General features: G+C 37.1%; 1 protein-coding gene, 1 long non-coding RNA gene and 1 other non-coding gene across 3 annotated transcripts; 2 read left to right on the forward strand and 1 right to left on the reverse strand.

The window, feature by feature from the left end:
• Positions 15500–103027, reverse strand: LOC102159998. Its single transcript, XR_002339312.1, has 4 exons — positions 102902–103027; positions 99604–99814; positions 78904–79065; positions 15500–17226 (listed from the first exon to the last, which is right to left on the reverse strand). It is a non-coding gene; the product is annotated as an uncharacterized LOC102159998 (long non-coding RNA).
• On the forward strand, positions 103010–121291 carry MMADHC (methylmalonic aciduria and homocystinuria, cblD type). Its single transcript, XM_003133258.4, has 8 exons — positions 103010–103133; positions 103715–103774; positions 107046–107190; positions 109968–110185; positions 113669–113774; positions 114567–114697; positions 119061–119147; positions 120652–121291. Exons 2-8 carry the CDS (start codon positions 103766–103768, stop codon positions 120844–120846), a joined length of 891 nt encoding a protein of 296 aa, XP_003133306.1. The 5' UTR covers positions 103010–103133; positions 103715–103765; the 3' UTR covers positions 120847–121291.
• On the forward strand, positions 108631–108702 carry TRNAD-GUC. The gene has a single exon. It is a non-coding gene; the product is annotated as a tRNA-Asp (tRNA).

The following is a 136115-nucleotide window of genomic DNA, read 5'->3' on the forward strand; positions in this document are numbered from 1 at the left end:
TGGGGTCTCCAGGGAGATCAAGTAGCCTCAGATGAGACCTTTAGCTTCTCAGTTCATTGGGAACTCAAGATTACCACTGCCCGCCACTCCCAAGCCCAGCCCCCTCAGCCCAGGACCCATTCAGGAAGACTGTGAGAATGGTGGTCTCTTATGGTATAGTCACTTAAGGATGTCTTCTCATATCTGTGTGCCTCCAAAAATAAAGGCACCAGATACTTGAACTACTAGGACATTCCCAAACTTGTGTTTCTAACTTGTCTAATATAGCCTTTCCTGTTCTGATAGTGAAATAAGTGAAATGTAGTACAATCACAGGCTGTGGAAAAATGCACCAAATCTTTTCTCAAGCATGTGCATTCCTTGAGAAGATCTCACTTACGATGGTGGTGGCTGGTTGTGTCTGGGGCAGATTCAGCCACATGAGGTTTCTAAGAGGTTGTCCTGAGGTGAGAAGTCAACCCAGTCCCAGACAGACTTTGTTCTCACCACCTCTCTGCCAGAACCTCTATTCGGCTGTTCCAGTTCAAGTTACTCACCTTTTGAGGTACTTTTGTTGGAGGAGAGGCCTGAGTTGCAAAATAGGAACTTTTTTTTTAATATCTTCATGGTAAGTGTTTGAAAGGAATAGAATAAAAGGATTTTCATTTAAAAATACTTATCAAGGGGGCTAAAATGATGGAATTGGTTCAAACCTGACTCTGAATAAAAGCAACTCTCCATTTCCACTATCTCTAGGGAACGACAATCAGCCACTAGATACTCTGAAAATTATTATACCTGATGGATAATAAAGGCATATTAATTAAATAATTAAGAATATGTTATAAGACATGACAAAGACAGATTTGAAGGGAAGTTAAATAAACATTCTTCATATGGCATTGTACTACCCAGGAGTACTGCAAAATTGCATCTGGATATTCTGAAATGAAACATTACTAGCACTTTCTTGTCTCTACCACTAAGCTGATAACTGGATAAATTCAAGGACTATAACTATCTGGCTTACCCTCATACTACCCAAGTCTAGCAAAGTGACACAAAGTAGGCATTCAATAAATATTCACTGAATAAATAAATGAATGAATCTACGGTATAAAAAATCTTGGTATTCATAATAATAAGCAGTGTATGAATATAAATATTAATATATTTCATAATGCTTTTATCATCAAACCCATTTCTTTATATATTTCATTGCTTTATAAAATTTACTGATGCACATAGTGGGAGAGAGTTCATTTCTTCTTCTTCAGGCCCCAACACCAGACTACATTTTCCTGACTCTCCTATAGTTATACGGCATCACTGGACTGAGTTCCAGCCAGTGAAATGTAAGTAGAAGTGACATGAATTGCCTCTGGAGCAATGCACTTGAGAGTGGATATGTTTTCTCCACATTCTCTCACTTTCCACATGCATGTAGCTGAAGGCAGAGAACAACTAGGTCCTAGAAGATGGTGGAGCCACACAAGGGAATGAGTCTGGTCTCCTGAGTGACCACATGGAGCAGAGCCCTACACTGATCCACATCAGACTATGAAATAAAAGAAAAATAAACGTCTATTATATATTTTATATATTATATATATATACACATATGCCATTAGCCTATATTAACTAATACATGTGGATTAGGAAGAGAAAGCTGTTTCTTAATAGGATGTTACATTCCTCCAAATAGTCTTCTAAAAAATTAATATATTTTATTATAAAGCAGAAAGCAGAGAATATTATTCATAAGTAATCTTAGAAAATATGAACTCCAAGTATCGCTCCTTCTTGATACTTGTCCCTATTCCATCCTCCTTCTACTTTTACAGAATAAGTAAAGGGAATAAAACACTCTGGGAAATGGAACGATGAATAATATGACTGTCTCAAATTTTCTGACTACAGGTTTATACCACAGAATCTCTCATTATGTTCTAAGGCAAGAGAATTCCTTTGCTTAAAAGTTTCATTCATACCATTACATTCATATACATGCCTTCATATCTAGAGTTTATCTATGGAAAGGATTTTCTTTCAGGGTTTGGCAAGTATTTAATCAACACAAATTGAATTGGGAGCTCACATACCACTCTCAAATTCTAAGCACCATGCAAAACATTTGAACTGGTTCTGTATAATTATGCTTGTGCCAAAATTTTTCCTAAATTTTCTTAGCACTGTTCATGAAACAACATCTCCATAGGCTAAGTAAGCTAAGAAGTAAAAATTATACAGTTATATAATTTTTGGAGACAAAATAAGGATTACTCTACCACTGCACACATTACCTAACTTTTGTTTTCCCATCATTACAGATTGATGATCTAAGAAGGAAAATCAACATAAATCCGGATTTTGAAAGTCTTTAGGCTGAAAAGATTTAGTCAGGCACAGACACACCTGTGTTCTCTTAGCCCCTTGGCACTATTCTCCTTATAAGGCAATCATCCTTCTCCCTTTCCCTATAGGAAAGCAGATCTATAGAGTTCAGAAGCCACAAGCACGAGTCTGAAGCCATCATATAACAAATTATCTCCCATATACAAGATCTTGAGGAAATAAAAAAGAGAAATAAAGTTATTGCCTTTTTGTTGTTTTGGGCCTTTATCTTGATTTAATTAAGTATAATCATCCAATTTCATTTTATTCTGTCCATATAGCCAAATATGTATTATCACAGAAGTTGTATGTATTATTTAGAAGATATTCTTAAATATCTTCAATGAAACATTGAACAATAATAGGCTCATTCTATGGAGTAGCTATTATGGTCTAAAGCTACATGAGGGATTTAGAAAAGTCTGAAAGATAAAATAAATGTAAAAGTAAAATGTACATAGAGTTAGCATAAATGTCAAAATAATTAAACATTAACTTAAGAAATATATCTCAAGTTGAGAGTATTCTTAGATATTCTTATATTCTTAATTCTTCCTATTAAGTTTATTGCTAACTTAATAGGACCAAATTCCTACCATTTTTGGGCAAAATAAAATATCACCTGATAGACTAGCAAAATAACCATAATGTCTTCTCCCTAAATAAACCTTCCTATTTCAATCCCCATACACAGGGTGCTTTGCTATGGACAAGTGACCTTAAAAGGAAGCAATGTCTGCCTAGTTTTCCATTGCTGTTTCGTTTCAAGGATAAATCACTCCAAGAATGGCATGAATATGTAGAGAATTCCTGGCATGCTACTTGCTGTACACACTTTTAAAACTTTTGGAAGGCTGAACCTAGAAGGCATATAAAATGCCCTGAAAGCCATGTTCTATTTACTGTGGCCTAGCATTCACTCAAAATTTGATCATTATTTAGACACCATGGAAATTATGGCTAGCAAAAACTGTCTACAGACATTACCATTTCTCCTGGGAATACAAACAATCCCCATCCCAACCCACACGCACCCACACCCATCCTGAAAACATTCACGAGGAAAAATTCCTCAGCCACTTAACGTACATGAGGTTTCAGTTCCCCCAGATCAAAAAACCCTCAGTTAAATAAACGACTGCTCCTTCACCAATGGAGTCCTGCATTCTCACGGTGGCGGGCTGGTTTTACTTGCAGCAGCAAACAGAGGAATTCCTAGAGTATCAAACTACGGAAGTCTTCACATGTGCTTGGTAATTTGTTTGACACTGGTTTTCCTAAAACAGGGACCTACCTGCTCAGCCAGTGCTCATGTTGTGGTATCACAGGTGCACATTGAGTGTGAGGGAGACTTTTTTTGCTCTTTGAGTCCAATTCTGTGCTGGTGCATGAGGGGACTGCAAGAGAAAGACTATAAAGGACTATTGAGTCCTCGCCTTCCACACCGCCACCCATGTTGATCCATTTCCCACAGAGGAAACTATTCCATTACTTCTACTACTTCCCAGATCCAATTCTGACCTGAGGAAAGGAGCCTCGAGCAGCTCCAGGTCTACATTCCTGCTCAGGGATTGAAAATACCCTTGTTTTAAAATATGCTACCTAAAGAGAAATGTTCATGACATGTTGCTAAGTGAATGAAGCATATCATAAAATAACATAAAAAACGATAGCATATTCACAAAGCAGATGTTTAGTTTTCTAGGGCTGCTGTAATAAAGTACCACAAAAGCTGGGAACAGCCCTCAACTGACAGCCAACAGAAAAGGGGGGTTTTACTCCCAGAACTACAAGGGACTGAATTTTGCCAATAACTTGAATGAGCAGAAAGCAGATACGCCCTTAGAATCTCCAGAAAGGGACCACGCAGCCTGTCGAGGGTGTGATTTTAGCTTGGGGAAACCCATGTTGGACTTCTGATATTCAAAAATACAGGATAATAAATTTCAGTTGTTTAAGGCCATTAAGTTCATGGTAATTTGTTATGGCAGCAACAGCAGACTAATACAGTAAGAATTATAAGATCTATGATTATTAATATTTAAATGATGCCTTTTGAGTGTAACCTCTATTCAAAGTACTGTGCTGAGTACTTTATGAACCACATCCCATTCAGCCCACATCACTGGATCTCCTCTGTTGATTGTGTTGTCCATCTGTCCCTTTTTGAACACCAGGGAATTAAGGTCAGGGGAACAAAAATATCTGTTTAATGTCACATGGCTCTTTGAGGATCTGGCACTATCAGTGAAGCAATCTCTGAGACAAACAAGTGATATTTTTCTAGCAGTGAGGATGGGCTTCCCTATCTCATTCTCATGTCTGCTCCTGCTTTCAGGGAGTGACTGCTTGGAGTCAGCTGTGTTATGAGGGAATATGAGAAAGTCATCTGGCCCTCATCCAGATGGAGTCTACCCCAAAAAGCCAGAGCGCACTCTTAACGAAGGTGAGTTGAAACAGAAAGAGAAATTTTAAGGCAGGACTGAGATAACCCAGGTGAAATGGCACTCCTCCTGGAAGTGGCTCCCCTAACCTGGTCCCAGAGACTCCTTCCTCTGAGTCCAAGCAGCATTTTCCCTCTAGCTCTTGTGGCCTTCTGCCTGCTAGCTTGTGTTAGACTTGCTTATGCACACACCTGCTCTCTGAGTGGTTATGATTTACTGAACAATACCCTGTGCCAAACATTCAGCTAAATGACTTATGTGCATTATCTCATTTAATCCCCATATACGTCTACATGATGGGCACTATAATTATTGACAATTTTATATGCAAAGAGTCTGAAGTCAAACAGAGCTCACGACTTACTCAAGGACTCACAATTAATAAGTGTCACAGCCAATATTCAAGACCTGCTGTTTGTCTCCCAAGCCTATACTCTTAACTTAAAACAAAGCTCTTCAAGGGCAAAATGAAACCAATGTTTATTCATTGCTTTATTCACTGCAACCCCCAGGGCACAGCAAAGAATAAATATTTGCAGAGTGGAAGAAAAGAAGCCATGAGTGAGAAAATTTCAGAAAGAAAATTTAGACTAATGAAGGACCCCACCTCCTTAAAATCTGGATCGCCATCTCTCCCAAATATTAATTAGGAATAATAATAAGTAATATTCCTGTATTACATATTATTTATTGGGGACTGCATTTATACATTGATATTAATATATTCTGACTTTCATTTTTTTTACTAATAATGAACCAATCCAAAGAGCAAAAAACAGAACATGATGTAAAGTACTGTGACTTACTCAAATGGATAGAGAAAGCGCATGGCCCCGAGTGTCTGCCTGCCAGTGGCCTTTTATAACCTTGCAGCTCTCTGTGAAGCAATAACCACTGCAGTCTGATTACAGGGAGACCAGGTTATCATGGCCTCCAGATAAGCACCTCACCCCAGCATACATCCTGAAAAGGCCAATGCTGATGCTTCAGGTAAAAGCATCAGTGAATCCACTACACGTGTTCAGCATCCCTACTTCCTGCTCCTCAATTACAAATTCCATCAAAGTAGGAACAATATTGATTTGGTTCATACTTCATCCCCAGTTCTTGGCTCATAGTAAAGGCTCAATAATCTTGAATGAATGAACCCATAAATGAGCAAATATCTCTAGACCAGTGTCCATGGATGACTTAGCAAGAAAACAGACCAGTGATTACATATGCAGGTTTCTGATCTGATTCTAGTAATGGAACATATAATTTATCTATAATGACATTAAATAAGTTTTGACTAAAAATGAATTTCGAGTAAAAGTTAAAAAAAAAATCTATTATCTGATGTCTCAAGAAGCAAGGAGGCAGAATGTTAAGGAGCTGGTTATTTGACATCCTCAAAGTACTGGCTTCTTTGTTTGTGCCCTCTGCCATCTTCAACATGCTTCTTGGTCCTGTGGCTAGCTCCTCTCGTAATTACGGGATACATTCAGTAGATCCATCATCACCTTCTCACCCAGCCTCAAGCAGAGACAGTAAACAACTGAACTTTCTCTTGCACCTATTCTAAGAATCAAAAAATCTTTCTCAAGCTCTGTCAACTGAAGCATCCTCATTGGTCAGAATTATACTGCACATTTCATTCAGAATCTAATCACCATCAAGGTGGCTAGACTTATTATGACAGAATTATGATTCTGATAATAATAGAATTATTACTATACAGTGACAAGATTCTCTCCCTGAGGACTGGAAAGGGCTCAGACTCTTCTGGTGGCTACAGCCAGCTGGCTTCTAAACCAAATAAACTTACTGTGGCAAGGAAGAATAAAGGAAATGGCTATTTAATAAACTGCTCTAAGAGTTCCAGATTAAGGCAAGAAAAAGTCTAGATGGCTACTTTTTGGCTCAGACAGACATCTAACTGCTAAGTGGATTCCCTAAACATCCCCCCCGACCCCATTCTAAAGGTCAGCACTGTGTTTTTGGCAGATAGCTTCTTTCTTTCTGGCATGAATACTATCCTCATCAGAATTAGGAAATTGTGATTTCCACTACTGTAGGTTCCTCTCCTTATTTAAAAATCAAATTCCAGCCCCCTCAGGGCTCCATATCCTGACTGTTAATGACCCAGTCCTGGATTCTGACTCATCTTATATTTTGATGGATAAAAATAAGCCTTAACTTACCAAAACAAATCTGGGTGATCCAGGAAACCTGTTGTAATGGACTGAACGTTTATGTCACTCCAAAACTCATATGCTGAAATCCCAACCCACAAGAAGATGGTATTTGGTATTAGGCAGAGCCCTCATGAATAGAATTGCTGCCCTTATTTAAAAGAGAGCAAGAGTGAGCAAGAAAGAGAGAGAGAGAGAGGAGAGAGAGAGAGATCCTCCCCCTTCCCCCTATGTGAGGTTACATCAAAAAGGCAGCTGTCTAAAGAATCAGGTTCTTCAAATCTGTCAGAGTCTTGATCTTGACTTCTCAGCCTCCAGAACTATCACAAATTTCTGTTGTTTGTAAATTACCTCATCTGTGGTCTTTTCTTATCACAGCCAGAATGACTAATACATCTGTCTTTCTGGAAAGTTAACTGAATTCTAAACTACCTCCACCGAGTAAGGGTTAGGGTGGGGGATGGGGATAAGGAGCGTCAATCCTTTGTGACCTGCCCACTGCTACTGGCATAATAGCACTGTTCTTTAACCAGACCATTCTCTCTGAAAGATCATTCCTACTCTTTATTTTTGAGATCTGGTATCTTCACCATTGAGTAGATTATATGTGCCTGGTTACTCCAGTTTGAAGAACCTGAACAAAGTTTGAGTTCTACCCTTTGTATATAGTGGCAAGTACACCAATAACAGCAGCTGAGAACATGGACTGTAAGAGACCCCTCAGTGACAATCAGTAGTAAGTACTTTCATATCTGCAGATATAAGTGAATTTGGATTTCTAGGTATGTTTCCTGTCTTGATGGTTCATGATGAGTTATAATACAAGGGGGGAAAAATGACTTCTATGCTACTTTTCAGATTACAAACCTAGATGAAGATGGATTAATAAACCTATGTCAAAATAAAAAATAAGAATAAAAATAATGAAAGTAGCAGGAAGAGAGCAAACAATGTGTATGCTCAGACTTTCATAGGCTGCATTAAACGTGGCTGCCTGTTGCAGAGAAAGTAGCCTGTGGGACAGGCACACATTCTGTCAGTCCCAATCACCTCATTGGACCTTGTTTTTGTTACTTCAGGCCCTCCGCTGTCTGGCAGCAGCACCCTTCACCACCCAAAATCCTTGCTGGAGACGATTGAGAGGCAGGCCTTGCACTTGAGCCTAGGAACTGTCGCTCCGTGTCTCTTTAGGCTTGTGACAGGATGTGCCTTTCCAATGGGTTGTCAGTTGATTCTGACTTGCCAGAGCAGCTGTGTGCACAGAGGTCTTTAAAAAATCATAGAGGAGCACCTGATCTAGTCCAACGAGTGATGACAAAAAAGTAGAAAGAGAGAAGTATAGCAACAATTAATTTGCAAAATTAATTAAGTCACTTTGTGATGCAAAAAAAAAAAAAAAAAAAAAGCAGTCCCTCTGCAAACTCACAAATTAACACCCTAAATGATCCATGCACAAGTGAACTTGAAATTAATTCTACTGGCTGAGTTAATGTGTTGAAATAAAACCATGAGCTGGTAGGTTCCTTTGGCTTCCATTACATTAAACAATATTGAAAAATAAGCTACGATTGGTACCAACTCATCCTGTGAGCTGTAAAGCCAAAAATGTTTTGTTGTCCATAATATTTTCCCCAGGGTTAATATCCTTCTTACTTCATTTAGAGAGATATTTAAAAAATCAACCCAAGGATTAGTACCTGAGCATATTCTGTATTGTACTGCCTTAATGTCAAGGATAGGGAGCAAAGAATTTACTTCCCTATAACTAAAAAGTTTTTTAAAACTCTAAGAGGAAAGAGAAAAATTCCTGACAGGGAAGTGATGAAGGTGTGGCCACAAATTGAACATGGTTTGATATCACCACTGCTTCATTTGTTTTGCTGACCTACACACTAAAGGAGTTATTTCTCCAGCCTCCTCTCCCAAAATGTGACTTTAACCCTAACAAATTCTACATCCTTCAACATGGAGCAGTCTGAAAATGCAGAAAGAGAAACATGCCCTTCCACAAGAAATGAACAATAATCTGTGCAGTATATCTGAGATGTTGGCTTCAAATGATCAGAAAAGAAGAATAAGGCTAGAAACTATGTAGCCTCAGGATTCCCCAGGGGAAGTTGTCTGATGGCCAGCATTGTGGCATCCAGAAACCAACACCTGGTTTGAGATTTGTACTCTGTTTTGGTTTTTTGTAATGGCTACCATTACTTGTATCTTTTCTGTGTGACTTTGGGCTAATTATATTTAGCCTCTCTCTGACACAGTTTCCTCATCTGTAAAATGAGGGTAAGTGATAATACCTACATTAAAGGACTGCTATGAAGATTAAATGAGTTAATTTTAATTGGCACAACATTGTAAATCACCTATACCTTCATTTAAAAAAAAGAAACAAAGGAAACAAAGAAAGAAGGAAAGAAAGGAAGAAGAAAAGAAAATATGTAAAACTGCAATAGAAGGGAAAAAACTGTCACTATTTACAGAAAATATAACTGTCAGCATACAAAAACAAAGATAACTAAAATTAATAAAAAATTAATAACAAAGTCTCAACAAAATAAAAGCCATTTATGGCAAACCCACAGCCATTATAATAGGCAACAGAAAAAAGTTGAAAGCCTTCCAACTAAAATCTGGAAAAAGAGAAGGATGTCCATTGTCACCATTTTTATTAAACATAGTATTGGAAGTCCTAGCCATAGCAATCAGACAAAAAATAATTAAGTAATTAAAGCCAATCAAATTGGAAAAGAGATAAAATTGTCACTATATGTAGATGACACGATACTACATAAAGAAAACCCCAAGGAATCCACATAAAAACTACTCTATCCGTCGTGGCGCAGTGGTTAACGAATCTGACTAGGAACCATGAGGTTGCAGGTTCGGTCCCTGCCCTTGCTCAGTGGGTTAATGATCCGGCATTGCCGTGAGCTGTGGTGTAGGTTGCAGACAAGGCTCAGATCCCGCATTGCTGTGGCTCTGGCGTAGGCTGGTGGCTACAGCTCCGATTAGACCCCTAGCCTGGGAACCTCCATATGCTGCGGGAGTGGCCCAAAGAAATAGCAAAAAGACAAAAAAACAAAAAAAAAAAAAAACTACTCTATCCAATAAACAAATTTAGCAAAGTAGAGCATATAAGATTAATATTCAGAAATCTGCTACATTTCTATACACTAACAATGAAATATTAGAAAAGGAATATACAAAATACCTTGCAGAGCAGTGCCAAAAAAAAAAAAGAACAACTTAGGAATAAAGCTGACTGTGAAAGACATATGCTGAGAACTATAAAACTTTAATAAAGAAAATTAAAGAGGATTCAAAGAAATGGAAAGATATCCCATGCTCCTGGATTGGAAGAATTAATATTGTTAAAATGGACATACTACTCAAAGCAATCTACAGATTTAATGTGATCCCTATAAAATTACCCATGACATTTTTCACATAACTAGAATAAATAATCCAAACATTTATATGGAATCATAAAAGACCCAGAATTGCCAAAGCAAGTCTGAGGTAAAAAAACAAAGCAGGAGGCATAATTCTCCCAGAATGCAGACAATGTTACAAAGCTACTGTAATCAAGACAGTGTGGTACTGGTGCTAAAACAGACATATGAACCAATGGAACAGAACAGAGAACCCAGAAATAAACCCAAACACTTACAGTCAATTAATCTTTGAGAAAGGAGGCAAGAATATAAAATGGGAAAAAGTCTCTTAAGCAAATAGTTCTGGGAAAACTGGACAGTTTCATGCAAATCAGTGAAAGTAGAACACACCCTCAACCCATGCACAAAAATAAACTCAAAATGGATTAAAAACTTAAACATAAGACAAGATACCATAAAACTCTTAGAAGAGAACATAGGCAACCATACAAATGTTTTCTTATGTCAGTCTCCCAAGGCAATAGAAATAAAAACAAAAATGAAACAATGGGACCTAATCAAACTTACAAGGTTTTGCACAGCAAAGGAAACCATGAAAAAAAAAAAAAAAAAAAAAGACAACCTAGAGAATGGGAGAAAATAGTTGCAAACAATGCAACTGACAAGGGCTTATTCTCCAAAATATACTAACAATTCATACAACTCAACAACATAAAAACAAACAATCCAGTTGAAAAATGGACAGAAGACGTAAACAGACATTTCTCTAAAGAAGACCATACGGATGGCCAACAGGTACATGAAAAGATGGTCAACATCACTAATTATTAGAGAAATGCGAATCAAAACTAAAATAAGGTACCACCACACACCTGTTCAAAATGGCCATCATTAACAAGTCAACAAATAACAAGTGCTGGAGAGGGTGTGGAGTAAAGGGAATCTTTCTGCAGTGTTGGTGGGAATGTATATTGGTAAAACCACTATGGAAAACAATATGGAGGTTCTTCAGAAAACTGAAAATAGAACTACTATATGATCCAGCAATCCCATTCCTGGGTATATATACAGACAAAACTATAATTCAAAAAGATGTATGCACTCCTGTGTTCATAACAGTGCTATTCACAATAGCCAAGACATGGAAAAAATCTAAATGTCCATCAACAGATGAATGGATTGAGATGTGGTGCATATATGCAGTGAAATACTACTCAACCATAAAAAATAATGAAACAATGTCATCTGCAGCAATAAGGATGCAACTAGAGATTCTCATACCAAGTGAATTAAGCCAGAAAGAGGAAGACAAATACCATATGATATAACATATCATAAGTTACATGGAATCTAAAATATGGCACACATGAATCTATCTATCTATGACACACACAAAACAAAAACAGACTCAGAGACATGGAGAACAGATTTGTGGTTGCCAAGATGGTAGAGTGAGGGGGAAGGATGAACTGGGTGTTTGGGGTTAGGAGAGGTAAATTACTACATTTAGATGGATGAACAACAAGGTCCTATTGCATAGCACAAGGAATTCTATCTAATCTTTTGGGATAGAACACGATGTAAGATAACACAAGAAAAAAGAATGCAGGGAGTCTCTGTCATCTCAGCAGAAATGAATCCAACAGCATCCATAAGGATGTGGGTTCAATCCCTAGCCTTGATTGGTGGGTTGGGGATCTGTCGTTGCTGTGAGCTGTGATGTAGGTCACAGATGCAGCTCAGATCCCACATTGCTGTGGCTGTGGCAGCCCTAAAAAGCAAAAGAAAGAAAAGAAAAGAAAAGAAAAGAAAAGAAAAGAAAAGAAAAGAAAAGAAAAGGAAAGGAAAGGAAAGGAAAGGAAAGGAAAGGAAAGGAAAGGAAAGGAAAGGAAAGGAATGTAGACAGATATAGATATATAGATACATATGACTGGGTCACTTTGCTGTACATCAGAAATTGGCACAACATTGTAAATCAACTATACTCTGGTTTAAAAAAAGTTTAGCAAAGCAGTGAGATGGCTATAAGATCAATAAACAAAATTTTCTAAAATCATATAGAACCTATATAATCTATAATTTATAACCTAGCAATTCAAATTCTATCTAACTCCCTTAAAGAAACTCTCACAGATATGCACAAAGAATACATAAAGTACAGTCAAAGATATATCAGTAGGGAAATAAACTATGACATTCACACAATGTAATACTATACAGCAGTTAAAATGAATGAACTAGGGCCATGTGTAGCAACATGGTAAATCTAAAACCACAGTATTGCATGAAAAAAGCAAATTAGAAAAGAGTAGGGATATGACCTTGAGCAAGTTGATTAATCTGTCTATAACTAGCTTCCCTGTTTATGAAATGAGGATAAAAATAGCACCAACCTTCTAAAGTTGATATATATAATATGCTTTCAGACACTTCTTGAAAGATAGTAAATGCTTAATAAATGTTCACCATGATGATGATGATAACACATATACTTTTTAAACATAAAAACAATTTCATACATTGTTTATGGATGACACAGTAAAATTATGAATTGGAAATGTCACAATAATAGTTAACTGGAAAATGGAAGGAAGAGCAAAAAGCAGAGCATCTGTATCTACAACGTATGTATTTGTCAATAAGAGAGTTCTAAAGTAAATACAGCAAAAACTTAACATGTTTAAATCTAGGTAGTAGGTGTGTGTGAGGTTTGGTTATTCTCCTTATTTCCATATATTTGAAATATTTCATGAAAAATTCAAATAAAAGGACTGAAACAAGGTATCTCAAGATGTTAACAAAAACACATGCGGGTTAGAGGATGGTGAATGTTCTTTCCTTGAATAGAGTTTTTTGAATTTTCTAAATTGTCTATGATGAGAATGTATTTATTTTATAATTCAACAAAAAAAATTTATTTTATAATTCAACAAAGATAAAATCCCTTTAATACTGAAGTCACCAGAGGCTTGCTTCATCTAAATTAATCTTCATTTAGATGTCTTCTAACCCAAACCAACTCTCTGTGTATTAAAAATTGCACAACTATAATGATAGAGCATTTGATTTATTATATCAAAATTAATATTTACAAAATAAGCATCCTTTTCTGATTCACAAATAATTTATGGATTTTTTTCACCATCTTTAACATGACAGAGTATCATCTATTCCTGATCAATGATGGGAAGGATATCTCTGGATGTATTTCTTAAAAAATTCACACAACGACACCACCACAGATCTTTTCTAACCTCCCCTATTTGATGTTTAAAATCTAAAAGTGCATCTAATCTGAAAACAGAACTGATCTTCAGAGACCTTGTAATTTATCTTTTACCATGATTACAATTTCTAATCTAACCAGCAGCAGTTCAAATTGAACTCTGATCCAAATGATCAATAGCTGTGCGCGACCCATTAGATGTACGAATATTAAATCGTTTTTGGATAAGGGCTGTCCAAATGAAAAGCATATAATTACCATCTATTAACATATATTGAAGCAAAGAACACAAAAATGCAAAATGTGTCACATACAACCTATCAGAATTCCAGTGACTATGATGCTAAGGTTAGATCTTATATTTTACATACAGATTTGTACCAAATTATGATTTATGTCTCTAAGTGTTTATTATCAATAATGCTAGCCTTAGGCTAAAAAATGGATATATTTATGAATAAAATCTATTTAATTTTTGATTCCATCCTTTTTTGTGTATCTGTGCTTTCTTAAAAGTTTCCCTACCTACCTGTAGGAAGTAGCCATGGTTAACAAGTAAAGGGATAATTAAATCACCTTGATAAGAAAATAATTCCAAATATCTGGCTTACTTTTCATGTTTCCCTTACAAATAAAAAGTCTATATAGTTATGGAAGTATGAAGTTATACAAAGAATAGAACACTGAAAAATGAGTCCAATCTCCCACCTTGAGAACCCGAAAGAATAGTCAAGTTCTCTAAACATCCCATGGTAATTCCTTCCAACATTTAGCAATGCAATCTTTGAAAACTTTTCTTTTTCTTTTTTTTTTAAGTTAAAGTATAGTTTATTTACAATGTTATGTCAATTTCTTCTGTACAGCAAAGTGACGCAGTCATTCTTTTTCTTTTTTTTTTAGGGCCACACCCGCGGCATATGGAGGTTCCCAGGTTAGGGGTCTAATCGGAACTACAGCTTCCGGCTGACACCACAGCCACAGCAACGCCAGATCTGAGCCGCATCTGTGACCTACACCACAGCTCACGGCAAAGTGGATCCTTAACCCACTGAGCAAGGCCAGGGATCAAATCCACAACCTCATGGTTCCTGGTCAGATTTGTTTCTGCTGCACCACAATGAGAACTCCAACCTTCTTTTTCTTGTATTATATTCCATTGTGGACTATCCCAAGAGATTGGATATAGTTCCCTGTGCTATACATTACGGAAACTTTTCTATATGAAAACCTAAAGCCCTTGTGCTCTAAGGTAAACCGAGACAGGTAACTTTTTATGGCATGTTTCCCAGTCTCCCTTGCAGTTAGTTGAAGGCTCTGTGACTGTACCCAGGACAGTAGGATTTATAAGAAAGATAATATCATCTACTTCCAGATCCGTCTTTCAAAACATCTCAAGTGAATGGATGTTAGCTGAATCTATTGTGGTCCTTACTTCACAATATATGTAAAGCAAACCATCATGCTGTATGTTTAAAGTTATATAGTGATGGATGTCAATTATTTTTCAATAAACCTAGAGGAAAAAATCTCATGCAGTCCTCCAGGAATCCCCTCATTGATGTCATAAGGCCACATGTTCCAAATGTCATAGCTGTAAGATGCAGGAATATTGCCCAGCAACATGGCTTCACATGAGCCGAAAAGAAACCTGCATTATGGTAAGTCTTTGACATTTCTGGGTTTGCGTGTGAATACATCACAGGCTAGGTTCTTCAGGTTCAGACACCTGCTTCTGAAGGTCTTTTCAGGTTTCAGCATATTGAGAAAAAACAGCCAACATTCACTCCCAATTCCATCCCCTTCCACTCCCATCCCCACCCCTGGCTCTTGCCCTTCTTTCGTTCAATGTCGTTGTTCATTCAGGACCAGCATCCTGTCCTCTTGGTCCCTAGATTTTTTTTTTCTTCTTCCACTCTTAGATAGATTTAGCCACTAATCCTTCCTTATTTTTTTCTTGGTTTTCTCAAAACCCTAAATTTTAGCCTTCAAACCCGGTTTTATCATTTGAACCAGAAGTAGGTTGGGCAAGTTGTTCTTAAGTTCTTAAGTTGTCTGTGCATCTCCATATGTGGAAGAGATGATTTCCCTTTCCCACCAGGCCCTGGGGATACAGAAACGATCTTATAAGAAATGTTATGTGCCAGTTTTTCACCTGGGCAGGACCTGAAGGTCAGGAAAGTTAGGTATTTTACTTCAACTGATTTCAATCCTATTGGAAAAAAGGAGTAGAAGCTCTCCTCTCTTGTCCGGCCTTCTTGGAACAGGCTTAAGGCTATTATCTAAAGTCACTATTTTTACTTCTACAATTGCTTCACTAGTGAAGGTGTTTCCAAGGAAGCCTATCCCAAATACACAGAAAACGCAATAACTTCCACTTTCCAGTCCCTGTTTCAGTGCTTTAACTACCTGAGCGACTGATGAGATTTCCCCATTGTCTCTCCACTAGGGTTCCTTTCACTAACATTTTCTGAGTGATTATTAGGTGAGTTTTCCCTCACTTTTTTTGCATTAAGGTTCCAGTTCTTATTGTTGTTTTTATCTTTTTATACAGGAACCATTTCAACAGCCCTGCCATGGAGAACTAGAGTTTTTCAAGCAAGATAAAGATTAATCTGACCTTTCTTAACATCAATTAATCAATACGGTTACAGCACAGATTTACCTTTTAACCTTGGTGTTTGCACAGTGCAATATCAAAGCATGATTTGTGAGCTTGCTCCATTTTATATATGGTTTAGAACAACCGTCTGTCTGTGTGCCCTGATAAAGTGTCAGAGCATAATGCAATACCAGAGGGACAGGAGGCTTTTATTGTCTTCATCAAGAATGGCTTTGTAAATCTAAAATGGGAGCAGCAATACCAGCAAAGCCTGCTGATTGAAATTAACTACTGGGCTGTGTATAGATTCATGCTCCTGGAAAGGCCATTGTCATGGAATGCTCTACAGGGTGGAATCATTTGATCTGAATTTCAGATAAGAGTGTGTCTCTGTTGTCAGTATCAATACCCTCCCTCCATCCTTGAAGCTAATCCCCAAGAGAAACAAGAAAGGTTTGCTCCACTCTGTCCTAAACCTACAATTGCCATTTTCCTTCCTGCTCTAACCTGTTTCGTAGGTGAAGAATTTACAGAAGGCAAAAATGCTGAAGTATCTCAGAATATGATCAAGTCCTTCCACTGAATCCACTTCATAGCAGAGAACACTACCCTTGTGTCCTCTTTGAGGTCTTTGTAGACAGAAAGATTTCCCTACCAGAGCACAACAATGTGCTTAAGTGCCTGTCTCATAAAAGAATTGGAGAACCTCATTTTGTACATCATCCATCCGTTTTGTTTTACACAGAAGAAACTGAGAGTCAGAAAATGACATGTTTTAACCCAGGTTCCACAGACATTTCATGGCAGACTCGGAACTTAGAAACCAGCAGAATTTCTCTCCCAAATGTCAAGCTGTCACATGTGTCTTAAGAATGCACTTAAATGTGTGATGATATTTGCAAACTTACCACTTCCCCAGAAGCCAATAATAAAACTTCCTGTGGAGGGTGCACATTTCCTTGAGACTTGCTTGGCAGTGCCCCTTTTTCACCTGGCCATCTAAACAAACAATCTAAAATCAGAAGAAAATTCATATTACACTTCTGCCATTTACCAGCTGTGTCACCTTTGGCAAGATACCTAACCTCTCTGTGTCTTAATGATCTCTTGGATAAAATAAAATTCCTTACAGGGCTGTCTGGAGGATTGAAGGAATTAATACATATAAAGCACTAAAAATAGCAGCTGTCACGTAATAAGCGCCAAGTAAGTGTGAGTTCATGTTATTTCTTCCACTCCTTTCTCAGATTATTCAGTGAATCTAGGTCTTTACTCCACAGTTTTGTGATATTTTGTTCCCTTCATAAACTCTAAGTGTTTCACAACTCTTGATTTCTTCACAGTGACTGTATTATAGACTTCCTCCAGTTCATCTTGAACATTCAAACAGGCAACTTTTGAAAGAGGTGCCATATATATACATATATATATATATATATATATATATATACACACAAACACATACACACATTAAAAAAAATCTATTATCACACTCACATTCAGATTCTTTTTGGTTAATTCAGAAAGACTTTAGCTATCTCATTCCCAGGACATGGTACCAAAGGTTGTTGACTGGAACACATGCGTTCGTAGTGGTACCTGGTCACCATTATTTTTCAGCACCTGATGAAATATGTATGTGTGGGGGGTGTATAAAAGGTGTAACCACTTATTGCACTGCAAATAACCCACTTATTTGACAAACTGATCTACTCTATATAGAAAGACAATACTATTCCAGTGTTTTTCTTTGTGGGGAAATATGATAAGAATTTTCTTCAAAACAAAGTAGTAGCTGTGTATTATTTAGGGAGTTTTCTTCTTTTTTTTAATTTAATTTTTTTTCCCACTGTACAGCATGGGGATCAAGTTACTCTTATATGTATACATTTTTTTCCCACCCTTTCTTCTGTTGCAATATGAGTATCTAGACATAGTTCTCAATGCTACTCAGCAGGATCCCCTTGTAAATCTATTCTAAGTTGTATCTGATAATCCCAGGCTCCCAATCCATCCCACTCTCTCCTTCTCCCATCAGGCACCACAAGTCTTTTCTCCAAGTCCATGACTTTCTTTTCTGTGGAAAGTTCATTTGTGCTGGACTTAGATTCCAGTTATAAGTGATATCATATGGTATTTGTCTTTGTCTTTCTGACTCATTTCACTCAGTATGAGAGTCTCTAGTTCCATCCATGTGGCTGCAAATGGCATTATGTCATCCTTTTTTATGGCTGAGTAGTATTCCATTGTGTATATATACCACCTCTTCCGAATCCAATCATCTGTCGATGGACATTTGGATTCTTTCCATGTCCTGGCTATTGTGAATAGTGCTGCAATGAACATGCGGGTGCATGTGTCTCTTTTAAGTAGAGTTTTGTCCGGATAGATGCCCAAGAGTGGGATTGCGGGGTCATATGGAAGTTCTATGTTTAGATTTCTAAGGTATCTCCAAAGTGTTCTCCACAGTGGCTGACCAGTTTACATTCCCACCAACAGTTCAGGAGGGTTCCCTTTTCTCCACAACCCCTCTAGCACTTATTATTTGTGGGTCAACATACACAAATCAATCAACATCATACACCATATTAACAAAAGAAAAGTCAGAAATCATATGATCATCTCAATAGACGCAGAAAAAGCATTTGACAAAGTCCAACATCCATTCATGACCAAGACCTTGCCAAAGTGGGTATAGAGGGAACATTCCTGAACATAATCAAAGCCACAGCAAATATAATACTCAATGGGGAAAAACTGAAAGCCTTCTTACTCAAATCTGGGACAAGACACGGATGCCACTCTCACCACTGCTCTTCAACATAGTTTTGGAAGTCCTAGCCACAGCAATTAGACAAACAAAAGAAATAAAAGGCATCCATATAGGAAGAGAAGAGATAAAACTGTCACTGTAAGCAGATGACATGATACTATACATAGAAAACCCTGAGGACTCAACCCAAAAACTACTTGAACCGATTAACAAATTCAGCAAAGTAGCAGGATATAAGATTAACATTCAGAAGTCAGTCACATTTCTGCATACCAGCAATAAAATATTAGAAAAGGAATACAAAAATATAATACCTTTTAAAATTGCACCTCACAAAATCAAATACCTCAGAATACACCTGACCAAGGAGGTAAAGGACTTATATCCCGAAAACTATAAAACTTTAATCAAAGAAATTAAAGAAGATGGAAAGAAATGGAAAGATATTCCATGTTCATGGATTGGAAAAATCAATATTGTAAAAATGGCCATACTACCCAAAGCAATCTACAGATTCAATGCAATCCCTATCAAATGACCCATGACATTTTTCACAGAACTAGAACAAACAATCCAAACATTTATATAGAACAACAAAAGACCCAGAATCACCAAAGCAATCCTGAGAAATAAAAACCAAGAAGGAGGCATAACTCTCCCAGACTTCAAAAATATTACAAAGCCACAGTTATCAAAACAGTGTGGGACTGGTATCAAAACAGACAGACCAATCGAACAGAAGAGAGTACCCAGAAATAAACCCTAACACCTATGGTCAATTAATCTTTGACAAGGAGGCAAGAACATAAAATGGGAAATAGAAAGTCTATTCAGCAAGCATTGCTGGGAAACCTGGACAGCTGCATGCAAAGCAATGAGACTAGAACACACCCTCACACCATGCACAAAAATAAACTCCAAATGGCTGAAAGACTTCAATATATGACAGGACACCATCAAACTCCTAGAAGAGAACATAGGCAAAACACTCTCAGACATCAACATCATGAATATTTTCTCAGGTCAGTCTCCCAAAGCACTAGAACTAAGAACAAAAATAAACCCATGGGACCTCATCAAACTAAAAAGCTTTGCACAGCAAAGGAAACCAAAAAGAAAACAAGAAGACAACTTGCAGAATGGGAGAAAATAGTTTCAAATGATGCAATGGACAAGGGCTTAATCTCCAGAATATATAAACGACTTATACAACTCAACAGCAAAAAAGCAATCAGCCAATGGAAAAATGGGCAAAAGACCTGAATAGACTGTTCTCCAAGGAAGATATACAGATGGCCAGCAAACACATGAAAAATGCTCAACATCACTGATTATAAGAGAAATGCAAATCAAAACTACCACAAGATACCACCTCACACCAGTCAGAATGGCCATCATTAATAATAAGTCCACAAATGACAAGTGCTGGAGTTTTCTTCTTCTTTTGAGTGGGGACACACATTCATGAAGGGTCAAACTCAATTCTGTTAAATTTTCCCCCAAACAAATCCATCAAGCATATTTTGCATAATTTTCCCTTTTTCTCACTAAGGCATAAGGAGGCATCAGCATTACACCCCTGGCCACTCTGGCACTGACCACAGAGAGACAAAGATTGAAGGAGAATGAAGTCCCATGGAGACATAGAAGTCAGTGATGCCAAGGCTTAGCTTCCATAACCTTTTCCTTCCTCTCTCTTGAGATTCTGACTGGGGGAATGTTTGCCATTCTCAGGATGAAGCAAATGAGCTCTGAGAATGATGAGCTAGAGGTTTAAAATAAAATTCAAGGATGTTCTTAATAAGGTTATATACTGCTAATCCATGGTTTTCTGCCAAGTTGTGTCTCAAATGCCTCTTTGGGGATTTATTCTACTTTAAAAGGATGGCAGATATAAATATTTGAATATGTGGAAACTTCGTCTTTGACCTAATGAAGTTTACATTTTGTTTAGATAGTAGACTTAGAAATGTGATTATTATAGAATAGACACTGGAATGCAAAGAAAAGCACTAAAGTCCCTTTTTTTTTTTTTTTTTTTTTTTTGCCTAATGGAGTTCTCAAAGATTAAAAGGCCTGATAACCATTAATGTGGGTGTGTAGAAATGAGCATCTTCATACACTGCTAAAAGAAGTATGTAGTCATCTTGGCTTTAAGGGAGGGAATTTGGCAATAGATATTAAGAGCCAGAGAAGTGTATAAACAGCAACCCATACATTCCACTTCTAGGGAAATACCCAAAAGGCATAATTGGCCAAGAGCACAAAGATACATATGCTAGAGTCTGTAGTTTAGAAAACTGGAAAAATATAAGCATCCAATAACAAGGATTATTTTAATCAGGTACTTTTATACAATGGAATGCTACGTAGCTGATAGACCTGATTATGTAAACATACATTTTCCAATTTGGAAAGATATATTTGAATATTCATTGGTTAAAAACAGCCCATTATAAAACAAACTGTAATATGATACTGCTATAAGTGGGAAAACATAATATGTGGATAGGTATTAATTGAAGCTATGTACTAAAATGTAACATATGATTGTCTTTGAATATTAAATATCAAATAGTTTATTATGCGTGTGTGTGTGTGTGTGTGTGTATGTATAGACATTAGGACATTACATATGTCCTAATGTCTATACAATTAATATGCTTTACTTGAGTATATAAAAAAGAATGTGATATATTTTCTGAAGGGAAAAAATGGTGTTTGGAAATATGATGTCATCATATTTATTTCAATTTACTGGAATGAAAGCATTATTTCATTCCATCTGATTTATATGTTATGGTGAGGAACATTTTAAAACAAAGATTCTACCTTGGAGAAGGAAGAATTATGGAAAGAAGGTAAGGAGTGGAGCGAAGAGAAGAGAGAGGGAGGGAATGATTGAATTTAATGAAATGGTGTTTGCAAACTTAAAATCATAGGATCTAAGTTGAACTCCTGGCTATTACCCTTCAGTTTGGTTAAACTTGTAACAACCACTTTAGTCCCTTAAGTTTCAAGATTTTTATCTGTAACTTGAGAGTCATAATAATACTTACAGGCCTGTTATGAGGATTAAGTAAAAGGCATAAGTCAAAGTGTCTTGCTCAAAAAGGTATGTGGATAAATACCTACAGCGAGTGGGTAATATATACTTGACACAGGACTATGTACTTTACGTACATTACTACATAGGTAATGCATCACAACAACCCTATCACATAGGCATTTTATCTCCATTTCACAGACGAGGAAACAGAGTTGCAGGGGATTTAAGAAACTTGCCCAATCCACAGAGCTGGAACGAGGCAGTTGGGGACTGGCTCGAAACTGTCCCAAATGGCTGCTTCGTATTAGGCAGTGACAAGCCAGCCCCTCAGTCCCTCTACCCTCCCCCTCCCCTTCCCCTACTCCCTTTCTCCAAAAAAGAGAAAAGTAGATCATTTAAGCTCAAACTATATCCTGAAAAATACTGAGATGTTTGATTTTTTTATAAAACTCATTTCACTATATAAGCTAGTTTTAAACACATTCAAGCCCAGAAGAAAGACAGCTGAAAGACAATACATGCTATTTCTTATAGATTCTTGTATAAACTTCCCTTTCTGAAGTTAATTTTTATGTGTTTTATTTTTCATTGCAAATTTAATCTGATCCTGATATCTAAATACCTACATTTTCCTACACAAATTCTCTAATACAGCCCAAAGGATACCTCTGGTTTTTTTCGTGTTGTTTTCTTTTTCAACTCTGTGCTTCATTAACAGTGGAACACTTTTTAGCTCAAAACTATTCAGAAATAATGATACTTCTAGAATACAGAAATCTTAACAACAAAAAACCATGATTTAAAATAAAAGACTAGATTCAGACCCAAAATATTCTGTATGTAGTCTATCAATTTTTTCTTTTCACTATAAACAGTACGGAAATAAACATATGCATGATCAAAATTCGGCTCTTCAAAAGATTATTATAAATCAGACAAATGACCAAGCACAGTCACGACTAGCATTACCACAAAATGCGCCTGTGGCATTACTGTGGTAGTACATCAGGATCAAAGCCATTGCATAAGAATCCATCAGGTCAACAAGATGCTACCAAACAGTCCTTTCCTAGCCCACAAAACCCACCATCACATGAATCATAGTAATGTGCATTACTATAAATAAGATCAATTAAAATCCTTTCAGAACACTCTGTATTAGGTTGCTTCTGATATCTAGACTTCTGGAGAGATACATTCTATTCTTCTGCTACTTTTCTCACATTCTTCATGCCATCTATAAATCCCATCCTACAATCCCTTAAAATCTCTACATGTTGAAATTTTACTCATTCTCTCTGCATATGGCATTTTTTTTGGTGGACCTTCTCCTTTTGTCTCATTAATCAGATTTCTTCTTCCTCTGCACCAATGTAGCAATTTATCTCTTATGTCACTTGTATTCTACTTCCCTCTAGGTCTACAATTCCTTAGAGAGAACTTTAATGACTTTTGAAAAGTAATACCATAGAATGGACCACATATGACACAGCATGTCCAGCAAGCAGTGAGGTGCTCAATGGGTCACAAATGACCCTGTTAATATCGCCATTTTCTTCACTGTACCCTCAGAAGGTTGTGTTTTCATCCAATGGAAGAAAGGAATCTATACACAAAGGGAAAAGCTTTCTCTACCCCAAATCCAGAATCTCCTGCAGGAGTAAAAAAGGCTTTGTCAATATGCCCAAACTAATTACTTGGGAAGAGATTACCTATGTTGAGCATGGGGGGTTATGAATTCCCTTAGATCATACAACTTCATACAACAAAATAAGCATGAGGCAAAGAGCTCTGTAAGTACCTAGATTAAGTCTCTCAACAACTGGCAAATCACTAATAACAGGCTTTTTGTTCCTTTTGCAAATGGTCAAAAATAATGAATAATAGAATGTCATGCCAAGTCGACTAACAGCCAGTTCACGTGAGATCATTTAAAACAGGAGAAAATGATGCTTGAAAAGGTCCCTGATGAGATTTTGCTTTTTCCTAAGAGACTCTAGATAGCATTCTGCTGCAGCATTTTAAAAACCACTTTCCAAAATTGGGCACCCTCATTATCATGCATTATATTTGCACTCTCCACTTAGGCTGCTTTGAAATAGAATGACACCCAGTTGTGTTTTTTACATTGAATGCACCTTCTCTCACATTTGATCTTTCCCTTTGTGACAGTCATTTTATTTCACAGCAACTACATTTCTTTGTCTCTCTTTTACAGAATGTGTAGTTTTCAAATTATGCAGACGGCCATTTTGGCTGTTGTCAACAGAGAGAAAGAGAAAGACTGCCTGCCAGGCCCACCTTCCTCACTCCCCACATCCTGGCAAAACAGACGCACTGGAGAGTAAGGCCTGCTGTTGTTTTTATTTACTCTGGCTACTGTTGTTGTTTTTTAATTGAGTGAGATTATGTTGCAGACAGAAGGTTAATTTTGCCAAAGCTAAAAAGAATGAGGTCATTCTATGAGCCCTTGGTTATAAATGTCACCTATAGACAGAAGACGGTGGTACCTAAGAGTCAACCTCAGAGGCCTAGAACGAGGTGGGAGTTGGTATGTAAACCCTGCACTTTGAAGAAACATAAATGGGACTAAAGCAACCAATTTATAGCAAAACGTGGGGATATCCTGGGGCTTGAAACTCCTCAGTAACCAACTTTATCCTGGGCCATAAAATATCATAGGCCTATTTCACTGGCTCATCTGGAGCAAGAATTCACAGGAAAGAGGGAAAAGTATATACGAAAGTCTTGTGTATATTTTACTCCATTCAAAAATGTTCTATTAATACATTAAAATATCAAATATATTACTATAATACTATAGCACTTTATATTTATAAATAATATAATAATGTCAATACACTTAGTAAACAAACATGTATGCAAATAGTTGTGACTGTGTTGGTAGGTAAATAATCAAGACTCATTTTACCGTTTATACCACAACTCATTCTACAGGCAAACTACATTGGCATTCCTCACCTACTTATGTCACCTAGTAACAAAAATCCAACAACATTTTTAACAAACACAAGGAAAGCAATCTTGGGTTCTTAATATATGTGGACAATTCATCTCCTTGCATTAGCAGGTGCTAGGGGAGGGTCTGTGTTCTTTCATAGTACAGTAGTTGACTCATCAGTCATCAATAAAAGTTTAAATTATTCACTTTATTTAAATACATATAAGAAGTGAAAAGAGTATCAAGTACAAGTTACAGCCATTTCTATGAAATTATTAAAGCAAAACACAGCAAGGGGCCGGTTTCACCTGGAAAACCCATTACTGTAGAACACCTCATTCTTCAATGATGTGTCATGTATTCACCTTGTCTTGCATATATAATATAAGTCAGGGGAATTGTGAAATGCTAAGGGAAATGATTTGCCTAAGAAAAGAAATTCTTGGGGAGAAATGGGTTTCAGGTTCTCAAATCAGAAGAGTGAAATCCCTAAGAGTCCCCTTGAGGTAGATGTGAAGAGGGCACATGGGTGTCATTCCCAGACCCCTTAACTGCTACAGTCACCCCATCTTCCCTCTGAGAGAACTGCCCATGAACCCTCCACTCTTGGCCAGGAGTTGGAAATGGTTATTCCCCTGGCAACCAAAACACAGCTTACTGCTTACCACCAGTGCCACCCAGAGCCCAATCATCCATCATCACTGCAGTGGAGCTCCAGACCAGAAACATCAGCAGGAAAAAATCAGGGCACTGAGAGTAGGTCCTGTTTCCTCCACTAGTAACTACATTTTGGTAAAAGCAATTTCAGAATGAATTTAGTAATTCATCCAGATATTAGAAAAGGGATCTCATACTATTTCCAGGTGGGAGGCAGAACAAGAGAGAAACTAACGATGATCTATTGAGTATATACCATACTGACATTTACAATAATGGTTTTTGACTATTCCCAGGGACTTTACATGGCTCTTTAAACTCATCACCTATTTTAATCTTTAAAATAACTCTTCAAGGTAGGCATTATTGTATGCACTTGACACAGAAGAAAACTGAAACTGAGAAAGTCTAAACATTTTTTGCCCAGGATCACACAGCTAAAAACAACTGAAAATTATGATTCAAACCAGCTCTGTCTGACTGCAAAAGCCAATAATGATGACAGTACTCAATAAATGGAAAGGTAAAGATTTGAGTCTCTGGGTTTCATGTCTCTGTGTTGCTTCTTTCTTTAGCACTTCAAATACTATAACACTGCCTCCAGTTTCTACACATCAGCCCTAGGAGTCCAAGAATACTACGAAGGGAAGAACTCCTGAAGAGAGACAAGGGTTCTTAGGCTTCCAGGGTGTCATGTTCCCACTGAGAATCTGATAAGTATTACACCTCCTTGTCCCAGAAAAACATATGTGCCCCAATTCTTGTTAGTTACCAAAGTTATGTTCTATAGTCACCAGGAACACTGAATTGATGAATACTAAACCATTACTAGGGAAAATGCCAGTTAGCTTCCTATGAACCTCTGGACATAGCTGTTTCATAGACCAAGCTATACAACCTTGTTTTTCCATTTAAAGACATCTTATTTAATATAGATTGTTGATTCACTAATATTGAACTCACAACCAGAGCACTACAGCTCAGGCCAGAATGAAGATTATCTGGTACATATGTTTTCTCCATAAGCCATAGCATAGCCTTCTTGCCCTAGATAACACTGGGAGGCTTGGAGGTCATTTCAAACAGGAAAATCACCAAAGAAAGCACAAAAATATGAAAAACACAGCACCAAACAGACTGTAAAAGGACACACTGACAGTATGATTTCTGAAACGAGAAGGCAAAGGGTTGCCTTGATGGACCTCATCTGGGAGTGTATGTTGGGCAACCTCAAATTTTTGCTGCTCTGTGCATGTCTACTAAGAACTATGAAAGCACTGTATTGATTTGGGGGGTACAAAAAATTTTTACTGAGTATGCAAATTCACAGACACAGAATCCATGAATAATGAGGACTGATTGAGTGAATATTTCATAAAATTACACAGGATATATGGACTGCACCAAGTCCATTCATTGACTTTTTTTAAATGCCTAATCTAGAACAATTCACTGTACACACCCATTCCTGAATATTGGGTGAACACTTGAGCATGAAAATGAGCTATAGTCTTGAATAATAAATAAAACGTCAACAGGATTCCTAAAACAAGTGATCTACAAGTACTTATTAGTAAAATTTAGTTGACAAAAATGAACAAATAAATTAAACTTTATTCATATAAAAGTTCCCGAAATGTATGATATTTTTTGCTTTTTACTGTATGAACTCTTGAAAATCACAAACATCTTCTGTTAAAAAGATACCTTTGTACTCCAAGAAAACATCTACAATCCCCCAGTATAACATTCTTACTTAGAAAAACTGCACTAAGTTCTGATGAATAGTTGATTTGGGTGAGATGAGCAAGCAGAAACAACTAAATGTCTTTAACCTTGGTCTCCTGAACAAGGCATTATCGTACCTGTTAGCTGCACTTTCAACCCAAACAAGTTGGTCATTGTAAGTTCCAGAAACCTGACCAGGAATATATACTGACAAAGGACTATGAGGAATGCAAAGATGCAATCGCTCACCCTAGGGTCTCCAATCTCCACAGATATAGGGATAGAGTAACAAAAAGTACAAACATAGGTTAAAAAATGGATATATTTTGGACCACAATTCTTTCTTTTTTTGCTTGATTCTTCTTTACAGTCATGTGTTCAAATGCACACACACACACACACACAACACACAAACATTATTCATGCAGCACTGAGAAGCTCACTGTCACCAATTTTACCTTCTTGAGCCCTAGTTCCATCTGTTAAGCCTCTTTTATCCCTTGGAAATGGATAATTTCTCATTGGTCAGTCTCCACCTTGACTTTATTTTGTAAATATTTTTGTCCTTGCTTAAACCAAATCCAGAATGGCAAAACCAGGAGGGCAGGACAAGTGATATATCCCAGAGGCCTGATGTATCTTACTGCTGTATCTTAATTGCTAGCACAATGCAAATCATGGACGAAGTAATCAATATATTTTGGATGAATGAAAGAGCGAATGAAAAAAATGAGTATACCATGCAGTAGTTATTTAGAAGGCATAAACACAGCCAATTAGAAAGACTAAAAGTTACAGTCTGGTATAATTTGGCTGCATTTACAGAATCCTAGAATTATGTTTATAATCAAATTTCAATTGATGTGAACCTGAATTCATTCATTCAACAGGTAATTAATCAATATTCACTGAGTGCCTGGTCTGGGAAAGGCTCTATGACAGAAGTCAGGATCCAACAGTGAACAAAACAGGTACAAGGGTCCCTGCTTAAAGTATGGAGATGAATATAAAACAGGCTTCAATAAGTGAGTGTCAATGAATTAAAAACCATGTTCTCTGGACTATTCAAGAAATAGTTGGTTCATATGGTAGTTCTCCACTTAGTTTTCTGAGGTACCTCCATAGTGTTTTCCATAGTAGTTGCACCAGTTTACATCCCACCACAGTGAAGGAGGGTACCCTTTTCTCCATACCCTCTCCAGCAGTTGCCATTTGTTGACTTATTAATGATGGCCATTCTGACTGGTGTGAAATAGTACCTCACTGTGGCTTTGATTTGCATTTCTCTAATAATTAGTGGTGTTAAGCATTTTCTTCATGTGCCTGTGGGTCATCCATATGTCTTCTTCAAAGAAATGTCTATTTAGGTCTTCAGCCCATTTTTCACTTGGGTTGTTTGTTTTTTTGTTGTCAGGTTGTACGAGTTGTTTATCTATTTTGGAGTTAGGCCCTTGTCTATTGCATCACTTGCAAAGATTTTCTCCTATTCTGTGGGTTGTCTTTTCATTATTTTTAATGGTTTCCTTTGCTGTGCAAAAGCTTTTGATTTTAATTAGGTCCCATTGGTTTATTTGTGTCTTTACTGTCATTATTTGAGGAGGGAGATCAAGTAAGATGTTGCAGATCAAGTAAGATGTCAAAGAGCGTTCTGCCACTGTTTTCCTCTAGGACTTTTATAGTATCTGGCCTTATATTTAGGTCTTTAATCCATCTTGAGTTTATTTTTGTGTATGACGCTAGAGAGTGTTCTAATTTCACTCTTTTACATGTAGCTTTCCAGTTTTCCCAGCACCATTTATTGAAGAGACTTTCTTCCACTGTAAGTTCTTACCTCCTTTGTCACAGATTAGTTGACCATAGGTGCTTGGGTTTATTTCTTGGCTTTTTATCCTGTTTCATTGATTTATGTTTCTGTTTTTGTGCCAGTACCATATTGTTTGAATAACTGTAGCTTTGTAGTATTGCCTGAAGTCAGGGAGCCTGATTCCTCCCTTTCCACTTTTTTTTTTTTAATATTGCTTTTGCTGTTGAGGGTCTCTTGTGTTTCCACACAAATTTTAAAATCCAGAAGTCCCATTCCTGGGCATATATCCAAACAAAATATTCATTCAAAAAGACTCATGTACCCCTAAGTGCATCGCAACTCTATTCATAATAGCCAAGACCTGGAAACAATCTAAATGTCCATCAACAAACGAACAGACTGAGAAGATGTGGTACATATATATAATGGAAACTACTCAGCCATAAAAGAGAATAAAATAATGTCACTTGCAGCAACACAGATGGAACTAGAGATTCTCATACTAAATGAACTAAGCAGAAAGAGAAAGACAAATATCATACATCACATATATGGATCAGAGATGACCTATCTACAAAACAGAAACAGATCATGGACATGGAGAGCAGACTTGTGGTTGCCAGGAGGGAGGAGGAGGGAATGGGATGGATGGTGAGTTTGGGGTGGTGGGTGCAAACTGTGACATTGGGATTGTGTGAGACTGGGTCACTCTGCTGTACAGAGAAGTTGAAAAAACATGGAAAATCAACCTACTTTAATAATAAAACAAACAAACAATATTTGGATAAAACAGCCAGGAAGTAAGGATCATGAAATAAAGTTATTTCCTCAGCCTTATCTGAAAGACACTGTATAATACAGTACATGCCAGAAGGGAAGTGAGAACGCTCCACCTGAGAAACCAGTGCATTCTTTCAGCCTGAGCACTGTTTATCTTGAAAAAGTACTGTTCCTGGCCTTGCTCCAAGGCAAGCAATCCAATGATTCATTGAGGTTTTACTCTTTAGGGATCAGTTTTAAGCAGCAATGGCAAACAGGCTGTCCCAATAAAAACATGTCTTAAGGAAAGAAAATCCCATATTTTTTTCCTAATAGACAGACGTCTCATAAATTTTGGAGTTAAGAAATTCCTCTATTCAAGTGGCATTGACTATATTTCTAATATGTATGTCTGAGATGGAAAATGCAGACTTGTCCTTTAAAACTAAAAAATCGTCCTAAATCTAGACTTGAATTTACACTTAAAACATAATTTTGGAGTGAATAGAAAAAAGAGTATGAATACTCCCATGTTAAAGGAGGCTGAGATGAATCAGGACAAATGATGAATGCAGCTTCACTATTCTTTTTTCAGGGAGAATTTTCATAACCCTTCTCTGTCCTTATGCCCTTTCCATGCAAACTGAATTGACTGCTTAAACTATAGGGTAAGACCCAAATGAGTGGGGCTACCATGATGCCAGTCTCAAAAAAATTAACAAATTGGAGAGTTTGAATCTTTTATAACAAGGTTAAACATCAGGTGTAGCTTCTCATAGTAAAGAGAGAAATGCACAGTATTATCTATCACTCTAAATCCCAGAACCAGTCTAAACTATTCCATTTAATGGTAAAATGTTATCCTCTTATAAAAAAATAATAAAACAAACAAAATCCTATTAGATGTGGGACAGAGCAGAACAATTTTTTAAAGAAGTTTTGATTCCCTTATTGACATAAAAATATTTTTCTTCAACTAGATGAATTACAATACTTTAAGATTAATTCTTGGCATCATTTTCATTTTAAAACTGAATAAAAAATAGATGAAATAAAAATTTGCTGATTATTTAGTTACTGTTGTAAAATATAACCTATTTACATATTAAAGATCAATATCCTTGCCTTTACTCACTTGAATTATGAATTTATGAGAGTATTTAGTTCAGACAGTTCTTCAGGGACAAATATTAGTCTATTTTACTCATATTGATAATTCATATTCTACTTACATTGACAGTCTATATGAGATAACTATATACAGATTATGTATTTATGTGAAATATTAGAGAAGATCAAGTTACTTGACTAAGAAAAGAGTAAGACAGAAGTATCACTGGCAACTTTCAGAATTCAAAATAATACTACACATAAAACAATGACTCCAAACTCAAATATAAAATATCCTAGTAGGTCTCAACTTACCTCAAATACTGTCCTAATATTCTCCAACCAAAATTAATGTATTTAACTTAAAGAAAAATAAAAAGCCAGATGACACTTAGTACTTTTGACAAAAAGGAAGAAAAAAGGAAAATAAAACAATTCTCCAAAATGAATGTAGATGTTAATACAGTCAAAAGAAAGCCAAGAATCTCAAACACACTTGGACCAGCTAGCATTCATTTCTGTAGAGGACGGAACCCAAAAATGGACCTGATTGAAATGGAAGTTAAAATTTAAGGATGTTTTCCTGACTGTGAGGTTTACTAAACTCACTAGAAGTTGGGTGAGAGAAGGAAGGTTTTGCTAAGGAAAGTTCAAAACTGTACTGGTATGAACTAACTTATATGTGACTCTGCTTGAAGGACAGGAAACTGATAAGTCAGTCATTCAGGTTTCCTTTTAACTCTGAAAATATATAGTAACACACTCTTCAAGATTACACAGAATGGTCATTCAGCTCCTTCAAGAATGGATATACATAGGAAGTGGAAAAAAAATGCACTGAGTTTCACTTTTAATGAAAGTGATAATACTACGCAAATTGTGCAGATAATATCTTTTATACCACTTAATTTCTATAAAAAGTGGGAAAACTGCCACCCAAATATGAGGATGTACTTTCACCATTTCATGGTCCAGTTTTGGAACACTTAAGATAATTTACTGCTTTGTGTGGCTATATAAGCTCAAAGACTCTAACTCCTTTTAATGACATTTTTAAAAAGTCATGTTGCCATAGCTACTGCTCAGATTCAATCCCTGGCTTGGGAACTTCCATGTATATGCCATGGGTGTGGCCTTTAAAAATAATAATTAAAAAATAAAATTCACGTTTAATACAATGAGACTCTGTTCTCTCATATCTTTTCTACCAGCTCTACTATCATGGCAACTGGTCATCTAACCATACTTACTTGTACTAGGCTTTGCTTGAACTGATCACATTTAGGATGGAGCATAGGAACAGTTATTGTTCACTATCTAATGTTTTTTTTAGTAACGTTCACTAATATTCATGCCTCCTTTATAAACCTTGCTCTGTTTTTCAACAAATAATTTATTTTGATAAAATATAGAAAAGTTTCACAATGATTCATGTTACTCATTACTTTCATAAATTATTCAACACAGAAATAACAAAAACTCTATGAAGTATAATTTAAGTTGTGCTAAATACATCATAATTAATGAATAGCTCACCCTTGATTTTTATCGTGTTTATTCAATTGCTGTTTAATTAGAGAAATGTCATTATTCAGTGTACAGATCCCTATCACTTTAAAAAAAAATCCATGTGACTCTACATAAAACTATTAATAACTTTAGACTTAGTGATTGCTTTCCTCAAGCTAAATATAATGAAGACTAAATTAGTATTTCAATAAAAGTGAAAGTTGGATTACCCAAGATTCAAACTTCAATGGGGGTACCAATAAATACACAATATACAAACGGTTTCCAAAATTTTAAGCACTTACTTAAATCCTTTCAAAACCACTCTGGTTTTACTATTTGAAGGTAATTATAGAAATTCAATTTAGTTAGATACACATGCCAAAGAGAAGGAAATATATTAGCTCTGAGTTCCATTTCTACCTGGGACCATAGCGAGAAACAAATGATTCAGGATCAAATCATTCAGCCATCATTATTTCACGCACACCATCTTGAAATTGCCTGGGTCATGGAACCCATGAGAACTTCAAGGAATTAGAGTCATAAAGAAGGGTATCAAATAGATTAAATTCACATTTATCAGCTAGATTCATTAGCTCAGTCATATCAGCATGAATTTTACCATTAAACTCATGAAATTAATTTTGGTCAGTTCACCTCACAACTTTGTAACATGAGCAAAATCATAAAGTGTCATCTTAATAAGTGATCCCAATAATATTAGGTCACAATCCCTATATTCAGACATTTACTCATACGATTATAATCTAATCTTAACAGAACCCAAGAAATGATCACCCCCTCTAGAAGGCTTGGGTGTCACTGAAGAAAAAAAAAAGCATAATTTCATTATTTTCCTTGTCTAGCTTTTGTTTGTTTTTCCTCTGTCATGAGGCAGCAAAAACAAATTATCTGGGGGAGCCAGTTTGGCTTCCATAGCAGCTGCACCAGTACGACACATCATGGTGCACAATGAGGTTGCCAAATGTTCATTGTTTAAATATGGCGCAATTCACTTGAGTCCAAGTTATAATTAGGTTTCTTCTTTGAATTTTAAAAGGAAAAAAGTGAAGATACAAACTCTTAATACGTATAATTAAGACTAGCAGCCATAACCTAACAGGTTTTTAGAGACACTCTTAACTGTCACTCCAAAACAGGTTTCCTGCTGAGAGCATAATTACAGTTTTTGCTATACTTCATATGGTCTACCTCCTAGAGAGTTTACACTGTTGGTTATTAAAAGAAGACCTTGTCATATCGTGTTCACCTCTGCATATAATATCTCTTGTTGTTGTTGCTTACCTTTTATCTACTCTTTTGGTGTGAATAGGGGGAGGGAAGATAATGAACTAGGGGGTAAATTTTAACAAGTTGGAGTTAATAGGCTGTTTTTGTCCCTATCCTTCTACCAAAAGGAGACCTGTCTCCGCAATTCAAAATTTGATACACTTGCATTCTCAACCCATGGCTGCCTTTTCTCTATTAGACCTATAAACCAGGCTGGAATTAAAAGCAAACCCACAAAATTCTAACTACCTAAGCTAGGAGGGTAGGAAATTCCATTTCAAATTAAATAGCATAGTTTTAATCCATTAAACCTTTAGACTACATTTATATTTAACACCAAGGTGGTAGCCAAATCTTTTCTACTGACTGACAGCAAGTGCTTTGAACAGGTCTTGGGTAGCAAAGTGAATTTAATTTCTAAAGAGATTCTATAAACCAAAGCGCTTTTTTAAAAAAAAGAACTTGACCTACAGGAGACATTTATTGGTGCTCTGATAACTACATATTTCCAGACATTTAAGTAGAATGGCAGCAAATGGTTTCTTCTTCCACATATTTACTATCCTCAGTATTAAAGTCGCTATGCAGTATTGGCAGTTTTTAAAACCTGCTTTGCATTTCTCACCAAGCTGTGACATCTTATTATGTGTTGTTATCTGCTTTGACAAGGCTGCATCAAAAAGGACTGCTTTGCAAGGTGGGATTATTTTTCACTATCATTTTTTAATCTGTTAAAGCTATAATCTATCACAGAATAAAAAACATAGTTTCACGAAACTCTAAGTCTTAAAAAGAAAAAAAATCACAAATAAATCTTGGATCAGGCAGGATTTGTTAACATTGCTTTATCAGGCACACTCCCCTGAAATGGTTCACATGGGAGAAATAAAGTATTTCCAATGATGATCATATATAGTTAAAACTGAGGGTTCTTTAATATCCTGAAGCAAGAACTTTATGCTTTTCGACCAGTTATGTTCCCCCTATATGTCAGAAAGGTAAATTTCAACATCTAAGTGTATAAAATGATTGGTGGAGTGGTCATGTAAGTTATGAAAGACCACAGAATGGAAAAATCAAAGAGTAGCTGAAAGGAGGGAAGTATATTAATACATACCAATCAAAACCAATTTTGAGACACAATGATAAGTTAAAAAAAGCAAAGTGTATAATAATATACACAGTAAAATTTTAATAACACTCTAACCCATGCTATTTACACATGCACAGTTGGATGGATGGATAGATGGATAGATAGATAGATAGATAGATAGATAGATAGATAGATAGATAGATATGGAAAAGAAGGTTTAGAAAGATACACATCATATTGACAACACTGGTTACCTCTGGTAGAGAGAGTAAGGTTAAGAGACTAGATTTGTTTCCTATTGCCATTGTAATAAAGTACCACAAACTTAATGGCTTCTGAAAAAAAAAAAAAGTGAATTTATTATCTTACAGTTCTAGAGGTCAAAAGTCCAAAATCAGTTTCATTGGACTAAAGTCAAGGTGTAGAAATGACCAGTTCCTTCTGAGAGCTCTAAGAGGAGAATCTATTTCATTGCCTTTTTGAGCTTCAAGAGGACACCTGCATTCCTTGGCTTGTGGCCCCTTCCTTAAATCAACCCAAACTCTTGCTTCCATCATCACAACTACTACTAACTTTGATCTTCCTGCCTCCCTCCCATAAAGACTCTTATCATTACCTTGGGCCCATCTGGATAATCCAAGATTATACCCCCTTGCCAAGATCTTCAACCAAGTTTCTTTTACCCTGCAAGGTGGCTATCCACAGGAACCAGGGTGAGAACATAGGCATCTCTGGGGACACTGTTATTCAGCCTACCACAGAGGCCAAAGGGACTTTAGCTTTTTTTTTTTTATAGGGTTTAAACTGTACACTTAGAATGCATTTATATATTAATTATATAATTTACACAATTTAAAATAAAAACAAGAAAGATCATTTCATTTCTCACTTTTAAAAATGCTTGAGAAAGTCAGAAAAGAAGAGAAAGGTCACACCTCCTCCAGGTACTAAGTTCAACTCTTTTTACTTTTCCTTGCCCTTCCAAATTCCTATTCTTTCCCTTTCTACAAGCTTATTTCCTGATTCCGTACCTACATTACAAGATCCCATACCCATATTAAAGGTTCATGATCACATTTCATATCCTTCCCTGAAAATATTACCCATTCTAAATCATGACACGATTAGGCCAAGTATAACTACACACAGGATAAAGAATATGTCTTACTATATTAAAAAATGTTAATTGAGCCCCTACCAAAAGGAAACATGCAGAGAACTAGAGATACAGATATTAAAAGCCCCCTTTGGAGAGTTCACAATCTAGTGAAAAGACAGCTACATAAACAAATAATCATAATATCATATGAGGTAGCATTATAGAAGTATGCACAATGAGCTATGGAAACTTTACTGAGAGATATTTGGTGTCCTTGAAGTGCCAGGGGATAAAATGGGAGAAGGAAGTGGTTGGAGAAGAATTAGCAGAGGAGGGCCTATCTGACCTGAACTCTCTGAATGTCTCCACATTTTCTACCATGACATGAGTTGTAAACCCTCAACTCTGCTGAAGAGCCACACTTCCCTATAACCCTGGTCAACACGGCATGTCTGCTAGTATTCAACTCTCCCACCTCCCATATCCTCTCCACTCAGGTCACAGAAACTCCCTGTCTTAACTCCAGCAGCCCTCTGTTTATCCACGCTGCCCCACTCAGTTTACTGGGCGATAGAAGTGGCTGCCAGGGAATTGAATACCAGATTCCTAATCCAGAGGGGGCAGAAGACTCCTTAAATTCTTAAGCTTCCTTCTATTTAGCTAGATGGTTCTAATAGAGGAAGAAAAAAAAAATAAGAATTCTGACATCTGCCTTCTTCTACCTCTGTCTCACCCTTCTCTCTCCCGTTTTTTCCATTATCTGCCTTCTCTATTGGGCAGCAAGCATTCTGGCCAAGCTTTAACAGGCTTTAATCTTCTCCAGACTTTGAGAAAAACTGTATCATCTGTCTACTTGCCTTGGTCCTTAATATGCTAACATTTTAGAGAACTTCTAAGGCTTGGCTTTAGGCCTATTGTTTTGCTAAACACATCAAGGAACGCTCCCTCCTGCCCTGTCTGTGGTGTCGTTTCCTTCTGAAGCAGAAGGCGTAAGGCAACATGATTTATCAGATGATAGATGACTCATGCAACCCTCATTCCAACTGCCTTCTAACAACATTAGGGGTTAAAAAACTAAAATCGACACTTCCCAGACTCCCTTGCAGCGAGGGCTCTGGGTGACATCTAGGTTCTGCCCATTGAATGCACTGGCACACAACTTTGTTTCACACTGAGCTCCACGGCAAGAGAGGCTGAGTGCAAGGCTAACAGCAACCCTGGCAAAGAAGGCATGTTCTGGAGCTGACAGTTGAAGTAAGTCTCTGATTTGGCCATTTGCTGCTGTTAAATTATCAGAAGTAGTAAAATTCTGCAGCAGGCAGCTAAGCGGGTCAGAGCGTCCTAACCAAGAAGAGGCGTAGCTCCCTGAGCAGCATGGGGCTTCTGAAATCATTCTTGGAAGCGGATTCACCTTTTTTAACAATTCTTTAAGTTACCTTCACACTTAAATTATTTGTGCTTACACTGGGTAGACTAGATTTTATTTTATGCAACTAAGAACGCTGACTAGTATGTGTGCATGAATGGGGAGAGAGGGTTCAAACGTTTCAATTTAATATTGGAAATATCGCCCCACCCCTACTCCACTGCAATCATGTCTAATACAAGAGCCTAATGGGAGCCCAACATGTTCTGGGTGACTGACAGTCCACTTCTGGGTAAGATTATGAATAAAAGCTCATCCTTCAAATAAAGTATAATTTCACTTTTCTGGCTCTTTCTTCTACCTGCCTCTACGCAACTTTCACAGAATTTATACTTACAGTCTCCATGCAAGGCTTCCTCACCTTATCACTTTTAACCCTTTCTTTTTTTTTTTGCGGGGGTCAGGCGGTGAGAAAGGGGGTGGGGAATAAGTCTAGGGGAATGGTTAAGACCTTTATTGGGAGGAAAGGTAGAAATCCCTTCAGTGCTCTCCAACTAGCCATTAAAGAGTTCCAAATAAAACTCATATTTTGTTTCCATTTTTTTTCTTTTTGACTTTTCCTTATGACTTAGAAGTTTACAGATGAAGTGACTCAAGTGACTAGTATCCCCAAACTCCCACTATTCAAAGCTAGAACTCATCTTAGAGATTATTTCAAGCCCTATTTTGTTGATAAAGATACTGATGCACAAGGTTATAAAACCAATAAGCAGAAGAGAGCAGATTAAAACTCCTTCTACAGACTTCGGAGCCCATTGTTATTTTTACCATACCAGCTAAAGACTTGGGTGAACAAATTTAAGAAACTAGGTCTAGCCAGTGGACTGAACTCTCTAGATCTCCATCCAGCCACTTTACATCTTGTATAGATCCTGACTGATCACTGGAAGCACTTAGTTTTGTGAGTCTTAATTTAAAAGATTCCTATATAAAGTATTTCAGGGAACAAAACTCCTTTGGTAAATCAAGTCACTCATCTCTATATTTGAATTTTGTAATTTGATATTCCTAAAATTAGAATCCACCTAGAAAGGAGTTTGGAACAATGTAGAAAGGGTATAACAATATTTTTTTAACATAATCTTGGGTCTTGATCTATTCCAACTTATAGTTTAAAATGTACTGAGTTTACTCATTTGGATAGATCATAACAAGAGCTCTCCAGAACTGGGCTTTTCCTACCGAACCAGGTGGGTAATGCCCCCCACTGGTAGAACTTGCCTTGTTTTCCATCTGGAATAGCATCACCAGTTCTGTCATCCCCAAAGGCACTATTCTGACACATTTCATTAATTTTTACAGGGTCCTGACCCATAAGAATAAATGGTCTATGCTTCAATGTCTAAGTATGCACATAAAGAGAATAGAGTTTAACTTAAGTGCTATATATGTAATCTTGGGTCCAAGAAAAAACATATATGTGGAAAAGATAAAAATTTCTTGAGGTGGTTATTTATTAAGCTTCCAAGAAAACACAGCATAAGACACTCCAAATCTATTCAGAAGAAAACTATAAAACACTACTAAGTATTGTTGCTTTTCTTATGCATAATATTATTATTCTAGTCCCTTCACGCTAGTGTATTCCTAGTTTATTTTAACTGTACCTATCTGTGGATGGGAAGCTCAAAAAGAAAGCAGTTAAATAGTTCACAATCCTGTCCCCAGTGAGAACATCAAATCCTAAAATATTCCAAAAGTCAGAATGCAATAAAGTTGGTTCCGTGACCATAATTAAATAACTGTTCATGAGGGGAAAACTGAGCCAAACCACAATGACTCATATTAAAAGCAGACACCAAAACTGAAAAAGAAAATACAGATATATTCACAAATCAGATGCTAGTTCCAAAATATTAAACATTTTCCCCAATAACTCTTTTAACAAACTCTAACAATTAAGCAAATCAATTTGCACTTCAGTACCTATACTCTTTTAGAATTTCACTTCTGGAAGTAATTCAAGAGAAAACTGAAATAATAAAAGTTAAAATTTATTGAGTTTTTGCTAAATGCTAAGTGCGTTATCTGAACTATCTAATTTCATCTTCATAAGAACTACTGTCATAACATTCTGCTAATTACAAAAAAAAAGGCTTTGGATTTATTTTCCTTTTGGGGGGGCATATCTGAAACATATGGAAGTTCCCCAGCCACAACTGTGGCAATGAAGGGTCATTAACCCACTTCACTAGTCAGCCTCAGAGACAACACCAGATCTTTAACCCCCTGTGCCATAGTAGCAACTCCAAGGCTTGGAATACTTAAGCATATTCTCCAAATCCATTCATATAAACTATGGACTCAGTCTTTCCTCTACAGAGCCCACACTCAGAATCACTATACTTGACTGCTATCATTGGGAGTGGCTTCTTTCTATAGAATTCTTTAAGAACAATAACTATTCTAGTTCCCATTGTGGCTCAGCAGGTTAAGGACCCAACGTAATGTCCATGAGGATGCAGGTTTGAACCCTGGCCTTACTCAGTGGATTAGGAATCCAGTGTTGCTGCAAGATGCAGTGTTAGGTTGAAGATGGGTCCAATGTTGCTATGGCTATGGTATAGGCCTGCAGCTGCAACTCGTATTCAGCCCCTAGCTCAGGAACTTGCATGTGCCACAGGTGTGCCCATAAAAATGGGAAAAAAAAAAAAAAAAAAAAAAAAAAACAACCAGCAGCTATTCTGGTTTGGAGATTATAAGCTTTATAAAAAAAAAAAAAAAAAAAAAAAACCCTGCCAAAAACACAAACATGTGGAGACTAAACAATAGCACATCAACAAATTCAAAAATAAAAACCATACGATCATCTAAATAGATACAAAAAAGGCTTTTGACAAAATTCAACACCTGTTTCTGATAAAAACTCTCCAGAGAGTGGCATAGAGGAAAACTACCTCAACATAAAAAAACCATACACAGTGTTCCCATCAGGGCACAGCAGAAACGAATCTAACTAGGAACCATGAGGTTGCAGGTTTGATCCCTGGCCTCACTCAGTGGCTTAAGGATCCAACATTGCCGTGAGCTGTGGTGTAGATTGCAGATGCAGCTTGGATCTGGTGTTGCTGTGGCTGTGGTGCAGGATAGCAGCTGTAGCTCTGATTGGACCCCTAGCCTGAGAATCTATATGTGCTGTGAGTGCAGCCCTAAAAAGCAAAACAAAAACAACAAAAAAACAAATAAAACCATATATAAAAAACCCACAGCTAACATCATTCACAATGGTGAAAAACTGAAAACATTTCCACTAATATCTGGAACAAGACAAGAATGTCCACTTTCACCACTATTATTCAACATAGTTTTGGAAGTCCTAGCCACAGCAATCTGAGAAGGAAAAGAAATAAAAGGAATCCAAATTGGAAAAGAAGTAAAACTATCCTGTTTGCAGATGACATGATACTATACCTAGAAAACCCTAAAGACAGTACCAGAAAACTGTTAGAACTTATCAATGAATTTGGCAAAGTTGCAGGCTACAAAAATAATACACAGAAATCAATTGCATTTCTACACACTAACAATGAAAAATCAGAAAGAGAAATCAGAGAAACTATCCCATTTATCATCACATTCAAAAGAATAAAAGACCTAGGAATAAATTTACCTAAAGGGACAAAATATCTATGCTCTTAAAACTACAAGACATTGATGAAAGAAATCAAAGATGACAAAAACAGATGGAAAGATAAATGATGCTCTTGGATTGGAAGAATAAATATTGTCAAAATGACTATACTGCCCAAGGCAATCTACAGATTCAATGCAATCCTTATCAAATTACCAAGGACATTCTTCACAGAACTAGAACAGATAATTTTAAAATTTGTATGGAAACACAAGAGATCCCAAATAGCCAAAGCAATAGCGAAGGAAAAGAAAAAGATGAAAATGGAGGAATTGGGCTCCCTGACTTCAGACAATACTACAAAGCTACAGTTATTCAAACAATATGGTACTGGCACAAAAACAGAAACATAAATCAATGAAACAGGATAAAAAGCCAAGAAATAAACCCAAGCACCTATGGTCAACTAATATATAACAAAGGAGGCAAGAACATACAATGGAAGAAAGATAGTCTCTTGCTAAATTGTGATTGGAAAATTTGAAAGCTACATGTAAAAGAATGAAATTAAAACACTCTCTAACACCATACACAAAAATAAACTCAAGATCAGAGTTCCTGTCATGGCTCAGCAGTTAACGAACCCAACAAGCATCCAAGAGGATGTGGGTTTGATCCCTGGCCTCCCTCAGTGGGTTAAGGATCCAGCATTGCTGTGAGCTGTGGTGTACGACACAGATGTGGCTTGGATCACACATTGCTGTGGCTCTGGTGCAGGCTGGTGGCTACAGCTCCAATTGGACCCCTAGCCTGGGAACCTCCATATGCTACAGGTGTGGCCCTAAAAAAAAAAAAAAAAAAAAAAAAAAAAAAAAAAAAACCCTCAAGATCTCAAGAAGGATTAAAGACCTAAATAGTATAAAGCTAGACACTATAAAACCCCTAGAGGAAAACAGTGGCAGAACGCTCTTTGACGTAAATCACAGCAACATCTTACTTGATCTGCCTCCTCAAATAATGACAATAAAGACACAAATAAACCAATGGGACCTAATTAAAATCAAAAGCTTTTGCACAGCAAAGGAAACCATTAAAAATAATGAAAAGACAACCCACAGAATAGGAGAAAATCTTTGCAAGTGATGCAATAGACAAGGGCCTAACCTCCAAAATAGATAAACAACTCGTACAACCTGACAACAAAAAAACAAACAACCCAAGTGAAAAATGGGCTGAAGACCTAAATAGACATTTCTTTGAAGAAGACATATGGATGACCCACAGGCACATGAATAAAATGCTTAACACCACTAATTATTAGAGAAATGCAAATCAAAGCCACAGTGAGGTACTATTTTACACCAGTCAGAATGGCCATCATTAATAAGTCAACAAATGCAAATGCTGGAGAGGGTATGGAGAAAAGGGTACCCTCCTTCACTGTGGTGGGAATGTAAACTGGTGCAACTACTATGGAAAACACCATGGAGGTACCTCAGAAAACTAAATATAGAACTACCATATGATCAAGCAATCCCATTCCTGGACATATATCCAGACAAAACTTTCGATGAAAAAGATACATGCACCCCTATGTACATTGCAGTGCTATTCACAATAGCCAAGACATGGAAACAACATAAATGTCCATCAACAGATGAATGGATTAAGAAGATGTGGTACATATATACAATGAAATGCTATTCAGGCATAAAAAAAGATAAACTAATGCCATCTGCAGCAACATGGATGGAACTAGAGATTCTCATACTAAGTGAAATTAGCCAGAAAGAAAAAGACAAATGCCATATGATGCTACTTTTTTGTGCAATCTAAAATATGGCACAGATTATCTTATCTACAAACAGAAACAGATAACAGCCAAGGAGACCGGACTTGTGGTTCCCAGCGGTGAGGGAAGAAAGCGGGATGGATGGGCAGTTCCGGATTTTTGGATGCAAACTGTTATATTTGGAATGGGTGGGCAGTGGGGCCCTACTGTATGGCATAGGAAAATGTGTGTTATTAGGTCACTTTGCCATAAAACAGAAATTGAAGAAACATTATAAATCAACTATACTTATTTTAAAAAAGAAAAGAAATGGAACAGCAGAACTATAAACAAAAAAAGAACAAAATAATGCCATTTGCAGCAACATGGATGCAACTAGAGATTCTCATACTAAGTTAAATCAGAAAGAGAAAGACAAATACCATATGATATCACTTATATGTGTATTCTAAAATATGGCACAGATGACCTATACACAAAACAGAAACAGACTTACAGACATGGAGAAGAGACTTTCGGTTGCCAAGAGGGAGGGGGGAGGAGGGGGATAGACTTGGAATTGGGGTTAGTAGATGCAAACTATTACATTTACACTGGATAAGCAATAAGGTCTTATTGCAAAGCATAGGGAACTATATCCAATCTCTTGTGATAGAACATGATGGAATATAATATGAGAAAAAGAATGTGTGTGTGTGTGTGGTGTGTGTGTGTATGTACGACTGGGTCATTTTGTTGTACAGCAGTAATTAACACAACATTGTAAATCTAGTATACTTTAGTTTTAAAAAGTTAAATAAAGAAATATCTACCACCTCAATCTCACCACCATCTTCATTTGGTTACTGAAGTAAAGATAATAAAACCACCATCTCCCATTGTCTAGTGGACTTTTTTTTTTATAACAACCACGTGAAGTCTCTCTTGCTTTAAAAGTAAATAAAATAGCTTCCCCCAAACTCCTGAGACATCTCTCCTTTGCAGTCAAACATCTTTGATAATAAGGCCTCCTTAGGACCAGGACTGGTGTTATGATTGTCAATCATCTCAATAACTGGAAAAGTGGGACCATCGAAGACAAATATTTTGCTCCAGAAACTCTACTTGGGTCTCTGAATAAGGACCTTCTAATTTGTACCAAGCAGGGTCAGAGGGGGAAGTCCAACATTTTTGTACAAAAGAAGGATTTTCATGTATTATATAAGGATAAAAAATTGACCTGAAAAGAAGATAAATTCTTGTAATATAAAAACCACAAAAGATAGGAGAGCAAGTTTCAGGCCTTTTTACATTACTAATAATGTACTATTTAGTCGAACTGTAATAACTCTGGTGCAAAATATGTATTCCTAACAATACTGAAATCAACTATACTTCAATAAAAATAAAATAAAATATTAAAAAATATATAGTCCACATTTGGAAATTTGGTTCAACAGTAGCTAGGCACAATTGAGAGAGTAAATAATATAAGAATTGAATGACTGGCCACGGTATAATATGACTTTAGAATGAATTTACTGATAACTAAAGTAATTACATGACATGTTTCAGTAGTTTCTACGGACAATAAAAATGACACACTTATAAATAGTCAAATTGATTAAAATGCCAACCAGGGGATGCAGCAAGATGGCACAAGAGTAAGAGGACACGCTCACCCTTCCCATAAACTCATCAAAAAAACACATCTACATGTAAAACAACTCACACAGAACATCAACTGAATGCTAGCAGAAGAACTTAAACCTCTAAAAAGGGCAAGAAACTCTTGACGTAACTGGGTAGAACAAAAGAAAAAAAGAGAGAGAGGAGAGAGAAGGAATCAGGAGGGCACTAGCATACCAGAGAGGGAGGTGTGAAGGAGAAAAGGATTCCCCCACTCTGGGGAGCCACCTAACCAACAGAAGAATCAGCTGAGTGGAGGGACCTCAAAGAAAAGCACAGCAGCAGGTCTGAGAATGGAAAAGCAGAGTGAGAGACACACAGATCATCTGAACCACCGGCACAGACACCACAGCCTGAGACACTCAGATGGGGGGTGAGACTAAGGCTCCAAAGGTCAGTCCCCAGGAGCGGGCTGGGGTTGGTGGGATAGCCTAAGGGGATAAGGAACAGTGCACCATGAGCATGGGGAGCAGTACACTAAGGGCTGGGGAGTGGAAAGCCAGGGCAGAGGGAACCAGGAAAAGGTCCAAACTCGCAAGACAGGCAAGGTGCCATTGTTGGGGAGGACAAAAGGAGGAGGGGCGGGACGCCATAGGAAACACCTTGCATGCCAAGCATGCGCATGTGCCCGCCAGCTCCCAGAGGGCGGAGCGTCCCCAGCACATTCCCCCACCCCCACCTCCCACCCCAGGCCGGAAGTCCCTTACTAGCCTGCTGCAGACCAGGCATCTCCAACCATAGGAAGCTGCTTGCTAGCCCACAGCAGACCAGACCTACAGGTGGCTGGAGCAAACCACCACAAATATCCCTGCCTCCAGAAGTGGGCATGGCACACCACCACTGGGGATACCTAAAGAAAAATCACTTGCAGCCCCAACCACCTCAGAGAGCATCACAGAGAAGGACATTCAATGACGGAACACAACCTGATGTTGCTCTCGCTCCCCCGGAAGCACATTTGCCCTGCAGCTGCCACTGCCAAATGTTCTGGACAGTGCCCAGATGCTTGATCACTGTCCCTTCCTAGGAACCTGCAACTAAGAGTGCCTTGTACAGCACATCCTGTGTGAGCTAAGCAGGATGAGGTGCTTCTTGCAAGATTTACAGGTTGTGGGGGGAAACCACCACAGTTATCTCAGGTTCCAAAGGTGGCAGCAGCCCAAAACCACTAGAGATCCATGAACAGACACCACTTGCAGCCCAATCACCTCAAGGTCATCACAGAGGAGGGCATCGTGACCAAATACCACCTATTGATACTCTCGTACCCTTGGGAACACACTGGCCCTGTTGCTGCCAGTGCTGAATATTCTGGGCAGAACCCATATTCCAGGTCTCTTCCCAGGACCCTGCAAATAAGAACAGCCTGTGCAGCACCTCCTATGTGGGCTAAGTGAGATGGGTTGCTTCATGCATGGTCTACAGGTGGCAGAGCCAAACCACTGGAGTTACTACTGACACTAGACATGGTCATGGTCCACTCCCAGTAGGGGTCCCTGAACAGGAACCACCTGTGGTTCCAATCACCTCAGAGGAGGCATTGCAATCAAACACTAGCTGTTGTTGCTCTCACAGCCTGCTGTTGATACTGCCAAATGGTCACCTTGTAGACCTGCCTAGAGCTCATTACAACTTCCAAGGGCCCTGCAACTAGGTGTAGCCTGTGCCACCTTCCTGCAGGTCCTTGCTGCTGTTGAGAGCCCAACAACCAGGCACTGACTGCCTTCCCTACCAATTGCATCCTTCTCCCTGAAAACACACGGAGCATCCTGGGGATAACAGCCTACTCACACCAAAGAAAGAGACAGCAAATATTCAAACTCTCACACCAAAAATAAATAGTAACCCCCCCAAAAAAATACAAAGGCGTACTCAGCATAGAAGTAGCCTTACAAGACTACAGTTTGGTTCCTCCAAACTCACAGAAAAAGAAAAACACAAGCAAGATGAAGAAGCTCAGAAACCATTCCCAGTTAAAGCAACAGGAGAACTCACCTAAAGCAATCAACAATGAAACAGACCACCACAGTCTGACAGACTTGGAGTTCAAAAGGGAGATAGTGAAAATATTGAAGGAATTAAGAGAGGATGAGAACAGCAGTGCAGATTCCCTCAGAAAGAAACTATAAAATATAAGGAAGAGCCAAGAAAAACTAGAAAATTCACTTGCAGAGATACAAACTGAGCTAAAGGCAATCAAGACCAGAATGAATAATGCAGAGGAACGAATTAGTGACATGGAAGACAGAATAATAGAAATCACCCAAACAGGAAGCAGACAGAAAACCAAATGAAAAACATGAAAGCAATGTAAGAGACCTATGGGATGATATAAAGCAGGCCATCTATGCATAATAGGAATTCCAGAAGGAGAAGAAAAAGAAAAGGGGATTGAAAATATATGTGAAGAAATTATGGCTGAAAACATTCCAAATCTAAAGGATACTGATATCAAGAGACAGGAAGCACAGAGGGCCCCAAACAAGCTGAACCCAAACAGGCCCACACCAAGCATATTACAATAAAAATGGCAAAAGGCAGAGACAAAGAGATATTCTAAAGGCAGCAAGAGAAAAGCAAAGTGTCAAATATAAGGGAACCACCATAAGGCTATCAGCTGATTTCTCTACAGAAACACTACAGGCCATAAGGGAGTGGCAAGATATTTTTAAAGGGCTGAAAGGAAAAAAAATCTGCAACCTAGAATACTCTATCCAGCAAGAATATCATTTAAAATAGAAAGGGAAATAAAGAATTTCTCCAACAAACAAAAGCTGAAAGAGTACAGCAATACTAACCCATTCTAAAAGAAATACTGAAAGGGCTTCTCTAAATTAAAAAAAAAAGAAAAATGAAAAAAGGAAGAACTAAGATGGAGGAAACCACAATTGGAAAGCAGTCACTTAAATAAGCCAACCTACAGATGTAAACATAAAGATATTTTAAAAAAGACATCAAAATCATACAATGTGGGCAAGGGAAGTAAGAAAATATAGATTCTTTTTTATTTTAATGATATGTTTGAGCCTATATGACTATCAGATAAAGCAAGCATATATAGGAAGGGGTTAACATATTTAAAAAACAGGACAACCACAAATCAAAAACGGAACATTACATTCACAAAAACTGAAAAGTACTCCAGCATAAAATAAATGGAAAAGAAGAAAAAGAGAAACATAGAATCAATTAGAAAACAAGGTTTAAAAGGCAATAAATAAATACCTATCAATAATCACCTTAAATGTCAATGGACTGAATGTGCCAATCAAAAGACACAGAGTGGCAAATTGGATAAAAAAGCAAAAACCTTAAATCTGCTGCCTACAGGAAACTCACCTTAGGACAAAGGACACATAATAGTGAGGGGATGGGAAAAGGCATTTTACACCAATGAACAAGACAGGAAATCAGGAGTTGCAATACTCATATCAGACAAAATAGACTTTAAAACGAAGGCCATAAAGACAGACAAAAAAAGGACACTATTTAATGGTTAAAGGATCCATTCAAGAAGAGGATATTACAATCATCAATATATATGCCGTGAATATAGAAGCATCCAGATACCTACAACAAATACTAACAGACATAAAATGAGAAATTGATGGGAATACCATCATAGTACTAGACTTTAACATGCCACTCACATCAATGGACTAATCCTCTAGAAACAAAATCAGTAAGGCAGCAAAGATCCTAAAGGACACAATAGAAAAGTTAGACTTAATTGACATTTTCAGGATACTACATCAAAAAAATCAGAATATACATTCTTCTCAAGAGCACATAGAACATTCTCAAGAAATGATTACACATGGGGGCACAAAGCTAACCTCAACAAATTTAAGAGTATAGAAATTATTTCAAGTATCTTCTCTGACCACAATGGCATGAAACTAGAAATCAACCATAGGAAAAGAAATGAGAAAAAACTGACTACATGGAAACTAAACAACATGCTATTAAAAAAACTAATGGGGTCAACGAGGAAATAAAGAAGGATAAAATACTTCGAGACAAATGATAATGAAGACACAACCAGTCAAAACTATAGGATGCTGCAAAAGCAGTGCTCAGAGGGAAGTTCACAGCAATACAGGCCTTCCCAAAAAAGAAGAAAAATCTCAAATTGACAACTTAACCCACCACCTAAATGAATTAGAAAAAGAAGAACAAACAAAACCTAAAGTCAGTAGCAGGAAGGAAATCACAAAGATCAAAGACGAAATCAATAAAATAGAGATTCAAAAATCCATAGACAAAATCTATCAAACCAAGAGCTAGTTCTTTGAAAATGTAAACAAAATGGACAAACCTCTGGTTAGACTCACCAAGAAGAGGAGAGAAAAAAACCCAAAAAAACAAAATAAGAAATGAAAAAGGAGAAGTCACAACGGATACTACAGAAATACAAAAAACCATGAAGAATACTATGAACAATTGCATGCCAACAAATTTGACAACCTAGAAATGGACAACTTTCCAGAGACTTACAGCCTGCCAAAACTAAACCAAGAAGAAACAGATCACCTGAACAGACTAATCACTAGACATGAAATTGAATAGGTCATAAAAACGCTTCCTACATATAAAAGTCCAGGAACAGATGGCTACAGGCGAATTCTACCAAACATACAAAGAGGAACTTATACCCATCCTCGTTACACTTTTTCAAAATGTTGAAGAAGGAACACTTCTAAAGACATTCTATGATGCCACCATCACCCTAATTCCAAAACCAGACAAAGATACCACAAAAAAGAAGCTATCGGCCAATATCTTTGAGAAATATGGATACAAAAATTCTCACAAAATTTTAGCCAACCAAATCCAACAACATATCAAAAAGATCATACACCACGACCAGGTGGATTCATCCAGGTGCACAAGAATGGTTCAGCATACACAAATCAATCAATGTCATGCACCATATTAACAAAAGAAAAATCAAAAACCACATGATCATCTCAATAGATGCAGAAAAAGCATTTGAAAAAATCCAACATCCATTCATGATCAAAACTCTTACCAAAGTGAGTATAGAGGGAACATACCTTAACACAATCAGAGCCATTATGACAAACCTACAGCAAATATAATACTCAATGGAGAAAAGCCGAAAGACTTCCCACTAAAATCTGGAACAAGCTAAGGATGCCCACTCGCACCACTGTTATTCAACATAGTATTGGAAGTCCTAGCCACAGCAATCAGACAAACAAAAGAAATAAAAGGCATCCAAATAGGAAGAGAAGAGGTAAAACTCTCACTGTATGCAGGTGACATGAAACTATATATAGAAAACCCCAAGGACTCAACCCAAAAACTATTTGAACTGATCAACAAATTCAGCACATAGCAGGATATAAGATTAACATTCAGAAATCAGTCGCATTTCTGTATCCTAACAATGAAATATTAGAAAAGGAATACAGAAATACAATACCTTTTAAATTGCACTCAAAAAATAAAATACCTGGGAATATATCTGACCAAGGAGGTGAAAGACTTATATGCTGAGAACTATAAAACATTAACCAAGGAAATTAAAGAAAATGTAAAGAAAGGAAAGATATCCTATGCGCCTGGGTTGGAAAAATTAATATTGTAAAAATGGCCATTCTACCCAAAGCAATCTACAGATTCAATGCAATCCCTATCAAATTACCCATGACATTTTCCACAGAACTAGAACAAACAATCCAAAAATTTATATGGAACCACAAAAAGACCCAGAATTGGCAAAGCAATTCTGAGGAACAAAAACCAAGAAGGAGGCATAACTCTCCCAGACTTCAGGCAATATTACAAAGTCACAGTCATCAAAACAGACATACAGACCAATAGAACAGAATAGAGAACCCAGAAATAAACCCAGACACATATGGTCAATTAATCTTTGACAAAGGAGGCCAGAATACAAAATGGGAAAAAGACAGTCTCTTCAGCACATATTGCTGAGAAACCTGGACAGCTGCATGCAAATCAATGAAACTGGAACACACCCTCACACCATGCACCAAAATAAACTCAAAATGGCTGAAACATTTAAATATAAGACAAGACACCATCAAATTCCTGGAAGAGAACATAGGCAGAACATTCTCTGACATCAAACTTGCAAATGTTTTCTCAGGTCAGTCTCCCAAAACAACAGAAATAAAAGCAAAAATAAACCAATGGGACCTCATCAAACTGAAAAGCTTCTGCACAGCAAAGGAAACCTAAAAGAAAACAAAAAGACAACTTACAGAATGAGAGAAAATAGTTTCAAATGATGCAACTGACAAGGGCTTAATCTCTAAAATATAAAAACAACTTATACAAGTCAACAGCAATAAAGCCAACAATCTAATGGAAAAATAGGAAAAGTCTGAATAGACATTTTTCCAAGGAAGATGTACAGATGGCCAACAAGCACTTGAAAAAATGCTCAACATCCTTATGTTTAGAAAAATGCAAATCAAAACTCCCATGAGATACCACCTTATACCAGTCAGAATGGCCACATTAATAATCCCACAAATAACAAATGCTGGAGGGGATGTGGAGAAAAGGGAACCCTCCTGCACTGTTGGTGGGAATGTAAGCTGGTATAGCCACTCTGGAGAACAGCATGGAGGTATCTTAGAAAACTATACATAGAAGTACCATATGACCCTGCAATCCCACTCTTGGGCATATAGCTGGACAAAACTTTCCTTGAAAAATACACATGCACCCGCATGTTCATTGCAGCACTACTCACAATAGCCAAGACATGGAATCAACCCAGATGTCCATCAACAGACAATTGGATTAGGAAGATGTGGTAGATATACACAATGAAATACTACTCAGCCATAAAAAAGAATAAAATAATGCCATTTGCAGCACATGGATGGAACTAGAGACTCTCATATTGAGTGATGAAAGAAAGAGAAAGACAAATACCATATGATATCACTTATATCTGGAATCTAATATAAGCACAAATGAACCTTTACACAGAATAGAAAGTCATGGACTTGGAGAATAGACTGTGGTTGCAAGAGGGAGGGTGAGGGAGTGGGATGGACTGGGAGCTTGGGGATAATAGATGCAGACTATTGCCTTTGGAATTGATTAGCAATGAGCTCCTGCTGTATAGCACTGGGAACTATGTCGAGTCACTCATGATGGAACATGATAATGTGAGAAAAAAGAATGTACACATGTATGTGTAACTACCATGCTGTACAGTAGAAAAAAAAATAAAAGGTTAAAAAAATGCCAACCATATTGGTTCAAAGTAAATAAGAATAATGCCAAAAACAGGAGTAAGTATCTTACACACACACAAAAAAAAAAGTCCATTCACCTCTCATGAAAGAGGTGACAATATTTCTACATCACTACACTTGAGTGCTAAATCAGTTGATTTAAAATAAGAAAGATATAATATTGGGAATGATTTGGTGGCATACTCTGCCCTATCTCATGCTGGCACCAAGGGAGAATTCAAGATCTTATCCCATTTCCCATCTCTACTGTCACCATCACCTTCAACACATGTACAGACAATTCCACTTCCAGCAAGCAGAGCTCCAACATGTGTCCAAGAGCACTGAGGATCAAGCAAATCTTTGGGTAGAGAATGAAGAGAGGAAGAGTAACTCTTCATCAATTATCTTTGATCCTCCCACCCCTCCTTGAAAGTAGAGTGGGAAAGCTAAAAGGAACCCAGAAGACAAAAAATAGAGTGGCTTAATTGGCTCTACTTGAGTCTGAGGGAAAAATTCCTTAAGGCTCTTTCATAGTCCAATCCAATTTACCAGAATGAAGAAACAGATCGACTTGGCTAAGCATCAAGACTTGGGCATTTTCCTGGAGTAGCTCTGACATACTATCTTGAAATCATAAGATTCCAATTGTTACTTTCAAAATGCAGATATGTGAGGCCTCACATAACTAAGTGCTCAAGTGATAATTAGCATTACCTCTTGAAGACCAACATAATTATTTGCTTATTAATCAGTCAATAATCATTTGCTTATATGAAATTTTTGGCCTTACTTGCTTGGTATGCCATAATTAGTAAAATTTGCCGTAAAAATATGTGGAAGGATAAAAGAAAATGCCCTCTGAAAAATTGAATACTGTATAAATGTAAGATATTGCTACTATCAACTGTAATATGATACTATTACAGCCTGACTGTGCATACAATCAGGCAGTGTGCTTGTCAGTTTACCAAGCTTCATTACGAAACTAACAGATGGGCAATGTAAAAAACTGACCTTTGGAAGATCTCTGTCTTGGCCTTTGGCATCCAGCCCTCAGGCCCACAGTGTGGCCCTTAAATCCATCCCTCCAAGAGACTACAGGAAATGCTTGTGTGGTCAAACTGATTCTGACATTGGTCTTGTTCCAACCAAAGCTCATTAGTTTTACTTTTCCCTTTAGATTTGTGGGTTAGAGTTTTATTTGTTGCATAATAGCAGGCACTAGCAGCTTGTATTTTTCTTTACCCCTTGGCAACAAATCAGCAACGTATCCATTACATTTTCTTTCTTAAGTGGTGGTTCAGTGCATGTCCTTAGACTTGGTTGTCATTCCAAACATTTATTAATTACTCTAGTTATAATATACCAGCCAAGATAAAATAAAATTGAACTAATGCTCTAGTTTCAACTAACCTAGACCTGCATTATCCAGTATGGTAGCCTCTAGAAAATATGGCTACTGAGCACTTGAAATCTGACTAGTCTGAACTTGAGATATGCTGTAAGTATAAAATTCACACCAGATTTCAAAGACTTAGTACAGAGAATTTTTAATTTCAATAATTTTTAAATTGATTATGAGATGATATGGTAATATTTTGATTACATTGATTAAAATAAACTATATTATTAAAATCAATGCCAACTGTTTCATTTTATTTTTTAGCGTGGTGACTAGAAAATTTAAAATTATATATGTGGGTCACATTATATTTCTACTGGACATCTTTGATCTAGATGCTCAAGAATCTTTCTAGGAATTCCATTCTCAGTAATCCTGAATTGCCTTGCAAATATAATTAATTTGAATTCACTCTTTCTTACAGGTTCAATTAAAATTTGTTTAAAATTTAGAGTTGACAAGAATGTAAAAGGCAAATTAAATAAAACTAATTAATGCCCATTAATCATGTTTAAATGGCACTGACCTTGACCTTCAAAGAGCTTGGGAAGTTCTTTAAACAACTGCATTAAGATCTTTATGTCGTGCCAAGTCATACCAAATGCTGAAGCAGAAATATTCTAATGCTGTTCTTGCCTAGAGGTGACTTCCTCAACCCGCAGCTCCACTGAGAATAATAAACAGCAAATGACACATAATAGCTTATGCACTGATGTATGTGCTGTGCAAATGTCACAGCACTTTTTTCCAAAACAACATCTTGAAATATAAGAAATTAGAAAAGTAGATTTGTTCCTAGTACTTGTGATTTTTTCTCAAACTCAGCTTTCAATATGTTCTGTAATGTATGCATAATGTAGGACCACGTATTCATAAATCAGAGGTATTTGAAAAACAGATGACCACTGTATTTGTGGCCTATAATTTTTTTTCTTAAGGAAATTAAGAGATACAAGAAATGAAAAGACTTAGCATTAAAAAAAAAAAAATTCACTAACCACTACTCAGTGCCACTAGTTTCATCCACTGAATAGAAAAGAAGGAATCATAAGAAAACAGCCTAACCATGAGAAAATAGTAACATCCTTCTGATCTGGAATACACAGCAAAGGCTTTATTAAATACCACTGAGTCCAAAGGAAGTATAAGCCTACAATGAGCCATTTGTGCAAAGAAATAAAAAGCTGCAGGATGACAGAGAATGCAAGAGAGAGAGAGAGCTGATAAAGACTCCCAAGAAACAGCTAAATTAGTTAAACTGTTCTGTATAATTTTCCTACCCCTTACTAAGGAAGTGTACTCTATAGCTGTGACAGGATATTCCAAAAATGAGAAAAGTCTCTTTTCCCCATGGGGGTCTGGTGTGCATGGCTGCAAACAGCAGCCCTCTTGGTAGTACATGTAGCCTGCTGCCTGTATAGACTGCCCTCAGGGACCCTGGAGACAGCCCTTTCCAGTGGACATTCATGACGGGCATGCTGTCCCCAGTCTAGGCTCCAGACAGGTATGTGTGGTGCCTTTGGAGAGCCCCAGGGCATGGTGGCCAGGGGCCACATTGGCCAAGTCATAAGGTCCATCCGCACCAAGCTGCAAACAAGGAGCATGTGATTGAGGCCCTATGCAGGGCGAAGTTCAAGTTCCCTAGCCACCAGAAGATCCATGTCTCCAAGAAGTAGGAATTTACTTAGTTCCATGCAGACGAATCTGAAAACATGGTGGCAGAAAAGTGGCTTATCCTGGATGGCCGTGGGGTCAAATACATCCCTAATCACACACCCTGGACAAATGGCAGGCCCTGCACTCGTGAGAGCCTTGGCACGTTGTCCCCTCCTTAACACCCACCAATAAATCCTACTTTCCTGTCAAAAAGAAGGGGGGGAGAAAAGTATTTTTTCTCTAATGCAACAGCTTCTAATAACAGAAATTAACAGCAAGAAATCATTCAGTGAATTTAATAATGTAAAGATAGTAAACTTAGAATTACTTAATCTTTAAAAATACCCGTGTTAAAAATTAAAAAAAAAAAAGAAGGAATGAAGAGATAACTAAAGACTGCTCAACACTGAGGCATAGAAACATTTCATATTATTCCTAGTTCATCTTTAAGCTTCCCATTTTTCAGATAGACAAACCAAAGCATTGAATTTAGTCAACCTGCCAAATTTAAAAATAGCCTATGGAAATGAATTAATTTCCAACTGATTTTTTTCCCACTAATTTCTCAGGCAGTTCTTTCTCCCCACATCGTGTTTATAAAATTACTGCTCTTAGAACAGTATGGATGGCTTTTAAGAGACCTAACATGAAGGCAATAATCTTAATTTGAGAGTTAACTATATGGATGGCCCTTGAATCAAATTCAACTTTTAAGACACTGTTCTATAAAATCATACTAAACTTGGAGTTCCTCTCGTGGTGCAGTGGTTAACGAATCTGACTGGGAACCATGAGGTTGCGGGTTCGGTCCCTGCCTTGCTCAGTGGGTTAAGGATCTGGTGTTGCCGTGAGCTGTGGTGTAGGTCCCAGACACAGCTTGGATCCTGCGTTGCTGTTGCTCTGGTGTAGGCTGGTGGCTACAGCTCCAATTAGACCCCTAGCCTGGGAACCGCCATATGCCACAGGAGCGGCTCAAGAAAAGGCAAAAAGACAAAAAAAAATTTTTTAAATAAAATAAAATAAAATCATGCTAAACTCTTCCCTCAAACTGTGACAACTATTAGATAATAATGATACAACCTTCAAAGCATTTTTAAAAGTGCACACATCCATATACTTTTTAAAAGTCAAATGGACATATCATAGACATTTCATTTACAGTACTTAGTTTTTTTAATCTACGTAGTGTGCTACTCTATGAATGTTAACAGTTTTCTCAATATGGCTATTCATTTAGGTTATATATAATTTTTCACTATTACGAACAATACTATAGTACTATTCTCTGGCTTATATTCTGCAACTTATATAAGAATTTAAGATGAATAAATTCCTAGAGGTGGGATTCCTGAGTTAAAGACTATTATATTTGGGGAGGCTTTTTGCAGATACTGCAAAACTTACTCTCTAATCATTTGGGCCAATTATCAGCCTTAGGAGAAATAAATGAAGGGCCATTTCCCCATAACCTCACCAACACTGAATGCTAATAATTATCACATCTGACAAGAGAGGAAGAATATATCTCAATTTTCACTCCATTTGAATTCTTTTTTGACAAATCAAAGTTGATAGTTTGTTTTTATTTTTAAGGTTATCTTTTATCCTCTACTTTCTTGTTTAATTGGTCTTTCCTGGTGCTATTTGCTTAAAAGGAGAATAATAACAGTTCTCTGTCTTGAGACTTACAGGGTATATTTGAAACATTCATCTGATTCTAGGAATTGGCAAATATAATTTGCTGTTGAATAAACTAAGAATTATTGCATTTTTCTAACATCTTTGGTTTAGCCTTTCATCAAGCAAAACAGAATCAGTCTTATTCTATACAATGTTCCCTAGGAATAAGAAACATTTTAATTTGGCCTGTATTTAGCAAAATTTCAAAACTTTCAATATTATTCAATTTAAAATTTCAACTCACTATTTATATGATTTTCTCTTCAAAAAAATTTGTCTTTTATGAACATTGACTCAAACCCAAAGAGAGATTCTTTTTGCACATTTATACTTCAAAGGAAAACAAAAAAACAAGAGACCTGCTTCAGGATTTCCACGGATATTGACATTCCTACTGCGCATCTTAAGGACAACATGTGAGAGCTTTAGTAAAGCCTTTGAAGATTTAAAATGCATCAAATTAAAAACTACATCCATTAAAAAAAAACTCTTCTGACGTTAATTCTGTCAACATTGCCGGGGGGGAAGAAGATGGCCTTTTTAAAGATATAAACACAGTTGAGGATAAAGATATTTTCTTTATAGAGACTATCTAGATATCTCACTGCTGGGTATTAATGTTAAGATAAAAACAAAAGCAGATTTGTGCCAATGGACATAAGAGGGAAGTGAGCCACAAAGAGAAAATTTTCAAATTGTAAGAAATTGGACTGCTTCCTTATATTGCAAGAAATATCATCTTAAGGATTTGAAGGCAACTTTAAAAGAGAGCTAGTTCACCCACTTATCCATCTAATGCTTAAATCTTCTCCTTGGGAGATTGGCCAAATATTCATGCACTCAACGTTTAAATACATGCAATGACAAGGAATGCGTTACCTCGGGCGGAGCCAGGATAACCTCCGCGCAGCCAGGATGATTAATAAGTCCTTCTTGCTATGTCTTGCTAAAACTGCTTTTCTTATACATAAAATATTGAATAATTCTACTTACACGATAGCAGTGTACAAGAACTTTGGTTGAGTAATTCTACATCCATTCCCAACCTCCTCTTCTATATTGGCAGCGAAACTAAACACTCGCTTTTTCTGATCTCCATTGTAACTAAAGGTTGTCAACAGAACTCAGTTATAGCTAATAAAACGTAAGAAAAGTTTACACACAGGTTATGGAAAAGCTTTTTCCATCCATTCCCCCTTCTTTCTGCCCTGAGCATAAACTGGATTAAGTTACAATTGCTACTTGCAACCAAGAATCACAGATACTGACCCTCACATTTTTGTGCCACTGAACTCTAGCAGCCACCTACCTTCAGATTTCTTGTCACTTGAGAAAAGTAAATTCCATCAGTCTAGAAGGATTTTAACTCAGGGCTTCTGATGCTTGCATCTGAAGACAATTCTATGTAGCACACATACCATATGGTCACACTGAAAGGTCAAATACTTATTCCACTTGATAACACCTTGTATATTAACAAAGTTTTTTTTTTTTTTTTTTTTTTTTTTTTTGCTATTTCTTGGGCCGCTCCCGCGGCATATGGAGGTTCCCAGGCTAGGGGTCCAATTGGAGCTGTAGCCACCGGCCTACGCCAGAGCCACAGCAACACGGGATCCAAGCTGCATCTGCAGCCTACACCACAGCTCACAGCAACGCTGGATCCTTAACCCACTGAGCAAGGGCAGGGACCGAACCCGCAACCTCATGGTTCCTAGTCAGATTCGTTAACCACTGCGCCACGATGGGAACTCCAACAAAGTATTTTAATAAACTAGTACAGACAGCCAAATGGGATATACTCTCACCTTCAATTGCCAACAATCTAAAATATATTATATAATTTAAAACTATTAGAACACAGAAGTAAGAGAACTTAGTAAGCAGAAGTTAGAAACTTTTGAATTCTTATGGAAGACCACTGTAAGCAGTTTATTCATTGTTCCTGGTCAATTCCCTCTCTCTTCTATCTTCTCTTTCTATTCCTATCTTCCCTATTCTCCAGTTCACCTTAAATTAAGATTTCTAAGCTCTGAAAAAGACTGATAGAATGATCCAATTTGTTTTTTCTTCCCTTTTTGAGGTCTATCAGGAATGTCAGTTTTCTTTAAATTACTTGCAGCCACAGCTTAATCTCAAAAAGGAGCACTGAATTTCAGCTTTCCCAGGATCATCAAATTTGAGCCTCAAGTTGTAATGTGATTTAGAGATACTAATCTGCTACAATCTTTTTAGACTAATAGCAAAATGCCCCATAAGAAATATGTCTAAAACTCTGACCCATTTTTCTAGCTTTACTTAATGCATATTGCCAATAATGTTATAAAATAATTAATGTAAGTAGTCTCTTGAAGGAATTAAAATCTTAATTTCTCCCATAATTTACACCCAACTCAATCCTCTTAAAGAAAAACTAAAATTGCATTATTGTAAAATTTTGATTTTATCAATTCCATTTCTGCATCAGTCACAGGATGATCACATATCGCTTATCAACTTCGAAGAAAACTTCTAAGGATGACAGTAAAGTAATTAAGAGAATAAACTTTAGCAAAAGTAAGATTTTACTTCTGAATTGAATTTTTCCCCTTACAAACTGATTGATGTGGAACAAATTACATAAGACCATTTATACTTACCAGTAAAAAAAGAGAATAATTAAATATGTGTGTGTGAGTGTGGGTGTGCAAGCCACATGTGCATATGGCTTAGCATCATCACTAGCATGTTAGTGTTCAATACATGATCTGCTTTTATCATTCCTAAAAGATTATTGGTATCCTTTGGTATCTTTCAGATTTCGACCATACTACTTGCTTTTAAACTATCCAGATTTTCCTAAATTCCTTCTTTGATTTGGTCAAATGATTCAAAATCATGGAATATATATCATGAGTATATATTATTTTCCTATTTATATAATTTCATTTGTTAAAATTTCTGAACCATTGCCCAATCTTCTGTAGAAATAGAATCTATACGATTTGGCGAGAGGTTTTAAAAAGACCAAAGTGATGAACAGATAGAATATAGCCCACTAACATTAGAGACAAAGATAAGTTTGTATTCTTTCAGGAAAATACCCTGAAACAAGGATTTTAGTGCAAATAGCTTTGGGGAGAAATGCTGGGAGTAACGGTATGAAAGTAAGGAAGGGAAACAAAGAAGGATGCTTTATCACTGTAGGTGATTTGAGCTTAATCTCACTGAGGAAACACTAAGGAAACGATAAAAGCCAGCACAAAACATACACTTTCAAATTATGGTGCCAAAGGGGTAAGGGAGCAAGGGTATTACACCCCAACTCCTGAGATCATTAGTTGAGGACTGCTCCTAGGGGTTGTTAACTACTGATCATGGATCATAGACACAGTAGTCTTCTGTAGTGCCAGGGGAAAAGAAATCAGATACCAAGATGAAAATACTGGGAGATGGACGTCAGAAGGAGCCCACTGAATGATCAGAAGGGAAGGAGGAAAGAGGCATTGATGGTGTGTGCTTCAGGGCACTAAGCACCAAATCGAACCAGAGGAGGAAGAGCTAAAACCAAGTCATGTCTTGCAACAGGACAAATCCCAGAAGTAAAAATATTACCTGAAAGGAATCTGAGAAGAGGAAGCAGAAGTCTGATATTTTTGTGGTATGGAAATGCTGGCAACCCAAACAAAAGCTGGAATTTTGGTTTTGTGGGTACGGTACACATCTCAGTGCAAACAATTTCATTTCAGTGCATCCTAGCAAGAAACTCATGGTGCTAGTTTTTCTCCTGGCTATATGGACACACCTTGGCCTCTAGGAGCACATTTTTTTTATCTGGTTGCTATTGTAGAGAGTACATGGTACCTCCCAAAGCACTTTCAGCCACTTTTCAGAGGCTTTGAAGGAGAAGGCCATTTTAGAACTCCCACTCAGGCTTGTTCTTCCCTCTCTGAGGTAAATTCAGCGTCTCTTGTACTTTAATGCCCAAAACTTAGCTCACTGGCATGGCGTTTCATGCATTTTCCTGGCCTGGTAGAGTCTATTGGGTATTGTCTTTCGCTGCAGTGGAGATCCTGAGAGAGGCCTGGGACCGTGGGCTGAGGCCCAGAGTCTAGGTGGAAGCAGACCTAAAATCATGAGAAAGCCTGCACCACCATCCCTCTCCTTCCCTGACTTCTTTAGCATACACGTATTAAGCACCTACTTCCCTCTCACATCCCTGGCAGAGTTACAGTGGCAAGCAAGTCAGGCACTGAAACCCCCTGTTACAGGTTCCTTCAATTAGCCCATCTGTGCTAAGGAGGTCTAAGTTGTCAATTAGATTCTCATGATTACATTGTCACTTATTTTCCAGTGTCTGAATGCCACAATCTATCTCCACTCCTCCCATGCTCCATTCCTGACCAACTCATCACGGGCGGAACTTTAGTCAAATCCATCTTTGATGCAAGAGATGATGTGTACTACTGGCAGCAAATATCAGTAAGGTCCTTCTCACACACAATGGAGGTCACTATCATTAGAGGGGCTTGTGAAACATTTTCAAAGAGTTATTCAATAGTTTTTTGGGGGCTTCTTTGAGGTATGATCACATTTAGGGAATTTTAAGAATTTAGGACTTTTTCATATGAATTACACTTTGCTTTATACAGAAAAACTTTTCCTTAGGAGTCATACTCATTTATTCCACTGATCTTCCATTTACTATAGACTCCTGTGGATTTGATATGTTGGAGTAAAGCTATCTCTGAAAGGAGCAATTCTGACTTAAAAAAAAAAAAAGACTGCTGATCAATGTGGAGCTGTTCTTACAGGTTAGTATACAAAAGGAACATGTTTAAAAGGCTATGTGAAATTAACTCGGGGACATTCGGAAAAGACAATCAATTACAGGATATATTTCTAGATCTTTCCATAAATTATATGAACTTTCCACTTTGTATAGTAGGAATATTTTTTTCAGCAGAAAACCGGATATATGAATGATATCTTTTGGAAAAATGAATGAATCTTTATCCCTCAGGGCTGTCCTTGATAAATGATGATAAAGCTGAGAATGGTTTTACTAACAAAAAAAAAATCCCACATTATCCATACTAATGAAAGAAATCACTGATTAATGATTTTTTTAAGCCCACAAACAAACAAACAAAAATTTACAGCTATTTCCAATCGAGAACAGGGAAACAAGGTAAGAAGGAAGGAGGACTTAAGTTAGGATGCTCAACTTTGCCTTCCTTATGTCAAAGAAACTAGTGCTATTTTAAGAAGGCAAATGATAGTCTCTTCTCAGAGCCTTACTGACTCATACTGCTTTCCACGTTTGCTCTGTTAGATCCTTATGGGAAATTCCAAGCAGGTAGAATAGACCAAGCTTTTTTCTTTTTTTTAAACATTTAGGCAAGTCTTTAGTCTTTAATTTCCATCCCAACATTCCCTATTATTCATAACTCCACCCTGATTTTTAATATTTAATAATAAATTTTTTATATTTAATAATAAATGTCATGTATTCAGCCTAGTCTCTGCAGGCATGTGATTTGAAACTCCTGGCCAACATTTCTCCCACCCAACCAAACTATGCTATTAACTATCCCAGGAAACTATTCACTCCATAATTCCATTCTCAAATAGCCTCCCTCATTTTCTATTTAAATCTCAGGTCTCCATAAGATCTATTCATATGACATCCCCTTCATGAAGAAATTATCATACTTATTATTATTATTATTATTTGTCTTTTTGCCATTTCTTGGGCCGCTCCCGCAGCATATGGAGGTTCCCAGGCTAGGGGTTGAATCGGAGCCGTAGCCACTGGCCTACGCCAGAGCCACAGCAATGCGGGATCCAAGCTGAGTCTGCAACCTACACCACAGCTCACAGCAATGCCGGATCCGTAACCCACTGAGCGAGTCCAGGGATCGAACCCACAACCTTATGGTTCTTAGATTCGTTAACCACTGAACCACGACGGGAACTCCCCTCACATTTATTATTTATAAGCAGGAGTACACTGCTAAATAACAGGCTCTCCCTGGAAAAGAGAGGGGATCCTTGATTTGTAGGTGTTTGCCAACTTCTATGTGATAAATTCTCCTTTCATAACCAATTTCAAAACTTGGAGTTGGACAAGCACTCACAATTGACTCTTGAGAGCTGATGAGAGAGCTGGCTCTAGCACATAATTTTTTATCAGACTAACTTGCCAGATACTTTGTAACAGTGCATCAAGGTGTTGTGTGTTGTATTTTTTAAGAGAGGGGAGAAAGTGTAATAGAAGCAGCACCGAGCAGAAGTAGAGAGAACTGGGCTCCAGCTCTAGCTCTACCATTATTTAACTAGATGACTCTAAAGCAACTTAACCAATCTGGGTCTAGTTTTCTTACCAATAAAACTACAAGCACACACTAAATAACATAACACTAACAGGTCTATGATTCTATGCAATCCTTCACACAAAGGATTTATCACCTCAAATGGAACATCCTTGAGAATAAGCTACATCACAACATAGATCTTCAACCCCCAAGCACAGTGCCTTGCCTTTAACAGGTGTTTCATAAACAGTTTAGAATAACCGATTTTCCTAGGTCACATTGGCGAAACCTGGGAATATAAGAGGTTAATGGAAAAAAATTAAGGTATGAGATACACTGGCACAAGGAGATAAGAATCAAGGGATTAATTTGAGGAATAATGTTCCCTATGACTATAAATCTTTTCCAGGTTGTTAATGGATGGGTGGGAAGTGTCATATTTAATTGCCCACCATGTCTGGTCCTTCCTTCCCCTTCAGGGACCACAAAATCACCAAGTGGTCCTCATTTGACAGTGAGTGCCTCTTACTAGAAGCTTCCCTTTATCACCATCATTCTTCTACTCTCAAGATCACACTGGACTATGTTTTTAGCATTTTTTGCTATTTGAATTTCCCCCATCATATATATCTGCCAGATTTATCTCAGAGAAAAGAGTATCTTTTTTTTACCAATTTATTTCTTTCCATTTATCTCATACCCCTATTTGTGAACATAAAGAACTCAAACTGTAGCTGATTCAAGCACTATTATTAATACCTATATAGGAAAGTACAATAAAACTATATGTATTAGACATTGAACAAATAAATGGGATTCTTTCCATATAAGCTTCAGCCAAGGCTTCAAAATTATTATATAGTAATGAAGAAGAGCCCTGTTCAGAATTGCTAAGACTATAAAACCACTTCTACGAACATCTCCAACTAATAAAAACTTTTGAGATGGAAGAACTGCAGAAGAAGAATCTTTTGGAGAATTACTGGAGGTATGGTTGCCCCAATAATTTCTTGCTTTAAGTCAAGTGATAACAAATTCAAGGGGATACTTGGAGAGTTTGACAAGTATCTTCAGAGTTAAAGAGACTTTAAGTGCTGGCATAAGAGGCTGTGCCTAAACAGGCCTGAAGTAGCAATGAAGAGAGAAAAAGAAGACCTGAGCTTTCTGTAGACCAGTTGTGGGCCACACAGGATCCTGGAAAAAACTGCCTAAAGGACAAGGTGACTCAAGATATGAACAGCCACCAGAAGTCCAGGAACAGAGGAACACTGTGTCAAAGTAACATGCATGAGGCATCACTCAACTCACAGGAATTAGAGTTGTACTTGAGAGTCCCAGAGGGGCTTCACCCTAAAGCATCCCATGAAAAAGTTACATCGCCTTCATCCTCCTCCGGTTCTGGAGGGACCAGAAAATACCTCTCTCTCTCTCTCTCTCTGTCTCTTTCCACCCTTTTCCCCTCCTTCCTCCACTCCCCTTCCAGGTTTCTAATCCTTAGTCTGGTCCTTGCTTGGGATGGAAGAAAATTTAAAGACAAGAGATATATTATTATAATGAACTGTACTCTTTGCAGCTTCAGAGTTACTGCAAGACTATTAATCATTAGAGAGTAAGTTAAAAAGCTATAAGTCATGCTCAAACTCTTTCCAAGGGGGAAAGCTATTCAGAAAAATGTGTTAGTGAGAAAAAATAATGTTGCTTTAGGTGTTCTTTTCTAATAAGTCCACTTTAAAAAAAAAAAGATGGCAAACTTAGGAGAAAAAAAAAAAACTGGCCTCCAACTCTTAAACCTTTGAATGTTTCCAAAGCCACTCTAGAACACCTGGAGGCATTGGCTTGCCTGCTCCTAAACAAGCCATAAGCACCTGCTTTCCGAGAAAAGCAAAAGCTATTTCTTCTTCAACCTTGTTGATCCTATATTCTGTCTAATTACTAGTATTAAAACCATGGTTTTCCTACTGCTTTTAAATGAAGATACAATGTATTTCTACTCCCCTGTAGATTTTTTTGGGTCTTAAGTGTCCAGGCTAGGGGTAAAATTGGAGCTGTAGCTGCCAGCCTACACCACAACCACAGCAATACCGGATCTGAGCCATGTCTGTGACCTACAGTTCACAGCAAAACCAGAGCCTTAACCCACTGAGCAAGGCCAGGAATCAAACCCATATCCTCATGGATACCAGTCGGGTTCATTACTGCTGAGCCACAACGGGAACTCAATACTCTGTAGATTCTTAAGTGAGCTAGTCCTAGGTCTCAAACACTACTTGTAACAGTCTTCATAAATGAAAATGTGTGCATTATTCCAAAATCAAATGGTTGGGATCCAACCCATTGGGAGACAGAAGTTTCCCATAACATGGGTACACTCCAGTGTAAGAATAAAAAAAATATTATTCAAAACAATAATCTCTACATAGAACTCATATACAGCTCCCAAATCTCTCAAAGGATGTAGATGTTTTCTCCAAAGGTCTGTCATGGGGATAGGAGAAACTCATTATTCTATCTGTATTAATCTGTCATGGTGTGTACAGTCACATATCTCACATAGAAATGGCACAAGTGGAGATTTCCAGGCTATCTCTTGGGGCCCCAAGACACCATAAGTTGACAGAGTTAATAAAGGTATACTCTAAGAATTATGAACCTGCCCATTATTTTTCTGGAAATTATAGCCAAAACCAATAGCAAGGAAAAAAAAAAAAAGACCCAATGCTGTCAGGATGGCAGGCATTCTTTTTTCTTTTTTTTTTTTAATTTTCCCACTGTACAGCAAGGGGGTCAGGTTATCCTTACATGTATACATTGCAGTTACAGTTTTTTCCCCAACCCTTTCTTCTGTTGCAACATGAGTATCTAGACAAAGTTCTCAATGCTATTCAGCAGGATCCCCTTGTAAATCTATTCTACATTGTGTCTGATAAGCCCAAGCTCCCGATCCCTCCCACTCCCTCCCCCTCCCATCAGGCAGCCAGAAGTCTCTTCTCCAAGTCCATGATTTTCTTTTCTGAGGAGATGTTCATTTGTGCTGGGTATTAGATTCCAGTTATAAGTGATATCATATAGTATTCGCCTTTGTCTTTCCGGCTCATTTCACTCAGTATGAGATTCTCTAGTTCCATCCATGTTGCTGCAAATGGCATTATGTCGTTCTTTTTTATGGCTGAGTAGTATTCCATTGTGTATATATACCACCTCTTCCGAATCCAATCATCTGTTGATGGACATTTGGGTTCTTTCCATGTCCTGGCTACTGTGAATAGTGCTGCAATGAACATGCGGGTGCATGTGTCTCTTTTAAGTAGAGCTTTGTCCAGATAGATGCCCAAGAGTGGGATTGCTGGGTCATATGGAAGTTCTATGTATAGATTTCTAAGGTATCTCCAAACTGTTCTCCATAGTGGCTGTACCAGTTTACATTCCCACCAGCAGTGCAGGAGGGTTCCCTTTTCTCCACAGCCCCTCCAGCACTTGTTATTTGTGGATTTATTAATGATGGCCATTCTGACTGGTGTGAGGTGGTATCTCATGGTAGTTTGGATTTGCATTTCTCTTATAATCAGCGATATTGAGCATTTTTTCATGTGTTTGTTGGCCATCTGTATATCTTCTTTGGAGAAATGTCTATTCAGGTCTTTTGCCCATTTTTCCATTGATTGATTGGTTTTTTTGCTGTTGAGTTGTATAAGTTGCTTGTATATTCTAGAGATTAAGCCCTTGTCAGTTGCATCATTTGAAACTATTTTCTCCCATTCTGTAAGTTGTCTTTTTGTTTTCTTTTGGGTTTCCTTTGCTGTGCAAAAGCTCTTCAGTTTGATGAGGTCCCATGGGTTTATTTTTACTCTAATTTCTATTGCTTTGGGAGACTGACCTGAGAAAATATTCATGATGTTGATGTCAGAGAGTGTTTTGCCTATGTTTTCTTCTAGGAGTTTGATGGTGTCCTGTCGTATATTTAAGTCTTTCAGCCATTTGGAGTTTATTTTTGTGCATGGTGTGAGGGTGTGTTCTAGTTTCATTGCTTTGCCTGCAGCTGTCCAGGTTTCCCAGCAATGCTTGCTGAATAGACTTTCCTTTTCCCATTTGATGTTCCTGCCTCCCTTGTCAAAGATTAATTGACCATAGGTGTCAGGGTTTATTTCCGGATTCTCTATTCTGTTCCATTGGTCTGTCTGTCTGTTTTGATACCAGGACCACACTGTTTTGATGACTGTGGCTTTGTAGTATTTCTTGAAGTCTGGGAGAGTTATGTCTCCTGCTTGGTTTTTGTTTCTCAGGATTGCTTTGGCGATTCTGGGTCTTTTGTGATTCCATATAAATGTTTGGATTGTTTGTTCTAGTTCTGTGAAAAATGTCATGGGTAATTTGATAGGGATTGCATTGACTCTGTAGATTGCTTTGGGTAGTATGGCCATTTTCACAATATTGATTTTCCCAATCCAGGAACATGGAATATCTTTCCATTTCTTTACATCTTCTTTGATTTCTTTGATTAAAGCTTTATAGTTTTCGGGATATAAGTCCTTTACCTCCTTGGTCAGGTGTATTCCGAGGTATTTGATTTTGTGAGGTGCAATTTTAAAAGGTATCGTATTTTTGTATTCCTTTTCTAATGTTTCCTTGCTGGTATACAGAAATGCAACTGACTTCTGAATGTTAATCTTATATCCTGCCACTTTGCTGAATTTATTAATCAGTTCAAGGAGTTTTGGGGTTGAGTCCTTAGGGTTTTCTAGGTATAGTATGATGTCATCTGCATACAGTGACAGTTTGATCTCTTCTCTTCCTATATGGATGCCTTTTATTTCTTTTGTTTGTCTAATTGATGTGGCTAAGACTTCCAAAACTATGTTGAAGAGCAGTGCTGAGAGTGGGCATCCCTGTCTTGTTCCAGATTTGAGTGAGAAGGCTTTCAGTTTTTCCCCACTGAGGATTATATTTGCTGTGGGTTTATCATAAATGGCTTTGATTATATTCAGGAGTGTTCCCTCTATACCCACTTTGGCGAGGGTCTTGATCATGAATGGATGTTGGACTTTGTCAAATGCTTTTTCTGCGTCTATTGAGATGATCATATGATTTTTGACTTTTTTTTTGTTAATGTGGTGTATGATGCTGATTGATTTGCGTATGTTGAACCATCCTTGTGAACCTGAGATGAACCCAACCTGGTCATGATGTATAATTTTTTTGATATGTTGTTGGATTCGGTTGGCTAAGATTTTGTTGAGAATTTTTGCATCTATATTCATCAATGATATTGGGCGATAGTTTTCTTTTTTGGTGGTATCTCTGTCTGGTTTTGGAATGAGGGTGATGGTGGCCTCATAGAATGTCTTTGGGAGTATTCCTTCTTCTTCAACCTTTTGAAAGAGTTTAAGGAGGATGGGCACCAATTCCTCTTTATATGTTTGAAAGAATTCACCTGTGAAGCCATCTGGTCCTGGACTTTTATTTGTAGGGAGTGTTTTTATGACCTCTTCAATTTCATTTCTAGTGATCGGTCTGTTCAGTTGGTCTGTTTCTGCTTGATTCAGTTTTGGCAGGCTGTAAGATTCTAGAAAATCGTCCATTTCTTCCAGATTGTCAAACCTGTTGCCATACAGTTGTTCATAGTATTCTCTTATGGTTTTTTGTATTTCTGCTGTATCCATTGTGATTTCTCCTTTTTCATTTATAATTTTGGTTATTTGGGTTCTTTCTCTCCTCTTTTTAGTGAGTCTGGCCAGGGGTTTGTCAATTTTGTTCACCTTTTCAAAGAACCAGCTCTTGGTTTTATTAATTTTCTCTATTGTTTTTTGAGTCTCTATTTTATTGATTTCTTCTTTGATCTTTATAATTTCCTTCCTTCTGCTGACTTTAGGACTTTTTGTTCTTCTTTTTCTAATTCGTTTAGGTGGAGGGTTAAGTTGTCAATTTGGGATCTTTCTTCTTTTTTGAGAAAGGCCTGGATTGCTATAAATTCCCCTCTGAGCACTGCTTTCGCAGCATCCCATAGATTTTGAGAGGTTGTGTCTTCATTATCATTTGTTTCAAGGTAGTTTTTAATTTCCTTCTTGATTTCCTCATTGACCCATTGGTTTTTTAGTAGCATGTTGTTTAGTCTCCATGGAGTAGGTTTTTTCTCTTTCCTTTTCCCATGGTTGATTTCTAATTTCATGGCATTATGGTCAGAGAAGATACCTGAGATAATTTCTATGCTCCTAAATTTATTGAGGTTAGCTTTGTGTCCCAATATATGGTCGATTCTTGAGAATGTTCCATGAGCATTTGAGAAGAATGTGTATTCTGCTTTTTTTGGATGTAGTGTCCTGAAGATATCAATTAAGTCTAACTTTTCTATTGTTTCCTTTAGGATCTCTGTTGCCTTATTGGTTTTCTGTCTAGAGGATCTGTCCATTGATGTGAGGGGGGTATTTAGGCCTCCGACTATGATTGTATTCTCATCAATATCTCCCTTTATGTCTGTTAATATTTGTTGTATGTATCTGGGTGCTCCTATATTTGGGGCATATATGTTGATGATAGTAACATCCTCTCCTTGGATGGATCCCTTAATCATTAAGTAGTGTCCTTCTTTGTCTTTCTTTATGTCTTTTGTTTTAAAGTCTATTTTGTCTGATATGAGCGTTGCGGCTCCTGCTTTTCTGTCATGTCTATTGGCGTGAAATATTTTCCCCCACCCTTTCACTTTCAATCTATATGTATCTTTTGTCCTAAGGTGAGTTTCTTGTAGGCAGCATATTGAAGGTTTTTGCCTTTTTATCCACTCAGCCACTCTGTGTCTTTTGATTGGGGCATTCAGTCCATTGACATTTAAGGTGATAATTGATAGATGATTATTTATTGCCATTTTGAACCTCGTGTTCCAGTTGATTCTATGGTTCTCCATTCTTCCTTTCTTTTTTTTTTTTTCTTTGGTTGGATGGTCTCCTGTTATCTGCTTGAGTGTATTTTTTTTTTCATTTTTTGCAAATGCAATATTTGGTTTTGGCTTGTGGTTGCCCTGTTTGTTATGTATGCTAACCCCTTCCCATAATTGTGTGTTTTAGCCTGATGGTCCTGTAAGTTCAAACACTTCATTACTATATTAAAATTAAGAAGAGAGACATACATACAAACAAAAAGGGTTATTTATTTCCTAACATCCCTTGCCCACATTTTATGGTTTTGATGACTCTTTTTTATTTTTTTGTTTTTTTTTTCTTTTTAATTTTATTTTGTTTGAAGCATGTTCATGATTAAATCTGTATGCTGGCTTATTTGAGTGACTGCTCTCTGATTGGGGTTTCCTCAGTCCTAGTTCTTCCTCTTCTTCTTCTTCTTTTTTTTTTTTTTCTTTCTTTTTTCTTCCCTTTCCGTCCTTTCTTTTTGGTTCAGAGAAGCCCTTTCAATACTTCCTTTAACCTGGGTTTTGTGTTGCTGTATTCTTTAAGTTTTTGTTTGTTGGGAAAAATTTTTATTTCCCCTTCTATTTTAAATGATATTCTTGCTGGATAGAGTATTCTAGGTTGCATATTTTTTTCCTTTGAGCACTTTAAATATCTCTTGCCATTCCCTCCGGGCCTGTAGTGTTTCTGTAGAGAAATCAGCTGATATTCTTATGGGGGTTCCCTTGTAAGTGACATTCTGTTTTTCTCTTGTTGCCTTTAGGATCCTCTCTTTATCACTAACTTTTGCCATTTTTATTAGGATGTGTCTTGGTGTGGGTCTGTTTGGGTTCAGTTTGTTTGGGGCCCTCTGTGCTTCTTGTATCTTGAACCCAGTATCCTTTAGCTTTGGGAAGTTTCCAGCGATAATTTCTTCAAATATATTTTCCATCCCCTTATCTTTTTCTACTCCTTCTGGAATTCCTATTATGCGTAGATTGGCCCGCTTTATATTATCCCATAGGTCTCTTATATTGCTTTCCAGTTTTTTTATTCGGTTTTCTGTCTGTTGACCAGATTGAGTGATTTCCATTATTCTATCTTCCACATCACTGATTCGTTCTTTTGCATTATTCATTCTGGTTTTTACTGCCCCTAGTTCAGTTTGTATCTCTGCAAATGAATGTTCTAGTTTTTCTTGGCTCCTCCTTATATTTTATAGTTCCTTTCTGAGGGTGTCTGCATTACTGTTCATATCTTCTCTTAATTCCTTCAGTATTTTCACTATTTCTCTTTTGAACTCCAGGTCTGTCTGACTGCAGAGATCTGTTTCATTGTTGGCTGTTTTAGGTGAGTTCTCCTGTTGGTTTGACTGGGGGTAGTTTCTCAGCTTCTTCATCTTGCTTGTTGTTTTCTTTCTCCTGAGGGAGTTGTACTCTCCGTGATCGGGCAGTATTTGCCTTGTCACTGCCGTGGAATATTTTCTGAGGGCTGGCGTTGTTGGTCAATCTTTTTTGAGGCAGTGTGGCTTTTCTGGAGTGTTGATGGGGCTAACAGTGTTTCTTTGAAGCAAAGGAGGACTTCCTGAGGGCAGACAGGACTGGGAGGTCCACACCACGATGGTAGCAGATTTCACTTGGTCATGCAGAGCTTGCTCTGGTGTTTTTAGGCTGTGGGGTTCTTGCAGGGGGTTGGCGGTGTTGGGCAGCTGCTCTTCAGGAGTGCATCACACCCTGGGGGCTGGAGCAGCTATCTGGGTCACTGAGAACCTAAGAGGCTCTTCCCTAGGGCAGCCCAACTCAGAAGGACAGCCTGAGAATGTAGTCGGATCTTTTCACAGTCTGGCCAAGCTTGTTGCAGCTTTTCTGGGCTGCAGGGGCTCTTCCAGGGGGCTGGTGGTGCTGAGCAGCTGTTCCGCGGGAGTGGGGCACCCCCTGGGGGCTTGGGCGGGTAACAGGGCCGTTGGAGACCCAAGAGGCTCCTCCCCAGAGCAGCCCAACTCAGAAAAACCGTCTGAGATCTTTTCCCGACTAGGCCAGGCTTGTTGCAGCTTTTCTGGGCTGCAGGGGGTCCTGCCTGGAGCTGGCAGTCCTATGCAGCTGGTCCACTAGAGCATCCCCTGGGGGCTTGGGTGGGTAGCAGGGCCGTTGGAAACCCAAGAGGCTCCTCCCCGGGGCTACCCGACTCAGAAAAACCGTCCGAGAATTAGGAAGATCTATTCACAGCCTGGCTAAGCTTGTTTTAGCTTTTCTGGGCTGCAGACCTTTTCTCGGGGGCTGGTGGTGTTTGGTGCTGATGGCAGGCATTCTTAACTACATTTTACGCCAATTATTTCTTCTCACATGACAAGCAGGCATCAATTCCCAAACTTTGACCTATATTTCACTTATCTGGTTTTCAGACAAAAACAAAACAAAAACAAAAACACTTTCTATCGTAAAAATGCTATGACAGCCTGCCACACGATGAAGAATCCCTACAGGCTCTCAGAGAACAATTTTGGATTGAGTCTGTGAAACTTTTATAGGACAGAAAGAGGAGGTGGGGAAAAAGAGGATAACTGTCCTCCCTTCTTTGAGAGGTCTTATTTGTCACAGTATCTAAGACATTCAGAGTGGGAGAATGAAATGATGGAAATAACAGTCCAGTATCTACTTATCTCCACAGTATCTCGGGGGCCCGCAGACCATGTCCTTGGCTGCTTCCCCTCCTTCAAGCATATACTAATCATTCAAGTAAAACCTCCAAAAGAAGATCTCCTGGGAGTTCCTGCTATGGTTCAGGAGTAACAAGCCTGACTAGTATCCACAAGGATGCAGGCTTGATCCCTGGCCCCGCTCACTGCATTAAGGATCCTGCATTTCTATAACCTGTGGTGCAGATCACAGACATGGCTCAGATCCTGTGTTGCTGTGGCTGTGGTGCAGGCTGGCAGCTGAAGCTGCAATCAAGTCCTAGCCTGGGAACATCCATATGCTACAGGTGTGACCCTGAAAGAAAAAAAAAAATGTATGTCCTGCCTGCCTGAAAAATCCCAAATTGGGATTAGAATAGAGGAAACTCTCCACAAAAACCTTATGACAAAGTGTGGCTTTTGTGAATAGGATGTCCTGCCACAGCACTTATCATGGTTGAGCAGGGATTTGAGCGTGATGGTATGTGGCCACTAACTAGTTCCCTGGGGGCCCTAAAAAAAGTAATATCCAAAAGTACCAACATCTTCTCAGGGATAGATTTTTCAAGGGAAGACTACAACCCAGTGAAGACTCACAATGTGTTAAACTGGAAAAAATATAATGAAGATATATTCCCAGCCCTCTAAAGCAGACCTCAAATGCAGAGAATCAGATTGCAAATCATTCTAGGATTATAGCCAAGTTTTAGATGGATATAAAGACCCAGAAAGATTAATTTAATTTTCCAGGGTGACAAACTCAAAAACAGGGTTTTTTAATTGAAGTATAGTTCATTTACAATTTTGTGTTAGTTTGAGGTGTACAGCAAAGTGATTCAGTTACATGTATACACACATTCTTTTTTAGATTATTTTCCATTATAGGCTATATAAAACATTGAGTATAATTCCCTGTACTATTCAATAGGTCCTTTTTGTTTACCTTTTTTATATACAGCAATGTGTACATGTTAATCCCAAACTTCCAATTTATCTCATCCTCTCCCTTATTACCTCCTTTGGTAACCATAAGTTTGTTTTCTATGTCTGTGAGTCTATTTATCTTTTATAAATAAGTTCATTTGTATCATTTTTTATATTCCAAATAGAAGTGATATCAAATGATATTTGTCTAAATGTCCATCAACAGATGAATGGATAAAGAAGATGTGTTATATATATGCACAGTGGAATATTACTCAGCCATAAAAAGGAATGAAATAATGCCATCTGCAACAACATGAATGGACCTAGAGATTATCATACTACATGAAGTAAGTCAGAGAAAGAAATAGGGTTTTAAATGAAGTTATTTTTGCCTCAAAACCATATCAAGTGCTTAAACAGTAAGTCATTGCCAGACTCTATTGTTTCAAGTTACAGTATTGTTTCTAGGCATAATAAGAGACACATGGGGAAAGGGGACAGGAGGCATATTATATTGGTACTCAAAGTAGACCTTCAGCATCTTTTTGTACTTCATCCATTGAATTATTCATTCATTCATTCACAAATGTACTGAACAACTATTTCATTCCAGGTACTTACTATGCAACTTACTAGGGCTAAAATTGTGAACAAGAGAGACAAGACTCCTGACTTCATGAAGAGGCAGAAGAGAGAGGACAGTTGTACTTTGACCAACTTTGAGCCAAAGCCCAGGGCCTACCCTCTGACATACTTGGTCAAGGTGGCCAACTTCTGTAGAAAGCAAGACTTCTCATCTTGGCTCTGCCACTAACCTAATGTGTGACCTAAAATAAGTCATGAATATTATCTGGCCCCCAATTTGCCACCTGTAAAATGAATACAATGGCAACTGTTTTAACACTTAGTTTAGCTTATGAGGAGCTAAAGCATAAAGATAATAAAGTTTTAAAAAGCACTATATAAATACGGCATTTAATTACAAATACTAGAAAATACTTGTAGCAAAAATACTTGTTAAGAGTTAGCATTCTACTTATTAACCAAATTCAAGTCCAACAAAAAATATCGGCCATGAGAGATAAAAGCCAAAAGAAAGAAGTAGTGATTGCAGGTAAATATTTACACACCACACACTTTGAAGCACACATGACACAATTCTGCACAAGGTTACAAGCTAGAACATAATGTTTCACAGTTTTATTTGAATTCATTACAAACCAGGTAAGAAAAAGAATATGCATATTTTCCATCTATTACCTTTCAGAATTAAAGAAAAATAAGAGAAATAGGACAAACAGGTGTTTTTAAAAATAGATGAATATGATTTTCTTTCTTCCCTTTTTTTTTTTTTTTTTGGCTTTTTTTCAGGGCCACACCTGCAGCTTCTGGAGGTTCCCAGGCAGGTCTAATCAGAGCTACACCTGCCAGCCTATGCCACAGTCACATCAACGCCAGAGCCATGCCATGTCTGCAACCTACACCATAGCTCATGGCAATGCCAGATCCTTAACCCACTGAGCGAGGCCAGGGATCAAACCCACAACTTCATGGTTCCTAGTCGGATTTGTTTTTCCGCTGTGCCACAATGGGAACTCCTGATTTTCTTTAATGAACCAACAGGTTTATTTCAATGACTCCAGGGAAAAAGAGGAATAGTCCATGATGTTTCTGGTATCTTTTTCCCTCTCTCTCCCCCACCTCTCTACCAAAGGAAAAAAGCCAAGAAGGATTGTGACTAGGAGGTTTTTCATTCTCCCATAATTCATGTATATTTTTTCCAGCTTACAAGGGGGCAAGTACATCTTCAGCTCCGATCCAGAATGATCACTGTCAGCTTGAAAGAGGATAATGAAAAGCAAATAAATATACAGAGGACATACAATGGTAGCCACATGGAGAAATTTTTTCTACATCTAAAACATGAATAAGTCTGAATATTTTGAGTGGCTTTGCCTCTAGGTAGAAAATACATCCTTAATAGAGGGGAAATGCAAAAAATAACTCATAGGTGGGTCTACTGGGTCCCTTACAGCAATAGGTGCCTAGCAGTTCTTATTTTTAGACAATGAGGATAATGGGTTTAAATCCAGTGTCTAAGCAAGCAAACAAACCAACCTGCCTCTTTGGGTGGAGTCAGTCAAAAAGATTGTCCCTTAGTGCTCAAGCACAAGAGGCATGGGGAATGATTACCGTTCAAGATCAGCTTCCCTATCTACAAGTCCTGGCACACATTTATGAGAATGCTGTGACCCTTTCTGCAAACAGACAGCTTGACTCTCCACTTTCAATGTGGTGGGGCCCACTCACCCAACAGCACACTTCCCATGGGGCAGAATATGAACTCAGTATGGGGTGATTTATCACTTAGTTATTGTAGGTATGGCAGGGTAGCTTCAGGGAGTAAACATTCTAAAGTAATCCCTGCATAGACAAGCACTCTAAAGCATAGATAAGGTAGAGAGGCCAAGCCCATTATAAGTTAAATACTAATAATTTGGTGGGGTAAAGATTTAATACCAACCCCTTACTGGCGAAAGTAAGAGTAGGGCAGAAAGAGCCCCTGAGATGTAATGGGAAAACCATAGTCCCCCCAAAAAAATCAGAAGCTTGCCCATTATAGAATACAACTCTATACATTGGTAGAAAAGCTGTGGAAGAATAACTTTTCAGTAAAGACTGTCAAAAATCAACAGTATCACTATGAAGGTACTATACAAACACACACAAAGAAAAACCCAGGAAGGCACTAGACAGTTAGGCAACCACCAACTCATGATGTTTCTAATAGAAATATCAGCATAAAGAGAAAGTACATCTTAACCAAAGCCATCTGATGGCTGAACTCTCCATGCCTTGAAAACAGGATCTTTGCCTTTATTTTTCTCTCAGCAGCGGACCACGATTTTGGTAGTTTAAATAAAAGTTGGAAATTTTTTTCCACAGATGAAACCTATATATTTGATGTTTACATTACTGACATCTTTAGCCATATAAGGCTCCAGTGGGTACAGGCACAAATAATTCTACACACACACACACACACACACACACACACACATATTAAACATTGATATGCATGACCCACATACAGATCTTGGGAGCAGGAACTTACTCCCTGATAATATAAAGTAAAATTCTTCTTAAGGATAATTTGGGGGGGGTATAAATATGGCATAGTCTTTCCAAAATATATTTTTTCAGTTGATAAAATCAGCTAGTCAACAAGGGAAGTTAAGCATGATTTACCTGCACTAGATTTTAAATCTGCTGAATTCACCAGTTTACCCTGAGCCCCACAGAATGCATGATACAGAGCAGACACTGGGTATGCTTTTGTTAATAGTTATCAGCAAACCCATTATTTAATTCACATTTTACCTTAATCATCTGTACAAACTAAAATAATTCCCATTGTAATATTGCCAGTTGTGAGCTAATAAAGAAAGAGAACTTCAGTTTCATAAGTGTTAAGGATTTCACACCTTTCTCTTCCCCAGCTGCAGCGAAGCCTCAGTCAATAATTGCATAGTGATATTTTAAGTCCTCATGTCTTAAGCTAACAAAACCAGCAGGATAAGAGGCAAACTTATTAAATACTATTTGAAGCATACTTAGAGGGATGCCTAAAAGTAATTTTCCTTCACCAATTTACCATTGGTGTGATCTGAAATTGCCACTATCAATCTACTTATTAGACTCAAAGCATTCAAAGGCTCTGGTAAAAGGCAAATATGATTGAGACATAACTGAATTTTTCACATCTCAACATGACTTGAAAATGAAGTTTTATTTAAAAGAATAATTTCAATGTTCCTGGATTGTATGTCCCCCTATGTTATTAGGCCCTCATGTCTTCAGCAACTCCCCACCCCACTATTCCAACCTATCCCTTGAAAACTCCTTTCCAAAACTTTCCAATGTTTTGGGGTCTTCAGAGGCTACCTCAGACCTGTTTTTATTTTTTTTTTGTTTTTATTTATTTTATTTTATTTGTCTTTTTGCCTTTTCTAGGGCCGCTCCCACGGCATATGGAGGTTCCCAGGCTAGGGGTCTAGTCGGAGCCTCAGCTCACAGCAACGCCAGATCCTTAACCTGATGAGCGAGGCCAGGAATCGAACCCACAGCCTCATGGTTCCTGGTCGGATTCGTTAACCACTGAGCCACGACGGGAACTCCAGACCTGTTTTTAAATAATCCTCATCTTGCCGGCTCCTGCAATGACCTTGGTTGGGTTCAACCCCCATTCCTGCAATTATACCCGTCCCTAACAGAGCCCTCCAGAAACCAAATCTATGTCAGGAATTGTGTTACAGCAAAGAACATCTCACTTCCATTTTGATGCCAGGACTTAAACACTCATACAGTTTTTTTCTCTGTGCTTCTCTGTCTCTCTCTCTCACTGTCTCTGTCTTCTCTGCCTCCCTCTCTCTCTCCCTATCTCTGTCTCTCCGTCTTTGTCTCTCTCCCTCCCTCACCTCCCCCTCCGTGCTCTCTCTCATTCTCTCTCTCACACACACACCACCCTCCTAACTTCCCTTAAGATCTTAGCGTCTCTGTGCTCTCCACAAAGCTCACATATGCTTCCAGGAGCGCTGAGGGACAGTTCTAGGTGACTAAACCCATGGCACACGCTGACCAGCCCAGCCCCGGAAATTCAAGGCTCTTTTCTAAAAGCCATCCAGCCTGTCTTATCCTTTCCCCAAGACATTCCTCACTGCTCATGTAAACATGTTCCTGGCAAACACAAGATAAAAACTGCCAGATATGCCTGAATTTCAGTCTCACTGGAGACCACATCCACATATGGAAAAATGAAATAATAAATATTAACACAGTATCACCTACAAACATCTTCATGAAAATTAAATTCCTTTTCCCGTGGCTTGATTGAGGTATAATTGACAAATAAAAATTATATAATTTAAGATATACAATGTGATTATTTCATACACATAAACATTGTGAAGTGACTACCACAACCATGCTAATAAATACATCAACAACCTCACATACATACTGTGTGTGTGTGGTGAGAACACAGGACCCACTCTATGCAAATTTCAATTATACAATATAGTATCACTAACTACAGTCACTATGCTGTACATCAGATCCTCAGAACTTGCTCATCTTGTAACTGAGAGTTTGTTACAATATGACCATTTGGCCAACATCTTCTCATTCCTCTCTCTCCCCAGCCCCCAGCAACCACCATTCTATTCTCTGCTTCTATGAGTTGGATTTTTTTCATTCTATTTGTAAGTGAAATTATACAGTATTTATCATTCTGTCGCTGGCTTATTTTCATTAATCATAATGTCCTCCAGATTCTGAGTCCAGTTGACCTTTCAAAAGAGAGTAGGTCTCTGAATAACGGGACAGATGATATTTGATGAGAGGGGCAAAGGGGAAGAGGGACACAAGAGGAAAATCCCGGAGTGGGATTCCTTAGGGGTGCCTGACCCCGGGTAGCCTGAGGATGTCAGGTATGCAGCAGGGTACATGTGGGCACAAGGAGCTAAAACGGGACTGAAGGGACACTAGAGATACACTGTATCAGGTCTCAGTGTTTCTGAGTCAGTCTTAGAGACAAATAATTATCTTTTCCAAAAAAATTCCACACAAATGTTTATTTCACTTACTGCTTTTCCTGTAACTGGCTCTGTTCCACCTCTGTATCCAGTCATAACATCAGTCTACATGACACCAACATCCAGCCAATCCAGCCATAATCAAAACTCCAGTGAGCCAGCCAGCTGCTTTCTGTATATGACGCCAAGCAATCAACTGGGCTAACTTCTTGCCTGGGATGATGGACAAGACCAGATGTTTTGGCATTATGTAAATGTTAAGCACCAATTGAAAACAGGAGTGTGAACTGTCGTTTCACATACAATCTTAAAATGATCCACCTTGTACTTTCCTCATGATTAGGACACAGACCGAGCAAAGATCTAAGACAATCATACACAAACACATGTACACGCATGGGCTGAAACTGCTAGGGAGTGAGCATGCGTGTTACAGAGCATGGCAGACTGATAGAATAAACTGTTTCATACAATCTCGATTATCAAAACCTTATTAAATGGGCCTATTTCCTGCCAGTCTGTGCTCTTCCCTGCCCTGCCCTGCCCTATTCTGTTCTCAATCTGTAGTATATAGTTTTTGATCTCTTCAGACTTTCTACTTCTTCATGACGCAGTCTTGGTAAGCTGCTACGTTTCTAGGAATTTATCCATGTTTTCTAGGTTGTCCAGTTTGTCGGTGTTCACAAAGTCTCTTCAGATTGTTTTCATTTCTGTGACATCAGTTGTAATGTCTGATTTTACTTGTCATCTCTTTTTTTCTTAGTCTAAACTTTATCAATTTTCTTTCTCTTTAAAAAAACTTATTTTCATTAATTTTTCTACTCTCCATTTTATTTATTTCTGCTTGAACCTTATTCCCTTCTTTCTGCTAACTTTGAGATTAGTTTTTTCCTATGTTTCTTTAGATGCTGTTTATGACTTTTTTTAAATGTAGATATTTATCACTAATAACTTCCCTTAGTATTGCTTCTGCTGCATACCACAGGAGTTGGTATGCCATATTTTCATTTGTCTTAGGGTATTTTCTAAGTTCTTTTTTGATTTTTTCTTTGACCCACTGGTTGTTAAAGAGTATGTTATTTTATTTCCATGTATTTGTCAATTGTCCAGTTTTCTGTCTCTATTGATTTCTAGTTTTATCTCACTGTGGTCATAAGAGGTACCTGATACAATTTCAATCTTCTTAAATTAAATGCGTTAAGATTTATTTTGTAACCTAACATGGGAAATACTCCAGAGAAATGTTCCATGTATGCTTAAGGAGAATGAATATTCTGCCACTTTTGGCTAAAGTGTTAATACAAATGTTTGTTAGTTCTATCTGGTCTACAGCATTGTTCAAATCCATTGTTTCATATATTGTTCCCCTGATTTTATTTCTCTATTTGTGTTCTTTCACACATCACTAAGTTTTTTTTATTATGATTATTACATTTTTTTGTCTTTTCTAGGGCCGCACCTATGGCATATGGGGGTTCCCAGGCGAGGGGTCGAATTGGAGCTGTAGCCGCCAACCTACACCATAGCCACAGCAACATGGGATCTGAGCTGCATCTGCGACCTACACCACAGCTCATGGCGACGCCTGATCCTTAATCCACTGCACAAGGCCAGGGATCGAACCCAGAACCTCATGGTTCTGAGTCAGATTCGTTAACCACTAAGCCACAACGGGAACTCCTATTACGATTATTTTTGACTCTTTGCCAGATCATTTATAGAGTTCCATTTCTTTGGGACTGGTTACTGGAGTTTTATTAGTTTCCTTCGGTGGTGTCATGTCTAGTATTAGTGTCTATGTATTTGAAGGAGCAAACACTCTTCTAGTCTTTACAGACTGGTTTTAGGAGGTAAAGACCCTCTCTTAGGTTCCAGGCTTGATTGTATTGCCTCTAGAATTGCAGTTCATTGAGGTTGGAGTCGGGTTACATGTCTGCTACTGGGTCCACAATGGGATCCATCATTGTTGGGCCTATTACCAGAGACTCAGGTGGATATGGATCCTGTTTGGTCCCTGGGTAGAGAAGACTGCTTCCAGGGCCATGGACATTAGGGCTGGTGGACAAGGGCCCACCTCAGGGTCTGCAGCTGGATCCACAGACCAGGCTTGTTACCAGGTACACAGACAGGTGTGGCTTCTATGAATCTCTGAAAGAATTCCCAGGTGGACAGAATGGGCCTTGGACTACAGCTAAGAGAGGCTAAAAACCAAGATACAGGACTGCTTTAGAGTCCACAGCTGGAACTAAAATCTGCAGACCTGCCTCCTGGGGCATCAATGAGCATGCTTCTTGCTGGGTTCCTGAGTGAGCAGGACACCCCAGATCAGACAGCAGGGCTGAAGCCAGTTTACAGGGCTGCTTCAATATCTGAAATCTGACAGAGGTAATCAGCCTTCTTTCAGGGATACAAGGAATGTGCCTTCTACCCAGTCCTTGCAGGGTAGGACTATTCCCATATTGCTGCTGAGGTGGGGTTCTGAACTGAGTCAAAAAACCACTTCCGGTTCCATAACTTCCAAGGTCAATGGCTCTGATGGGTGTGTCTCCTTCCAGGTCTCTGGGTGGGAATATCTCCCTAAAATTAGTTGTATAGGACTAGAGCTGAGTTGCAAGGTGACTCTGGATTCATAGACCAATGTCAGCAGGCCTTCCTCCAGGCACATGGATGAGGAAGTTTCCTCTAGGTTCCTGAGCAGGACCATTCTCAGACCAAAGTTTGGAGTGGCTGAAGCCAGACTACAGGGTTCCTTCAAGATCTCCAGTCAAGAGTGAGGCTAGTGGGCCTGACTTCAGGGCATTGACAAGCACATCTCTAGATGGCTACTTGGGTAGACAGGACAGCTCCCAGCCTACAATTGAGAGGGGTGGGAGCCAAGTTACAGGGTTATTTTAGGATGTACGGTCAGACTGAGGACAATAGTCCAGTCCTAGGTCAGGGAAAGCACACAAATGGCTAAGAAACACATAAAAACATGCTTGACAGGATTATTGATTAGGGAAGTGTATATCAAAACCACAACAAGATACCACTTCACAGCCACTAGGATGGCTATAATAAAAAAGATGAATAACAACAAGGGTTGGTGAAAATGTGAACCCTTACACATTGCTGACAGGCACATAAAACGGTGCAGTGACTTTGGAAAACAGTTTGGCAGTTCCTCAAAAAATTAAACATAGAGTTATCACATGACCCAGCAATTCCACTCCTAAGTATATACCCAAGAGAAATAAAAATATACATCCACATGAAAACTTTTACATGAGTACTTATAGTACCTCTCTTCATAATAGCTAAAATGTACAAAGAACACAAATGCCTATCAACTGATGAATGGATACACAAAATGTGTTATATCCATACAATGGAGTATAATTCAGCTATAAAAGAAATTACGAATACATGCTACATGAATGAACCTTGAAAATATTAAGCTAAGTGAAAGAAGGCAGACACAAAAGACCATATTATGTGATTAATTTACTTGAAATGTCCAGAATAGGCAAACTCATACAGATAAAAAATAGATTAGTGGTTGCTATGAATTGCAATGGAAAGAGTAATGAGGAGTGACTGCTAATGGTAGGTGGTTTGTTTTTGGAGTGATGAAAATGTTCAAAAGTTAGATACTGATGGTTGCACAACTTCTTACACACACAATAAAAACTGAATTTCACAGTTTAAGACAGTGAACCTCATGGTATATGGATTATAGCTCAGTAAAGTGGCTATTAAATTAAAAAATCCCCCAAGGAGTTAGTAAGATGAGAGAAGGAGGCCAAAGATTAAATTGCTGGGGCATTCTACTCTATTTTCTAGAAACTTAATGGAGAAGGAAAAGCCAGCCCAGCAAAAGATACTGAGCAGGATCAACCAGCGAAGTAGAAGAAAGAAGAACATTGGGATCACTGAGGTTGAGAGAAGAAAGTGTTTCAAGAATTAGGAAGTGGTCAGTTACGTCAAATGCTGCTGGGAAACTGAATAAAAAGAAGGCAACAGAGTGACTACTGGATTTGACAAGCAATGTCAATAAAAGAAGGCAGCTGACTTCTCATAATGATCTTTAACAGATTTGAGTTTGTTATTTCACACTACTAACATATATTATTTGAAAGTACGACAAAAATACTGCATTTATAGTATTGGGCAGCTTTTTTAAATTTGCAGTTCTTAGCTTGCATAAATACTCACTTACAACAAAACTTAAGAGTTGGGAGAAAGACTGAGGGTATATTCCAAAAATAGGAGAAAAAATAAATACAAAAAACAGGAAAGAAAAACCATAAAAGTAGAAGAACAATACAAGGTGTTAAATATTTAATTAAAGCTATTTAGAGAGAATAAAAGGAAAATGGAGAGGAGAAAATAGTCAATTAAAAAATTTAAGAAATTTTCCCAGAGTTGAAAGACATGAGTTTCCATACTGAAATGGTCCAATGAGTGCTAAGAATGATGAATGAGATCCAGTCACATGCCAAACACCATCACTGTGAAATTTCGTAACATGGGAGGTGAAAAACAGACAATCCCATAAGGGTCCAGAAAGGAAGGAGAAAGGGCGTGCACACAAAGTTCCGAGATTCACCATTACGTAGATCTGTTCAATTCCAACACTGAAATCACAGCACACAACCGTTATGTCTTCCAAAATTTGAGGGCAAACCATTTGGAACCTAGAATTCTATATGTAGTAAAGATAACAATTATATGTGAAGGCAAAATAAGGACAGTTTTAGAGGCAAAAAAATATCAAAAATTTAATTTGGCATGTAAGCCTTCTCAAAAAGCTACTGGAAGATGTGTTCCTCCAATACAAGACAGTGAGCGAAGGAGAAAGATAGGAAACAAGGGATGTAATACAGGAAAGAGGAGGCCTGTGAAGAAAATTCCAGGATGACAGCTCTGCTATAGAGCTATAGAGCAACTGGTCTAACACTGGAGCAGGTGAAAGGTATCAGGAGAGATTTAGTCAAGAAGATGAATCTGATAGAACCCTAGTGGGCCTGATCTAAGATCACATTTCCACAACTGGGGGAGAGTGTGGTCTAAGAGAGGGATAAAATCATAGAAAACTGAAAGAATAAAAGTAACTAACAGAACATTGTAAATCAACTATAATAGAAAAAATTAAAATCTTACAAAAAATTAAAATAAAAAATAAAGGCAATAAAACCAGATTTCAGGGAGAACAAAATGTTGTTCAGGAAAAGAAAAGCGATTATGGCATACAACTCAGCTCATACATAAGTAATAAATAACATACTCAGAAAAATAGAAATCTTGCTTACTGTCCTAATAAAATGGCCATGTTGGGAGGCAGGCAGGACGAGGCATGCACTAAGCATGGTCAGGCAAGTGGCTGAAAAGCATCAAATCTTCATCCTCCAGAATGGTAAGTCAAATATAATGCTAAAATTATTTTCCACTTAAATGTCTCTTTTCCTTGACATTGTAAATACTCACACTTTCTCTGTGTTTCTATAGTTACAGCAATATTTTCAGCATATAATAGAGACTAAAGAAAATATAGTAAATCCTTAGCTGATTGTTCATTTGAAGAGGAATATATATACTGACAGTCAGGCAATATGGAAATGTTTGGCCTTAATTTTATGTAAAAGTTTCCCCAGAAGTGGCTCTGGAGTGAAGAAAATATTTTCAAAGTAGATGTTAAAATGTTTAACTACTCTTTGCAATTCAGCTTGTGGCATTCTCTTCATTGAAAAATTATAACACATAAGAAAACATAAGCTTTAGATATAATTAAGAGATTTTATCATCTAACCATGTTTTCTGGGGGGTGGTCAAATTTAAATAAAGAGAAACAAGTTAGTAAGAAAATTATTCAAAATCTCACTTGTCCTTTCCATTTATGAGCATTTGCTTTTATCATATACTCTCCTATCTTCACCCACCCTATGTGCAAGCCCAGAATATAACACTTCAATCATCAGAACTGTGGAAAGACTGTAGTAGCACAGCCCACACACTAGAATTCTGATGCAATGTCTACCAAGAATTCTGATGCAATGTCTACCTGAGTCATTCCTGTTTCTCTATCATCAAATCCTTTGGAAATCCTTAGCTGTTATCTCTCACTGCCCTCATACCTTTCTATCTCTTTTCCTTTGCAAATAAAAAGTCAAGAAATTTGAGAGAAAGATAAGGCACAAGCCTAATCAAAGGAAGACTGATTACTTTTTTGACATTCTGTAAAAAAAAAGCAATAGCATCTTAAGCAGATAAAAAGTTTTCTTTATTCATTCATTTTTAAAACAAACCTGGATCATTTGGTTTTAACAACTTTCATTTAGAGAGGCAGATTCACTATAATTGGTATTTAGAAATTCATGTCAAAGAGAAATTTATTAAGACTCATGGCTGAAATGTACAATTGGCCAATATAAAAAAATCTTTCCATTAATCCTAGGAATATTTTTTGCAGAACATTTTTTAAATTATTTAACATGAAGATATTGTAACTATGAATTTTGACCAGTTTTTAAAGATGGTAAAAGCTTCCACAAAAAAGAAAAATCCTCCCAATATATTGTTCTATGTAACATTGGGAAACCATAACAACTTCTGAAGAAGCAAATAATTTACATATTATTCCCTAGAAAACAATCTCTTAGTGAGCAATAACAGAAAGGAGTTTTATCTGAAAATTCAAGACACTTTAAAAGACTAATAAAAAAAAATGTTAGAATTATAATCCTTAATAGAGTTTTAAGATATATATATATATTTATATAGTGTTTATATGTGTGTTTGTGTACATTTACATCATTTTGAATGATATTACAATGCCCATAAAAATGCTATACTCTCTTTAAGGAAGATTTAGAGTTTTGCATTGAACACTTAGGGATTTATGCCAAAGCTAAAGCAACATACCAAAGCAAAATTCTAGGAGGAATTGTTTAAACAAGATGAACTGAAAGGCAATTAGGTCTACATCCATTAGGAAGTTAAACATATAGTCTTCTAATGTGAAGTAGGAAGACTAAAGTTGCTTTTCATTTACCTATACCAGCACACACGTTATTAAGGCAGCTGGTGTATTAGTTTTACTTTCGGGCCCTTCCTGCCAACTGTCTGCCAGATAAAAAGCTAATGACCTCCTTAGACTTTAGTTACTCCATCTAAAACAAGGCAAGCAATAATTTCTAAAAATCTAAGACTTTACAGAGATTGTAGAAGTAAAGGACTCTACATTTCACAATATTGTTCCACCATAACTGTTGCAGATTAAAGTACAATCTAATTCAGAAGATCTTTGTGATTCTTTTATATATCATTGCTTGGGAGTCACTGGACTACTCATATATGCTCTCGTCTGAGCATTAATTTGCCAGATATACCCTTCTATCATAATCTCTGGGGTGTTCATCTGGTCTTTAATAACAAAGTGTCAGGAAGTGAGAATCACCTTAAAGCTTCATTACTATTTCCACAGATACTTTGCTTTCAAGCCAAAACAAAGTTTAAAAAGGGATGGATTTAGCACCACAATCACCCTTTGTGTTAAAAGCAATTTAAAAAATCAGACAAAATGTAGGAAGCAATGGCTTACAGACTTAGAGAAGAGGCACTATAAGACTGACCTGAGAGAAAGAAGAGACAACAGAACCTCAACATTCACCAGTTCACTTTCTGGAGGAAGTTTTAATGCAACAACAAAGAGTCAAGCACTCTTCCTGAGTTGAAGAAGCAGGGTTAAGAATTCAGGTAAACCTGAGATGGGGTTAAGATGGTGGAATAGAAGGAATGGAACTCAACTTCTCTCCTAAAAACAACAAAATTTACAATTAAACACTGAGCAATCTTCAACCAAATGGACCAGAAACCTTCAAAAAGATATCTTACTCCAAAGACAAAGAAGAGGCCACATCAAGAGGTAGGAGGGGCGATTACACAATACAAGCAACCCCATACCTGCCAGGTGGGAAGCCCCACAGACTGGAAAGTAACTGTTTCACAGAGACTCACCTACATGAGTGAGAGTTCTCAAACTCCCACGTATGGGAATCTGGCACTGGGAGAAAGAACCCCCAGAGCATCTGGCATTGAAGGCCAGTGGGGTTTGTGTGCAGGAGCTCCACAGGACTGGGGGAAACAGAGACCCCATTCTTAAAAGGCACACATAGACTTTCACGTGTACTTGGTCCCAGGGCAAAGCAAAGTCTCCATGGGAATCTGGGTCAAACCTGACTGTAGTTCTTAGAGGACCTTCTGGGAAAACAGGTGAATGTGGCTTGTTGTGGGGGGAGGACACTGGAAGCAAAGCTCTTGGGAATATTCATCAGTGTGCCTTTCACTGGAGGTGGCCATTTTTGGAAAATCTGGCCCCACCCATCAGCACTGAGAAGCCCCAGGGCAAACAACAATCCAAGTGGGATCACAGCCCCACCCATCAGCGCAAGGAGTACTATATAAAATAATCCCAAGGAGGAATACCCTGGGACACGCATTAATCGAAATGACCAAAATTAAAGACAAAGAGAAAATACTGAAAGTGGCTAGGGAAAATAAACAAATACCATACAAGAGAACCCCAATAAGGTTAGCGGCAGATTTTTCAGCAGAAACTCTGCAAGCCAGAAGGGGGTGGCATGATATACTTAACGTGATGAAAGGAATAAACCTCTAACCAAGATTACTTTACCCAGCAAGGGTCTCATTCAGATTGAAGGAGAAATCAAAACCTTCACAGATAAACAAAAGCTGAGAGAATTCAGCAACACTAAACCAGCTTTACAACAGATACTAAAGTAACTTCTCTGGACAGAAAAGAAAAGGCCACAATAGGAAGCAAAAATACCACAAATGACAAGGCTCACCAGAGAAGATATATATACAGTAAAGATACAAAATCATCCATGCACAATTATCCCACCAAAATCAGAAATCATGAGAAGAGGAGGGTACAAATGCAGGACACTGCAGATGAACTTGCAATTAAGAGATCAACAACTTAATCTCATATATATAGACTCTTATATCCAAACTTCAGAATAACTGAAAACCAAAAATCTACAATTGATACATAAATAAATAAGAAAAATCAATTCAAATACAACACTAAAGAGAGTCATCAAACAGGAAGAGGAGAGAACAAGAGAAGAAGTAAAGAAAAAAGAGCAACAAAAACAAATCCAAAGCAATTAATAAAATGGCAATAAGAACATACATATCAATAATTACCTTAAATGTTAATGGAAAAAACGCCCCAACCAAAAGACATAGACTGGCTGAATGGATACAAAAACAAGATCCATATATCCACATATATATATATATATATATATATATATATATATATATATATCCACATATATATATATGCTGTCTTTAAGAGACCCACTTCACTTCTAGGGACACAGACAAATTGAAAGTGAGAGGATGAAAGAAAATATTCCATGCAAACAGGAATCAAAAGAAAGCTGGAGTAGCAATACTCATATCAGACAAAATAGACTTTAAAATGAAGAATATTTTAAGGGACAAGGAAGGTCACTACCTAATGATCAAAGGATCAATCCAAGAAGAAAACATAACAATTTAAAATATCTATGCACCCTACATAGGTTCACCACAATATATAAGTCAACTGCTAACAACCTTAAAAAGACAAATCAACAATAACACAATAACAGTGGGGGACTTTAACACCCAACTTACAGCAATGGCAGATCAACCAGACAGAAAATCAATAAGGAAACACAGGCCCTGAATGATGCATTAGACCAGAGGGACTCAATAGATATTTACAGGACATTCCATCCAAAAGCAACAGAATACACATTCTTCTCAACTGCACAGGGATCATTCTCTAAGACTGATCACATCCTGGGCTACAAATCCAACCTCGGTAACTTTAAGAAAATTGAAATCATATCAAGCATCTTTTCTGACCACAATGCTATATGACTGGACATCAACAACAAGAAAAAAACTGCAAAAACACAAACACGTGGAGACTCAACAACATGCTACTAAACAACCAATGGATCACTGAAGAAATCAAAGAGGAAATTAAAAAATACCTAGCAGCAAATGACAACAAAGATACGATACGCCAAAACCTATGGGATGCAGTGAAAGCCATTCTAAGAGGAAAGTGTATAGCAAGACAAGCCCACTTCAGGAAACAAGAAAAAGCTCAAATAAACAAGCTAACTTTACATCTAAAGCAGCTCCAGAGAGAAGAACAGACAAGGCCTGAAGTTAGTAGAAGGAAAGAAATCATAAAGATCAGAGCAGAAATCAAGGAAATAGAAACAAAGAAAACCATAGAAAAGATCAATGAAATGAAAAGCTGGTTCTTTGAAAAGTTCAACAAAACAGACAAACCCTTAGCCAGACTAATCAAGAAAAAAAGAGAGAGGACTCAAATCAATAAAATGAGAAATGAAAAAGGAGAAGTAACAACGGACATCACAGAAATACAAAGGATCATAAGAGACTACTGTATGCAACTATATGCCAATAAAATGGAAAACCTGGAAGAAATGGACACATTCTTAGAAAAGTGCAATCTTCCAAGACTAAACCAAGATGAAATAGAAAAGATGAATGGACCAGTCACAAGTACTGAAGTTGAAACTGTGATTAAAAAACTTCCAACAAACAAAAGTCCAGGACCAGATGGCTTCACAGGGGAATTCTATCAAACATTTCGAGAAGAGTTAACACCTATCCTTCGGAAACTATTTCAAAAAATCACAGAGGAAGGGATACTCCCAAACTCATTTTATGAGGCCACCATCACCCTGATGCCAAAACCGACAAAGATACCACAAAAAGAGGAAACTACAGGCCAATTTCACTGATGAACATCGATGCAAAAATCCTCAACAAAATACCAGCACACCACATCCAACAATACATTAAAAGGATTGTACATCATGGTCAAGTGGGATTTATCCCAGGGATGCAATGGTTCTTCAATATCCGCAAATCCATCAGTGTGATACACCACATTAACAAAGTGAAGAATAAAAACCATATGATCCTCTCAATAGATGCAGAAAAAGCCTTTGACAAAATCCAATGCCCATTTCTGATAAAAACCCTTCAGAAAGTGGGCATAACGGGAACCTACCTCAACTTGATAAAGGCCATATATGACAAACCCACAGTGAACATTGTTCTCAATGGTGAAAAGCTGAAAGAATTCCCGCTGAGATCAGGAACAAGACAAGGATGTCCGCTCTTGCCACTACTCTTCAACATAGTTTTGCAAGTCCTAGCCACAGCAAGCAGAGAAGTAAAAAAAGAAATAAAAGGAATCCAAATTGGAAAGGAAGAAGTAAAACTATCACTATTTGCAGATGACACGATATTATACCTAGAGAATCCTAAAGACTCTACCAGAAAACTGTTAGAGCTCATCCATGAATTTGGCAAAGTCGCAGGATATAAAATTAATACACAGAAATCAACAGCATTTCTATATACAACTAACGAAAGATCAGAAAGAAAAATTAGGGAAGCAATTCCATTTACCATCGCATCCAAAAGAATAAAATACCTAGGAGTAAACCTACCTAAAGGGTCAAAAGATTTATTCTCTCAAAACTATAAGATGCTGATTAATGAAATCAAAGACAACACAACTGATGAAAAGACATACATGCTCTTGGATTGGAAGAGTCAATATTATCAAAATGACTATACTACCCAAGGCAAGCCACAGATTTAAAGCAATCCCTATCAAATTACCAAGGACATTTTTCACAGAACTTGAACAAACTATTTTAAAGTTTGTTTGGAAGCACAAAAGACCCAGAATAGCCAAAGACATCTTCAAAAAGAAATACGGAGTTGGAGGAATCAGGCTCCCTGACTTCAGTCTATACTGCAAAGCAACAATCATCAATTGTTGTATGCTACCAGCACAAAGACAGAAATATAGATCAGAGGAACAGGACAGAAAGCCCAGAATTAAACCCATGCACATACAGCCAACTAATCTATCACAAAGAAGGCAAGAATATTCAATGGAGAAAAGACAGCCTGTTCAAAAAGTAGTACTGGGAAAACTGGACAGCCACATGTAAAAGAATGAAATTAGAACACTCCCAAACACCATACACAAAAATAAACTCAAAATTCAAAACCACTATGAGGTGCCATCTTATTCCAGCCAGAATGGCCATCATCAAAAAGTCTACAAACAATAAGTGCTAGAGAAGGTGTGGAGAAAAAGGAACCCTATTACACTGTTGGGATTGTAAACTGGTGCAACCACTGTGGAAAACAGTATGGAGATTTCTCAGAAAACTAAAAATAGAACTTCCATTCGATCTAGCAATCCCACTCCGGGCATCTATCCAGAGAAAACCATGACTCAAAAAGACACACGTACTCCAATGTTCACTGCAGCACTATTTTCAACAGCCAAGACATGGAAACCACCTAAATGTCCATCAACAGAGGAGTGGATCAAGAAAATGTGGTACATATACACAATGGAATATTACTCAGCCATTAAAAGGAACGAAGTATCAGCATTTTTAGCAACATGGATGGACCTAGAAATTATCATGCTAAGTGAAGTCAGTCAGACAATGAGATACCAACATCAAATGCTTTCACTGACATGTGGAATCTGAAGAAAGGACACAATGAACTTCTTTACAGAATAGATACTGCCTCAAAAACTTTGAAAAACTTATGGTTTCCAAAGGAGACAGTTCGGGGGGGTAGGGGGAAGCGCTGGGGTTGTGGGATGGAAATCCTATAAAATTAGATTGTAATGTTCATTGCACAACTATAAATGTAATAAATTCATTGAGTGATTAAAAAAAACAAAGAATTGAGGTAAAACCAAGAAAGGTAGAATTTGTAGAACATAGTACTATAGAGAAAGCAGCTGCATAAAGAAAGAATTCCAGTGGAGTCTGTGTCTGCATGAGAGGAATGGCCCAAGGATAGAGAAAAAACTATAAGAAGGAATGAGTCAGAAAAGCCCCTGTGAGTCACGGAGCACTAGGAATAGTTTGTCTTCCCTCAAGCCAAAATGGAATACACACATAGACACACACATACACACACATACACACACACATAGCATCAAGTAGAATCCCCAGAGGTGTATTGCATGTCAAGGCACAATATAATTAAATGCTGAAAATAAATGATAAAAAGAAAATCTTAAAATCATCCAGGAAAAATATGATACACTGTGACACATTACCTACAGGGCAATAATGAAAAGAATAACGGCACACTCTTCATCAGAAACTATGGGAGCCAAATATATTAAAAAAAAAAAAAAAAAAAAAAAAAAAAAAAAAAAAAAAAACGCTATATACCCACAGCTCTTTACCAAGGGAAAATAGTTTTCCAAAATAATGAATAAACATGTATTTCCAGATGAACAAAACTAAGAAAATTCATCTCCAATTGAACATCACTCCAAAAATGTTTGAGTTTCTTAGGAAGACATAAGTAAAACAACACAAGATTGAAAGTTATGGGTTCCCATCGTGGTGCAGCAGAAATGGATCTGACTAGGAACAATGAGGTTGTGGGTTTGATCCCTGGCCTTGCTCAGTGGGTTAAGGATCCGGCATTGCCAGGTAGGTCGCAGATGCAGCTCAGATCCCAAGTTGCTGTGGCTCTGGCGTAGGCCGGCAGCTATATCTCCGATATGGGGACCTCCATATGCTACAGGTGCAGCCATATAAAGCAAAAATAAATAAATAAATAAAAGTTAAACCTTCACAAAAGAAGGAAGAAAGCTAGAAATGACAAATATGTGGGGGAATGTAAAAGACAATTTTCTCATTTTTAAACTCTCTTCAAAATAATTGACTATTTAAAACAAAATTGGTAACATTATCATTTGGGATTTACTGAATTTGTGGAAGTAAAATATATGAAAACAACAGTATAAAGGATAAATAGATGGAATTATATACTGTTGTAAGGTTCTCATACTCCATGTGAAAAAGTAAAATATTATTTGATGGCAGAATGTGATTAAGTTAAAATTACATAATTTCAACCTGAGAGAAACTAATTAAAAAAAGAAAAAACAAGGAGGTATAATCCAACAAGGTAAATAAAAAGTAATTAATAAAAAATAGTCAATTACTCTCAATAAAAGGAAAGGCAACAGCAAAAAGGAACAAAGAACATGTGGTACAATTGGAAAACAATGAAATGATAGATTTAAATCCAACCATATGAATAATGACATTAAATATAAATAGTTTAAACATTCCAATTATAAAGCAGAGATAGCCACTTGGAACAAAAAAAAAATGATTGCAGGAAAATCCCTTTATATATAGACACACATAGCTTAAAAGTAAAATTATAGAAAAATATACAATCAAAAGAAAATCTGAGTGGCAATATTAATAAAGACAAAGTATACTTCAGAATAAGAAATATTATCATGAGGGACTTTTCCTAATGATAAAGGGGTAATTCATCAAGAACACAACAGTTCTAAATGTGTATATACCAACTAACAAAATTCCAAAACAAAATATGTAAAATTGAAAGGAGACATAGACAAATCTTAGTTTTAATTAGAGACTAACATCTCTCTTTCAGAAACTAATAGAATAAGGATTCTGAGAGTCTGAAGGACACAGAATATTTGAACTAGGCTATAAACTAACTTGAATTAAATAACATTTATAAAACACTATACTCAGCAACAGCAGAATGCACAAACTTTCCAAGAACACAGCGCACATTCATCTAATCAGATCATATTCAGGGCCATAAAATGTCTCAATAAAATTAGGAGAATTGAAATCATATAAAATATGTTCTAGGTCTACCAAAGAGTTAAACTAGAAATCGACAGGAGATATGTGGGAAATCCCCAAGTATTTCAAAATTAAACACCATACTTCTAAATAATTCATGAGTAAAGAAGAAAAAAGGAAAAACAGGAAATACTTTAAAAATAAAAACATAATATATCAAAATTTATAGAATGCAGCTGAAGCAGAGTTTAGAGGGGAGTTATAGCAAATAAACTAACTTGAATTAAATAACATTTATAAAACACTATACTCAGAATGGAAAATTAAACCCAAAGTTAGCAAGTGAAAGAAAATAATAAAGAGCAGAAATCAGTGGTATTGAAAAGAGAAAAACAGTACAAAAACAATGAAACCAAAAACTAGGAGAAAAGTCAATGAAACTGATAAACCTCTGGTCATACTAATCAGGAAAAGAAAAAAGACACAAATTTCCAATACTTGGATTGAAAAAGGGACACAATTACAGTTTCTAAGATATTAAAATGAAGATGCCTTCCCCTGAAAATTTACAATCCCTTGGTAGGATAAGCTCTATATGCAAAAAAAACAGTGAACAATCCTATACTCATATCAATAATAACAAACAATAGCAATCACTTACCATACGCCAGGAAAAGTTCTACGTGCTTTATATATATTAAGTCATTTAATCATCACAACCCTAACAGATAGGCACCAGTATTAACCCTCAACTACACATATGAACCTTAAGCACTTGCCCAATATAGACATGATGAAAGTAGACAAGATAATTCAGTACATCAGAATCAGAAGAAACCAGGATTGTACCGGCCTTGGGAACTGCTCATGGAGGAAATAAGGTTTAAGCTTACTCACAAAGTCTGTGCTGTTAACTACTACATTTTTTATAGTAGATGTCACAATCTAATATCAGAGATCTAGTACTTCAGCAGAGTATTTAAATTCTTCAGTGGTTTGTTTCAACAAACATTTATTGAACACCTACTATGTTTTAGGCTTTGGGAATCACAGAAGGGGACAAAAGATGGATATCTACTATGTATATTCAATACATACCACACTGCTAGATGTCCCTGAGGTGCAGTTCTCACCTTCAAAAAGCCTGTGATCTAGTATCTCTGTGTGTGTCTGTGTCTCTGTGTGTGTCTGTGCGTGCGTGCGCGTAAACCAATCAAAAAGCCACTGAGACTACATTATAATCATGAGCTAACCTGAGTAACATTACATGAGTTCAGGAAAGCAAGAGATTACTGTGAATGACCCAGAGAGAGCTTCTTAAAGAAGATGCCTTGGAGCTGAATACTGAAAAGAAGGGAGAAGGGGCACACCAGCAGGTGTTAACAGGATGAGAGAGAGACTTGGGTAGAAATAAATATAGTCTGCTTAGCAAACAGTAGGTAATATTAGAAGATAGCTGAAGATAAAACTGAACATGGAAAGGGGGCCAGAAGGATAACAATTTGGGCACGAAAATTAACTTAAATCCCCAATTTTTATTGAAAATATAGGCTTAGTAAATTTCATCCTCAAATTCTAACTAAATCTCTCTGTTTTACTTAGGCAAGGGAAAGGGCATAAATACAAGAGGGAATTCCCAAAACAATGGAGGAAAAAGTTTTCAATGTGATCATTTGATATGCATGTAATTTCCTTGGAACTCAGAAATACCAATAAAAATTAAAATAGAGAAAATTTTACCTGATCCAAGATTTTATTGGTTTTTTTAAAAGACAAAAGCTTCTTTAAGCAATTAACAAACACACATCACAGATGCCAGCAAACATCATCAAATCATAAAGAAAACAGAAACCTTATGCCAAAGAGTAGGATAATCATCAATACTCTCCTGTGCTGGGGAAGTGCCTGCTCTACTCAAATGACAGGGCACTGGGCTTTCAGCATGTCCAAGGGATATTCCCATTGCAGTTTGTCAGCAGATTAGCAAATGTTCTTAGTGACAAGAACACACAGCCCAGGAACACAGCCTTACCCTCACTGGTGGCTCAAATCACCTCAGCACAATGTCATCCTCCTCTGTGGGCTCCCTCTAATGGCCCCAAACACCAATTAAACAGCTTCACCATCTCTGTATCTAAATTTAGACATAGGTATCAAGTTTGGATGCCTGATGAGACTAATTAAGTACTCTGCAGAGGTGTGAAGTCATCAGTCTTAGAATGGAACAGAAAAAAAGAAGGAAATCACCAAAGGTGAATCTGACCCGAAACCTGCACCTACTGAAGTTTCTTAAGATCACAGCCAGAGGAACATTCTACCATAAACTGAAAGGGTCTGTGTTAACAACAAGAAACCAAAACTCTTCTAGCAACTCTTCCCCCACTAATTCAGCATCTCCACCACAAATTCTAAAATCCTCACATTGCTCTGTATTGCCACCTAGTGTCCATAGACTAACATTAACATTAGGTGAACTCAAAGGTGCCATTTCTCCGCAGTCACCCTCCAAAGGCCTCAGACTTGGTTGTCAGTACATCAGGATTTCTAGTGTGAGTCCTCATTCTACTTCAGGGAAAACCCATGAAAGCATAATTTTGGTTTCATTTTATTGTAGTCAAACCCCATTTTGTGATTCTCCTCAAGTGTACTTTGAAACTGTAAACTATTCCCTAGAAAAACTCTTTCTCAACACTTAGCATATGTTTGATTCCCACCTTGCCCTCTACCCACTTTTCTCCATTACTGGGTTGTGGACTCTCTCTGTATAGTCTACACATTTTAAAAGTATTATTTTTCTGCATGAAATATAATTGGGAAGAGAAGGCCGTACCAGAAGTGCATCAGGATTGTTTGTAACATCAACATTTAAGCGACTTTCATTTTGGAGATTTCATACTTTCCCTCCTTCTAGTCCCACAATCACACAGTGGGAGAGAGAAAGAGATGTTAACGAATAACCAAAAACCAAAAGAATAACAGACTATAACAAAAATGAAAATAATTCCAAAGATTAATTACTTAAAAGGCCCTATTTCCCTCTAAGCAGTCTTCTGAATATAAGCCCAAGCAAGCCATTTCTAGACAGGAAGTATAAACATTTTTGAAGATGTGAGTTTTCAGCTAACAATAACTCTCTGAAAGCATTTTTTGGCTCTACATTATTATCTTTGTGCCCGACTTTTTCCATACCTGGAAAAATAGAAGATTTGAACAATTAGATGACTTTTGGGTGTAGAAATATACAAATATAAACATGAAACAACTTCCTTAGTTTGCCTTTGAGTGAGATTTTCCAGACTGCCATGCAATATCTAGATCTACTCATACTAAAAAATTATGCACTATTTATCTGAAACTAAAATGTAACCAAGTATCATACATGTTTTCAGTTAACCCTGTATGGGGTGAAACAAAAGACCTGGTTGGGGAAAATACCTAGGCTCTTAGCAGAACCAGACTCATTTTTATAGAAAAGGTGTTCTGGTAGGATTTCAAAGACCAATAGTGAACCAAAGACCCAATACTGTAAGCACTCAAAGAATATTTTGCATTTATTTAATACTTTACAATTTATGAAGTATTTCATATTTATTATATTATCTGGGTCCTCCTCATGACAACGCCTATGTGGGCATCTTTATCAGCCTGTTTCAAGGCTCACAGATATTAAGGAATCATCATGGTGATCCAAACGGAGCTTTACAGAAAGGCCAGAACTTGAATCCAAGCCCCCCGGTACAGTGTAGCATCTACAAATAAAGACAGTGTTCACATGGACACCACGCAAGGCTTTCAATCCCTGACACGATGATGAAAATTAAACATCTGGTAAACCCAGTACAAACCCAACATTGTGACAGAAGGTCAGGAAAAGATATTTTAATAAAGAGTCACACTGCCTTATATACTTTCAGACTGTAGTGCCCAGTTTGGTTATTTAAAATCACAAAACATTCACTTTATTTCCCCAAGTACAGTGAGACATTATTTTCTGGACATAGGTTTATTCACATGTACCAAGATTTCTACATCTTCAACCACTACTCTTTGTTAAGTCATTCACATGTCTTAGAGATCTTTAATAAAATCACAGGAAAATCCAACTTTGTTTAATTTAGAGTTCATTTTCCTTAGATATTTACATTTCAAATTTAGAACATGTTATAATAGTTCTCGTGGATGTTAACCAGCAGGATCATTTTAAAATTGTAGAGTAGTGACAGCTAGTGTTCATAGTATGTATTGCACTTCTCCCCACCACAGTTTCATCTGGAGGTCCTCAAATTCCAGTGTTCATAAAAATGTAGGACTTGTGGTCCTCAAATTCTAGGCTCCATAAAAATTTCCTGAAGGGTTTCTGAAAATTCAGCTTCCTTATTCCCTTATTAAATTCTGATTCTGCACATCTGGGATGAGTGATGTACATCATGCAAGGCCCAATGCTACCATCCCTATTCCCCCTTCTGGTCAATCTCATTCAAGAGAACTTCATTGCACATATGAATCGCTATGGATCTTGTTAAAATATAGATTCTGGGCTAGGAGCTTTGGGTTAGAGACAGAGAGTCTGCATTTCCAAGAAGCTCTCAGGTAGCTTTATACCCCTCATTTAAACTGCAGTACTTCCACTTCTTTCTTCTGGTAGCCAGATCACCACAGCCTGAATCTTAAGTTTACAAGATGTGACGTATATGCTTCTCACTCAGTTGTTAATCAGATTTTGCTTAAATCTTCTCACCCCTGTTCTCTGCTCTGTCTAATGCTTTGAGCTCTACAACACAACCATAATCAGTTCAAGGAGAAGTAGCTCAAGATAAATCAGGCCAACATCCAGAAACCCCACCTAAACCCATGCCTCTTCTAGACCAAACCATTTCCTGATACCAAAGAGACAGGAAGACCAAGGCAGTATCATCTTATATCACAAAATCCAGTGACAGACTGGATGAATTACATTCAAACTAAAAACCAAAATGTTAAACCAAAGGCTCCTCCTCCATTATGTCCTAGAGACATGTAACATTCACCCTGTAACATTACTCTAACATCCACGTATTGCCACAGAGCAATGGATGACTAAAACAAGGGGATTACAGGAAAATCTTGAGTTTTCTTGAAATGGCCAAAACATATACCTGTCTTAATCTACCGAACACTTAAGAGCTACTGCACCATTAGGTAATTTCAAAAAAAAAAAAAAAAAAAAGTGTTCTCAACGGTTGATTTGGGGAGTTCCTATCGTGGTGCAGTGGACTAATGCGACTAGTATCCATGAGGATTCAGGTTCGATCTCTGGCCTTGCTCAGTGGGTCAGGGATCTGGCATTGCCGTGAGGTGTGGTGTAGGTTGAAGACACGGCTTGGATCCCACATTTTGCGGCTGTGGTATAGGCCAGCAGCTGTAGCTCCAACTCTACCCCTAGCCTAGAAATCTCCATATGACGCAGGTGTGGCCCTAAAAGGCAAACAAACAAAAAAAAAACAAGCATTCATATATTCTTTCTTTTATCTATACCCTTTTAAAATTTCTATCATTATCCTTTTTCACGTTATTTTCTTGCAAGAGGTGATAGTTCCATGCAACTTAAAAAAAAAAAAAAAAAAAAAAAAGCACAGAATATTGTCTCCAAACTTCTAAAATGCTTGGTTGAGTAGAAAATATTCCCTCTAGTCTCTTTTGGTTTTATAACCCTATTGTCTTTACAGTGATACAGTAGCTTTTCACAGTTGAGTGCTCAGAGTTGAGAATTAGTGTTTTTCAGAATAAAAAGGAAGCCACGTGTTTATCAAAAAGCATGAATGCAGGCAGCTGTGAGAGTGAGATGAGAAAGAAAACTTCAAGGTTTACATGTTGGCCTCTGAATAATCTCAGAATCAGGTACTTTGATGAATCTTTGCAGTTTGATGAAGGCCCTGCTTTGTCTCTGAAGAGTAAGAAAAATCCAAGAGAGAGTGAAAGGAAGAAGGCAGAGAAAGGAAAACTGCAATGACAGTTGAGAGACAAATACTCACACCTTTCTCTTCTCCTTTGCTTTACTGCCACGGAAGGAACAAAGACTTTGGAGTAAATCCAAGTTTGACTCTCATATTCATCACTGCACATAGTTGTGTGCATCAGGCAGTTTACTAAGCCTCTCTAAGTCACAGTTTCATCATTTATATACAGAGACACCACTGCCTCTCCAGCCCAGTCACTGGGTAGATAAATACTATTCAATATGGAGCCTGGAAACAACAGAACAGAAAGCAGCTGTTAGCAATGGTAGCTGGTTATTAATGGTCATCACTTCTTCACCTGCTCAACTTTCAACAAATATTACCAATCACATCTCTGTGGCAGGAATACAATGACGCCCAAGGACTACAGTGAAGAAGGTCTCTCCCCTCAAGAATCTGTGTTTCATCCCTTAAATACTCCGTGTTACCAAAATTCCACCTCCCTACTACTCCACTGAAATACCTCTGACAAAGTCACCATTGCCCTAGTTATCAAATCCAACGGATTGGTTTGGGTCCTTGATAACACCTTTTTGCAGCATCGAATAAAATTGAGCAATTACCCTCTTGATGTCTAGAATACTCTCCTGATGTCCTTTTACCCTCTGACTGAAAATTTCTCAGTCGCCATTGCTCATTTTTTCTTCTTCTGTTACCCCCTTTAATTAATATTTCCTAGTCTTCTGATTTGTGCCCTTTTCCCTTATATTCTACATTAGTGGTTCTTGATCTTACCAGGGTCATGAACTCCTTAGCAATCCGAAGAGGCAGAGCTCCTGTCGTGGCTCAGCGGTAACGAACCTGACTAGAATCCATGAGGATGAGGGTTTGATTCCCGGTCTCACTCAATGGAAGGGGAGAGGGTGGATCTACTTACAAATATACAAAAATCTGCACACATTTTCTGGAATTTTACAGACCTTCCTTCCTTAAAGCCTATTGTTGACCTCCAGAGTAAGGGGTTCCCACAGTTTTAACCGTTACACACGTCAATGACCCTCAAATCTCTGTCTCCCACATAAACCACTTTCCTGAACTACAAGCCTACTTCCAAATGACTTACTGACAATCCAATACATATGCCCCTCAGGCATCTTAAAACTCAAGATATTCCAAATCAAATTCATTACTTTTCTCCTAAAACCTGTTTTCCTCCTAGGAGACAACACCTATGGGAAAGAAAACACTATTTTTAAACCAAAGAGACCTAGATTTATTTATTTATTCATTTAGTCTTTTTGCCATTTTTTGGGCTGCTCCTGCAGCATATGGAGGTTCCAGGCTAGGGGTCAAATTGGAGCTGTAGCTGCTGGCCTACGCCAGAGCCACAGCAACACAGGGTCCGAGCAGCATCTGCAACCTGCACTACAGCTCATGGCAATGCCAGATCCTTAACCCACTGAGCAAGGCTAGGGATTGAACACACAACCTCATGGATCCTAGTTGGATTCATTAACCACTGAGCCATGATGGGAACTCCCAAAGAGACTAGATTTAAATCCAGCCCTGGAAGCTTTGGTGATACATGTAATCTATTTGTGCTTTATTTTCTTCAAATTTAACATAAGGATAATAACACACCCATTTTCTGGATTGTTATGAGAATTAAAATAAATAATGGGAAAATCCCAAGTGCCACCACACAACATACATTTCACAAATTACTATCACTGGATTCCCAATCTCAGCAAAAGCAACTCCATTCACCATAAATCTTAAGTCAAAAATTTAGAAGGTCCTCTTCAACTTGTCCTTTTCCTCATCTGCAACTAATGGATAGCTATGCAGTATTGATTCCTCAACTTTCCCCTCACCTTTAAATCAGGCTCTCATGGACACAGCAATAGTTTCCTAACCACTCGATTCAGTTCCAATTCCACATCCTTCCAACCTATCTGCTATACTGAAGGCCAAGATCTCCCCAAGACACAAATCTGATAATGCCATAATTCTACATAAATCTGCTTCCAGGATTAATCTACCTTAGTAACACACTGAAGCCCAACTATGATCTGGCCCCTGTCAACCTCCAACTCAACCCCTTGATTACTTGTGGATCTCCCAACTGCCCATAGTGTTCTGAATTCCTTATTTCTGACCACACAGCTTCCTTTGACTGAAATGTCCTCACCCCTCTGTCTTTTCTTGGCATTCAGGGAAAAAAAAAAAAAAAAACCTACTCATCTTTCAAAACACAGATCAAGCACCACTTCTACTATGAAATTATTCCTGACAGCCTCCTGCCATTCCACTGACCACTGACTCTTAACTTCCACCTCTACCTGACAGAGGACTTTCTGTCCTGGCAATAATGAATAACATATGGTTCCCAGATTCAAAAAGCTTACGAATATCATTCAACCAGAAATCTTATTATATAACCTGGACAAGTGAGCCAAATTGAAAGAGAAATTATGAGGCATGAAAAAATAACGAGGTGTAAGTAACTTCAAGACTTAGTTCAGTGGTTTTTCTCAGAACCCTCTATGATTCTCAAGCTATGAGGTGTGTGTGTGTGCATGCGCGTGCTCGCTATAATGTGTTAGCTATAGATGAACTGATTTAGTCTTCAGAAACAATCTACGAGTTAAGCATTATTATTATTTGTTTTAGAAGTAAGGAAATTAAACGCATAAAGAAAAAAAGAAACTTGCCCACCATGACCCAGCTAAAAATATCTGCATGAATAAAGTATGGACTTAGGGTAATTTTTTTAAGTATAACTGACAAATGAAAATATATACTCTTTATAAATAAGTCATTTGACATATATTCTTTCAACTCCTTGTTAATTCTAAGATATTGAATAAAGTACTTTGTGCTGTACAATAAACCTTGTTTATCTATTTTATATATGGTAATGTCCTTTCTGTTAACTCCCCTACTCCCAATTCATCCCTCCCAACCTCTTCCCCTTTGGAACCCATTAATTTGTGTTCTATGTGTGTCTGTTTCTGTTTTGTAAATAAGTTTGTGTCAAATTTCAGATTCCACATATAATTGATATTATATTTATCTTTCTCTGTCTGGCTTTCTTCACTTAGTATGATAATCTCTAGGTCCATCATTTGATATATATTTACTGAGCCTATTAAGAGAAAAACATAAATGCCCTATTCTCAAAAACAGTAAGTCACGAAAAACTAAAAAAAAAAAAAAAACCACGTTACAAAGAACAGAGGACTATACTTCCTAGAAGCAAAAAGAAAGTGTTAGGGAGAGTGAAGGCTTTCAAATATTTCACTGAGTTAAGGAAAGAGGAAAGACCCATCAAAACTCAGCTCACAAGCCCTCCGTCTTGTCACCGCAACTCACCTTTTCTCCTCCCACAGCCAGGCGGGACTATCCAATGGAAGGGGCGCTACGGAAGCCTACTGTGCGCGTGCGCAGCGGTGGTTCGACGATCCTGCCCATCGACGCGCTCGGAAGCAACTCCTTCAGTCTGCTCGCTGCCCCCGTACGCTCACCCCGCCGCCGTCGCGCCGCCATTTTGAAGACGGGAAGCGTAGAGCGCTGGGACAGCTGGAGGCGGCGGCGGTGGTGACTGGTACGGCTTGTTTCCACCCGCGTTATTCTCTCCAAATTCGCCAGTCTTCGTGCCCCAGCTTTCAGTGTTGCCCCTATTCCGAGAGGGCTCCTGTCGCTGTCCCCAGTCATCCTGTCGTCCTGTCTTTAGGACTTTTTTTGCTTTCTCATCCCTCGGCGCTGCTCGAACCTTCGCTTAGAGCTGTGGTCAGGCCTGTGTTAAAAAACCTACTCGGAGCCTCAGGACGCTGTCCCGGTGGACGGCTCCACGTTCCCCACCCTCGCTTAGAGCTGTGGTCAGGCCTGTGTTAACAACCTGCTCGGGGCCTCAGGATTCCGTACTGGTGGACGGTCTCTCAGTCTACCCCATCTAGTCGGAGTTGTGTTCTGCGGACACAGACCGGGCCGAGAATTGCACGGCCTCTGGACCGTGGTCTGTGCGCTGTAGGGGCTGGGGACGAATCCTGGCTTCCTTGGGGGACGGGGAGAGCTTGCACTTCGGTGCCTTTGACGGTGGAGGGACACAGGCAGTGGTGAACGTTACCCGAGCCGTCTGTCAGAGCTGAATCCGTCACCGGCCTGTTTTGTTTTGTCCTTTCCCAGGCATAACTTTACGAAAGGAAAGATAATTTGCGTCTGCCCTTTCCGCCAGAAATGGCCAATGTGAGTAAATCAGTCTCTTAAGCACCAGTATGGTAATGAAATAGTTTGGGAACTTGCTAGGAAAGTGGAAGGGTTTACTTATAATGATACTGGTGGCACAATGTTACTCATGCTTAGTGTATCAGAAATGTTAAGAGAAGCAAAAGGGTGTGCAGTTAGGTTCATATGCTTTAAACTTTTCAATACAGGTGTATTTATTCTACAGATTCGTTTTTAGAAAAAAATTCGGTACCAGCATCCTTTCAACATTTTTAAAAGCCATTTCAGTAAATATTTAGAATCTGTTTTTAAGACGTTTTCTGTTTCTTTGGTTAGGTCAACTGAAGGTTTTGTAGCAGTTTCAGTACAGGAAATAACGTTACAAATACTACAAAATGAGACTAAGAGATACTATTCCCATAGACCAGATATATTTACTAACTTTAACTGTCCAGTGATTACTCAGACACATCCTGCCATAAGGAGTTCATATAGTAGAGGACATAAGACATATGTGAAAACAGTTACAATAAAAATAGAAACTTTTTTTTAAGCTACCCAAAGGTACAGTGCAGATTCAGAGCACAGTATCTATGTAGGGTTTGGGTTCACTTAATCAGAGAAGCATTTAATTTGAGTTTTGAAAGATGGGTGAGATTTAGATAATCTGAGGTTTGGGTGGGCAGAATAGCAGGAATATTCGGTGACACCCTCCCCTCTTTTCAAAAATCGGTAACTCAGGTCTATTTTCCTTAATGTAAGATAAAATATAAAGAGATAAGTGGGAAATGAGGTTGGATTGTGGATCCAAACAAACTCAGTAATTTGGACTTTATTCCTTAAATGTTGGTGATGTAATTAGAGCTACATGTTAGGAAGACTAATATGACAACAATTAACAGGAATAGTATTCCTGTAATTGAACATGATATAGTAATAGTGTAAGGATGAGACTATAGGGCCAAGTCATAAAAGTAGACCACAAGTCTGGCCCATGTTTTAAGATGAATTTTTACCTAGGCATAATCATAGGAAGGGAATGTTGTAAAAGAATGGTGTTCTACTCTCAAAGAAGTATTAATTAAGGTAGGATGCTAATATTTAACCTGGCTTTATTTTGGTTTGAATGAATAAATTACTTCAGTAGGGCATTTTGAAAAATACTTTTATAAATCCTTTATTGTTAGAAGTTTACATAAAATAATAAATATACTTTTAAAAATTTGTGTTAGCTTATATGCATTGTAAATGCTGAATAGATGTTAGTAATGAAATATGCACATGTGTGTGTCCTCAACAATTTAGTTAGCATACATAGCAAGGGTCAGAAATGTCCATGCTTTAGAGGCTAAACAGGTAAATTAAGACACTTTGGTGGGGACTTGTACAAACTGAAATACTCATTTCCAGTATAAAGGGAGAAACCTTTCCTTAGTGATGTGTGGCCAACTAAATGTCACTTGGGAATGTGAGTCCAGTGCTGCCAGATCTTCAGAGTTTTTAAGAACAGCCAAAATCTGGGTCTTTTGTGTGAAATATCGCAGTTGCTCATTGAGAATTATCATTTTTGTCTCTTCAAGCAGGTTAGGAACATACCCAAGGGAGGATGCTTAAATTTTCAGGTGGGCAGAATGCTCCGGAAATAGGCATTGCATTTTGGAGACTTAAAAAGGAGGTTCTGTTTATCCAAATCTTGAAGAAAGAGTTAGAATTTTTCAGGCCTAGGAGGAGAGGGAAAAAGGATATTTTAGCAGAAAAAAATCTTATGGCAATATAAAAGAAAGAGAAATATGGGAAATGTTGGGTAGATGTTTTTATGTGACTAGGGAGTAGAGCAAGACAAAGGAAGATAAAAATAGTAAAGAAGTAGTTAGAGAGGTAAAAAGCCCAGTTAGGATGTTTTCTTGTGTTTAAGATGAGAAATACAGTCAGAAAGAATTCGTGTGTTGGATTTCAAGATACTATGTGAAAGGGAAAAAGAATGATTCTAAAGTTTCCAAGGGCTAGACTCTTTCAACATCCTGGTAAATCACTTTGATACCACTTCTCTGATCCCACTCCAGTCCATTCTCTACAAGGCCTGTAGTGGTACATTCCTTAAAACTTCCTCCTTGCCTACAGATTAAAATTCTGATTTATTACCTTGACGTAACAGGCCCTTTACTGTCTGCGTCAAGTATAAACTGCCTCTTACAGTTGCTCACAAGGTAACTTTGGAGCCTGTTTTTCACCACACTACCTTATACCCACTTCAGTGGACTTTGTCCATTCTTCTGAATACATTCTTTATGACTCCATACATTTGTTCCTGGAAGTCAGTCACTGAAATGCCCCTTTCCTCAGAAAATTTATATTATTTCTTCAAAACCAAGTATATTCTACATGAAACGTTTTTCATATTCCTTCAAAGATCTCTTAATTGTTCAAATCTTTTAATAGCATTTCAACAATGATGTGATATTTGTTCTTATATTTTTTCCACTAAGAGCAATTTTTTTTTAATGTAAAGGAACAGATAGCATATATTTTAGGCTCTGTAGGCCATAGAGTCTTTATGCAACTACTTAACTGCCCTTACTACATAAAAACAGCCATAGACAATACATAAATATTATTTATTTGTGTGGCAGTGTTTCAAACTTTATTCACCAAAGTCGACCAAGGGCTACATGTGGCAATGGTTTGCCAACCTCTGCATTAAGTTGTTCTGACCCAAATGTTTTGATTTAAAGGTTACACATGAAAGATGGTTACATATTCATCCATTGTAACTGAGCTCAGAATCTAGGGAATGAACATAGAAGCAGAAAGTGTATCACAAGGGGGTACATGAAGGTGCTAAAATGGAGGAAAGTGGACATTGCCATAAAACCAAGAGAAAAGATGGCATGGGAGATAATTAGTACCATTTATGGCAGTAAGCGAAGAGTTAGAAAGTAAATAGGTTTTGGTCCTAGTAGAGGTTTGAAAGTTATTTTGAGAATAGAAGAATCTCATTGCTAAATAGGGCAACTTTTACAGGTTTTCATTCTGTGTGTCACTCTTCATTCTGGCCTTTGTTGGAAAAGCCAAATATTTTTACCCAAAGTAACTTAATGGTTTTTTTTTAATAATCATGTTTATTTTTAAAATTGTAAACACACATGGTGCTTATCATATGGTAGGTGCTCAATAATAGTAGAATAAATGTCAGTTTTAAAAGATACATTGCAGTATGAGTATTTGCCAGAGATTGTCTGTGTTAGTATAACATTTATATCCAGAATAATTTTGCTTTCTGTGTCATTCTTAGGTGCTCTGTAACAGAGCCAGATTGGTTTCCTATCTGCCAGGATTTTGCTCTTTAGTTAAAAAGGTTGTCAATCCAAGAGCCTTTTCAACTGCAGGATCTTCAGGTTCTGATGAGTCTCATGTGGCCACTGCACCTCCAGATATATGTAAGTAAAAGTTATTATTACTTAACTTATAACTGTTTCATAACATTTTGAGCTGTGTTTCTGGTAATATTTCCTCTTGAGTTTTTACTGATTTTCTGATTTTGAGTTTATCCTGTTCAAAATGAAATCAGAACTACCTAAATATTTGTATCAGAAAGCTACAATATGAAAAAAATGAATATTTTTAAAACTTTATTTTCTTGAACTTTAGTTTCTTTCTAATTATCTTCAAACACTGTCCTCCCTGAAACAAATCTTCCTTTGATCCTATTAAACTGTGTTACTACTTCTTGCCATTCTTTGCTGAATAACTTACATGTAGCTGGCACTTTTTACTATGCACATGTATATTCACTGCAAGTCTGATTTTGTTAATTCATTTTGCACACCACTATCATATTAATCATTCTGAAATACTTTAATCATGTCACCTGCTTAATAAGGCTTTGTTATCTCCCACTGCTTTCAGTAGCAGTTACTAAACTATCCTCAAGCTATAAGTCATTGTTCAAAGTCTAAAAAAAAAAAATTCTGTGATAAGTTTGAGAAATGTTTTATATCATACAATCCTGTGGAGCTTTGGAGGTTTATAATGTACACTAAAATATTAAGGGAGGGCTTTTGGAAACCTTACCTAATATATCTAAAGAGATTGGCCATGGAATCCTTTTTTCATGTAAAGCATTACTTAGTAATGTAAGTTCACTTGGGTATGCAAAGCCTTCCCTGGTTTTCTTGCCCCCATTTTCTAATTCCATCTCTGATTACGCTCCAGTTTTTGTAATTTGAAGGCTAAACATATATGTACTTTACATGAAAGATTTTTCACTCAGTATATGTAACGGGTTTATATTGTGAGTATACAGCCAGCCCTCCCTATCCATGGGTTCTGAATCCTCAGATTCAACCAACCAGGGGGGTGAATCCTTGGGGGAAAAAAGTCCAGGAAGTGCCAAAAAGCAAAACTTGAATTTGCCAAACACCAGCAGCTACTTAAATGTCATTTACACTGTATTCAACATTGTAGGTAATCTGGAGATGATTTAAAGTATATGGGAGGATGTATATAGGTTTCTGTAGGTTACGTATATGCACATACAGTTGACCCTTGAACAATATGGGTTTCAGTTTCTCAGGGCCACTCATACGCAGATTTTTTACAATAATAAATAACTACAGTACTACACAATTCTCAGTTCACTGAATCCGAGGATATGTAGCTAACTATCCAGAGAACTGACTGTAAATTATACTCAGATTTCTACTGCACATAGGGTCAGTGTCCCTAACCCCTGAGTTGTACAAAAGTCAACTGAACAGTGCCCTCTTACATACAGGTCTTGAGCATATGCAGATTTTGGTATCTGTGGGGGCATAGGAGCCAGTCCCCTGGGAATACCTAGGAACAGCTATATGAAGAATTTTTGTAAATCTAGGAGTTCCCTGGTGGTCTAGTGGTTAGGACTCAGCACTGTCAGTGCTGTGGCCCAGGTTCAGTCCCTGGTCTGGGAACTGAGATCCCACATCAAAAAACTGCACGCCACAGCCAAAAAGAAAAGAAAAGAATCCACTATTAACATGGGATATTTATTTAAAGAGACAGATCTGCATAGTCTTTAAAACCTGTGTTACTCAAAAATAGCTGATAAGCTTTAGCTCGTGCACTGACTCTAGTCAATCATTAGTGACTGTCTGGAGCGTTGTTACTCAATAAGACCTTCAGTGTAGCAGAGCGTGGTATAGCATCAGCGTCATCTGGGACTTACTAGAAACCATGTATTTCAAGCTCCACTCCAGACTTAGTAAATCAGAACCTGCCTTTTGAGAAGATCTCAGATGATTTTTAAATGCTTAAAAGTTTGAAATGTACTGGGCTAGTGTTGGGGTTGAGAATTATGTGACTGTATCTGGGTTCAGTGGGAAAAATTTCTATGATGGGTGATGTCTGTCATAGGTATGGAGGAGGGATATGGTGGCACTTGGGGGCATCCATTTTCAGTCACTCAGTTCTGGCCAAGTATTATAAATATTATACCAACTGAGGTCTACAGTAGTCATCCCTTCCTTTCTCTAAACAAAACCCCTACTCTGAGTATTTATTTGTTTGATTTTCTAATTTATTCTTTCCAGATCTTTTTGAATTTTTCACATTAGAACTTTTTTAAGTGAATCAAGTAATGTGTAATATTCTTCTCTAAGTATTTCATTCATATTAACTCATATGGCTAATAAACAGTAGGTATTATGTTACATTGGTTCATACAAGATTTTTTTCCCAGTCTATTAAGGTTTTGTGCTTCCAGGTAACACTAGCTGAATATCCCTCCCCAAAGGTATCCACTATTAAGTTTGGTATATTTCCTTTCAGATCTTTTTTTCTGTATTTAAAAACATAAAAATAAGGGTGTACAATAAATGTCATGTATGCTATTCTTTGACATAGTTTTTTTCTTTTAATGTAAGTTGTCCTAGACTTCATTCACTATCAGTAAATATTTACCGTATTCTTTTTAATGACTCAAGCATTACAGAGCATGGATTACAGTACTTTATTGAATTCTTTCCCTAATAATGGACTTACGTATGAGCTGACAGCTGGTTACTTTGATTAGTATTTTGGAAATGACATGAAACTAATTTATGTTAAGACAGGGGAGCAAACTTTGAAGATCTTTTGGTTAGGTAAAAATTACCTGATTGGAAAAAGAGCATTATTTCAGTCAACAGTGCACTTAACTAGTAAATAAAAAATTACTCATTTTGTTCTTCCTCTTCAGGCTCTCGAACAGTATGGCCGGATGAAACTATGGGACCATTTGGGCCTCAGGATCAGAGATTCCAGCTTCCTGGAAACATAGGTTTTGATTGTCATCTCAATGGGACCACATCACAGAAGAAAAGCCAGGTTCATAGAACTTTACCTGATATTTTAGCAGAACCTTTATCAAGTGAAAGACATGAGTTTGTAATGGCACAGTATGTGAATGAATTTCAGGTAAGTGGTTGATATCACTTATTCTGTTTTTCTAATTATTAATGCTGTATTAATTTCTGATAACTGTGAGCAAGTTACTTTCATTAAAAGAGTAAAAAATATCTACTTAATTCCAGTATATTCAAAAACAACATATATAGCTTTTAAAAACTTGGCATTGACTTATACACAGCTTTTGCTATATAATTTTTTCACTTAACTTTACATTGCAGTCTCTTGGGTAATTAAATAATTCTTTCAAAAGTACGTTTTTAAATAACCTTTTATTTCAAATATATATAATTTCATGTTACTGGAAGTTTAGGTTCTCTGCTTTTCACTTTTATAAATCAAAATTATAATTTATATATGGAACAAATTCGAACTAGATTTATATTCCTCTGACCATTTAAAAACAGATACAGGAGTTCCCGTTGTGGTACAGTGGTTAATGAATCCAACTAGGAACCATGAGGTTATGGGTTCAATCCCTGGCCTTGCTCAGTGGGTTAAGGATCCGGCATTGCCGTGAGCTGTGGTGTGGGTTGCAGACTCGGCTCAGATCCCTTGTTGCTGTGGCTCTGGTGTCGGCCGATGGCTACAGCTCCGATTAGACCCCTAGCCTGGGAATCTCCATATGCTGTGGAAGTGGCCCTAGAAAAGGCAAAAAAAAAAAAAAAAAAAAAGATACAGTAACCTAAAGAGGAAAACTTTTTTTTTTCCTTTTTATGTCTATTCCTGTGGCATATGGAAGTTCCCAGGCTCGGGGTCAAATCAGAGCTGCAGCTAGGCTTATGCCACAGCCAAGACAACACTGGATCTGAACCGCATCTGCAATCTACACTACAGCTTGTGGCAACACTGGATCCTTAACCTACTGAGCGATGCCTGGGAATCAGCCGTCATCCTTACAGAGACTGTCGGGTCCTTAACCCCCTGATCCACCACGGGAACTCCCAAAGAGACTTTCTTTTTCGTCTTTTTAGAGCCGCACCTGTGGCATATATATGGAGGTTCTCAGGCTAGGGGTGGAATTGGAGCTGCAGCTGCCTCCCTATGCCATAGCCACAGCAACATGGTATCCAAGCTGTTTCTACACCACAGCTTGAGGCAACACCAAATCCATAACCCACTGAGGGAGGTCAGGCATCAAACCCACATCCTCACAGGTACTAGTTGGTTTCTTAACCCACTGAGCTACAATGGGAACTCCAAAACTTTTTTAAAAAACAATTTCTGAGGTTTTTTTTTAAATGAGTTTTTTAAACTGGTACTGCATAATGAATTTTTTAAATGAGTCTTAAAACTAATATTGCATCATTGCTTAATCAAACAAAGTTACATGCAACTCAGAGTTTCTGTCAAACTGCTGATCCTTATCATTTTTCATATTTCTACATAGTTTCAGACTGAGGTGGTTTTTTTTTTGCTTTTTAGGGCCGCACCTGCCACATATGGAGGTTCCCAGGCTAGGGGTTGAATCAGAGCTGCAGCCGCTGGCCTGTGCCACAGCAACAGCAACGCCAGATCTGAGCCACATCTGCGACCTACACCACAGCTCACAGCAACGCCAGATCCTTAACCCACTGAGCAAGGCTAGGGATCAAACCCGCATCCTTGTCGGGTTTGTTAACCACTGAACCATGAAGGGAACTCCCAGGCTGAGATTTTGATGAAAGCTATATTATTGAAAGCAACAGCCCTCACAATTATGGGTTATATCAGATAATGTAACTCTGAGACATAGTTGACCTCCCCTGACTTTTAACCTCAGATAATTCCTCCTCGGTCTTCTTGGCTCTTCCTCTGTCTACCAATGCTGTGTTTCTTAAATGTCTCTGTCCTTTATTTTATCCTTTTTCTTGCTTCCTGGTCACTTATGTCCTTGGCTTTCTCCACAGGCTACATTTTCATATTTCCTAGTTTATTATTTCTATTTCTGACATTTCTGGTTCTATATCGCTGTCTGCCTCCCAAATGTCTTTATCTGAATGTCTCAGAAGTTCCCAAATTTTACATGTCTAATACTGAATTAGTCCTTTTTCTCTCAAAACTTGTCCTTACTTCTTTGTTGTCAGTATTATGAATGACTTAGTCATCTTCCCACTGTCCCAAAAGTAAAAATTTACAACTCCTTCCTTCATCGTGGTCCCATAAATAGAGACAGAATTGCATTGCTTCCGTCTCTGAAAATAGCTCTTAAATTATTGTCCTTTCAATTCTCAATTGCTGCCAAAGTTCAAGTCCTCCTTATCTTACCTTAGTTCTTAGAGGTATTTTAGTAGGATAGACTAGGGAGATAGGATAGATCTCTAGTCAAGATTACCTTTGCCGTTTACTTAATTTCATGACCTTAAGAAGGTTACTTAATCTTTCAGAAAAGAGCCTCTGTTTCTTTATGTGTAAAATGAGTATAATAATAATCCTTGACCCACAAAGTTTCTATGAAGATTAAATGTGAAAATGTATGTACTTAATTCACTGATCAATAAATGTTTGTTGTTACCAGTCTGTTGCCTGCTCCTCCTCATTACCATATATTCTCCACAGTAATACTATCATTAGCTTTTTATAGATTCCTTGATATTCCTCATTGCTTTTAAACTAATGTCGAAAACTTCTTCATGTGGCATAAATGGCTTTCCACGGTTTTGATCCCTTATCTTTCTTTCTCACCTTATTTCCCACTACTTCCTTCTCTTTCTGCATTCTAATCGCAGTTGTTTTAATTACACCATTCTCTTTGACTATTGCAAGCCTTTGCACTGTAATTATCTCTGGCTGAATTTTTTTTCTTCTGAATTCTTAATCTATTAAGATTAATAGATTAATTAATATGTGGCTCAAATATGATTTCAACCTTTTCCTGACTTCTCCCAGCAAAGCAAGATTCTTCTCTATCTACACCTCCCGAAAACTTGCTTCATAACTCTATAGCACTTTTCATATTGATTGCATTGGTTTATTTTTCTTCTACTAACTTTTATATACTAAGAGTGAAGACTGGATTTTTTACCATTGTAGTGCCTGCCCCTGTCATAATGTCAGATGTATAAAGGCACCCAGTAAATTTCAGTTGAATAAAAGCTTCTAACTCTTCCTGTAGGAGAAGCTGTAGATTTAATTGTGTTGCTTTGTAAGTTAGTGTCTTTATCCCCATTTTATAATTACAGAACAAAAGAAAGGATAATTATGTAGCACAAAATATCAGAAGAGGTAACACTGTAAGACGCAAACTTATTCATATTAAGTCTTAGAATATCAGTATATTTATATGCTCCTTTTTTTAATTCAGCGTTTTTTTTAGGATTTTCAAATCTGACATCACAGAAAAAATTTTGAGTATGTTAGCAAATACTGACTGTTACTCCATCACCAGTTAGATCAGGATTATTTAAAAAAAAAAACAAAAAACACACTCTGTATGAAAAACAGGTTCATAACAGGCAGGATATTTTCTTTGAATTCCAGATTTCGTTTACTTATATATCATATTCCCCTTAGAATAATGATGCACCTGTTGAGCAAGAAATTAACAGTGCAGAAACCTACTTTGAAAGTGCCAAAGTAGAGTGTGCAATCCAGACATGTCCAGAATTGCTGCGAAAAGGTATGTTGCACTTTATGTGTTTTAGCAATAGTGTATGTTAGATAATGTCACTGATCTTTTAATGTGTTGAGTAATATACTCCATAGAAATTGTAATGGCTTGTCACTTGATTTTTTTTTTTTTTTTTATCTTTTGTCTTCTTCGGGCTGCATCCACAGCATATGGAGGTTCCCAGGCTAGGGGTCTAATTGGAGTTGTAGCCGTCGACCTATGCCACAGCCACAGCAATGCCAGATCCTTAACCCACTGAGCAAGGCCAGGGATTGAACCCGCAACCTCATGGTTCCTAGTAAGATTCATTTCTGCTGCGCCACAACAGGAACTCCCACTTAATGTGTTAACATGTCTGGCTGAAAGTGATGACTGCATGGCCAAGATAAAGGCTTTCAAATGTCCCCTGACATCTGCCATTAGATAGGAAAGGTAGATTTTTTAATAACTTTTTTCCTAAGTCTTTCCCTGAGGTTATCCCACTCCTGGGTGATTATTACTACAGGTATAACTTCATGACCTAATACACAAGAAAAATCTTAATAATACATTTATTTCTTTAATTACAAGACCAACAACATGTAACCCAACTTACTCTTCAGAATTATTGACAGTATGTCTTAGTTCTTCCAACAAGAAGTAAACCAAAACTAAATTCATTTCATCCTTTTCAAAAATAATATGCATTTATAAACCTAATTTGGTACCATAATAATTTAACATAATCACTTTCCTGAAGTATAGTATGCAGTTTTTGTTTAATTAACTTTTTCTGGAGTTCTATTCTTATTTCATTTTTAGATTTTGAATCACTGTTTCCAGAGGTAGCCACCAACAAACTAATGATCCTGACTGTAACACAGAAAACTAAGAATGATATGACTGTTTGGAGTGAGGAGGTAGAAAATGAAAGAGAAATGCTCTTAGAAAAGGTAATTGTTTCAACTGCTGATAATTTAATGTTGTCTTATTTAAATATCAGTGAACCAGTATTTTAAAATGATGGCTATCTTTTCTAGCCTTTATTAATTCTTTGCTAGTGTATTTCAGTATTAAAGAACTTACATGTTTTCTGAGAGTAAAAATGTTTTTGTTTTAGTATCTTTTAAAAACTTAAGAGTTCTCTAGTAGGCTAGTTGGTTAAGGATCCCGTGTTGTCACTGCTATGGCTCAGGTCACTTCTGTGGTGTGGGTTTGATCCTTTGCCCAGGAACTCTGCATGCTGTGGGAGTGACCAAAAAAAAAAAAATTAAAAAGTAAAGCTTAGATTCTAAGTACCTCCTCAGATTTTTTTAGAATTGATTTCTATTTTAGGAAACTTGGAAATATAGTAAACAACAAAAAAGTAAAATTAACTCTCTGTACCCATCTCTCTGTCCTTCTCTCTGATCTCTCCCTCCATATCTCTTTGTCTCTCTCTTTCTCCCTCTCTCAAGCATATCAAGTAAAAAGTAAAAATTACCTCAGCCTTCTTCAAGGAGTAAACAATGCACAATGCAATAGTAATGTAATAATTCTAAGAACCACATTTTCCCCATGCTTTGCTTTTAGCTAGAAGATAATGTTTTGACACCTTTCCATAGCGTTATCCATAGATTATATTTCATTCTTTGTAAAATCTTCAAATTATTACATTACATTGGCAAACCATAATTTTTTTTAATTATTTAAATTTTTGTTAGTCATTGGTAAGTTGAAAATCAGACTTTTACTGTTACAGGCAGTGACTATATTTGTACATATCTTTTTTATGCACATACTTGTATCTACATATTCCTAAATAGGGAATTGCTGAATCAAGAGTATATTCATTTTAATGATGGAACACTGTCAGGTTGCCCATGAAAAGATTGTCAGAGAAATGATGAGTGGCAAATTAAAATTTATATAATTATCTGAGTTTGATGTTGAGTTATATCAATTTCTTTGTCTATAAGATAGAAAGGAATATTTCTGTTTTGTCTGTATGACAGGTTAAGATTAGCTGACTTAGCTACTATAGTTGAAAAAATTCTCTTTACGGAAATTCTTTTTACTAATATACATGCAGAATAATATTTGAAAATATTTTATATTTTCTTTAGGGTTGAATTATGATTCTCTTCATTTATAAAAGTATTATTTACATACTCAACAGAGTATTTTATGATAAAGACTTCACACTTTAATCTTCTTATGTAGTTTTGCTAATAAATTCCATGTAGTAATAATCATGAGCAAGTTATATGCTAGTTAACAGAGAAATTACAGAGCGGCATAAGACATTGTCTCTGATTTTTTTTGTTGTCGTCTTTTTTTTTTTTTGGTCTTTTTGGGGCCGCACCCACAGCATGTGGAGGTTCCCAGGCTAGGGGTCTAATCGGAGCTGTTACTGCCGGATTGCATCTGCGACCTACACCACAGCTCACAGCAATGCCAGATCCTTAATGCACTGAGCGAGGCCAGGGATTGAACCCACAACCTCATGGTTCCTAGTCAGATTCATTTCCGCTGTGCCATGACAGGAACTCCATCTCTGATATTTTTAAAAGATCTGAATTTGGAGAGGTGAAAATTAAATATACAATAACCCAATGAACATTTTCTATTTATATATTAAGACATGATTAATAAATGTATATTTATTATCACTATCATTTCAATGATAGAGAGCTCATTCTCAAATATGCATTACAACAGTAGTCCTACTTTTTGATCTATTCAAGATTCTGAACCTCATTTGACACTAATCTCAGTATACTTATAAGTTAGTTTTCTGTAACCAATTTCAGGGTTTTGAAATGGCAACACACTTTATTTATCATGTGACTTTTAATTTTATATTGACTAAAGCTATTTTCTTTTTTATGAAAGAAGAAACATGTTTTTCTATTTTAGATATGTTAGTGGGTTTTTTTAAGAACCACAGATTGCTTACTATCCAAGGAGATATTTTATGTTTTACAGTTTAAGTCTATTTTAGTTTTTTCCAGCAGATGTCAGTGTTCGCTATTGAGCAGAAATCTTTAAGAGACAAACTTACACTGGTTCTTTTTGTGGTTATTTGGGATTCTCTTAGATAACTTTTACAAACCTTTAAATGTATTGTTTGTTCACCCAATAGTTCTTGTAAATGGCACATCCTTTCATGACTTTTCTGGACCATATTCAGTTTTCATATTTTAAAGAATTATGAGGATTAATGACATACAGCAATAAGTGTAAATATTAGATATGAAGATAACCTAAAGAATACAGTATTACCTAAATGTGGGGTTTGTTTGTTTACAAGAAAGGCATACCTTGGAGATACTACAAGTTTGGTTTAGACTAACATAAAACAAATATTGCAATAAAGTGAGTCTTTTTGACTCAGCGAGGATTTTTTGGTTCCCCAGTGTATATAAAAGTTATGTTTATACTATACTATGGCCTATTAAGAGTCATAGTAGTAAAACGCCAGTAAAGATCATTGATTACAGATCATCATAGCAAATATAATAATGAATGAAAAAGTTTGAAATATTGAGAGAATTACTAAAATGTGACCCAGAGACACAAAGTGAGCAAATGCTATTGGAAAAATAGTGCTAGTAGACTTGTTGGCCACACGGTTGCCAGAATCCTTCAATATGTTAAAACCACATTATCTGCAGAGTGCAGTAAAGCCCCACAAAATGAGATATGCCTGTATTTGGAGAAAATAGGTTAGCTTGTGTTGTATATTTCTATAGCAGGGATCAGCAAACTTTTTCTGTAAAGAGCTAGATGGTAAAATTTGAAGTTTTGTAAGTCATAAGGTCTCAGCTACTCAGTTCTACCTTTGTATTATTAAGGAAACCGTAGGCAGTGTATAAATGAACCGGCATGGCTGCATTCCAGTAAAACTGTGTTTCTACAGACAGACAGATTTGGCCTGCAAGCTGTCACTTGCTAACCCCTTATTTAGAATGTGTCCCATATACCTGAGACTTAGACTTTTGAGGATCTCAGCTAAAGGCCAGAGGTGGTCAGTGAGGTCTCATCACTCTGAATGGGCCAGAACTCATGTTAGCCAGCACTGCATAACCCCTGATATCCCATTCAGCTCTCAGCCTCTAGCTGACACTCTCTGCTAGACCTCAAGGAATCATACCTTGTATGTCCACAGCTCAGTCCTTGGCTATTTACCCAGGACATGTTGCTCTGCAGACTACTTGGGAACCTCATTTGTGCACCTCTCTTTGCCAGTACCCTACCCCATAAATTCCAGGTGATTCAACAGACCAGAACTCTTGCCTTCTTTTTCTGCCTCAGCTCGGTCACTCCTCAAACACTATCACTTTGCTTGGGCTCCACTTCTTTGTCATGCAACCAGAAAAGTGTGTCCCCAGCCAGAAGGCTGCAGCATATATAAAGATCACCTTATTTGTTTCACCTTTCTCTCAAGATTACACTTTTGTCTGACTGTTGTTTTGTGTCTAAAAATAGTCACCTCATGTGCTTAAGTCAGTTTTACAGTTTTCAGCAGGTGGCGGGTTTTATACCTGTTACTCTGTTGTGGCTGGAAGTGGAACTATGCCCTAGTTTTTAAACATTTATGGTCTGTCTTTTTTAAAAAAAAACATTCTAATCTGGTTCTACTATTCATTACTAGCCTTTTTCATTGCATAGACTTCTGATAAAGCTAATAAAGATGACATAGGAATTAAGATAGTAAGACCAAGATTTTGTATAGGTTATACATGCACATGGTCTGTAATGTTTATTTACTGTATAAAAGATACAGAGGGATGTATAGTGAAAAGTAAGTATGCCGTCCAGACCTGCACTTAATCTATCCATTTAGCCTATTTTTATGTGCCTTCTCAGAAATATTTAATGACTATATCAGGGGATAGATGTGTCTTTGAAGGACACACAGACACGTACATGTATAGAAACAACTTTCATTCGAATTAATGGTTCAGATCTTTTCATTATGAACATTTTGTTTTCCTTACTTTATTTCTAATATCTCCATAATGATACAAAATAGCAAGTATGGTTTATAATCCATGACAAATTTGGGAGTTAGTAGCACAAGAAATAATCTAGAATAAAAAATTACAATTTAGACTTTTTGAAAGAAATGAAAGTATTATGTGAACCATTAATCTTTTGGAATGATTAAAATAACTTAGGACTTTATAATAGTCTTAATTTGACATTAGTTTTAATTTTTTATTAATCTTATTGTGTTATCTGGAGCAAAAGTTAATTATTTAAAAATTTATTGAAAAATAAAAGTCTATAGTCATGCTATCTTGAGCATATCCTTTGTCTTTTTCTATGCAGTTCATCAACGGTGCTAAAGAAATCTGCTATGCTCTTCGAGCGGAAGGCTATTGGGCTGACTTTATTGATCCATCATCTGGTTTGGCAGTGAGTAATTAGTAAATACATTTTTGGAGTTCCCATTGGGCTCAGAGGGTTAAGAACCCAACTAGTATCCATGAGGATACAGGTTCAGTCCTTGGCTTTACTCAGTGAGTTAAGGATCCGGCATTGCCGTGAGCGGCACTGTAGGTCACAGACATGGCTCAGATCTGGCATTGCTGTGACTGTGATGTAGGCCGGCAGCTGCAGGTGTGATTCTACCCCTAGCCTGGGAACTTCCATATGCCACAGGCACAGCCCTAAAAAGACAAAAATAAATAAATAAATAAATACATTTTGGAATACAATGTGAAGTAGGAATGGTTTTTATTATAAAATTGTTTACAATTAGAACCTTGGTACAAATATATTACTTAGGACTTTTCGAAAACCTCACAATTTTATTTAAAGAATTACCAAGAGGCAGTTGCCTTTACAACTTTGAGAACCTCTAGCATAGCTAAGCTTCTCCATCACTTTAAATGTATTTTATTAAAAATAATTTTAAAATGTATTATTTTCCATCCTCACTAATAGGTATTATTTGAATTACACTGAATTAGTGTGTTAATTTTTCATTAGATAAAAATTAGAGATCAATAGTTTTATTGAGGAAGAAATCGTTATTTTTAAAATTAAGAAAATATAAATGGTAAAGAAATATTTAGAAAAGTAACTTTTTGGAAATTAACATTTATAAAGTTATACTTTAAAGAAAATAACTAAAACCACTGTTGTGGTCACATAGTAAATTCTATGTGTATATTTTAGTTACATATAGTAATAATTTTTTTTAAACTTTAAGATAGGGGTATAAACTTTTTTTTTCAAAGTCAAGATTTAGTGAGTACTCAGACATGGAGAGCAAACTTGTGGTTGCCACGGGGATGAGGAAGGGAATGGGATGGACTGGGAGTTGAGGGTTTGTAGATGCAAACTATTACATTTAAGTGGATAGGCAGTGAGGTCCTGTATGGCACAGGGAGCTATATCCAATCACTTGTGATAGAACACGATAGAAGATAATATGAGAAAAAGAATGTGTGTGTGTGTGTGTATATATAAATATGCATGTATGTATAATGAGGTCACTTTGCTGTACAGCAGAAATTGGCAGAACATTGTAAATCAGCTATAATAAAGTTTTTTAAAGAAAGATTTGAGTACTAAAAATGAAAAACTTACTCTGGACTTCAGTTTCAGTATCTTAAAAATTATGAAGGCGAACCATAGATGATTGCCTAAGGTTTGTTTCATCTTTAAAGATCATGTGATGTTACACCTTTGGTTCTAGATAACAGGCAGTCTGCTAGATCCTTCACTTCACATTTCCAGAATGTACCTGTATTGAGGGGAGAGGAGCTGTTAGGGTAGTTAGTGACCTTTTTATTTCTTACTTGATTTTTTAAACTTTTGGTGTGTTAAAATAGATCTTCGTTCATGTTTATGTAAAACTTATTCCCTCATTATCTTCCTTTCTAATGAAAGTATGACTTTTTATTTCTTTCAGTTTTTTGGACCATATACAAACAACACTCTTTTTGAGACAGATGAACGCTATCGACATTTAGGATTCTCCGTTGATGATCTTGGCTGCTGTAAAGTGATTCGTCACAGTCTCTGGGGTACCCACGTGGTTGTAGGAAGTATCTTCACTAATGCAACACCGGACAGCCATATTATGAGGAAATTAAGTGGAAACTAGCAGTAATGTCAACTTATTTGCTCTACTATTTGTATGTAACAATTTGGGATGATCTATAAACATTGGCAAAAACATTCAGTTTTTAAAATTTACTTGTAGGTATTTATTTCAACATTTATGAATTTACACTTTGGGCAGGTGGTTTGTGATCTTTTAAATTTCGCATTGTTCATTCATTAAGCACATACTAAGCACATCCACATTGTACCTAATGTGGTAATTAACATGTAACCAGGGTATCATCTCTTATTATTTCTCCCCTTTATTGGAAAAAAAAAAAACTCAGTTTTAATTATTTTTCTCCAAAAATAAATCATACATTTGGTTCTGATCATATGCCTTTTTCATTGCAATATTTTAAAAATACAGCTTTTAAGATTCTTAAGAAACTACAGTATTAATCTTTTTGAAGTTTTTTTTAAATAAATGCAATGATAAGTCTGAATTGTATAGATTAAACTTTTGTTAACTTACTTTTTTCTTTATTACCTGTCACATGTCCTAGTATCAGTCTCAGTTTTGCTTTGAAATAATGTTTGTGCGGGAAAGAAGAATAAGGATAATAATACATTTTTACATGTAAAAGAGCATGAATCTCATCTTTAAACATACTAAAAGTAATTCTTAACTCCTAGGTTGAGACAGATAAATGTAGTTTATTCTCAGGCAAAATTATACCTCAGCTGCTAAGTCATATTTCTCAATTTTACCAAAGATGGAAACTGCAGTGCTTTACAGAATTGCCTCATGGGACAGAGCTGTTTTCACAGCATTTTAAACTTAGCATCATCTTTGATTTGTGTGTCTTTTGTCTATAGAAATAGAGATCTGGAAAGAACAAGTAACTTCCACCAAATGAATTAATTGAAATTGACTTTTCTGTATTTTTTGATTAAATGCCTGTTTTTTAAATGAATACATGGAGATGACCAACTTTTTAATTTAGTTTACAACTTTATTTAAAACTGCTTAATTAATGTGTAGCTCAATAATAAGTGTTGCTTATGATTCAAATAAGAGCTACAATGTTTTCCTTCACTATGAAGATGATGAAAAAGTGGTTTCCATAGAATTTTGAAAAAAAATTTGTTGAAGTATATATGCTCAATAAATTTTCACCTATGTAAGGAGCACCCATATCAAGATGGAATATTACTGGCACCCCACAAGCTCATCCCCCTCCCTTTCAGGCATTTCTCCTTAGTTGCCCCCTTCCATGAGTAGCCACTCTCCTGATTTTATGCAGTATAAATTGGTTTTGCTTGTTTTGATGCTTTTTATATATGAGACCATACATAGTATGTTCACTCTGGCTTCTTTCACTCAGCAATGTGAGATTCACCCTTACTGTGCCTAATTATAGATTGCCTGTTTGTATAGCTCTGCCTTCTCAGTGATTCTGAATTGGGACAGTTTTGCCCCTCGGGAAATTTGGCAGTATCTGGAGATATTTTTGATTGTTATAACTTGGGGTGGGGGAGTGTTTAAGGCATCCAGTAGCTACAGGCCAGAGTTGTTTGTTACTCAACATGCTACAGTGCAAAGGTCAGCTTCCCCCCCCCCCAAAAAAAAGGCTGTCCTTTATTTGGTCCACTGCCTTGCACCAGTCGTTGTTTCACAAGCATACGTATTGCTTATTCAGGCTTTTCCTACCTTGTATCTTTCTTTGAGCCTTTTTCCATGAGATTTCAACATTTGCTTTAAGTCTAAAGTACCATCTACTGGTTGAAAAGGATACTTCCTCCCTTTAGGTGGTTCTGGCTATGGCTTGTATTGTATGAGGGGTAGGTACATGGGGTGGGGAGCTCCTTTTATCCTGTTGTATTCCAACAGGATTTACAGAAACAAAGAGCATGGAAAGCAGTAACTGCCGGTTAAATTTTTTTTCCTTGAAATGTTATGACAAAATTTAGGTTTGGGAAATACAATCCAAGAGATTCTTAGTAATAGAAAATAGTTAAGTATTATGTATTGCAGTAAGAAAACATTACACAGATCAGTTTTGTTATATTCATTTGATTAGGACCCCATAAAAAATTGGTAAAATTATAGCTGAAACATAAATTTGCTTCCTTTTAAAGGCTGAGCCATTGAATTTGATTTTAGATCTGTCACTGAAAACTATGTTTTTGTTGTAAAATCTCTATTTTAACAAGAACTTAGGAATTATTGTATAGTAGATAAAAGGGGAAACACAGGAGCATACATCAGCTCACACAGCTAGTGTAAAGACTGTCCTGAAAATTGGCTGTGGTTTTTATGTAAGAGAGAGACTCTTCATGGTCATTATCAAGAAGATTTATTAAGCAATTAAAAATATCAAAGAGTCACAGAATCTAACTTTGAGGTTAACTAATACTGCTGCCCCATTTTATAAACTGAGTTCATTCCATTGAACTCTACATGCTCTGGATTTCTTTGAAAATGTACTGAAAAGTGTATCTAAAAATTCAATTATATATGCTACACTTCACACAGTTCTCTGGCTTCAGGTTCAAAACTCAATTCTTTCTTGCAACATCAATATAATCCTTACATTTGGACAAAATTCTGCCTTTAATTCCAATTCTGTTTCCTCTTCTTATGACTGGTTCTCTTGTTGCTCCAAAGCAGTATTTATCTACCTTGGCATTTTGAACCAGATAATTCTTTGTTTTGGGAGATGTCATGTGGGGTATAGGATGTTTAGCAGCATCCTTGGCCTCCATTCTCCAGATGCCAATAGCAGCCCCTCGTCATGACAGAGAATATCTCCAAAAAGTGCCATATTTCTTCTGGGGAGCAAGATGTTTATCTAAAAGAAATTTGACCAGGTATCCTATATTTTATCTGACAATATCCTATCCCCAATTGAGAACCACTGATTAAACATACTTTCTAACTCGTCATTTCTCTACTTCATCTGTACATTTGATTCAAGTGTTGAATTAAGCAGACTAATGATTTGGCCCCCACATCTACAGATTGTTTTATTATTCTAAAGAGGCTTGGGTATCTCTTTTTTTTTTTTTTTTTTTTTTTTGGTAAGTTTCCCAGATGATTCAGATGTACAGTTAGGATTAAAACCATTAAGTCTGTTTTGAAACCCAGTAGGAGAGATTTAAAGGCACATCTGAAGAAATAAGAGCAGGTGACAAAAAGACAAAAAATAATATCAGGATATGATCATGGATTTAATAAGGAGATAAAGGAAGCAAAAATGAAGTCTCTAATGTTCTGCATTAAGAGTGACCTGATCAGGCTCAAATAAATTCAAGGAGTCTTCCTCTATGAAGCCTTTGCTAGCTATTCCATTCTTCACTGATCTTTCCTTTGCCTTCTTCATTTGTAGGACTTGGTTTATGCCACACCATTCAGCACCTCATACTTGTACATAATTATTTTCTATCTTTCGTTGTCTTGGTTCCCTCCATACCTGAAAAGTAGCCATTCAATTCCCTAGTAAATTTAAACACCACACTAAACATGCAGTAGTAACCTTCATTCTCATCTCATCACTAGCCAGGAGATTTTAACTTTTTCATAAGTTTTCTTTGCCCTCCCTTCTTTGTGTCAATAGAATATGTGTAAGCTATAACTTAATTGTCCAGAATATTCAAATTCAGGCTTCAAGCATTTGCCTTCCATTCATATTGGAGTTATATAATCATTTAAAAACCATGTTGCTGTTATAAAACTAATAAGACAAGTGGCACTGACAATAGACCAATGAGAAGAAACAAAGCAACCATGTACATGAGTGGTGGTTTCGTTTATGACAGAAGTGACACTGCAGTGAGAAAAAGAATGATCTTTTGAATATATATTGCTGTATCAACTGCATGTTCATTTAGGAAAAGAATGTATTTTTGCTTCTACCTTACACTACATACAAAAATCACTTTCAAGTGGGTTGCAAATCTAAATGAAAGATTAAACAAAGCCTTTGGCAGGGGGGAGATCTTTGTGACCCTGGAGTAGGCAAGGATTTTTTTAAAAAAACAGGACACAACACTAATCATACAAGGAGAAAATTATGTCATATTAGAATTAAGAATATAATCATCAAAAACATCATGAAGAAGACAACCAACAGAACTGTATATACATACATATACACAATAATCCAGATTATATATGGAACACGTATTATATAAAGAGTTGTTTTCAAAATACATAAAGAATTCCTAAAATCAGTAAGCAAAAAATAAAAAAACATTTGCAGAAAGCTATCCAAATGGCCAGTAAACATGAAAAGGTGCTCTGCTTCATTAATCATCAGAAATGCAAATTAAACCCACAATACCACACCACTGCATGTGCCCAGAATGGCTCAAATGAAGTGGCACCGATGTAGAGCAAGTCCAACTATTGTTGACAGGAAATGTAATAGTATAAACATTTCAGAGAACCGGTGGTTCAAAAGCTTAGTATACCCTGCCTAGGACCTAGCATTTCAACTCTGAGCTATATAGATCCAGCAGAAATACACACATCTGTTCACCAAAAGACATGCCCTCATGAAAGTCTATACCAGCACTATCTATAAGAGCCAAAAGTAGGACTCTGCTCAAATGCCCAAAAGCAACAAAGAGGATATGTCAATTGTGGCATATTCACATAGTGAGATATACAATAATGAAAATGAATGTTTTATGATAGCTGCAACAAAATGAAGACTACTAATAAGTGAAATAAGACGGACACCAAAGAGTACATACTGCATATAAATTCCACTCAATGAAGTACAAAACCAAAACTGCTGCTATAGAGGCCAGGGTGGTGCTTACCCTTGTGAGGGGAAGGGTAGTGACTGGGAAGAAGGAGAAAGGGGCTTCTGGGGTGTTAGTCATGTTCTTTTTTTTTTAGTTTGGGTACAAATTTTTAAAAATACAATCTACTTTTAAAATAGTGGTAAAAGCTATTTAAGGCTATCAGGTACCATAAAAAGCCCCTTAAAGTTGAATTCACTTTTAAAGAACGTAGTTAAAATTTGTAGTTAACTCAGAAATTTTGAAACAAGACTATGGTTTTTCTTTTTAAATAGATATAATTTCACCTGTATATTAATTCTTAGGTTAAACCAAGAATCAAGTTTTTAAAGCATTTCACTTTCCTTACAATTGTATTAGACATTTTTTTTAATAACATGATCAGTTTTGCCAAGGGCTGAATGAGTTTCCCAAGAACCGGAGTTCCGTCGTGGTGCAGCAGAAACGAATCCGACTAGGAACCATGAGGTTGCAGGTTTGATCCCTGGCCTTGCTCAGTGGGTTAAGGATCTGGTGTTGCTGTGAGCTGTGGCGTAGGTAGGTCGAAGACGCAGCTCTAATCCTGAGTTGCGAGTTGCTGTGGCTCTGGCGTAGGCAGGCAGCTACAGCTCCGATTGGACCCCTAGCCTGGGAACCTCCACATGCCACGGGGTTTGGCCCTAAAAAGACAAGAGAAAAAAAATTTTCCAAGAACCTCTTAATCTTTGGATAGTTAAATCATTCTCTTTTAGAGTTTATAACATTCAGTCTTCTTTGTAGATTTTCTCCTTTAGTTATTAATTGATCTAAACATTGTTTTATCATATTTGATTATTTCATGAAATATTTCATTTTTGTCACATTTGTAATTTTACTATAGTATATTTACATGAAATGCCAGTCATTAAATTTGCTTCCTTAAAATGAAGACAAACCGAACAGATATGGTTGCAGTGCTATAGTCTGCTTTGATTTTACTGTTCTATGTAAAAAAAAGAGGCATTAATTTTACTTTGTGTAAGATTCGCTAAGAGAATTGCAAACTAACTACATTTTTTAAACATACAAATACCTACTAGAGTTGAAAAGCATACAAACTTTGAGCGCCTAAAAAATCAGCACTTGCAGGGCTAAACCTCTGATTCATCATCATTTTTTAATGACAGGTTTTTACCTGTGAATGTTCATGGTACTGTTCATTGATTACTATTTATTTCTCCTACTTAAAAAGCTATGACTAAGTTAGATCCTTAACACTGGAATCAATATTTGGGGAAAATGTATTCTCCACATTCCAATTTGATAGCAGAAAGACATGAGATCCATTTGTAATTTGCTTACAGAGCATGTGACTTCATTTACCCTTGATTAAAGTTCTTCTAAATAATACGAATTCCATCTCTACTGTCTCACGATTTTAATTGTAAATTCCTGGATTTGGAGCCGTTCAAACTGAGTTAAATCACCAGGAGGATCAAAAGGAAGACTTTGTTCTGGCACTGAGTAAACAAGCTGGGAAAGAGAAGGGGAACTATGTCTATTGCAGTGTAAATAAGTTACAGTAATAAGATTTGTCCCGTATTAAGCCCAAGTGCATTAAAATACCTTTGCAAAGTCAAGTGGTCACTCATGGGACATAAATTAACTCTCCTGGGACATTGGAGTATGAATTAGTGACCTGGAAGAGGCAATTAATCTCAAATGGATGAACACTTGGCTTTTAGATTGCTCTCTATTTATAGTTACCTTAGAATCAAATGTAGATCAACATACTATGTACTTTTATGCAAATAAGCTCCAAGCTCTACATTGATTCAGGACAATAATGTCTCCAGGTGGCAAAAATCATTTTAGTATATTGGAAAAAACCTGAGAGTTGATCAAGGCATCTACAGTGGAGATACAATTGATATTAAAGTTGGGCCTATCGGAAAGCTTTATGGGTTTTGTTTCAGAAGTTTTGTTTATAACAGTGAACATGGATTCCCTCCAAGAAAATTAAGTGTGTGTGGTGATAAAGTAGAAAAGGTATGATGTACTGGCCTGCTTCTCAAATTAATCCTGTTTTTCATTTTTAAATTTATTTTCACTGGCAAGTTAAAGATTCTGTAGAAGCTTAACATAGCTAGTTTTCTGACATTGAGTATTATGAAGGATATCTGAAAAGCACTGAGACTAATTAATTACATAAATTACATGTAAAAGTCAATCTCATTACTTCACAGTCATTTCTGATAGCAGATCTCTCCTGTAGTTGATATGGATAGTTCGGTCCCAGTCAGCAGGAGGAGTCCAGGATTGGCAGCCCAGGATTGCCTTTAGCTGTTGGTCTTTCCACTGTACCACTCCATTTCATAGAGCATATATCTAGTGAACAAAACAACTTCTAAAAGCAAAACAGATATATGTGAGGTATGTTTATCTAATTTAAAATATTACATTAATATGTATCCACAATATGAATATCTTAAATGGATAAGAATCCCTAATTTTGTCCCTGGGACTTCACTAACCCTTTATTTAACTATGCTTATAGATGTTTGAAATAACAGGCTTGCAGTGATAAATCTGGCCAATAGGTGTCACCATCCAATTACATAGAATTCCTCGAAGTTGGGACTTCCATTTTTGCAAAGAATTTGGGGCTTCTGATTTTTAAAGAAGAATATCCTACCTTATCAGCTATGCCGATTTAAAATTTAAACTATTCTATTTAGATGGATTCCTTACTTGGCTAATGACTTCATTACTTGGCCTTTTTTTTTTCCTTAATGCTATTACCCAGATGCTATTATTTGGTCTGCAAAACTGAGGTGTTATCTTTAAAATATAAATCGAATCTTCAGCATAATAAGTCAAACTGCTCGAATCCCGTCATGGCTCAGTGGTTAACGAATCTGACTAGGAACCATGACGTTGCGGGTTCGATCCCTGGCCTCGCTCAGTGGGTTGAGGATCTGGCATTGCCATGAGCTGTGGTGTGGGTTGCAGATACTGCTCGGATCTGGCGTTGCTGTGGCTCTGGCATAGGTGACAGCTACAGCTCTGATTAGACCCCTAGCCTGGGAACATCCATATGCCACGGGTGCAGCCCTAGAAATAACAACAACAACAAAAACTGTTCAGTAGTTATAAACATCTTTTTTTTCATTTTTCAGGTTGTGAAACCTTAAAGGTATCTGTTTGTCACAGTGCATTCCAGTTGCTTGAATCACAAAAGAAAGACTGGGAGAAGAACTCCTGACCACTAACACAACACGTAAAGAAAGCAATGAGACCTGGTGTGAGGTGTTCACATTATCCTCACCAGCAAGATAACCAAGAAATCCTGAAGTAATCACTAAATGCTGTGTTAAACCAAAAGATCCAACATGGTCTCGGATTTCAAATAATCCCAGAACATTAACATTAACATGTTAAGCAATTATTTGATGCTTCTTGTCTCCACAAAAGGAGACTATGTTTCTGAAATATTCTGAAAGCAAAATTAACAAGACTAAACTATTAGGCCTTGGAAATGCAGTAATGTAGTTAGGGTTTTAGAGTCATTAAAAATACATGGAGTTCCCCTTGTGGCATAGCAGGTTAAGGACGGGCATTGTCACTGCAGTGGCTCAGGTCCCTGCTGTGGCACTGGGTTGATCCCTGGCCCCACAACTCCCGCATGACATGAGCAAGGCCAAAAAAATATATATATATGATACTGTGAAGTATAGAAAAAAGTATGAAGACAATGAATCTACTGAATTTTTTAGGTAATTATGTGGTATTTGGAACAGGGCATTTAAAATCCAAAATGTCTTTTGAATTATAAAAGAAAATTCAAAATTTATAACTATTTCAATATTAAGAATTTATAATCTAGTTCTTTTAAAAGTAAGGTATGTGAGAATAGACATATTCATTGAACTTTAAGGTCATGGTAAGTGGGTAACAGAACCTTGCACAAATAATATATAGCCTTATAGGTAAGAAAAGAAAAGGGCATAGAAATATTGATGTGTTTGGGGGTATTTGAAACCATCTATCCCACCCTTTATTTTTTTAGGTGTGACAACTCAAATCTTTAGTCTTAAATGATTTGCCCAAGGTCAAATCAGAATCCAGATTACCTGGTTCTTTAGTCTTTGCAATTACTTCTGTAAATGACAATTCATGATAATTTGGCAGGTAGTTGTGAAGTTAATATTTCCTTTTCTATGGAAAAATTATTCAAGTACAGTGTCAGCTTTCAATTTGCATGACATGATCATCTGTTTGTAATGCAGTCTTAATTAGGAACCTTCCCCATCCTCAGAGAGGAAACTATAACTTGCTCACAGCACTCCTGCTTTATTTGAGCAGCTCTGCTTCCTTTAGTATATGAGATGAGAGGAATGATAAGAAGTTCTGGCTATCAGTGGTGCTAGCAGTAGTTGAGAAAAGCTTTGATATAATAAAATACTGGGTTTTCTCAGTAAGGTTTACATTTTATAATCATACATCTATAGCTATAAGAAAGCACATTTATTGAAATTCCTTATTCAACAATGTTATGAATCTGAAACTCATGTTTTTTCCATTGACTTTTTTTGAGCTGCAAGATTTCTTAGGAGTATAACTCATAGCAGAATGGACAAGGGAAATGGAGAGGGCTGTTAATTTGATCTTGAACAGTGATTTCAAGCATAAAGTTATACAAGAGACCTATATATCAAAATAGGATACAGAAAGCCCTTTGCTGGTTACCTCAGTCATTGCTTGCATCACTATATAAATATGAAAATAATTGAGTAGTTTTAAAATTTTACAATTCATTGAATATTTCTCAAACCCCCTACCTTTTCTTTGCTTAAAATCATCCCCTATATATGTGCACTTGGAATTAATAAAATTTGACTTTTTATCCTGATGCCCTTCATGTGTGCTCCAAGTTATAGAGCTTATGGCATGCCTAGAGTTTTTGGGGGACACAAAATTGGAGCTGACCCAAGAGTGCAGGTAGGATTTGAATAGTGATAAGAGGATATTCAGGCCCTAGGAACGTGGCGTGAAGGAGAGCACAGAGCATTGAGTGAACTGGTTTGTCTAAGCTTCCTTGACATACAAGAGAGAGAGATGAGGCTAGAAACATAGGTTGGGGCTGGATTGAAGGGATTTTCTTCCCAGAATGAGGAATTTGCACTATATGCTATAGCATTAAACATTGAATGTTTTTGAGTAGGAGACTAATTCTGTTAAATCATTGTTTAAAAAGATAGATCTTTTGGTGGTATAGGGCGTAAACTGTAGGCACAAAATTACCAGCGATAAAAAGATTACTTTTGTGATGGAGAAGACTATAGAAAATGGGATAAATATTCCAAAAGAAGGACTAACAGGAATCAGCAGCTAACTGCTCCCTTAGCCTTGCTCCCACATCCTGCCCACATCTAGTAATCCAAACAAAAGACTATAGTTTTCAGCCTGGATGAATGAGAAGAAAACTAATAACCACTAATATTGCCATGGTACTTGCTATGTGCCCAGCACTTGACTAAGAGCTTTACATGCAATAATTCCTTTCATCTTCATAACAATCCCATAAAATAAGTGTTATTATTTCCACTGCATAGATGGGAAATGTGAAGCAAAGATGATGTATTTATTTGTTCACACAGATAAGGAGTAACATCTAATTGGAACACAAGAAATCAGGCCTTGGAGTCTAATGCCTGTCCTGATGGTCTTGGTAATAAATACTTGTTTGTGCATATAGCTGGCCCTCTTACATTTAGATACATTGAAGCTGAAATTGTGGTAAATGTCCAAATGCGAATATCTAGCAGGTACTTGAATGTGGGAATCCAGAATTCACAGAATAGTCAGTATTAAGATACAGAAATGAATAGTATGTGTTCCTCACTCAACTTGAGTATTCAAAACATTCCATTACTGAATATGAGATTAGAATTTAACCCACTGATCTTCCATAGTCCAGGGGAGGGGATGCAGCTGGATGTGAGATCAAAACAAATATTTTTCAGCCCTATTGGAAAATAATGCTGACAGACTTCCTCACCAGAGCTCTGGGGAGTGATGCTTTATCTTTTATTCTCTCATGTAGTCTAATAATTTGATATTTGATCTTGTATTCATTTCTATTTGTTTCTAGGAAATCAGACGGCTTATATTTTCACGCTCATTTTAAAAGTTCCAACCTGTTTTAGGCTTCTGAAATTCTTAGCATTACAACATACCATAAATTATCATTGAATTCAGATACATAGACAAAGAGCTTTATAGCATCATGGCTCTTAAAAAAAAAAAGGGCTTTGGAAGACACCTGGGTTTGGGTCTTAGTTCTGCCACTTACAAGTTTTCCAACCCTGGACAAGTTACTTACTTTCCCTGATAACACCCATCTAATGGACAGATTGTGTGGTTTAGGGGAAATGACATGTGCAAATCATTTGTTATCATTTTCTAGGGTAAAGGTTGGTAATTTTAGCTGCTATTATTATCTGATCTCTGTGTACAAATTTTATGATCATCTAAACAATTAAAATTACCCCCAAAATATATTTCCCTAAAAATGTAATACAAACCACTTCAAAAGGATGTGTGCTTGGCAAAACACTCAGTCCTTAATCTAACCACAACTTTGGAGAAGGAAAAATAATATCATCACAAACAATTCATAACATCCAAAGCAAACAAATGGGATACTCCCACTAGCTGTTAACACATAGATAGTATGTAAACTTAGGTAATCATGGAATTCACTGCTTTAGATTTAATCAGTCATTATATGCTCAGAGACATCTGTCAGAAACTTGGCATTTTAAATAGTTTCCCTTTAGTTGAGTGAGCAGCACCTCAAAACCCAACACACAAAAAACTGGATCCAACAGAACTCTGTCTCAAAAATTTAGAAAGACACATACACACACACACACACTGTGAGAAACATAGACATTTTAAAGTATCAATATTTATAGTGGCAGATGCTATTTGTTTGTAAAGCCAAGTTTTTAAACATTCTACCCTGGTACAAAAAAGTTTTCTACTCAGAGATTTTGCAAAGTTATTGTAAAGGTCAAACTGTTTGTTCACATCTATTGTGATGACTCTATTTATAAATCAGTAGGGATTAGAATTAACAATTTTTCTGTATAGACATTAATCTGTTGAAATTTACATAAGTATCTTATTTAATATTCACAAAAACAGTATGGGGTAAGTGTGGGCATCTCCAATTCATGAGAAGGAAATTGAAACTCGTAAAAAAATAAAAAATATTTAAGGTCACAAAGCTTGTAAGTAATGGACCAGGAACCCAAACTCAGGTCTTTCTCAGATGAATGTCCCAATTTTTTACACTGCGTTATCTTGTGAAAATCATTGGTCAGCCTTCTCACTTTTGGAAATATCTTTTGAATAGCTTACTAGAAGGAAGGGCTCTTGATTATAAGGGAGTGATTTATAGATGATTTAAAGTGATTTGAGGAGTGATTTTTTTAGCTGCCTAGAAGTCATAAATGGAAAGGGTTCATAATACAAGATTACATGGCAGGGGTTCAGAGCACATTCTGCTGCCTTTGGGAAATAAAGTTCAAGAAGCCTTTGAGTTCTGGTATTGGGGGGAAAAGGAACAATTTTTTAAACTGATTAATAAAATTTAGATGAAATTAAAGTTCTTAAGATTGCAATCCCCAGCATGACTCGTGAATAAAACGGAATGTTTTTACTCATATATAATTCACATATTATTCAATATAAACACCTGCTTATGTGGTTAAATGAAAATTAAGAACATTGTAAATACCAGAGTTCCCGTTGGGGCTCAGCGGAAACAAATCCGACTAGGAACCATGAGGTTGCAGGTTCAATCCCTAGCCTCGCTCAGAGGGTTAAGGATCCAGCATTACCGTGAGCTGTGGTGTAGGTCACAAATGTGGCTCGGATCTGGCATGGCTATGGCTGTGGCATAGGCTGGCAGCTACAGCTCTCATTGGACACCTATCCTGGGAACCTCCATATGCCACGGGTGTGGCACTAATAAGACAAAAAGACAAAAAAAGACAAAAAAAAAAAAAGATGATTGTAAATACCTTAACAAGAATTTTACTATTTATAAAATGATTGCATGAATTAATAGGAAAAAAATATCCTAAAAGAAGCCTTAATATGTATAAATGGCTATGGTTACCCTCAATAAAAAGGATGACAGACATTTACACGCATGTGTCCACACATGTGCAAATGTGCACAGGTTTGTTTTATTCATGAAACTGTTTTAATCACATTACTTAATAATATTCTGATGCCTAAGGTTACTATAAGATTTAACTATTATAATTCTATTTTTTAATATCTTAGTTGGTATTCAAACTAGAAATATAAAGTTTGGAAGCAGTAGCCCTTTCATTTTAAATTAGATATTCGCTGCTATATTGAGGATATATAATTTTAGGGGGTTCTTAGTCTCTTTTCATGCCATGGGCCCTTTCCCAAAATAATATTTTTAAATACATCAAATATATGTTATAAAAATCAATTATTCTAAAATACACTTATCAAAATATTTTTTAATTTGTGATGGAATGCATGTGCCTTTTATTAGTGCTTTAAATTAAAAGATGTAGCAGCAGCTCTAACAGCTACTGTTATTTTGAATTAGTGATAACTATAAATAGAATTATGAGATATATGCAACAACTATTATGTGATAGGAAAAGATCTTTTCTTTTTTTTTAACAATTACCATCACTTTATTTTTTTCTTAATTTTTTTATTACTCACATGAATTTATCACATCTGTAGTTGTATAATGATTATAACAATCTTTTTTCACAGGATTTCCATCCCACAGCCCAGGCACACCCCCCCACCCCCCAAACTGTCTCCTCCGGAGACCATAAGTTTTTCAATGTCTGAGTCAGCATCTGTTCTGCAAAGAAGTTCCGTCTGTCCTTTTTTCAGATTCCACATGTCAGTGAAAGCATTTGATGTTGGTGTCTCATTGTATGGCTGACTTCACTTAGCATGATAGTTTCTAGGTCCATCCATGTTGCTAAAAATGCCGGTATTCCGTTCTTTTTAATGGCTAAGTAATATTCCATTGTGTATATGTACCACATCTTCTTGATCCACTCCTCTGTCGATGGACATTTAGGTTGTTTCCATGTCTTGGCTATTGTAAATAGTGCTGCAATGAACATCAGAGTACATGTGTCTTTGCGAGTCATGGTTTTCTCTGGGTAGATGCCCAGGAGTGGGATTGCTGGGTCAAATGGTAGTTCTATGTTTAGTTTTCTGAGGAATCTCCATACTGCTTTCCACAGTGGTTGCACCAATTTACAATCTCACCAACAGTGTACTAGTGTTCCTTTTTCTCCACACCCTCTCCAGCACTTATTGTTTGCAGACTCTTTGATGATGGCCATTCTGGCTGGTGTAAGGTGGTACCTCAGAGTGGTTTTGATTTGCATTTCTCTAATAATGAGTGATGTTGAACATCTTTTCATGTCTTTCTCGGCCATCTGTATGTCTTCTTTGGAGAACTGTCTGTTTAGATCTTCTGCCCATTTTTTGATGGGGTTGTATGTTTTTTTGGTATGGAGCTGCAGAAGGTGTTTATAAATATTGGAGATGAATCCCTTGTCAGTTGATTCACTTGCAAAGATTTTCTCCCATTCTGTGGGTTGTCTTTTTGTGTTGTTTAGGGTTTCCTTTGTTGTGCAGAAACTTTGAAGTTTGAGTAGGTCCCATTTGTTTATTTTTATTTTTGTTGTCAATACTCTGAGAGGTGGATCTGAGAAGATGTTTTTGTCATTTATGTCAGAGAGTGTTTGGCCTATGTTTTCCTCTAAGAGTTTTATAGTGTCTGGTCTTATATCTAGGTCTTTCATCCATTTGGAGTTGATTTTTGTGTATGGTGTTAGGGAGTGTTCTATTCCATGTGGCTGTCCAGTTTTCCCAGCACCAATTAATGAAGAAGCTGTCCTTTCTCCATTGTATATTCTAGCCTCCTTTGTCATAGACGAGTTGGCTGTAGGTGCGTGGGTGTAATTCTGGGCTTTCTATCCTGTTCCACTGATCTATATTTCTGTCTTTGTGCCAGTACCATATAATTTTGATGACTGTTGCTTTGTAGTATAGTCTGAAGTCAGGGACCCTGATTCCTCCAGCTTCATTTTTCCTTTTCAGGATGTCTTTGGCTATTCTAGGTCTTTTGTGCTTCCAAACAAACTTTAAAATATTTTGTTCAAGTTCTGTGAAAAATGTCCTTGGTAATTTGATAGGGATTGCATTGAATCTGTAGATTGCCTTAGGTAGTATAGTCATTTTGATAATATTAACTCTTCCAATCCACCAGCATGGTATATCTTTCCATCTATTTGTATCATCTTTGATTTCTTTCATAAGTGTCTTATAATTTTCAGAGTACAGGTCTATTGTCTCTTTAGGTAGGTTTACTCCTAGGTATTTTATTCTTTTGGATGCAATGGTAAACAGGATTGCTTCCCTAATTTGTTTTTCTGCTCTTTCATTGTTAGTGTATAGAAATGCCATTGA

Source organism: Sus scrofa, chromosome 15, assembly GCF_000003025.6.
Source record: "Sus scrofa isolate TJ Tabasco breed Duroc chromosome 15, Sscrofa11.1, whole genome shotgun sequence".
NCBI classification, from domain to species: domain Eukaryota; kingdom Metazoa; phylum Chordata; class Mammalia; order Artiodactyla; family Suidae; genus Sus; species Sus scrofa.

Coding starts and splice junctions, on each gene's coding strand:
- MMADHC (XM_003133258.4), top strand. Junction 110,186..113,668: donor AGTATGTGAATGAATTTCAG/GTAAGTGGTTGA, acceptor TATTCCCCTTAG/AATAATGATGCACCTGTTGA. Junction 114,698..119,060: donor GAGAAATGCTCTTAGAAAAG/GTAATTGTTTCA, acceptor TTTTCTATGCAG/TTCATCAACGGTGCTAAAGA.